This window comes from Pituophis catenifer, unplaced genomic scaffold (assembly GCF_029215685.1).
Source record: "Pituophis catenifer annectens isolate HBS135680 unplaced genomic scaffold, rPitCat1.0.hap2 SCAF_18, whole genome shotgun sequence".
Taxonomy (NCBI): domain Eukaryota; kingdom Metazoa; phylum Chordata; class Lepidosauria; order Squamata; family Colubridae; genus Pituophis; species Pituophis catenifer.
The window spans coordinates 2,047,274-2,157,753 of record NW_027256898.1 but is presented as its reverse complement, the minus strand read 5'-3'; the positions used below and the strand labels follow the sequence as shown (position 1 = coordinate 2,157,753).

Here is a 110,480-nt window from a genome sequence, read left to right as displayed (position 1 = left end):
ATAGATGGATGGAGATAGATAGATGGATGGAGATAGATAGATAGATAGATAGACAGACAGACAGACAGACAGACAGACAGACAGACAGAATAAGTAGAAAGGTAGGTAGGTAGGTAGGTAGGTAGGTAGGTAGGTAGGTAGGTACATAGAATCTATCCTGTTTGGACGGCAAGAAGAAGAATAGAAAAAGAAATTGGCAGGAATGAAGGTCAAAGGAAAGAAGGAGAACAGAAAAAGAAAGAAGGGAAGGAAGGAAGATCAGAGCAAAGAAGGAGAATAGAAAAAGAAGGAAGGAAGGAAGATCTGAGTAAAGAGAATAGAAGAAGGAAGGAAGGAAGGAAGATCAGAGCAAAGAAGAAGAATAGAAAAAGAATTGGAAGGAAGGAAGATCAAAGGAAAGGAGGAGAATAGAAAAAGAAAGAAGGGAAGGAAGGAAGATCAGAGCAAAGAAGGAGAATAGAAAAAGAAGGAAGGAAGGAAGATCTGAGTAAAGAGAATAGAAGAAGGAAGGAAGGAAGGAAGATCAGAGCAAAGAAGAAGAATAGAAAAAGAATTGGAAGGAAGGAAGATCAAAGGAAAGGAGGAGAATAGAAAAAGAAAGAAGGGAAGGAAGGAAGATCAGAGCAAAGAAGGAGAATAGAAAAAGAGGGAAGGGAAGGGAAGGGAAGGGAAAGGTGGAAGGAAGGAAGGTCAAAGGAAAGGAGAAGAGAAAAAGAAGGAAGGAAGATCGGAGGGAAAAAAATAGAAAAAGGAAGGAAGGAAGGAAGATCAGAGCAAAGAAGAAGAATAGACAGAATTGGAAGGAAGGAAGATCAAAAGAAAGAGAGAATAGGAAGAAAGGAAGGATGGAAGGAAAGGAAGGAAGGAAGGAAGGAAGGAAGGAAGGAAGATCAGAGCAAAGAAGAAGAATAGAAAAAGAATTGGAAGGAAGGAAGATCTATTTTTTTCTTCTCCAGGATAAGTCACTCCCAACACCCTGTCCCACCGTCGCCCTGTTCCCTCTCTGCATCTCAGATGCCCTGGGCATTTTAAAAACCCCTTTGAAATCAAGAGATACACCCCCACCCCACCCCTCCGTCTTTCAAGCTTCCATCCTGCCCCTCCCTCAACTTTTCGCTTCTGGGGGAAAAGACCCTCCCAGAGTGGGAACCGGCAGCGGCAGCCACAGCGCGTCGAATCCCGAAGACCCCCCAACCCCAGTTTTCTCGACCGAAACCTTTTCCTTCATCTTTTGCTCTTTAATTGGCCCGGGGTCTTGGAACCTGGCCAGGGGGATCATATTATTATTATTATTATTATTATTATTATTATTATTATTATTATTATTATTATTATTATTATTATTATTATTATTATTTTTCCCCCACCCCTTAAAAAAAAGCAAAAAGAAAAATGCAAAAAAAAAAAAAAAAGCAAAATTAGGCCGGAGGGGGGGAAAAAAAATAAAAAATTTGCAATGCAAAGCTGGCTTCAATTGACGGTCAGGTAGTCCCCCCCTTTTCCCCCCACCCCTACCCCCAATCTCCCCTCTCGCTCCCTTCGCACAACAAAGTCCCCATTGTGGAACCCACGTAGCCCCTTCGGCCCCCCCGGAGAATCCAAGGCTTGCCGAAGGACGTCAGGCCTGCCTTCGAATAAATAAATCAGAAACACTTCAAGCCCTCCAAGGGAAAGATTCTTCATTAGACACCCTCCTTCTCTTTTTCTCCTTCTTCTCCTTCTCCTTATTTTTTTTTTCCCCCCCTCGTCCTCCTGCCCGTTCCAAGCCGAGTTTGAGTTGGACCCCGTCCAGCAACCCCACGGCAGGCTAATGGGTGTCTCCCCCTCCATCCCCACTCCTTGATTTTCCGCACCCCTCTTTTTTTTTTCTCCCCTTCCCCGCCCCCCTCCCACACCCCTCGTCTCCCACCCGGGATGGACAAAAGACCCCTTTCTTGCTTTCCCAGGACTGACAAGTTTATCCAAATATTCCCGGCTTTACGAATCGCCCCTTTTTTTTTTTTTTTCGGAATCGATCGGCGGCCGTAAAAAGAACACTTTTGTGCGTCTTGCAAAAAAAAAACAAAAAAACACCATATCGGGGTGAGGTGGGGGGGGGACAGGGGATGAGGAGGGAGGGGGAAGCCCACGTGAGGCCACGGGACGATGGAGCCGACGGGCGGGAAAATTTTTTTTGCAATTCGTCTGGGATGTCCCACGAAGAAGATGCAGCTTTGCGTTGACCCGTTCTCCACAACGCATTTTTTTTTCCGATCATCTAAGTCAGTGATGGCTAACCTTTTTGCCATCACGTGCCAAAAGAGGGGGGGTGCAGGGGTGTCACGCGTGCATGTGCCCACACCCATAATTCAGTGTACCCCACCCCACCGTGCATGTGTGTGCGACCCCCCCACCAGTGCTCTCCCTGCTATTGGCGCACGACGGCACAGTGGGACCGGAAGGCCAGTTTTTCACCCTCTCCAGGCTCCAGAGCCTTTCTAGGAGCCTGGGGAGGGCAAAAACAGCCTTCCCCAACCCCCCGGAGGCTCTCCGGAGGCCAGAAATGGCCCATTTCCCAACTTCCGGTGGTCCCGGAAGGTCCGAAAATCAGCTGTCCTGCATGCGCATATGCGCTGGAGCTGAGCTAGGGCAATACTCGCGTGCCCACAGATATGGCTCCACATGCCACCTGTGACACGCGTGCCATAGATTCGCCATCACGGATATAGGTGTTCCTTGACTTAAAACCGTTCATTTAACGACGATTCAAACTTACGCGCCCCCTGAAAAAAAAGGGACTTACGGACCGGTCCTCGCACTTACGTCCGTCGTAGCATTTCCCCAGGGTCACGGTGTGATCAGAATTCAGGGGCTTGGCAACCTGGCTTGTATTTAAGGCTGCCGTGGCATTCGTGGTTGCTATTTATGTCGTTTTCTGAGAAGCCAAGTCAAAATGGGGCTGGGGGGCGGGGGGGGGGAGAAGCCAGATTCGCTTAATGACTGGGTGATTCCTTTCAACGACTGCAGTGGCTTAACAACCGTGGCCCAAAAAAAGAGAGAGAGATTGTAAAGTTGCGTGGTGGCGCGACGGTTAGAATGCAGGATGGCAGGCTGACTCTGCCCACTGCCGGAAGTTCGATCCTAACCGGCTCGAGGTTGGCTCAGCCTTGGGTCCTTCCGAGGTCGGTAAAATGAGAGGGGCAAGATTGTGGGGGGCAAAAGGCTGACTCTGTAAACCGCTTAGAGAGGGCTGTGAAAGCATGGTGAAGGGGTATATAAGTCTAAGCACTATTCTATTCTATTCTATTCTATTCTATTCTTCTATTATCCTATTCTATTATTCTATTCTATTCTCTATTCTATTCTATTTTTTATTCTACTCTACTCTACTCCAATTCTTCTATTCTATTCTATTCTATTCTATTCTATTCTATTCTATTCTATTCTATTCTATTCTATTCTATTATCCTATTATCCTATTCTATTATTCTATTATTCTATTCTATTCTATTCTCTATTCTATTCTATTCTATTTTTATTCTACTCTACTCTACTCCTATTCTTCTATTCTATTCTATTCTATTCTATTCTATTCTATTCTATTCTATTCTATTTTCTGTATTTCTATTCTATTCTATTCTATTCTATTCTATTCTATTCTATTCTATTTTCTGTATTCCTATTCTATTCTATTCTATTCTATTCTATTCTATTCTATTCTATTCTTCTATTATCCTATTCTATCATTCTATTCTATTCTATTCTCTATTCTATTCTATTTTTTATTCTACTCTACTCTACTCCTATTCTTCTATTCTATTCTATTCTATTCTATCCTATTCTATTCTATTCTATTCTATTCTATTCTATTCTCCTATTCTATTATTCTATTCTATTCTCTATTCTATTCTATTTTATTTTTTATTCTGTTCTACTCTACTCCTATTCTTCTCTTCTCTTCTCTTCTCTTCTCTTCTCTTCTATTCTATTCTATTCTATTCTCTATTCTATTCTATTTTATTTTTTATTCTATTCTACTCTACTCCTATTCTTCTCTTCTCTTCTCTTCTCTTCTCTTCTCTTCTCTTCTCTTCTCTTCTCTTCTCTTCTCTTCTCTTCTATTCTATTCTATTCTATTCTATTCTATTCTATTCTTCTATTCTATTCTGTTGTCTATTCTATTCTATTGTCTATTCTATTCTCTTCTATTTTCTACTCTACTCTACTCCTATTCTTCTCTTCTCTTCTCTTCTCTTCTTCTTTTCTACTATTCTATTCTATTCTATTCTTCTCTTCTATTCTATTCTATTGTCTATTCTCTTCTATTTTCTCTTCTCTTCTATTTTCTACTCTACTTTACTCCACTCCGCTCCACTCCATCCCATCCCATCCCATCCCATCCCATCCCATCCCATCCCATCCCATCCCATCCCATCCCATCCCATCCCATCCTGTCCCATCCTAAGGGATGTGACTTGCTAACCGTCTGCTAACTAACTCTGGGCAGTTTAACAGCTACAAACCTTTTACTCCGCAAACCCGTTTCGTCACTCTAAACCAAGGTTCCTCCCGCAGAGAAAAAACAAAAGAAAACAAAACAAAAAGAACCAGGCGTTGCTTTGACCCCGTCTGTTTTTAACCAGGTTTGGGGGGTAACTAGCAGCCTTCAGAGCCTGCGTCGGTCACCGAAACCCACCTTCGGATAAACACGGCAGGAGGAGCCCACCAGCCCCTGGGTATTTTTCTATCGGCCCGAGAGCGGAGCTGCGAAGCCTCATAAAACCTATGACTGATGTATCCTCGGAAAGCTATAAAAATTTATGGAGGCGAAAAGCCCAGATGGAAAGGCCTGGATCGGTTCCCCAGCCAGCCGCCCCGAGATGGAGAATTCAACCTGCAGCCAGGATCTGCTTGTGATAACAGCCCCATCTGGCCCACAGAAGCCAAATCGTTTCAGCAGCAACAGCAACACGGCACAGCGCTCGGGGGGGGGGTGGCTGCCTTTTTTTGGGGGGGTTGGGGTGGGGGGATATCTCCCTTTGCATTTTTGCCTCCACAGCTGGCAAGGTTCACAAGGGATGAAGGCCGAGGGATGATGAGAAAGTTTGCAAAAGCAGAAATGGGAAGGGAGGGGAGCCGGGGTGAAACCCAGCAGGTTCTGACAGGTTTCGACGAACTGGTAGCGGAAATTTTGAGTAGTTTGGAGAAGCAGCAAATACCACCTCTTGCTGGCCCCAGAGCGGGGTGCGAATGGAGATTTTGCAATATCCTTCCCCCAGGAGTGCGGAGGGAATGGAGATTTTGCAGTATCCTTCCCCTGGAATGGGGTGGGAATGGGGATTTTGCAGTATCCTTCCCCTGCCGTACCCACCAAGCCACGCCCACCAAACCAGTAGTAAAAAAAAATTGCGTTCCACCACTCTCTCTCTCAAAAAAAAAGAGGAATGTCGAAAAAGTTGGGAAATTTTGGTGTTCTCATTGCCGGCGTTTATGGCACGGATTGATCTATTTCCTTGGACCGCCACTGCTTTGAAATTCACCGAATCTAGTACTCAACGCATTTTGACGCGAACATTTTTGCCCCGGTACTCATCTTTCATTTGCTACTCGACGCGTTCAGCTAGAACTTGTCAGTTTCGGCTGCCTTGTGACTCCCGATGTTATTCCTTATGGGGAAAAATTTGTTTGCTACTCATCGTTTTTGCTACTCATCGGGCCTCCCGGAACCAATTAACGCTGAGTACCACTGTATTATGTAATGTATTATATATTGTAGTATGTAATGGGATGCGGTGGCTCAGTGGCTAAGACGCTGAGCTTGTCGATCAAAAGGTCAGCAGTTCAGCGGTTCGAATCCCTAGCGCCGTGTAACGGGGTGAGCTCCCGTGACTTGTCCCAGCTTCCGCCAACCTAGCAGTTTGAAAGCACGTTAAAAAAAATGCAAGTAGAAAAATAGGAACCACTTTTGATGGGAAGGTAACAGCACTCTGTGCGCCTTTGGCATTGAGAGGTTCCAAGAAGGTCTCTCAGATCTTAGGTCCTCCTAGATTTGGTCCAGTAGACAAGTCCACTGTTGATGGACCAACATTTGTGATGGACCTGCAATGGACCTGCCTGGACTTAACTTCTCTCTCTCTCTCTTTCACTTTCTCTCTCTTTCTCTCTCTGTCTCCTTCTCTTTCTCTCTGTAGTTCTCTCTCTGTTTCTTTCTCTTTCTCTCTCTTTCATCCCCGTGTCTCTCAGTCTGTCTCTCTGTCTTTCTCTATCTCTCTATCTCTTTTCTCTCTCCTTCTGTCTGTCTCTCTCTTTTCTTTCTTTTTCTCTCTCTCTTTTCTTTCTCTCTTTTTCTCCTCTCTTTTTCTCTCTGTCTCTGTCTCTCTCTGTCTCCTTCTCTTTCTCTCTGTCTTTCTCTCTCACTCTTTGTCTTTCTCTCTCTTTCATCGCCCTGTCTCTCAGTCTGTCTCTCTGTCTTTCTCTATCTCACTATCTCTTTTCTCTCTCCTTCTGTCTCTCTCTCTCTCTTTTCTTTCTCTCTTTTTCTTTCTCTTTTTCTTTCTTTCTCTCTGTCTTCCTCTTTCTTTCTCTCTCTGTCTCTGTCTCTCTCTGTCTCCTTCTCTTTCTCTGTCTCTCTTTCTCTCTGTCTTTCTCTTTCTCTCTCTTTCATCCTCGTGTCTCTCAGTCTGTCTCTCTGTCTTTCACTATCTCTTTTCTCTCTCCTTCTGTCTCTTTTCTTTTTCTTTTTCTTTCTCTTTTTCTTTCTCTCTCTATTTCTCTTTCTCTCTCTTTTCTCTCTTTCTCTCTCTCAGTCTCTCTCTCTGTGTCTCTGTGTCTCTCTCTGTCTCTGTCATTCTCTCTGTGTGTGTCTCTGTCTCTCTCTCTCTTCCTGCCACGATCAGTTCTTTCTGGATTTCTTTCATCTCAATCTCCCTCGATCCTCTCTTGCAGACTGGCGAAGCTCTGGACCTCAACAAATTTTGCATGGATGGAAACCCGACGTCCAGCGGGAACTGGTTGAAATACATCCGGGTCGCTCGCTCGAGCGAAGAACAAAACTTAGTGGTGTGTCCCATTAATGAACAGGTATGGACTTTTGTGCATATATATAGACATATATACGCAAACATACATGCGTGAAAAAATTGTTAGTTAAAGTAGTTGGAGAAATCAAAGTGGGGATTGCCAGCTTAGTTGAACCTAAGCGGTAAAATCCGAAATAATGTTCTTTGTAGCCTAAAAGAAGACCAAACTCTGCATCATTTTACATTTGCCCACCAGTAAAAGATGCACGTATATCTCTCCCATGTCAGGACTATCCAAGATTGCTGGTTCTGACCCCTAAAACAGGAGTTGGGAGCCATGAAAATGCTTCTTCTTCTTCTTCTTCCTCCTTCTCCTCTTCTTCCTCCCTCCTCCTCCTCCATCATCTTCCTTCTCTCTTCTCCTCCTCCTCCTCCTCCTCCTCATCTTCCTCCTCATTCCTCTTCTTCTTTTTCTTCTTCTTCTTTCTCCTTCCTCCTTCTCCTCCATCATCTTCCTTCTCTCTCCTCCTCCTCCTTCTTTTTCTTCTTCTTTTTCTCCTTCATCCTCCTCCTCCCCCTCCTCCTCCTCCTCTTCTTCTCCTCCTCCCCCTCCTCCTCCTCCTCTTCTTCTCCTTCTCCTTCTCCTCTTCCTCCCCTTCCCCTTCTCCTTCCCCTTCCCCTCCCTCCTCCTCCTCTTCCTCTTCTTCTTCTCCTTCTCTTTCTCCCTCTCCTCCTCCTCCTCCTTTTCTTCTTTTTTTTCTCCTTCTTTTTCTTCTCCTTCACCTTCTCCTCCTCCTCCTCCCCTTCCCCTCTTCCCTCTTCTTCTTCTTCTCCTTCTCCTTCCTCCTCCTCCTCATTCTTCTCCTTCTCCTTCTTTCTTCCTCCTTCCTCTCCCCTCTACCACCACCTCCTTCTCCTCCTCCTCCTCCTTATCATCCACATCCTCTTCTTCTTCATCACATCCTCTTCCTCCTCCTCCTCCTCCTCCTCCTCTTCTCATTCAAAATTCAATTTTTTAAATTCTTCTTTTTAGCCACTGGGCTTATTCAGAGGGGCCTGCCCCTTAAAAAAAAAAGGAATCTTTTTAAAGACATCCCTGAGTTGTTAGGAGATTGCGGGGGGGGGGGAGAGAGAAGAAAATTCTCTTGGGGGGGAAAAAGGAAAAAAAATAATACAAGGTTTATCACAGTCCTTCAACCTCAAATTCAATTTTAATTGGTAAGCTCTGCCCTCTAGTGGGGGAACCCCCAAACGTCAGGCTTTCCCCCAAAGAAAGAATGAATATATATATATATATATATATATATATATATATATATATATATTCACTCCTGAGAGTTGTTTTTTTTTTTTTAATTTCTTTAAGTTCACCAGCCAGGTTTTTCCATCTATTAAGTTAATATTTGACAGACCGTTTGGCTGTATCAGGAAAGATGGTGGTAGAATGCATTGGCTTTAAAGAAGAAGAGGAAGGAGGGAAAGTAAACAGAATTCAGGGAGAAACAATAACAGTTTTGTACCCCATAAGAGAGGGGAGGGAAAAAAAGTGAAATGGAATACTGTTCTTTTTGCTTGCTGCAGGATGGTATGTATTATACCCCTGAATGAATCTTTCTTTTAAATTGAAATCTGTGCATGGCACCATTCGAACGCCACTGAAATTCGCCTGCAAACCAGATTTTTTTTAAAAAATGATGAATTTTCACGGCCTGTTTTCACGGAGAAGAGGAAGGGGGCGGGTTTTGAGGCTGAAGGGCTGCCTTTCCCAATATTTGACCTCCCAAGGGCGATGGAGTTTGTAGTACTTGGGCCATTGGGGGATGGTTTTAGCGTGGGAAGAAGGGAAGAGGAAATCACCTGGAACAGTTTAAAAGTTTAGGAAAGAGAGTTGAGTTGAACTGGGCTGGGGGTTTCTAGCCCCCCCTAAACCCATTGGTGGGGGAAATTTGACAAAATTCATAGAAGCATTTTCTCTGAATATTCCCCTCTGTTAGGTGGGTTTATATATGTAGATGTAGTTGGGTAAAATACAAAAGGAAGGGGAGGGAGGGAAGGGAAGGGAAGGAGGGAAGGAGGGAGGGAGGGAGGAGGGAAGGAAGGAAAGAAAGAAAGAGAAAGAAAGAAAGAAAGAAAGAAAGAAAGAAAGGGAAGATGGAAGGGAGGAAGGAGAAAAAGGAAAGGGAGGAAGGAGAGAAGGGAAAGGAAGGCAGGAAGGAAGGGAGGAAGGAAGGAGAAAAATGGAAGGAGATGGAAGGAAGGAAGAAGGAAGGAAGGAGAAAAAGGAAAGGAAGGAGAAAAGGGGAAGGAAGGAAGGAGAAAAATGGAAGGAGATGGAAGGAAGGAGAAAAATGGGAGGAAGGAGAAAAAGGAAAGGGAGGAAGGAGAAAAGGGAAAGGAAGGAAGGAATGAGAAAGAAAGGAAGGAAGGAGAAAAGGGAAAGGGAGGAAGGAGAAAAGGAAGGAAGGAAGGAGAAAAAGGGAAGGAGAAGGAAGGAGAAAAAGGGAAGGAGGGAGGGAAGGAAGGAAGAAAAGACCTATACATATGTCAATTATTTCGAAATAAACCATAAAGGGGAATTCCTGGCACTACACTGAGAGTTGGTAGAGGGAAAAAATGTAGGAAAATGTTCTTCCCAGCTCTTTGACCAAGATGGGTGGTCCCTAAATTTAAAATATAAATAAATCCATCCATTCATACATCCATACATCCATACATCCATACATCCATACATCCATACATACATAGCTTGAAATGGGCAAGAGGTGAGCAAACCTCGTATATCCCCAACCGGTCATTGGCCGGACCGAGGCTGATGGACTCATCAGAAGTTCATCAGAAGGTTTGTTGGAGTGGGGTTATCTCCAGAAAATGCTACGCCAATCAAGAAAACATTGAGAAAAACCAAGGCAGGCAGGACCAGAATTTCCCCCTGTTGAACATCCCAAACATACAACGGCAGAACCTTCTCCGACACGCCCATCATCTCCACGAGGACCTTCTGGGACAGTATCAAGCGATCGCTGTCCACCACCGTGATCAAGCCGAATCGCCCCCTTTTTTCGTTTCAAATAACATTGGACACCCAAGTATCTACTGTGTTTAATTTTTCTCCCCCACCCTCTTTTTCCCTCCCTCCCTCTCTCTCTCTCCTTCTGTCCCTTGTCGTCCACATCTAGATTTATTATAAAGTTATTAGAGAAATAGAGCCGGGAGAAGAGCTGCTGATGTATACGAAAGAAGGAACGTTGTCTGCTGGAAACCTGCCGCCTAGTTTGGAAGGTGAGAGCCTTTTCTTCTTCTTTCCCAAAATTAACACCTCTTCCGTTCCAAGATACAAAAAAATGCAAGTGGGTTATTTTGGACCGTTGCACCACCAGAACGGATCATCGGGGCCGGGGAACTCATCACGGTGTTGCTTTGGACTTTTGAGGTCCTCCTGCCTGGCTCTTGCTATTGAGGTGTTCGCGTTAGCCATTCACAAATTAGAAGAGAATATTTGTAGCTCAAGGGTCACAGGTTTCATTACGACTTTGTGTTAGAAATTCTGTTTATATCTAGCAGCCCAGAGCAAACAAAGAGCACTGTCACCATGTGCTTTACTGCTCAACTGTTTTTACTGTAACAGGAAACTCTGCTTAGAACAACGGAGCATAGAGGAGTGATGGCTAACCTTTTTGCCATCACGTGCCAGGAGCAGGGGGGGACGCACGTGCGCGTGCCCACACCCATAATTCTATGCACCAGCACTGTCCGAAGACGTCTCCATGGTCATGTGGCCGGCATGACTCAACGCCAAAGGCACACGGAACACTGTGAACTTCCCACCAAAGATGGCCCCTATTTTTCTACTTGCATTTTTTTTTTTACATGCTTTCGAACTGCTAGGTTGGCAGAAGCTGGGACAAGTCACGGGAGCTCACCCCGTTATGCAGCACTCGGGATTCGAACTGCCAATCTTTCGATCGACAAGCTCAGCGTCTTAGCCACAGGTTCCTACCAAAAAAAAATGAACCCAGGGTGGGAGGAAGGAAACAGAAAAGCAGCATACTTTTCTGACCTTCCTAGGTGTTTATTATTATTTCAATTCCCCCCACCCTCCCAAAAAAAAGGGCATTTGCAAAGAAAATCAAACATTTTTATCCCACAATGGCCGGGTTTTTTTTTTTAATTTTTCTCCCCGTTTTGTCCTCCTGGTTCCGTATCACACAGAGGCAGTGCGGCTTAATTGCTTCCCAAACACAACACCCTATCATCAGGAGGAAAAAAAAAATTTGACAGTTAAATTCTTAGCCTTTCCTTATTTTTTTCTATCCTTTCTTTTATTTTTATTTTTTTAAAAAATACTCAACCCTTTTACCCCCCTCTCTGGGGGCAGGAGAGTGCCAAATCGCTTTTTTTATTTTTCATTTTTTTAAAGGGAAATGCTAAAAGGGATCCTACAAAGATAATTTTCTTTTCTTTTTTCCCCCCTGCCCCAAACGGCAGCCAAATACAGCAAGACCCCCTTATCACCTCCCTTATCTCTGCAGGAAATTCTGGTAGGCCACTTCAATTCCTTTCCAGACATGTTTTGCTGGCCGATTGGCATATAATTGCCTTCCCCTCTGATCCCAAGGAGGAAAACTGTTTTGACCTTGTCCAGCTTTTATTATAACAGGCAGTCCTAGACTTATGACCAAAACGGAAGCCCCAGATTTCTTTGGCTAAGCGAGACCTTTGTTAAGCGAATTTTCGCCCAGAACCGGAAACATGAGTGCGCATACGCAAAACACGGGAATTCGCTCACGCGCGCTATCCACATCAAAAAACACAGCGATATAGGCCGCTAAGATTCTGTGCAGTTCGGAGAACCCCCCCCAAAAATCCCACTCCTGGTTGGCCCCGCCCACCTAACCCCTTCCCTCCCAGGAGTCCTCACGTGGCCCGTTTTGGATGCAGGTAAGTGCAGGGCGCGCACAGAGGCTTAGGTAGGGTGAAAAACAGGCCTACCGGAAGTTTGGGAGGCCAGAAATGGGCCTCCGGAGCCTGGGGAGGCCATTTTTGCCCTCCCGGAGGCTCAGGAAAAGCCTCCGGAGCCTGGGGAGGGCAAAAATGCACCCCTCCCCCACCGTGGTGCAGGAGGCCGACTAATACGAGTCTTCTGAACTTTGACTGCATTCTTGGCCCCGTTGTTAAGCGAATCTCAACAGCTGTTAAATTAGTCACACGGTTGTTAAGTGAATTGGGCTTCCCCACTGACTCTGTTCGTCGCAAAAGGGGATCGCGTGCCCCTGGGGACACTGAAACCGTCATAAATACGAACCAATTGTCGAGCCTCCGAATTTTGATCGGGGATGCTACAACGGTCATAAGTCTGAAAAAACGGCCCTGCGTCATATTTTTTTTCCATATTTTTTGAACGGTCGCTAAACAAAACTGCTGTAAATCAAGAACTACCTACATAGGAGCACCCCCATACCCAAAAAAAAAGAAATGAGTATTAAATATCATTTGAAGCTTTTAAGCCTGCTTTTGAATCAAACCCTTCTGGTTTTCAAACTTTTAAAAGTTTGAAAAACTTTTGCAAATTTCTCTCTCGGAAAGTCAGACTCGCTCGTTTCAATTTGGGGGGAGGGGTTCCACACAGTTCAATTTGGGGGGGGGGCATCGCACAGACGCAAACACACCCCTGTGCTCACCCACACACTCGTACACAAAAAAAAATCATGAAGGGTTTAAGTCAACCCTCGTGCTCACCCCGTTCGAGAAAGCGTGAAATTTTCATTGCCAAACAAACTGGAGAAAGGGAGAGAGAGAAAAAAAAAAACCACAATAAACTGCATGGCAAACAGAAGGAGAGAAAAAAAAAAAAGAAGAAGAAGAAAAGAATTTAAAACTAACTTTGTTCTCCCGGAAAATTTACAGCGGGGAAATGAATTGTTTGGCTTGGCCCTTGTGTCAGGATGCTGCCTTGTGAACTTAATAATAGCTGCCCTTCTTTTTAATTCGTTTGACCTTGACTGGAATAATTTATTGTGTGCGTTAGAGGAAACACACACACGCACACACACAGAGCTCCTTCTGCACAACACTTTCTTTTAAAGCAAAGAATTGAAGGGGCAGGATTTCGGTTGCCACGCCAGGATCCTCAGCTCTCAGAATTGTATCCAAAGAAATGCGTCCATGCGCTATCCGCAGATGCGTGCGGCGTCACAAAACATGGCGATTCGCTCGCGCGCTCCGTCCTCACACGCGTGCAATGTCAAACGACACGGCAATTCACTCGCGCAGGCCGTCCATGCAGGCGTGCGGCATCAAAAACACGGCGATATAGATCACGCCCAAGGCAGGTTGCTACAATCGGTTCGCGTGAACCGATACGAACCGGCCGAATCCCACCGGTCTGAATCTCCACTGGTCTGGAGTGATCGTCTAAGCTCAATTGATGGCCCCTTTCCCCATCAAAAAATCTGCAGAAAGAGAAATATAATTTGCGATCCCATTGATCCGATTTGAGAAAAGGCCTTCTCAGGCTGGCATTTGAATAAGGCAGAGTCCGTTTTAATTTATTATTTTTAATTTTTAAAGAGACTTTTAGTAGAGGGGAAACAAAATCCTGTACCCCCAAAGAGTTTTCCATTAAAAACCCTCTATGTCTAGGAAAATTTGTACGACCGACAACGTCGTCGGAGAAATTTACATTAAAAAAAAACGCCTCCATTTAACGTACATTAAAATTTAGTTTTAATGTACGTTAAAATTTAGTTTTAGTTTGGTTGAGGGAAGCCACAGTAGAAAAAATAGTGAATAAAAATTGCGGATTGCTCTTTAATAGGATATATAAGTCTTTTTCTGGCGTCCTCATGTCGATTGAAAGAGTTAGGTTTTAAGATGTATGTATGTATGTATATAGAGGTAATCCTCGATTTACAGCCAAAAATTTCCATCGCTAAGTGAGACAGTTGTGAAGGGCCCCATTTTACGACCTTTCTCCCCATCGTTGTTAAGTGAATCAATGCAATTGTCAAGGTGGTGAAGCGAATCCGGCTTCCCCATCAACTTCATTGCTCCGACAGTCGCAAATTGGGATCATGTGACCCCAGGACACTGAGACCGTCATAAATACGAGTCAGTGATGTCCGAATTTTGATCACGTGACCACAAGGATGATGTAACGGTCATATGTGTGAAAAACGGTCCTAAGTCACTTTTTTTCCCCCCAATGCCATTGTAACTTCGAACGGTCACTAAATGAATCGACGGCCTGTATAGCTTTAAATCCGTGTGGACTTCAACTCCCAGAATTCCCCAGACAGCTGGCTGGGGAATTCTGGGAGTTGAAGTCCAGGTGGCTTAAAGTCACCAAAATTGAGAAGATTTGCAAGATCTCTGCTTGAGAATCGCACCAGTCCGTCAATGAGTTTGATTGCGATAGATTCTCCACAAATATTATATATATATATATGTCTTCTTAAATTTTCGCGGGTGTGCATATGCAAAAAATTAAAATCTCGGGTGTTTTCCCGTGTCATAATAACCAACTTATTTATAATGACACGGGAAAACACCCGAGATTTTAATTTTATATATATATATTATATTTAAATATTTTTATTAAATCGAGGCTCTGGGTGACCTCCGACCCTTCAGCATCGCGGCCGGTAACCGTGGGGGTCTCTGCTTTATCCGCAGACGTTCCCACATTCCGTTGCGAGGACTGCGACGAGCTCTTCCAGTCCAAAATGGAGATGAGGCGGCATAAGAAGTACTCCTGTCACGCCGTCGGCTCTCTGTACGAGTCCCTGACCGAGGAGATCAAGCAGGAAGGCATGGAGGACGACCAAGCCCACGAATGCAAAGACTGTGAAAGGATGTTTCCGAACAAGTACAGGTGATGGGGGCAGCCCCAAAGATCGGTGTTTCAGAGGGGGTGGACGGCAACTCCTAGAATTCCCCAGCCGGTAGGGTTGAAAAATACTGGCCTAAAATCTTCGGTGTTCGGGTGATGGTGACACCCCCAAAAGACCAGTCTTTTGCAACTTTTGCAAGGGGGTTGGACTAGAAGACCTCCAAGGCCCCATCCAAACTCGGTTATTTTCCGTCCGTCCTTCTCCCACAGCTTGGAACAGCACATGATCATCCACACGGAAGAAAGGGAATACAAGTGTGACCAATGTCCCAAGGCCTTCAACTGGAAATCCAACTTGATCCGTCACCAGATGTCGCACGACAGTGGCAAGAGATTCGAGTGCGAAAATTGCGTGAAGGTATGGCCTTCGGGGTGGGCGGGCCCTTGTGAAGACTGCCCAAAGGTTGGTTGGCCCAAAGGCCAATGGTCAAATGGCTTCTCTCTCCCTCTCCGTCTCCCTCTCCCTCCCTCTCTCCCTCTCCCTCTCTCCATCTCCCTCTCTTTCTCTTTCTCTCCCTATCTCCCTCTCCCTCTTTCTCTTTCTCTCCCTCTCCATCTCCCTCTCCTTCTCTCCATCTCCCTCTCCCTCTCTTTCTCTGCCCCTCTCCCTCTCTCCATCTCCCTCTCCCTCTCTTTCTCTCCATCTCCCTCTCCTTCTCTCCGTCTCCCTCTCTCCCTCTCCCTCTCTCTCCCTTTTCCTCTCTCCCTCTCTTTCTCTCCCTCTCCCACTCTCCCTCTTCATCTCCCTCTCTCTCTCTCCCTCTCCCTCTCTCTCTCTCCATCAACCCTTCAAGGTAGACCAGACAGGAAACCATGAATATTAACACAACCTTTATTGTGAGGTTACAGTAACAGAACCTGAAAGTGCCCCTCCCCTCCTTTACTTTCCACACAGCTAGGGAAGGTCTCTTCTGAGATACTTCTCACGCCCCTTTTCCTTCTGCGGGTTGCGAACGATGCCTTTTGCATGACTGCCCACCGAGCCGTTCGAAAGCGTGCAAACGCGAGTAGATCAATAGGTACCACTTCGGTGGGGGAAGAAACAGCATTCTGTGTGCCTTTGGCGTACAGCCGTGCCGGCCACGTCACCATGAAAGGATCTTTCAGAAAACTCTGGCTGATGAGCACCGTTTCCTAGAATTCGACTCACCTGAAACAGAAAAAACTTTACCTTGTTTAGGGTTTGAATTTTTGCGGGTTGTCCTAGCTGTAAAATGCTTTGGGCGGGCAAAAGAGTGGACCCCAGACCTATAAAGAAGAAGGAATAAAGGCGGGTTTAGGGTCATACACTGCTACATATTTTTATTTATTTATTTATTTATTTATTTATTTATTTATTTATTTATTTATTTATTTATTTATTTATTGTCATATTTATATGCCGCCCTTCTCCCGAGAGACTCAGGGCGGCTCACTGAATAAAACAAATAGAATAAATAGAATTAAAATGTTAAAATCCGATTTAAAAGGCCCAAATCCCTCAAATTAAAATGCACGGCAGATCAGGGAATTTGCTGAAAGAGCCATGTCTTTAGGTCGGCGCGGAAGGTGCGGAGGTCGGGGGCCGTCCGGAGCCCAGTGGGTAAACCATTCCAGAGGGTCAGTGCGACCACAGAGAATGCCCTCATCCTGGGGGCCGCCAGCCGACACTGTCTGACCGATGGGACCCGGAGGAGGGCAGTCCTATGTGAGCGCACTGGGCGGTGGGAGGCCGGTAGGAGGTAGTCCTGCAAGTACCCAATATTAAAGTTTGAAAGCATGCAAATGCAAGTAGATCAATAGGTACCACTTCCCACCGAATTAAGGAGAAACTTCCTAACAGTGAGGACAATTGTGGGTGCTCCATCAGTGGAGGTTTTGAAGAAGAGACTGGGCAGTCACTGGTCTGAAATGGTACAGGGTGCCCTGCTTGAGTGGGTGGTTGGACTAGATGACCTTCAAGGCCCCTTCCAGCTCTATTCTGATTGATTGATTCCCTGCCCTTCGGCGTATAGCCACGCCGGTGACACGACCATTAGAAATCGTCTTTGGACAATGCCGGCCGGCTCCCTCGGCTAAGAAACGGAGTCGAGCATCGTGCCACGACAGTCAAAAAAAAACAACCGAACTTCGGGTGCAGCTCTCCCTCCTGTCTCCCAAGGTTATGCTGTCAGATCGAATCAACACAAAACGCACACAAAACACACACCAAATTCCCTGCGAGAAAAACTGCGTTTTTGTCTTTACTTTGGTTTTTGTTTGGTGTTTGTTTGCCGCCTCCTCAGGTATTCACTGACCCCAGCAACCTCCAAAGGCACATTCGCTCCCAGCACGTCGGCGCGCGGGCGCACGCTTGTCCGGACTGCGGGAAGACTTTCGCCACTTCTTCCGGCCTCAAACAGCACAAACACATCCACAGCACTGTGAAGCCTTTCATATGTAAGTTGCCTCAGCCACTGCCTTGCGCCCCCAAAATCCCCTCGATGTTGGTTGGTTGGTTGGTTCCTCAATCCGATTGATTGGCTGCCCACCTTTACGACGGGGTAACGGTTGAATGGAAGGGAGGGAATCCAGAGAGGCTGCAGATCTGCATACAGGTAGTCCTCGACTTACCACAGTTCATTCAGGGACCTGTTCAAACTTACAACAGCATTGGAAAAAATGTGACGTATAACCGTTTTTGCCGCATCCCCACGAACACACGATCAAAATTCAAATGCTTGGCAACTGGCGTGTACTTAGGACGGTTGCAGTGTCCCGGGGCCACATGATCCCCTTGTCAGGGTTCCAAGTAACGTAGCAAACAAAATTCTGAGGCAGGTAAATTCCTCAAAATAATAAATTTATTGGATATGTCATATTGGCACAGGCTAGTGAAAGCTGACTCTGATTATTCCCACGGTTTTCACCTAAATTAAAAGTAAAAGTTTTTTTTCCCACTTTCTCAAAACAAACAGTCACGTGGTCCAATCAGGATACTGTCCAGTTGCCAGGTGACTCCAGTCCCCTCCTTCCGAGCACCTGCAGGAATGTCCTTGGTTCCCAAGAGAAAGTATTTTGTTCTCTTTGGTTCCCAAGAGAAAGTATCTCTATTCCCCCCCTCCTTATCCCTCAGCTCCAGTGTGGCAACACTGAAGCTCCAAAATAGCCTCAGTCAGGCCAGCTTCAGGGCTGACACCCCTTTTTGCAATCTTCCGACAAGCCAAGTCGATGGGAAGGCCGCTTAATGACCATATTACTCAATAACTGCACTGTTTCGCTTAACAACCGTGGCAGGAAAGGTCGTAATATGTGGCCAAACTCACCGAACGAACGTCTCACTTAGCAATACAAAATTTTGGAGCTCAGTTGTGGTCGTAAGTCGAGGATTACCTGCCCACCTTTCAAATCAATCCCACGTCCTTTGGTTTTGCGTTGTCCTGTCGTCCACGTCTCTGGCTCGGCTTCATCCCAGGGCAACCACTTGGTCCGCGTCGGTTTAAAAACGGTTCCCCACTTCCTCTCTTCTTCTTTTTTTCCCACCCACCCCTCCCCCCGTTAAAATACCAAGAATGCCCGCTTTCTCTCGCACCCGACCCGTTCTTTCATATTAATTTCATACTGGGTTTTGGTCTTTTGGTTTCTGTTGATGCTTTAGGCGAGGTCTGCCACAAATCCTACACGCAGTTCTCCAACCTCTGCAGACACAAGCGCATGCACGCCGACTGCCGGACTCAAATCAAGTGCAAGGACTGCGGCCAGATGTTCAGCACCACCTCCTCGCTCAACAAACACCGGCGGTTCTGCGAAGGCAAGAACCACTATAACCCCGGAGGCCTTTTCGCACCAGGTTTGCCTCTGACGCCCAGTTCCTTGATGGACAAGTCTAAGACATCGCCCAACCTCAATCATACCGGACTCGGCTTCGGCGACTACTTCCCCTCCCGGCCGCACCCGGGAGCAATTCCGTTCTCGCCTGCTCCCCCTGCGTTCCCAGCTCTCGCCCCCGGGTTCCCAGGAATCTTCCCTCCCTCGCTGTACCCCAGGCCTCCTCTCTTGCCCCCCACGCCCCTGCTCAAGAGCCCCATCAACCACACCCAAGAGGCCAAGCTCCCCAGCCCTCTGGGCCACTCCCCGCTCCCGCTGATGTCCGCCGTCGGCAACAGCAGCCACCCGCTACATGTGGAGGAGAGGTTCAACAGCACCCCTTTGGGGAACTCCTACTTGGAGAAGCTCAAAGCCAGGACTAGCGACCTGTCGGATGCCAGCGACTTCGAGGACATCAACACCACGACGGGCACCGACCTGGAGACCACCACCGGCACCGGGTCGGACTTAGAGAGCGATGTGGAGAGCGAGCGAGAGAAAACGAAGGAGAAAAGTAAACCTGGGGAGACCAAGCCAGATTTCGGCAGCGGTTCGGTCCCCACCAGTTCCGCCAACAGCACAAGCGACCTCCCCATCTTCTACTCCCAGCACACGTTCTTCCCTCCCCCTGAGGATCAGCTGCTGCCGATGATGGGGGCCACGAATGATTCCATCAAGGCCATCGCTTCCATTGCCGAAAAGTACTTCGGGCCCGGGTTTATGGGTATGCAGGAGAAAAAAATGGGGACCCTTCCCTATCATTCCATGTTCCCATTCCAGTTCCTTCCCAACTTCTCCCACTCGGTTTACCCGTTCACGGAGCGGACTCTCAATCACAGTTTGCTGGTCAAAGCCGAACCAAAGTCGCCCCGGGACCTGCACAAAATCGGCGGGCCCTGCTCGGAGTCGCCCTTCGACCTCACCACCAAGCCGAAAGAAAGCAAAGCAGCCCAAGTCCTCCCCGCCCGTCACGCCGGCGAGGAACAGCCTCTGGATCTCACCATCAGCAGCCGCATCCGGGCCAGTCATCACGGGAGTCGGGATCCCCGGAAGAACCACGTCTACGGCGAGAGGAAGATGGTGGCCGGTGACGGAGTCCCCAAGATGAATCAAGCTCAGATGCTCCCTCAACCTTCCCTGCATTACGCTAAGCCCTCTCCTTTCTTCATGGACCCCATCTACAGGTATTAATATTCTCAGCCTTGATGGTGTTATTGTTGTTGTTGTGAGGGCGTGTGGGAAAGACCTTGAGGGACGGAGGAAAGAGATGCTGGCTAGGAATGGTCAGATAAGAGAGGCACTAGCCCAAGAGTCGGCAACCTTAAACACTCAAAGAACCACAAAGGTCCTAAACAGAAGTCCCCTTTCAATTCTGGAGCTGACCGGAAGTCTGGTTCCCCCACCATAGAGTCTCCTCCTAGCACGGCATCCTTTTTCCTCTGCCAACTGGAAGTTGGTTCCCCCACCATAGAGTCTCTTCCTAGTGCGGCATCCTTTTTCCTCTACCTGTCCTAACCAAAAGCCCTATCAATTGTGGAGCCAACCAGCCACAGGGAGCCGCAGCAGAAGAATGAAAGAGCCACATGCGGCTCCAGAGCCCCGGGTTGCTGATCCCGGGCCCAGCCCACAGATGCATAACAGGTAGGGAAAGAAAATTAGGGAAGAACCTTTGTAATTTATCAGGCAGCAAAAGGGGTGATGGCCGCATTGCGAAGTCTGTAATTCAGAGGTGGTATGCAGCAGTTCTGACTGGTTCTGGCAAACCGGTAGCGGAAATTTTGAGTAGTTCAGAGAACCTGCAAATACCGCCTCTGGCTGGCCCCGCCCCCGATCTATTTGCTGCCTCCTGAGTCTCAGCTGATTGGCTGGGACTTCTTTTGTTGCCCTGCACAGGAGAATGGAGCTGGAAAGCAGGTTAGTGGGGTGGGGAGGGAATGGGGATTTTGCAGTATCCTTCCCCTGCCATGCCTGCCACGCCACACCCACAGAACCATTAGTAAAAAAAAATTGAATCCCAACACTGGTGCAATTGTATGTGTGAATGCCCTCGAGAGGTGGAGAGAAGAGATGCTACCTAGGGACATGGTCAGATAAGGGACTGCTTAGCCTTCAGCTGTATGATGGGCGGAGCATTTGATTGTATCCCTCTGTTAATGCAATTGATAGCCCGTGTTTCCTCAAAGGAAATACAATAATTAGACTACATTCTCCTCCTTTTTCAACAAGTATACAAAGGAGATTCTGAATTTTCTTCTGTGAGGTATGTAACCCTCTGTCTTGTTGTCCAGCAGGGTGGAGAAGCGGAAGGTGGCTGACTCAGTTGGAGCACTAAAGGAGAAATACCTGCGGCCTTCCCCATTGCTTTTCCATCCTCAGGTAAGACCAAGAAACATTGGATGGCCAGTGTCCTCTAACAACCTTCGTTATGCCCAAACGAGTTACTGAACTAGCCAGCGTTTTGAACCACAAAACTGATAAAATGCCCTTAGAAATCCACCCGAGACTTTAAGCTTCTTCCTCAAAAGTTAATCAAACTAAACCAGCTGCATGAAGCATGATCAAAAGTGGTTGTGTGTGTGTGAGCAGAAGCTCAGTCTTCTGCTTTAATTAATTTATTTATTAAATTAATTATTAATTTCTGATGTAATGGCCCTTGGGAGAAGGGGAGGAAGAGATGCCGCCTAGGGAAACAATCAGATAAGGGCACGGGGAGCCCACCACTGCATAACGGGCCGAGAAAGAAACTCAGAAAGGATCCTGCCTAACGCATCACGCTGTAAAAAGAGACACACATTCAATTTTGCAAGATTTTACCCTGTTTCCCCAAAAATAAGACCCAACCGGAAAATAAAGCCTAGCATGATTTTTCAGGATGCTCGTAATATAAGCCCTACCCCCAAAATAAGCCCCAGTTAAGCTCATTAGCCAGACGGAGGCGTTTAGTACTATATTTCCCCCAACATAACACCTAACCGGAAAATAAGCCATAATGCGTCTTTTGGAGCAAAAATTAATATAAAACCTGGTCTTATTTTGGGGAAAACACGGTATTAACTTGGCCTCACAATAAAGTAGAATCTGTCTTGCTTCTTGTCTGGTCTACCTGAGAAGGTTGGCATCTGCTCAGTGTTGAGTAGAGTCATCATCCTGGCAACCAGGTCGTCTTATCAAAAGAAACCGGTTTTCAGCACCTTGGAGAGCTCCGCGTGGAAACACGTTGCTCCCCAAAGTTCCAGAGACTTTGATCTACCATGAAAGGCTCCACCACCGAGGAAGCACACATTTTAGCCTTCAAACATCTCAGTCTGGGGTGAAATGCTCTGAAGTCTCCCACCACCAGTTTGCTTTGCGGGCGCTTTGCACACAGGCGCATCACAGGCGCTGCCGTGCAGCGCTGAAAAAGGAGGATTAAGATGCCGTTTCTGAGTCTGCAAAGGGTAAGTAGAATAGCGAGGGGGGAAGCAGGATTTCCTGCTTTCTAGCAAATATAAATCACGCGGCTCAGCTGATCATCAGAAATACCGGTTCGCTCAAACTGGTAGCATTTTTTTTTTACTACCGGTTCGGGTGAACCGGTCAGAACTGGTAGCATTTCACCCGTGATCTCAGTCTTCGGCCAACCAGCTCAGACACAAGCAGACAACGAGTTGGCTCGCTGGGCCGAGCCGTGGCTTTGTTAACCACGTCACAGCTCCCCCGCCGTTGAGTTCACCCAAGGCTCAAAGAAGACCCTTCCTCCATCCGGCTTCTCCTCCCTCGCTCCGATCAGGAAATTGAGAGGCGATGACTTTGGGGATTGGAGCGGATTGGAGTGAACTTCACGGTGGAGAAAGAGGAATCACCAGATTCAGATGACTAAGGAGAAGCGTTTGACTCCGGCTGGCTGGCGTTTTTAGGAATTACGACCGGACGGACCCCATAAGTGCAGACAACAATTCCAGAATCTCCCAAGATCTCTTGCCCTGGCGGGGGAACGTCATGCGAGAAGCTCAAAAGCCTTGCAGCCGTGCTTCCAACGGCTACCCTCGTTTTTCGAAAGAAAGCCAGGAAGAGGGGAAATGATATCAGGCTTGAAGGAAACCTGTCCCTTTCCAGAGAATGGGACAAGGGGTAGACACTTCCTTCATCCGGGGGGGGGAGCGGGGGCGGGGAAACAAACAAACCTGGATGTCCTGCCAGGGTAACTTTCACTGGTGACACCACCTCCAGGGTGTCCGTTTTAAAGCCCAAAAACCCAGTCCAAATCTTTTGTGTCCAATTGTGGCCAATTTTGGAGGGTTTTTGTTTCCGGAGTGGCTCTCATTGTTTCCGCGCTGGCCAGGCTCCCCGTTTTTTTTTAATTTTATTATTTAATTTTATTTTTTTTAAAGAGTAGCAGTTCTGAATCTTTTGGGAACGGCTGTTTTCCAGGCTAAACTTAGGGGCTTCATTGTTTTCCTCGGGCTGGAAAGTTTGCTTAATAACTTCCCTCCATTTTTCCTTTTTCAATGGGCCCGGCCATGAGATCAGGCCGGCCAGGAAGATCCTGTGTTTGTGTGGGTCAGAATAGGGGAGAATCATGGCTCCGACGGCACAGCTGATAATTCTCCACGGCTGCGGAGAAAGAGAGCCACCCATGCCGAGCTCGGGCTGGGGGGACGGGGGGGGGAAGGGAGATAAAAATGATCCCCCACCTCCACCCCATGTTGACAGGGAGAACTGACAGGGAGAAGTGAGAGCCTAGAATAGCATCCTCATTGCGTGGCAGTCTTCCTCCTCCTCCTCCTCCCTACTCTTCCTCCTCCATCATCTTTCTTCTCTCCTCCTCCTCTCCCTCCTTCTTCTTCTCTTCCTCCCCCTTTCTTCTTCTTTTTCTCCTTCTTCTTTTCTTCTTCTACTTCTTCTCCTCCTCCTTCTTCCCCTTCTCCTTCTCCTTCTCCTTCTCCATCTTCCTTCTCTCCTCCTCCTCCATCATCTTTCTTCTCTCCTACTCCTCCTCTCCCTTCTTCTTTTTTTTTTTTTTTAATTTTAATTTGATTTATATGCCGCCCTTCTCCGAAGACTCAGGGCGGCTTACAATGTGCTCAGCAATAGCCTTCATCCTTTTGTATATTTTATACAAAGTCAGCTTATTGCCCCCACAAACCGGGTCCTCATTTCACCTACCTTAGAAAGGATGGAAGGCTGAGTCAACCTTGAGCCTTGGCGAGATTCGAACCCTGCAGTAATTGCAGGCAGCTGGTCTTAATAACCAGCTTAATAACAGGGTGCCTTAAACCTCTGTACTACCAAGGCTCTTCTTCTTCTGCTTTTCCTTCTCCTCCTCCTCCTCTTCCTCCTTTCTTCTTTCTAAGGCCACGCTTGGAATCCTGCATCCAATTTTGGTCCCCATGAAATAAAAATGATGTTGAGACTCTGGAAAGAGTGCAGAGAAGAGCCACAAAGAGGATTAGGCTAAAACATACGAAGAACAGGTTGCAGGAACTGGGTGTGTTCAGTTTAGTGAAGAGAAGGACCCGGGTGCGACATGATAGCAGTCTTCCAATATACAACATCTGGTTGACCGTGTGATGAGCCGTGCCAATGAGGAGGATGAGGATGTGATGAAGAAGACGAGGATGTGATGAGGATGATAAGGAGGAAGATGGGGGAGGAGGAGGAGAAGGAGGAGGTGGGAGAGGGAGAGGAGGAGGAGGAGAGGAGGAGGAAAAGAAAGGAGGAGGAGGAGAAAGAAGATGGAGGAGGAGGAAGGGGACAGAAGGAAGATGGAGAAGGAGCAGGAGAAGGAGAAGAGGAAGGAGGAGAAGGAGGAGGAGGAGCAGGAGAATAATAATAATAAAAGGAGGAGGAGGAGAAGAAGAAGAAGAAAGGAGGAGGAAGAGGAGAAAGAGAAGGAGAAGAGGGAGGAGGAGGAGGAAGAGAAGAAGAAGGGAGAGGAGGAGGAGAGAAGAAAGATGATGGAGGAGGAGGAGAAGAAGAAAAGGAGGAGGAAGAGGAGGAGAAGGAGAAGAAGAATAAAGCGGTATTAACACTTCCCGTGATCTTGATTTTGTCCCTCTGTTAATGCAGTCTACGGATTAAGGGTTAATGAACAGTCAGGCTAGATGATCTCTAAAACCCCTTCTATGACACCCTCAACCCCCCAATTTCTTACCCCCAAATTTCCAAACATTAGCCCCAAAATGTAGCCTTGTGAAACTTGGCCAAACGATGGTTTTATTCCTTTTTTTTTTTTTCCTCCTTTTAGATGTCCGCCATAGAAACCATGACGGAGAAACTGGAAAGTTTTGCTGCCATGAAGACAGATGCCGGGGGGGCTTCCTTGCCTCCCCTCCCTCACCACCCATTCAACTTCCGGTCGCCCCCTCCCACCTTATCGGATCCCATTTTGCGCAAGGGCAAAGAACGTTACACTTGCAGGTACCAAAAAAGGGAAGTGTGTGTATGTGTATATGTGTGTGTGTGTGTAGATATCAGACCATAAGTGGGACACACTCAGAGACACAAAGCTGTAAGGAGAAGACAACCCTAGATAATTCAGTGTCTTCTCGTTCTCCTTGCAACCTAGAACTCAGGAGAAATTTCCTGACAGTGAGAACAATTAACCAGTGGAACAACTTGCCACTAGAAGTTACGAATGCTCCAACGCTGGAAGCTTTTAAGAAGATGCTGGATAACCGTTTGTCTGAAGTGGTGTAGGATTTTCTGCCTAAGCAGGGGGTTGGACTAGAAGACCTCCAAGGTCCCTTCCAACTCTGTTTATTCTATTTCTGTTTTTTTTTTCCCCGATGGGCAACCCTCAATCAGACTAGATGTCTTCAAGGGACTTTTCCAATCGACAGGGAATAATAACGGTGGGGGAAAAAAAGGTTGATTTCTTTTTTCTTTTTTCTTTTTTTGGCTTTCTAGATACTGTGGTAAAATCTTTCCGCGTTCAGCCAATCTAACCAGACATCTCCGAACACACACAGGGGAGCAGCCTTACCGGTGAGTTTAAAAAAAAAAAATACACATTTCGTGGAGTGGATCACCAGAAGGATTATATTTTTGTCTCCGGTTCGAAACTGCTTCCGGATTTTTTGCGTTTGCAACGAGGGAAAAAAAAAAAAAAAGAATAATGAAACTTCGATTCTGTTTTTTTTTGTAAATTAGGCAGGCTTATTGTTATAGAAATGGCTTGTACGTAATTGCTGGGTAAAATTAAAATCTAATTCTGGATTGGAACACCCGAACCAAGGCGGATGCCACCGTTCCACACAGGAGGCCCGTATTTACAAAAAAATAATAAGAATAAGAATAACTGAAAAACTCGGTTTTTGAATTCGATTGTCTGTTTGCCTTGGCCACCGATTAAAACCGAGATAGGATTTCTGAAGCTAACTCTAACCCAATTCCCTTGAGCCATTTTTGTATGCAAAAAACAGGAAAAAAAGTATTGTCAGAGAACAAAAGAGATGCAGGAGAAGATGGGGGGGGAGAGAAAATATGGGGGGTTTATGGGACCATCTTAAGCCATGGGCAATATTCTTTTTAAGGAGGAGGTAATATTTGGCACAGTAAACCTTTCTCATTTCTCAGATTATGAGCTCATTCCACTCACATACCCCCAAAAAACCCCTTTGAGACAGGAGTTTCGGAAAGGTATCTCTGCCGATTCCAAAAATAATAAAGATATTTTTTGGAGAGCTGCTTGTGTTTCTAACTTTGGCACATTTGGAAAGTATGCGCCGTCTGCATAATGTAGCACCCTGACAGAGAGAGAGACAGACAGACAGACAGACAGACAGACAGACAGAGAGAGAGAGAGAGAGTCAGAGAGAGAGAGAGAGAGAGAGAGAGAGAGAGAGAGAGAGAGAGAGAGAGAGAGAGAGAGAAAGAAAGAAAGAAAGAAAGAAAGAAAGAAAGAAAGAAAGAAAGAAAGAAAGAAAGAAAGAAAGAAAAAGAAAGAAAGAAAGAAAGCCAGAGAGAGACAGACAGACAGACAGACGGAGACAGATGGAGACAGAGAGAGAGAGAGACAGACAGACAGACAGACAGAGAACAGAGAGAGAGAAAGAAAGACAGAGACAGACAGACAGACGGAGACAGATGGAGAGACAGAGAAAGTCAGAGAAAGAGAGAGAGAGAAAGTCAGAGAGACAGACAGACAGACAGAGACAGACATAGAGAGAGAGAAAGTCAGAGCGAGAGAGACAGACAGAGAACAGAGAGACAGAGAGAGAGAGAGAGAGATAGACAGACAAACAGACAGACGGAGACAGATGGAGAGAGAGAGAGAAAGTCAGAGAGAGAGACAGACAGACAGACAGAGACAGACATAGAGAGAGAGAGAGTCAGAGAGAGAGAGACAGACAGACAGAGAACAGAGAGAGAGAGAGAAAGAAAGAAATACAGAGAGAGAGACAGACAGACAGACAGAGAGAGAAAGTTAGAGAGAGAGAGACAGACAGAGAGAGAGAAAGACAGAAAGTCAGAGAGAAAGACAGAGAGAGAGAGAGACAGACAGACAGAGACAGATGGAACGGAGGGAGGGAGGTTAAAGAAAGGGATATAAGGAAAGACAGGGAAAGTGAAGGAAAAAGGAAGAAGGGAAAGGGCATGCAGAAGAAAAAAAGAAAGAGGAAACAAGGGAAACTGAAAGAAGGGAAAGGGACAGAGAGAGGGAGGAAAGAGAGAGAAGGAAGAATAAAAAGGAGAAAAGGGGAAGGAAGGGGAAAGAAAAGGAGGAGAAAAGAGAAAAAAGAATAGAGAAAAAGGGAAAACTGAAAGAAGGGAAAGAAGGAGGGAAGAGAGGGGAGAACCAAATAAAGAAGAGAAGGAAGGGGAAAGAAAAGGAGGAGGAAAAAGGAAGAAGGAGGAAAGGAATGCAGGAGAAAAAAGGAAAAAAGGAAAACTGAAAGAAGGGAGAGGGGGAGAGGGAGGAAAGAGGGAAGAGAGGGAAGGAAGGAAGAATAAGAAAAAAGAAAAAGGGAAGGAAGGAAAAAGAAAAGAAAGGGAAAAAAAAGAGAGAGAGAAAAGTGTAAAATTTAATAGGATTGGTCTGCATTTCAAAGCCCCCTGGCTTCTGCCTGCAATTTTTAATCCCCTCTTTACGCATCTCAATGCCGCCCTCTTGAGCAAACTCAGAGGAACTGCAGCCCTTCCTTAAATTTTCCTTTAAATCCTCCTTTTCCCACACCCCGGGGGGGGGGGGGTGTTGTCTTTTAAACAAGACGACATTTAATAGGGTGGCAGGAAAGGAGATTTGACCACAACATGTATTCCACCCCATCCTTTCTCTCTCTCTCTCTCTCTCTCTCTCTCCCCCCATCTTTCTCCCCCGCTTCCAGGTGTAAATATTGCGACCGCTCGTTCAGCATCTCGTCCAACCTCCAGCGTCACGTCCGGAATATCCACAACAAAGAGAAACCCTTCAAATGCCACCTCTGCAATCGATGCTTCGGCCAGCAGACCAACCTGGACCGACACTTGAAAAAACACGAGCACGAAAACGTTCCAGGTAAACGAAGTTTTCAGCTCGGCGCCCGCACAGGGACCGTCGCTTTCCCTTCTCCGATAGGGTTGCGGTTGAGCGCTCTAGCTTTTTCTTTTCTTTTCTTTTCTTTTTTTTAAACAACCCTAAATTTTAACAATGCACAACTTCACGCAGGTGGAACGGGTCTCCAAGATTTAAAAAAACAATGGTGCCCACCTTAGAAAAAGATTTACACCTGTCCGATCTCCTCCCTCCTTTTTTTTTTCCTACCCCAAAGTATCTTCCTGCATCCCCACGAGTCTTCTTTAACGAGATTGTCGAAATGTTAAAGGAGACGTTGCCAAAATTTCAGCCACCGAACCATTGCCTGGCTGGAGTTAATATCTCCCGTAAATCGATAGGAATATATCCCCCCCGCCCCGTCACCAACATTCCTCATAAGTTACCAAGGGAATCATAAGATTGGAAGTTTCCTTCAAGGTCATCTAGTCCAGCTCCCCGACCCACCCACCCCCACCGCCACCCCCAGTTTTCCTATCATCCTAGACTAGTCAAGAAGATTCTTGACGTCTCCGGTCCTTTGTGGTTCTACTGAGATTCTGGTCTAATCAACCAACACCAAAGAGGATGGAAGCTCATCATCTCCCCTGGTGCCATCATGCATTAAAATGTCCATGTCCATCTTCAGTATTTAACTTCCTCCTTCTCTTCTTCCTCCTCCTCCTCCTCCTCCTTCCCATTCTCCTTCTTTTCCTCCTCCTCCTTCTCTTTTCCTTCTCCTCCCCATTCTCCTCCTTCTCCTCCTTCCTCCTGCCCCTCCTCTTCTTCTTCTTCCTCCTCCTTCTCTTCCCCATTTTCTCCTCCTTCCTCCTCCTCCTCCCTCCTCTTCCTCTTCTTCTCCTCTTCTCTTTCCTCCTCCTTTTTTTCTTCTTCTTCTTTTTCTTCTTCTTCCTCCTCCTCCTTTTCTCCCTTTTCCTCGTCCCTCTACCACCTCCTCCTCCTTCTCCTTTTTCTTCTTCCTCTTCCTCCTCTTCTTCTTCTTCTCCTTCTCCTCCTCCTCTCCTTCCTCCCCCTTCCTCCTCCTTCTCTTCTTCTCCTTCCTCCTTATTTCTTCTTCTTCTTCTTTTCTTCTTCTTTCTCCTCCTCCCCGCTTCTCCTCCTCTTCTTCTTCTTCCTCTTCTTTTTTCTTTTTTCTTCTTCTTCTTCTCCTTCTTCTCCTTTTTCTTCTTCTTCCTCCCTCCTACTCCTCCCCGCTTCTCCTCCTCCTTCTTCTTCCTCCTCCTGCTTTTCCTCCTCTTCTTCTTCTCCTCCTCCTCCTTTCTCCTCCTTCTCTTCCTCCTCCGCCGATTCTTCTCCTTCCTCCTCCTGCTTCTCCTTCTCTTCCTCCCCCTCCTCTTCCAGTAAGCCAGCATGCCGGAGTCATTACAAACCACTTGGGGAACAATGCATCTTCGCCCGCCTCCGAATCGGAACACCAAGCACTTTTAGACGAGAAAGAAGACGCCTATTTCTCTGAAATCAGAAACTTTATTGCCAATAGCGAGATGAACCAATCGACGGCTTTAGCAGAGAAAAGGTAGGCGGGGGATCAACCAAGAAAGCTGTCGCTCCTCTCATTAACCTCAGCGGACAATCGGGTTCCTCACCAAGTTTTCACCAAATTCCGTGCGGATTTGACTCTTTCAACAAACGCCGTAAAACGGGGCAAAACCCACTTAACAAATTTCTCACTTAGCAACAGTTGTGGTCGTAAGTCGAAGACTCCCTGTACAATTCTCTCCGCCTCTGACCTTTCTAATTCTCTCCCAAGAGAAAGTCTAAGGAAAGGTCCACTTTCTTTCCAAACGGAAAGATTTCTCTTCAATCCCCAAGGAACGTTTCCATTGGATCTTGTCCAGATCCAGTTGCCTTCAAGGCAACAACAGGTGGCCTATCAAACTGCAGACATCAGGAGATTCAGGCGGTTCAAAGGAGCATAAAGATTTATTGCAAGTTTAAGCTCTCTACAAGAATCCGGCCAACTAACAGTCAAGGAAAATGAGCAGGAGATAAGAAAGTCATTTGAGATTGGCTGGACTTAGACTTCTTGCGGGCGCGAAGGGACACGTGACTTATGACGCGTTTGACCCCTCTTTCCCTCGGGCTCAGCCTGGTCATCTCCTACATGGCCTTCAAAAGGCTTTGTCGACCCTCGTCCTGCGTTCTAACCTTTGCGCTCTCCCTCCACCAGGCCCGAAATCCAGAACGCCGACGGCGCCACCCACGGTCTTCCGAACGACAAAGTAGAAGACGTCGATGAGGAAGAGGATGAACTGGAAGAGGAGGACGACGACAGCCTGACGGGGAAGTCTCAAGACGAGACGGTGTCGCCCACCGCCGAGCCACAAGGAGGGTATGAGGATGAGGAGGAAGAGGAGGCCGCGTCCCTCACCATGAGCTTTAACCGTGCCCAGAGGTGGGTTTCCACTCTCCTGGTGGAAGGGAGGGGACCCTCGCTTTTCTCTTCTCATTCCACGCCCCATGAATGAGTGATTTGGGACTGGCTAGAACGTCAAACTCCAGAAATTCATGGGAAAAAGGCTGGCCAAATTGTTTTGGCTGCCGGTCAACTCCCAAGATGTTCCCATGGTCCTCAGAAATGCATGACCCATGGTCCTCAGATCTCTAGGACCATGGCGGTTTGAGCAAGTGATAATGCCTGATCGGGAGGAATTTCCATGACACGGAGAATCACTCGAAGTCTCCCCCCCGCCCCCATGTACAATCCAGGCTCACACCGCTACGCCCAACATCCACTCTGTGCTCAACGATCTTGTACTACTATAGTTGTGTCTGTCTACCTGTCATCCATCCATCTGCCTGCCTGTCTATCTGTCTGTCTGTGTCGCTCGCCCTCCCTCGTCTCGCATGTGGCTCTATGGAGCCCCCCCCCTTCCTGGCATCTGCACACCCCCCTCCCCGAGTGTGTTTGCAGCCGGATGGAACTAACAGGTCGCCCTGCTTTCCCTCCCCTCCCTCCCTTCCTGGTGCTTGGTACAGGTGTACTGAGGAGGACGAAGCCGGCTTGTTAGATTTGGAACAGATGTCGGAATTTGGGAAGGGGCTGGACTTCCGCCAGGCCTCCGAGGAAGCTTTTGACGTTAAAGCTGTCTATAATTCCACCTTAGATTCGGAGGCACTAAAACAAACTCTGTTCAGGCAGGCCAAAAACCAGGTAGGTTCGATCCTGAGTTTCGCAGCGAGGCTCGACAAATTTCCCTGCGGACCCCAAAGCGTTGAGATCCCCGAGACCCCACTGCCTCCCCTCCCCGTCCCTGCCAGCAATTCCAATTTCCATCCAGGTTAAGGAGGTGTAATTTCCCACCCCCCCTTCCATCCCCCTGTCAGTGTTCCATCTCCAGACCGAAAGCACACGTCCTCTTCCAACTTTCCTGCAGCTCGAATCCGGCTGACAGTCTCTCAGAGGCGTCCCTTTTCCCGCTTTAAACTTGGCTCGAGATTTTCTTTCTAATTTCTCTCGGTCTTTTTCGAGGAGACTCGACTGGTACTGGGCGCCCTTGCATCCCTCCAAAATCTCCTCGGGTGTCCCCACCCCCACCCCGTAGAAGAGTTGAGACGTCCTCCCCTCACTGGCATCCCTGTGAAGCCACTTCCAAGTCAATAGAACCGTGATGGCGAACCTAAGGCACACGTGCCAAAGGTGGCACATGTAGCCATATCAGTGGGCACGCGAGCTCAGCTCCAGCGCACATGCGCGTGCCGGCCAGCTGATTTTTGCGCTTTCTGGGCCAGAAGTAGGGAAACAGGTTGTTTCCTGCCTCCAGAGAGTAGTGGGAAAGGCCCGTTTTTCTCTCTCACCTGGCAAGTCTGGGGAGGGCGAAAACGGCCTTCACCACCCCCCTGGAGGCCCTCCAGAGGCCAGAAACGGCCCATTTGCCAATTTCCAGTGGGACCGGAAGGCCCATTTTTTGTGCTGTCCCCAGCCTCCAGAGCCTCTCTAGGAGTCTGCGGAGGGCAAAAACAGCCTCTCTCCTCCCCCGGGAGGTCCTCTGGAGGCCAAAAGCGTCCCATTTGCCAACTTCCGGTCCCACTGGAAGAGAGGCTCTGGAGCCAGGTGAGAGAGAAAAACGGGCCTACCAGGCTATCACGTGCCAGGAGCGGGGAGAGCAGGAGGGGGTCACACGTGCATGCGTGGGGGCGTGGCACATGGAATTATGGGTGTGGGCACATGTGTGCGCAACTCCCCCCTGCCCCACCCTCCTGGCACACAACGGCAAAAAGGTTAGCCATCACTGCAATAGAAATAGCCTTTATCCAGCAAGGACAACTTCGCAGAACAGAAGTCTCCTGTCGGGGTGAGGCGACTGAGGGAGACACCACCACCACCACCCCGTTTCTATCTCTTTTTCTGTTTAGAAAACCGGCTCGTTTTTTTTTTGTTCCCATGCATGTCTCTTTGTCTTTCTTGTGACTTAAAACTAATTTGCCAAAGGTTTACTAACGATTCGGTGTCCTGCTTATTTGTACCTCGTTTTGTCATCTCCGGCTGGCCTTTGAGAAGAAAATGGGGGATTCCACTCCAATAATTTATTTTCTTTAAAGGACATAAATCTGCAAAGGGAGACCCCCGTGGCCTTCGTTCTAAATGTTGTCTCGTACGTCTCAGGATTTTCACGGGGCGGGGGAGGGGCGGGTTGGTGTTGTTGTTTGGGAAAATGGAATCTTTCACTTCTCCTGTGAAGAAATCTCCCATAGTTTCTTCCCTACTGTAGAATCGATCATTTATTTTGGGAGTTTCTGGGTGCCGAAGGGGCCTTTATCTTTCCGTAGACAACCAAATTAAATTTAAATTAAATTAAAACACAACATCATCATGTACAGTAAAACAAAATAAACTAAAGCCACCCGATCTGTTCCAGTTTCTGTAGCAACCAGTTCCAAATCTTTGCAAGCAGAGAGAAATTTGCATCCCAGATTCCTTAGTGGTCACCTTCTGTTTTAACTAGGGCAGGAAGGGGCCCCAAACCTGGAGTATCGGGGTCCAAACACGGAAATGTGCAAATTTAAGCCAGGTTTCTCCAACTTCAACAAGCGTTCAAGCACGCTGGGCACCTTGCGGCGCCCACAGTTCCCTATCTTTGGGTGATGGGAACTGAACCCCTCCCCTTCCCCAACAGCTGGAAGCCCCCCCGCCCCCATCCATCACCAAATCCTCCCAGATCTCGGAAATCCCGGCCGCGGATTCTGACGTCGGATTCTTTCCTGTTCACCGCCACTTTCATGTGCTGTTTTCTTCTGTGCTTCATAGGCTTACGCAATGATGTTGACTCTTACCAAGAACACCCCCTTCCATCCTTCCTCCCAGAACCCCCTGGACGCCTGGTTGAACATGGCTGGAGCCGCTTCCGAGCCAGGAACCTTCAATGCCATCGGCCACCTCTGAGACGCTCAGGGAGGCGGCCCCACCAGGATCCCAGCGCGGGAGGCCGAGGTGCCCGCCCGTTGGCCTTCTCAGCTCTCCCAGCAAGCGGAAGATTGGCAGAAGGACCCCCTGGGGCAGGAGAAACCCACCACGGACAGCTCCCTTCCCCATCGGTCAAGCCCACCCACCAAACCCGACCTCACCATCGCGTAGCACCAGGCGGGAGAACGTTGGCTTCCAGTGAGGGACACGCCAAGTGGAGGACCCACCAAACCCTGTCCTGACCCCTCTCCATGTTATAAACCATGTTGCTGAGCCATCAAAGATGCACTTGTCCCCAGACCCCAATCCTTCTCCCCATGAAGCCCCCAAGCCCACCTGTCCAGGACTGCGACCAAGATGGTAACCTACTACCCAAGACGTTCTTGCGATAAGGACCATGTTGACTCTCTCTCTCTGTTGTTCTCCTCACCTGAGGTCCACGTGCATCCATCGTACCCCACTTTTTCTCCAGAGATTTCCCGTGAATTCCACATTTCCTGTGCCGGATGGACCACTGCCCAGTCTTCTAACAGACGTTCTTCTTTCACAGCCCATCAATTTTCTATCTGGGTTTCAAGAAGCAGACGGTTTCCACTGCTTCCTGTACCTGGTGTCTTCTGAATCGAGAGGCCCAGAATGATGGGGCTGGGTAGAAAGCTGATTTTTTTAGGGTGTTTTGATTGCCAAAATTAATCCCCTCCCATCGATCTCAAATCAAAGTGAAGGCAAGCTCGGCTCGGCCAGCGAGAGAATCACGAGTTTCGCTGTGCCAAACTTCGCCTTGGAAGTTTTCAAATTTCCAAACCCCCAACCCCTCCGCAAAAAAAGATTTATATTTTTCCCCACTTTGGAATTTCTTTAGAATTTCCTCTAGAGATGTTCTGGATCAGGTGGTGGTTATTCTAAAAATTTTGTTCCCCGCCTTCCCCGAAGGAGGATTAAAACCTTGAGCATTTCAGCCACGATAATCCGCAAGCATTCTGCAAAAATTCTTCTTCTTTAGGAAAAAAAATAAAATAAGACAGACCAATCTGTCTTGCATCCCACAAAATAGAACCTCGTAGAGAAACATATTTTCTAGCGTTCATGTCTATAAACAGTGGTTCGTTAGAACTGTGTACATCCTATTTTTATTTTTAAATTTCCTTCCTAAACCGCCATTATGTTAGCTTCCATCCGATCTTCTCTCTCCGTCACAGCCAGGAAAGTTGCAAATAAATTTCAACAAATTTCGCTTGGGTCGATTCACGAGCATCACGTTGCCTTTGGGAATGTGGTTTCCGAGCTCCGAGAGCAGCTCACGACGAAAAGAGCGAGGAAAATTTTAATTTCATCCAACATCCACGTTGTTTCTTCTATTTAAAAGGCAGCGCTTCCTCTTAAGACTCCAGATGTCAAGGACAGACGACTGCAAAGGATCGCAACAGCGGGAGCGCTTTCATTTCGTTGTACATTTTCGCCCAGGGTTTGGGGTTTGGGGTTTTTCTTTTTTCTTTTTTTCTTTTCTTTTCTTTTTTTCTTTTGGGCTTCCAGATTTGCAGATCTTCAAATCCGAATCTTTCCTCTCAACCTCGCCAATGTTTTCAAAAGCGGTTCTAGACCAAGATCGGTGAAACCGAATTCAGGACCGATGCAAATCCAGCCTCGGTTTAAGCTGGGCCCAAAATAATTGACCCGCAAACGGAAGCGATTTAAACGAGTGACTGAAACAGTTCTGCTGAGCCCCCACCCCACCCCCACCTCCCCCCAAAAAAAATTATAAATAAATGTCTGTGACTTCCGATCCCCTGAATTCAACTAGTCGTTTCATTGGTTGTTAGCGTTGGCAAAGAAAAGAAAATAAACATGCCATTTTAATCGTTGTGTCGTCATCTATATCGGCAAGTCCTCACTTAAAAGGTCGTTCACTTAGTGACTCGTACAATCCCCTCAGTCCCGAAAGCTACTTATGACCCAGTTCTGGGGTATTAACAGCTGGACACACACACACAAAAACACCACTGCTGTTCTGACCCAGCTCTCCAAACACGACAAACCCTCTGTACTTGAAGCAATGATTCCTTTATTAGGAGCGCCAGCAGCCCCGGCAAAACGTTTCTCTCTCACCGCAGGCTAACAAGTCTGTCCATCCAGGAGATAAATAGTTGTCGGCCACATCTATTCATCTCCGCCCCCCTGCCTTTTATCCCCAGAGCTGGGGTGGGGGCTTCGCTAGCAGCGGTGGCTCTTCTATCCCGAGGACCGGCCCATAGATTTCCACTGCTCTCCTCTCCTCTGCCTTCTGTGCATCCGTGCGTCAGGCACTGGACCCAGCTGTTCCTCCTCTTCCTCATCAGCCACCTCCAGATGGGGGGCTGTTGACTCTCCATCTGAGGGCTGACGGACGGCCCAGGCTCCGCCTCTGTCTCTCTCTCTGACAGCTCCATTCCCTCTTCCCTCTTGGAGCTCGCAGGTTGCCTTGAGGCTGACCCTGACTCCCATACCTCCTCCTCCTCCTCTGATTCGGCAGCTGGAGGGGCCGGTGGCCGACAGGCCACAACAACTGCAAAAAACAAATTTCAGGTGCCTCAACTTGCGATGAAAGTTCTGGCCTCCATTACAGTCGTAGGTCGAGGACTACCTGTGTAGCGCAAAGACTTTCAAACGAGAACGAGAAGTAAATTTGGAGCCTCTCCAAACGCACTTCAGTTTCTGATTTTATTTTATTATTTCTTTTAAATATGGCCTTCCTTCTAAGTTGCTTGAGGGGAGTTTGAAACCCCCCTCCCCCTGATTCGGGGAGAAGCGGCAGTAACCAGGGATGAGATGGGGGTCACCGGATCATGGTTTAAAAGTGGCTGCATTTTAAGGCAGGATCTGAATGGGGTAAGAATGAAGCTGGGTCAAACTTGGATAAACTTGATTTATCCAAGCTTGGAGAAACTTGGTTTATCCAAGCTTGGAGAAACTTGGTTTATCCAAGTCTAAAGACCCAGGTCAAACTTGAATCAACTTGGTTGACCTTGACTTTGGCCTGGGTTTGGTCTTCCCCTATCATAACAAGCCATCTTTGGGCTTAGCACGTGTGAATCCAACCACTTCTGATGGCCTCACACTCTTCGGCCCCCAAAATATTCAAGATGGCCGTTGTAGTTGAAGCTCCACCCACAAAGGGGTGTGGCCTCCCCTTGCACTCGTCATCTTGCCCATTTTGAACTTTCTGCAACTACGGCTCGCTCAACAAACCTTAACCACGATACGTCAGCCCAGCGACAATGGCTGCCCACCATCATAGGAACACTTCTCTCCATCAGACCAAGGTTTAGCCTAAACTACAAATCCTAGTTTTCGCCCTGCCCGTGAGATACGGAACCTGTGTGTGTGTGTCTCCGTGTTACCACCTTGGTTGCCTGTGAATTCATTTTGTCAACAACAGCACACACAAAAATATGTGTCTCACACCAGGCCTGGTTCTCAAGAGCGTCTGTCTGCACAACAAACCCGGTTTATTCCAGGTTAACAAACTTGGTTTCCCCCTCAAGTGGATCTTGAGAAATTTGGCTGCCCATTCTGAATTGCCTTTGAAAAAAAAAAACGCTAGCTTTTTTGCGATTGAAAAAATGATGAAACGGAGAAACACTCTGAAATCAAAATTTGCGGGTTTCTATACACCGAGGCAGAAAAATTGTGTCATTTGATATCATTTGATGACAATAATAATAATAATAATAATAATAATAATAATAATAATGCATTAAGGGGCAAACACATATCGGAAATCAATATTTTCTTATCCCCCCCCCCCGGGTGAAATCCAATTTTTTTTACTACCAGTTCTGTGGGCGTGGCTTGGTGGGCATGGTTTGGTGGGCGTGGCAGGGGAAGGATATTGCAAAATCTCCATTCCCACCCGACTCCAGGGGAAGGATATTGCAAAATCTCCATTCCCACCTCACTCCAGGGGAAGGATATTGCAAAATCTCCATTCCCACCCGACTCCAGGGGAAGGATATTGCAAAATCTCCATTCCCTCCCCACTCCAGGGGAAGAATATTGCAAAATCTCCATTCCCACCTCACTCCAGGGGAAGGATACTGCAAAATCTCCATTCCCTCCCCACTCCAGGGGAAGGATATTGCAAAATCCCCATTCCCTCCCCACTCCAGGGGAAGGATATTGCAAAATCTCCATTCCCTCCCCACTCCAGGGGAAGGATACTGCAAAATCCCCATTCCCACCCCACTCCAGGGGAAGGATACTGCAAAATCCCCAATCCCCTCCCCCTCGAGGGGAAGGATACTTTGAAAGTCGGCTGTAAATATCCCCACCACCACGAATCCTGAAGGGTTTTTTTTAATTATTATTATTATTATTTTAATTTCTGTTAAAAAATTAGCGAATTAGGGAAACCAGCGAACTGCGATTAAACTTAGCAACTTTCTGAAAAAGCACCGATTTTTGAGGCTCATGCCGTAGAATAAAAACATAGACCAAATGCAATTTTCCCCAATGCTACTATGGATTTATAGATGAGAATTCATCATCACTTTTTAAGGACCCCATAATCCCGTGTGGGGCGGAGTCTGAGCAACTGAATGGAGCTAGCAGAGTGTTTTTAATGGCCGGATGCCTTTCCTGTCGCCAGGGCGGAGTTTTGTTCGGCAGATCTATTTCTCATTGTGCCCAGAGAGAGAGAAATATCCGCCTCTCCCTAGGATCGAACTCACAGCCTCCTTTTTAATTAACCAGTGAATTCACTACTGTAATATTAAACAAGATATTATGGTAAGGGATCACCCTGCCTTCTTTGATTGGAAGAAAATATTGCCTTTTCCAATATTCCCGACAACAATTCCTTAATATCTTGAAAAAAAGCACTTTTTCTATTTCTTAATATAATTATTTAAGGACTCCATAATCCCGTGCGGGGTGGAGTCTGGGCAACTGAATGGAGTTGAGTGTTTACTGGCCGGATGCCTTTCCTGTCGCCAATGCGGAGTTTTGTTCGGCAGATAATATTCTTCTCTCCCCTATTCAATTGACATCCTTGGAGAAAATCAACTTCCAACGCTTTCGTTTATCATCCAACCTTACAGCCACATCCTGAACATTTAAAGAACCTCCCATAAATCTTACTTATAAATATTAATACATTATTCCCCCCCAAAAAAATAATATATTAATATTTTAAAACATAAGCAAACAACGCAAATCTTTTGCAGTATATCCAATATAAAATGTAAAAAATGATATTTTTTTTCTTCAGCAGTTGGTAGCTTTGTCCAGCAGAGGGCGCCCCGGTTTTAAAAGTTGGAAGTGCCAGGAAACTGGGTTTTTTTCTTACAAAATATTTGATTTTTGATGTAGTTGAAGATAGTTTTCACACCAGGCGCTGTAGGGAAAGCCTGTTCTGAAGATGACCACTACTTTTCTGGATGCGAAGGGGGTTGGACTAGAAGACGTCCGAGGTCTCTTCCATCCCGTATGATTCTGACAGAAGTTCAGAAAACTAACCACTTTCTAGCCATGATTGAAAGTTAGCCTCGCCCAAGTGGGAAAACCCGGGATTTCTTCAGCTCCGCTGGCCAAGCAGCATCCGTGGAAACTTCCTGGTGGAAAGAGCGGGAATTTTGGTGAGTCTTGACGGTTCAATTTGGATATGTTGCTACGAAAGGCGCGGTTAATTGAAATCTGTTAAGTTTCTAGTCCTCTGTGAATTTACCTGGAATGAAACTTCCGCTGAATCCAACGGGCCTTTTCCCCTGCCCCCAGGACCACGCAGCAGGTAAGTCCAGATGGCTTAAACTTATTTAGTTAGTCCTCGACCTACGACCACAAACTGAGCCCAAGATTTCTTGTCGCTAAGCGAGACGTTTGTTAAGTGTGTTTAGCCCCGTTTTGCAACCTTTCTTGACACCATTGTTAAGCGAATGACTGCAGCTGTTAAAGCGAGTCACGTGGTCGTTAAGCGAATCTGGCTTCCCCGTTGACTTTGCTCATCGGAAGGTCGCAAACAGGGGAATCACGCGACCCCGGGGACACTGCGACTGTCATAAATACGAGTCAGCTGACGTGTCTGAATGTTGCTCAGGTGTCCGTGGGGATGGTGAAAGGGTCATAAGTGTGGAAAGCGGTCACAAGTCAATTTTTTTCCAGTGGGTAAATTTGAACGGTCACTAAGTGTACCGTTGTAAATTGAGGACTACCTGTACAGGAAATGCAAGCTGCAAAATCCACTTCTGCAAGGCGAGACCCGGAGAGCCCTTTGTCTGCAAGGGCCACCCCCAAAAAGTAGGAGCTGGGGGGGCACAAAAGAAGCCATTTCCCCCACCCACCCATTCATCCCCGGCCCCCCCTGCAGGTTTGGTACCCAGGGCAGCTGTTTTCACCCCCTCCTTCCTTCCCCGATCCTGCGCCCATCCTAAACCCTGGTTCTCCACCTGGGCAGATCCCTTCTCCACCCGGGGAGATCCATTCTCCACCTGAGCAGATCCATTCTCCACCCGGGGAGATCCATTCTGCACCTAGATAAGATCCATTCTGCACCTGGGCAGATCCATTCTCCACCCGGGGAGATCCATTCTGCACCTAGAGATCCATTCTCCACCTGGGGAGATCCATTCTCCACCTAGAGAGATCCATTCTCCACCTGGGGAGATCCATTCTCCACCTGGAGAAATCCATTCTCCACCTGGGGAGATCCATTCTCCACCTGGGGAGATCCATTCTCCACCTGAGCAGATCCATTCTCCACCTGGAGAGACCCATTCTCCACCTGAGCAGATCCATTCTCCACCTGGAGAAATCCATTCTCCACTCAGGGAGATCCATTCTGCACCTAAAGAGATCCAATCTGCACCCAGAGAGATCCATTCTGCGCCTAGAGAGATCCATTCTCCATCTGGAGAAATCCATTCTCCACCTGAGCAGATCCATTCTCCACCCAGGGAGATCCATTCTGCACCTAGATAAGATCCATTCTGCACCTGGGCAGATCCATTCTGCACCTGGAGAGATCCATTCTCCACCTGGGGAGATCCATTCAACTACCGGTGGGGTGGGGGGAGAGAGAGAGAGGGGGGGGCTTCCCAACGGCTCCTCGCCGCCCCGCCCAGCCGGAACAGCCACCTGGCCGGGAGCAGCTGGGAGAGGTCACAGGTGCGCTCCGGAGCCGCCTCCCCGCCGGGCGGGGTTGCTCCGCGCAAAACCTGCGCTGGGCTCGCCCTGCGCCATTCCGGGGCTCCCTTGCGCGCTCGCCCAAGGAGAGGCAGGTGAGCAGCCGGGCGCGTTTGGAGAGGGGCGCACGGGTGGGGGAGGCGCGCTGGAAGGCAGCTGGGTGGGGGGGGGGTCTCCAGATGTTGATTTGGGGGGAGGGGGGACTCCTTCCTCTGCCCCTCCCCTCTCTCTTGCCGGAGGTTCCCAAGCGGGGGTTTAGGATGGAGGGGGAGGAGGAGGAGGAAAGTTTGCGCCTGGGGAGGGGGCGCGCGCAAGTTTTGGAGACCCCTCCGGCCACTTGGAGAGGGCGCGACCCGCGGAGAGGTCTCCATTAGCTTCGCTTGGCAGCCCCCCCTCCCCTCCCTAAGGGAATGGGGGAGGGGCTCCGAGCTCTTTGGGGCACCTCCCCCCCCCCCCAATTCCGTCCCAGGAGAAGACTTGGGAGGATTTCCCTGTCTTGGAGAGGAGAAGGGGTCTCCTTGGTTTGGCCTGGAGAGAAATTGCGAAAAATTTCTCAATGGAACTCCTTGCCACCAGAAGTTGTGGGTGCTCCCAACACTGGAGGCTTTTAAGAAGAGATTGGACAACCATTGGTCTGAAATGGTCTGGGGTCTCCTGCTTCAGCAGGAGGTTGGACTAGATGACCTCCGAGGTCCCTTCCCAGCTCTATTCCGATTGCTAGATTGATAGCGGCACATTGTTGCTCCCAACACTGGAGCCTTTCAAGAAGAGATTGGAGATTCGCCTGAAATGGTCTACTAGGATGTCCTGCTTGAGTAGGGGGTTGGGCTAGATGACCTCCAAGGTCCCTTCCAACACTTGTTATTCTGTTTATTCTCCCCACTGCCTGAAAACGAGGCAGAAAAACGGAAGCCCTTCCCAGAGGGGGAAGAAGGAAGCCTTTTTGAGGAAACGGGAAGCAAGATTTGCATGCCCAAGGCAGCCGTCTTCAGGCGGGTGGAGGGGAGAGGGGGTGTCCCTAACCCGGGTTAGCCTCTGCTGTGTCCCAACCTGCCCATCCGGTCCCCACATCAAATCGGTGTCCCTCGAAAACGTCGGAAGGAATGCGGGTGGAGTCAACCCAATACAAACTGCGGCCCTTCCTCTTGCAGCATTTGTGTCCCTACAACACCCTTGGCCCAACCTTGTTCCAGGCAAAGTTGTTCCATTCGCACAACCATCTCCTCTCTGAGTTTTGCCCCCCCCCCCCCCGGTGCGAATGCTCATCCGTTTCGGTTCGCGCCAGGCAGAGCTGGCCCCTTGCCCTTAATCGGTTTGATGGGAATCAGTGGCAGAAATTGTGGGACGGGAATGATAAACTAACGGCGTCCGCTGCCTGCGAAGAAAAATCTCTATAATAATGTTTTATAGATGGCATTTTCCACCAGCAAGATTGGCAGAGATGTTTAAGGATATGTCTGCTAAGTGTTGGAAATGTAATCGGATACCGGGTTCATACTGTCACATGTGGTGGAGGTGCCCAAAGGCCAAAAGAATAAATATTTATTTATTTATTTATTTATTGTATTTATTGGTTCGATTTATATGCCGCCCTTCTCCGGAGACTCAGGGCGGCTTACAATGCGTTAAGCAATAGCCTTCATACTTTTGTATATACCTGCTTAGTAGGGCTTTCGCCCCCCTCCCCCTAAGCGATGTTCTTTTTTTATATTGGACAAAAATATACACATAGTTGGGAAAAAAATAAGTAAAACAACACATAGATCTAAAGCCAGAAATATTTTTGTAGGGTGTTCTACCAGAGCAGTACAAAAAAGGGAATACATATTTAATTTTACACATTAATTTTAATTAATTTTTGCAGTCACCACATTAATTAATTTTAATGTGGTGACGGCAGCTAGAATTGTGTTTTGCACAACAATGGAAAAACGAAGAGATCCCGATAGATGAAAATGTTTTTTTAAAAAAAAAAAATATTAGAATGTGCAGAAATGGATAGACTAACATTCAAAATTAAGGAGATGGAAGAAACTGAATACTTTTTAACCTGGGATTTGTTTTATCAACGGCTAACGAGCAGAAACGGAAGTTAGAAACTTAAGAGCATAAGGAAATGATTAACTACATTGAAGAGTTACTAAAATGGATAAGCAAATATTATTATTTGTGATTATTATTAATGTTATGAATATTATTACTATTTTTCAAAAACAACTGTACTCGGACAACACACGGTTTATATAGACATTGAATTTTTATGTTTAATAATAATTTAAAAAAAAACAGGCCACCAGGAGATAACTTCGATCCGGAAGTTGAAAATTATCCTAGCAAACCAGGACATCAAACCAGGATTATGTTGCTTAGCAAGGAAGCTATCTGGATCTGCAGTTGGCAAGAATCCCGGTCTCTCTCTTTCCAATTAGCGTCCAGCTACTGGCCGTACTTATAGAGTAGAAAATGAATATTTTAAATTATTTTGCACAGAGAGTGGACAAGGAATTAATGGTGCCACTGCAAATAATCCCTTCGTCGTTTAACTCGGCGTTTCTCCAACTTGGGCCGGATGAAGACGGGATGGACTTTCAACTCCCAGAATTCATCCCTGGAAGCTTTCAAGAAGAGACTGACCAGCTGTCTGTCAGAAATGGTATATATGGGTTTCCTGCTTGAGCAGGCGGGGGTTGGACTAGATGACCTAACAAGGTCCCTTCCAACTCTGTTATTCTATTATGATTCTAATTCCAAACTGGCTGGCTGGCTGGGGGGGGATTCTGGGAGTTGGAAATCAAACCCCAACCTTCCAAGTTGGAGAAACTCGTTTTTAAACAGCTGGGAATGCCGACTACATGGGTGCAAAATTGTGCGGCTTCTCCACCCTCCCTCGGGCTCCGCTTCCAACCTCCGAAAGTTCAGGATGGTGCCTGAACAACCATCACAATTGCACAACTGTTGTGCAATTGCACACACAACTGTTGTGTGTGCAGCAAGATTCGCCGTCCCTAAATTGACTCGGTGGACGCCTTACGAGAGCTGGTTTTTTTTTTGCAGCTGGGCCTCGCCTCTCAAGCCAGCCAAACGGTTTCCAAAAAAAAGTTCAGCCGATGCCAGATTAATCTCTTGTAAACAATGTTGGGGTGGTTACACACCCAGGCGCACCCTGCAAAATCTGCGACGAGATGCTGGTTTGTTGCCTTGCTTGGCCTGCGCTGGTTTTAATTCCTCCATGTCTGCTTGGGTTCTTCTTTTTTGGTTGAATGGCCTCGATTTTCTCCTGCTTAAATGACTTTTTATTTTATTTTATTTTTTGGGGAGACCACCCCAGCTGTGAAATGACTGGGCATCCTTCAGAAAATCAGCTTTCTCCTGCCACTCACCGTCCAATGTTCTGCCTTCCAGGGATGAAAGCACCGAGGTGCCGAGTTTGAATGGTAAATATGCATAAAAATCAGATTATTATTATTATTATTATTATTATTATTATTATTATTATTATTATTATTATTATTATTATTTTGCAAACGGGGCGAGGTTTGAGCGAGAAAGTATCGGGGGGTGGTGAACCTCACGGGCTTTCTCGAAACGGCTTCTTCCCTTCGGGTGGGACAAACTGTGTGGAATTGTGGATGATGGGAATTGTGGTTAGCTGGGGATTGTGGAGGTTGTAGTCTTCCCACAGGCCGCCAGTTTAGGAAACTCTCTTTTCCAATTTGTTTCTACTCTAGAGCCGGTTTTCTCTCCTTTCCCTGATAGTTTTTGCATAATTTGACGCCAAACTTCAACAAACTCCATTATTTCTCCATCTCCCTCCCTCCCTCTCTCTCTCTCCCCCCTCTCTCTCTGTCTTTCTCTGTTTCTCTCTCTCTTTCTCTTTCTTTCTCTGTCTCTCTCTGTCTTTCTCTTTCTCTCTGTCTCTTTTTCTTTCTTTCTCTTTTTCTCTTTTTCTTTCTCTCTCTGTCTTTCTCTGTTTCCGTATGTGTCTTTCTGTCTTTCTCTTTGTTTCTCTTTCTCTTTCTTTCTCTGTCTCTGTCTCTGTCTTTCTGTCCCTCTCTTTCTCTCTCTCTTTCTCTCTCTTTCTTTCTCTGTCTCTGTCTTTCTCTGCTTCTCTCTCTTTCTGTCTTTCTCTTTCTCTCTTTTTCTCTCTCTCTCTCTTTCTCTCTGTCTGTCTTTCTGTCTTTCACTTTCTCTGTCTCTCTGTCTTTCTCTGTTTCTCTCTCTCTCTTTCTGTCTTTCTCTTTCTCTCTTTTTCTTTCTCTTTCTCTCTCTCTGTCTCTCTCTGTCTTTCGTTGTTTCTCTTTCTGTCTTTCACTTTCTCTCTTTCTCTTTCTTTCTCTCTCTGTGTCTTTCTTTCTCTGTCTCTGTCTCTCTCTCTCTTTCTCTCTCTCTCTCTCTCTCACACACACACACACACACACACAAACACACACAGAGAACATGAAAATCCTTCGCAATCTTTTTCCAGCCCTAGGAAAAACTTTCTCCTCCTTAAAATCCTTCAGTTTTGTTTTGTTTTTTTAATTATTATTTAAATCTCTCTTTCCTGGAGACAGCTTTCGGCTGCTTAAATGCCTTCAGTTTTGGACATCGTGTTGTGTCTAGTTCTTAGTAGCTTTAAAGTTGGCTGCTTCACTGATCCGCTTATTAATCATTGTTTTTATTAGCGCCAAAGTTGGCTTGTGTGTGTGTGTATACTCTCTCTCTCTCTCTCTCTCTCTCTCTCTCTCTCTCTCTCTCTCTCTCTCTCTCTCTCTCTCTCATGCATACAGGTGGTTCTCGCCTTACAACCATTCATTTAGTGACCAAAGTTGCAACGCTACTAAAATAAAAAAGTGACTTAGGTAGATTTTTCACTCTTATTCTGCGAAATGAACTTTTTCGGGGGACGTGGCCGGAAGGGAAGAGAGAGCAGCTTCTGGATCGGAGCTGGCGTTTGCTTACAAGTGACCTTTGGAAAAGTGGCAGGACCGGTCGAACTCGCTTCTGGGTTCGTGTGTGGGTGTGCGAAGGCGAGCGTGCACGCTGGTGCCAAGAAAAGTCAGCTTTTGCACCTCCTCCTCCTCCTCCTCTCCCTCCTCCTGTCCCCAGGTCCAACTTTCAAGATCCGGTCTGGAAATCTTGCCCCAAATTGTCCTTTTTTTCAATGCCAGTTTCTGAACGCTGATCTGCTTTTTGTATCCTGTAGTCTCTTTCCAAAGTCTGTGCTTTCTTTGATGCCATAAACCTTTATTTATATGTATGTGTATATCAGTGGTGGGATTCAAATGATTTAACAACCGGTTCTCTGCCCTAATGATTTCTTCCAACAACCAGTTCACCAAACTGCTCAGAAAGTTAACAACCGGTTCTCCCGAAGTGATGCGAACTGGCTGAATCCCATCACTGGTATATATACATGTATATGTATATTTCTCTCTCTCTCTCTCATCTGTCTCATCTACCATCTATATATCTATATCATGTATCATCTATCCTCTATCTTTATCTATTATCTATCGATATAGATAGATAATAGATAAATAAATTTTTTATTCTATAATAAAGTTCTATTTTATTGTATAATTTATTATCTATCATGTATCATGTATCGTTTATATTTATCTATTATCTATCTATGTATCTATCTATATCTATCTAATCATCTATCATCTATCTATCTATATCTACCTAAATTCATCTATCTATATCTAATCGTCTATCTGTATCATCTATCTAATCATCTATCATCTATCTAATAATCTATCATCTATCTATATCTAGCTAAATTCATCTATCTATATCTAATAGTCTATATCTATATTTATCATCTAATCATCTATCATCTATCTATATCTATTATCTAATCATCTATATATATTTATCATCTATCTAATCATCTATCATCTATATCTAAATTCAACTATCTATATCTAATCGTCTATATCTATATTATCTATCTAATCATCTATATCGATATTTATCTATTATCTATGTAATCATCTATATATTTATCATTTAATCATCTATCATCTATCTATATCTATAATCTATCTAATCTATCTATATATTTATCATCTATCTATCTATCTATCTATCTATCTATCTATCTATCTATCTATCTATCTATCTATCTATCATTTCTTCCCCTCTCTCTCTCATCTATCTATCTATCTATCTATCTATCTATCTATCTATCTATCTATCTATTGCGACCTTGCAACCAATGAAGTCCAATGCGGAATCCAGATTCGCTGAACAACCTAACTTAACAATTGCCGTGATTCTGTAGCCAGAAAGATTGTAGAACAGGGCAACATTTGCTTTACAACCGTCTCACTTAGTAACCGAGAAATCTTGGGCTCCCTTGTGGCCGTAAGCTGAGGACTACCCCGAGCCTCTTTCCCCATGTCTGCGTTGTCTTTGATACCCTAAACCGGCCCCACTTCGTCGTGGTTATTGGCTAAACCACAGTTTACCACTCTTTTTTGGCCTCCTCCTAGGGTGCTTCTGACTCAAGATGGCCCAACGGCATTCAACCGGCCTTCTGGGGGACAAAGGTCTTCTCCTGGACCCTCAACCCCTCAGCAACAACGGCGTGTCTCCACGCGAGAAATGCCCCTCCGTGACCTCCTTGGAGGAGCCCTCGACTCCGGTCTCCAACCCGCGCCGGATTGTCCTGAGCACCGAGAGTCCAGCCGCCCTCAAGGTGGGCACCCAACAACTCATCCCCAAGAGCTTAGCCGAAGATCCCAAGTCCAAGCTCCCCATCCGGCATCAGAGCTTCTCCGATGGGGCAGTGTGGGGCAGAGAGGGGGTCCGTTGCGACCCCAAGCGCTTGTCGGCTCCCAGCCTCTCTCTGGACGACGAACCGGAGGACGAATTTGACGCCAGCGAGGGGACGTTGAAACGCAACCTGCGTAGCATGTCCTACCGGGCGGCCATGAAGGGCGTGAGGAACGGCGGAGAACCTGAGGCGCCCACAGCCGTTGGAGGTCTCATGCCCATTTTGGAAAATGCCAAGCCCCCCACCGGCCGGGTTCCCGCGAGGAACAAGGTAGGCGAAAAGACCCACCCACCCCAAATTTGGCTTATCCATCCACATCAGTTCCCCCTCAAAGGCCCACCTCAAAAGCAATTCCTGAAGGCATCTCCCAAGCTTGACCTCCAACTGCACAGTTCATTTAGGGACCGTTCAAAGTCGCAACGGCACTGAAAACAGGGACTTATGACCGTCTCCCACACTTAGGTCCGTCGCACCATCCCCATGTGATCAAAATTTACTTAAGATTTACTTAATAACCGTGTGGGGTTGTGGGGGGGGGGTGAATCTGGCCTCGCGGGAAAGCAGACTCCACTGATGGGGGGGACCCTCTTCTTCTCCACAGCGGACTTTGGGGCGCAAGCGTCTGCAGCATCATGGCGGTTCGTTCAAAGATGGTGAGTCCCGTGCCGATCTTGACCCTTCCTTCCTTCCTTCCTTCCTTCCTTCCTTCCTTCCTTCCTTCCTTCCTTCCTTCCTTCCTTCCTTCCTTTTCTCCTTTCCTCTGGCCTACCTTCTTTCCTTCTTTCTTTTTCTATTCTCTGTCTTTCCTTTGGACTTCATTCCAATTTTTTCTCTTCTTCTTCTTCTTCTCTCTGATCTTCCTTCCTTCCTTCCTTCCTTCCTTCCTTCCTCCCTCCCTCCCTCCCTCCCTCCCTCCCTTAAAATCAATTTTATTTGGAGCCAGAGAGCGATGAGGATGTGGACGGTGGTGAAAGCGAGAAATTCCAGTGCAGCCAGTCCTTGACTTATAACTGTTCCTTTAGGGTTTCCTGCTCGATCAGGGGGTTGGATTAGATGACCTCCGAGGTCCCTTCCAACTCTGTTATTCTATTCTACTCTACTCTACTCCCCATTCTATTCTATTCTATTCTATTCTATTCTATTCTATTCTATTCTATTCTATTCTATTCTATTCTATTCTATTCTATTCTATCCTATTCTATCCTATTCTATTCTGTTCAATATAAATATATATAAGAGATTATATATTCCAGAAGAGATGGGAAGACCTGGAATGGTGGAAGGTCCCTTTCACCTCTTGTTATTCTGTTATTTAGACCGAGATTTGGCCCCGGGGGGGTTTGTGGTTGGTGCTCTGATCCATCTGATATTCTTGACCCCCAAAACTGAGACTGTTACCCCCCCCTACCCCCAAATACTTCAGAGCGCCCCTTTGATCCGGCTCTCTCACCTGTCCACCGCCAGATCCCCGACTGTACCAAGAGATCCGAGAAAAAGGCCTCAACTCCATCAACCACGAGTCGGACGACGATCTCCTCGACCTGGACGCCATTCCCGAAGAACGACCTACCGCCATCGTGGTGAAAAGCTACCGTCCCGCTCACGCCACCTGGAGCCAACAGCCTGAGGTAAGGAAGGGCGAGGGGAAGGCGTGGTCAGGGAAACCCACGTTCCTGGTTTTTCTTTACTCTGTCGGGGTACGGATGCTGCCCGGATCGAGGTAGGAGAAGTCCATTGAGGTCGTAAATTGCCTTTCCAGCTTTCCTGGCTTTTCTCTCCCATTCAACCCCAAGGATGCCCCTTCTCTAAAGTCTAAATTCTCCAAATTCTAAATTATTTACATTGTAAGTGCTCTGAATTCTAAATGCTCTAAATTCCAACATCTCTAAATTCCGAATTCTCTAAATTCTAAATTCGCTAAATCCTAAATTCTGAATTCTCTAAATTCTAAATGCTCTAAATTCTAAATTCTCTAAATTCTGAATTCTCTAAATTCTCTCAATACTAAACTCTAAATTCTCTAAATTCCAAATTCTCCAAATTCTAAACACTCTAAATTCTGACTTTACTAAATTCTAAACTCTCTAAATTCTAAATACTCTAAATTCTGTACATTCTAAATTTTCTAAATTCTAAATTCACTAAATTCCAAACTCTCTAAATTCTAAATTCACTAAATTCTAAATTCTCTAAGTTCTAAATTCTCTAAATACTAAAGTCTAAATTCTCTAAATTCCAAATTCTCCAAATTCTAAATACTCTAAATTCTGAATTCTTTGAATTCTCTACATTCTAAAGTCACTATACTCTGCACTCTCTAAAGTTCTAAATACTCTAAATTCTAAATTCACTAAATTCCAAACTCTCTAAATTCTAAATTCTCTAAATTTCAAACTCTCTAAATTCTAAATTCTCTAAATTCCAAATTCTCCAAATTCTAAATACTCTAAATTCTGAATTCTCTACATTCTAAAGTCACTAAACTCTGAACTCTCTAAAGTTCTAAATTCTCTAAATGCTAAGCTCTAAACTCTCTAAATTCCAAATTCTCCAAATTCCAAATTCCCTCCATTCCAAATTTACTAAATTCTAAACTCACTAAATCAGAGAAATTTAGACAGATCCAATTCCAGCCAAACCGTTCTTTATATGTTTAAAATATCGACTCAGCAAATATCCGGCCCGTCTTTGGAGTAAAGCAAAAGTACAAAGTGCAGCTGAAATGCAGAGGGAATACACTCAGTCACTCACACACAAACAAACAATCACACCGCAGATTTCTCTTAAGCCACCAACCCGCCTTTCCAAAGAAGGGAAAGGAAAACGGGTGGCATCGCAAGGGAAACTTCGCCTGTTGACCCATTGCCTGAATCAGCCAGAAGGAAATGCGACTTTTGCATTTTGTCCCAGTGTTGCAATAAAAAAGACGAAGCTTGGAAATTCCCGGATGTGTGTGGCTGTGTAATTAAACACACACACACATACACACACAGGTACGGACGTGACTGCCTCTGATTTAGACACAGGCGATGCAGCCCCATCAGAAGCCGCTCCCTGTTTCATGGTTTCTCATTCCGTTTGTCCAATTTCTCATGGAATAAAATATTCCTCTTTTTTTTTTTTTTTTTTGTAAAACAACCCAAAACTTTCCTTCCAACTCCCCTCCTCTCTAATTTTTTTTTTTTTTTAATTTGATTTATATGCCGCCCTTCTCCGGAGACTCAGGGCGGCTTACAGTGCATTAAGCAATAGCCTTCATACTTTTGTATATTTTTATACAAAGTCAGCTTATTGCCCCCACAAACTGGGTCCTCATTTCACCTACCTTTGAAAGGATGGAAGGCTGAGTCAACCTTGAGCCTGGTGAGATTCGAACCAGCAGTAATTGCAGACAGCTGGTCTTAATAACAGGGTGCTTAGACCACTGTGCTATCGAGGCTCTTTTTAGGTGGAATAGAAGGATATTAGTTTCAGTTTGGTTGAGATAATTGGCGAGAAAAGCAGAACATCGGAATGGAATAAAATAGAAAAATAGAACCTTAAAAGGAGATACAAGAAATAAGAGGAAACAGAATATTATATAATGTGGGACAAATGGTATGAATCGTCTCGAGGCTTCAAAGAAACTTAAGTTGATGGACTAGTGTGTGAACTTGTCCCCTACACGGGTGAGGACTTCACCTTTCCAGATGTGAAGTCTTCACCTCCCCAGAGCTAAGAATTGAAACGTGCACATCTGGAGCAGAACAGAGCAGTTGAAGGCCTCTAGAAGTTCTACTAGAACTTCTTGGTGGGTCCCGATAGGAGAAAAAAAAACAGACTGAACTTCCACAGCATGGGTGGTCCTTCTGAAAGCCCATCTCATCACTTCTTTTTTTTTTTGTTGTTGGTCTGATGAAAAAGAACAAGGAATTTGGATATCAGGAGAACATTTCTTGAATTTTGTCTTCTGCAGGTTCGGGAAACCGGCATCTTGGACCAGATATCACCAGAAGAACGTAAGAGGCAAGAGGTGAGCGAAGGTGCGGATGGAGCACCCATCTCCTCGGGAAACAGGGAGGTCTTCTTGAGAACACCGAAGCATCTCCTATGGTCTTTCATGGTCTTCAACCCAATTCAATGTTCAAAAGAAGGGACGGAAAGGACCTTGGACATCTGGTGGTCACCAGGAGAACCCTACAAGGGCCAAATTTGGGAGTGGGAGAGCTACAGAAAGATAGGGAGCCAGCCTGGGGAATTTTAGGAGTTGAAGTCCACCCATCTTAAAGTTGCCAAGGTTGAGAAACAATGTTGGGTTCCTTCCAACACAGCTTCTCCTTAACTCCAATTTAACGATATGATTGCTTCATTCTAAGACCACCACAATTGCTGGTTCTCGCGTCGGCTTTGCAAGCTGGCTTCTTTCTCCCAACGGACCTCAACGAAGAGCCAAGAAGTCCTCATTCTGTCCATCTTCCCCCTCCTCTCCATCATCTCTCCCATCATCTCTCCATCTCCCCCAGGCCATCTTTGAGATCATCACCTCCGAGTACTCCTACCTCCATAGCCTGACCATCCTGGTAGAGCATTTTCTGAAATCGGCCAGGTTAAAGGAGACCATGACCCAAATGGACCATCATCACCTCTTCTCCAACGTGGGGGACATCTTGGCGGTCAGCAAGAGGTCAGTTTTAGAGGACAGGGTTGGAAGAAGCATGGGAACCCAAGTTTACGTGGTAGAGCAGTCGTTGTAATACTTCTTTTAAATTCTTATTTTGACCTCTCTTATCCAACCATGTATCAAACAACTCCCATGTTCGATAGTATTCCGTGTCTTCCTATTCTTTTATCTTCATGTTAGTCTGTCCATTTCTGCACCGTCTCAAAACATGTAATATCAAATATACTTTCCCTTTATCGTATTTTTCTGGTATTATACCTGACAGAAATCGTTCCGTCTTATAATCTATATGCTGTATTAACATTTTTTTTCTAACCACGTATGAATTTTCGTCCATTTTATTATTATTATTATTATTTTTGCTTTTGGGCACTTCCACCACATGTGAGAATAGGTGCCCGATATTCCTGCTAGGAATTTCATTGTAGGGTGGATGGTTGTGAGTTTCTCACAAGATGGGTTTTTTTCGTGGGGGGGGTCTATCTAGCTTTTTCGAGGACTTGGAGAAGAGGCACCACGAGCACGCGGTAATTTCGGACATCAGCGACGTGGTGGAAGCGCACGCCTCCGGACACTTCCACCCCTACATCATCTACTGCTCCAACGAGGTCTACCAGCAAAGGACCCTTCAGAAACTCTTGTGAGTTAAGCTTGAGACCCCTTCGACCCTTTGATCTATTCTGATGGAGTGATCAATCGATTGAAAATAAAGGAGGGTCCTGTGGTGTGTGAGAAGGCTTGTCCGGAGCTCCTTTTTTCTAATTCTCTTTTTAGAACTTCCAACGTGGCCTTTAAGGAGTCGTTAAAGCAGATTGAACAGAAGCCGGAATGCGGCAGCCTGCCCTTGATTTCCTTCCTCATCCTCCCCATGCAGAGGGTGACCCGCCTGCCTCTCCTCATGGATGTGAGTAAAACCAGGGGCTCCCCTTTCCGAACCTCGGGAACGAGCTGTGCCGCTAGTCCTCAGTGAGGAACGGTTCCTGCTCCTGCAGCCGTGACTCACATTTTGCTTGGCTCATCCGTCACTTTCACTCCATAGAAAACAGTTAAGATCCTGCCACTGTTCTGAATATATAATTTGTAAGCATTTCATAGAAACTTAAGAAAGGGATCCTGGTAGTCATTTAGTCCACCCCCACCCCACCCCCCACCCCCGGTCTGGAGCAGAAATTTAATTCCTTGGTTGCATAGTTTTAGTAGAGTAATACTTAAGGGTACAGTTAACACATTATTTAATATGTTTATAATGCATAATATGTAATATAATGCCTATTATATATTACATACATAATACATGCACATTTAATATCATAATACATAATATAATATATACTATTATGGTTAGCAGATTAGCAGAGTAATCTAAGTAGAAAAACAGGGAGGGAGGGAGGGAGGGAAGGAAGGAAGGAAGATCAGAGCAAAGAAGGAAAATAGAAGGGAATGAGGAGGGGAGGGAAGGAAGGAAGGAAGAAAGAAAGATCAGAGCAAAGAAGGAAAATAGAAGGGAATGAGGGAGGGAGGGAGGAAGGAAGGAAGATCAGAGCAAAGAAGGGAAATGGAGGGAAGGAAGGAAGGAAGATCAGAGCAAAGAAGGGAAATGGAAGAAGGGAATGAGGGAGGGAAGGAAGATCAGAGCAAGGAAGGGAAATAGAAGAAGAGAAAGGGAAGAAAGGAAGGAAGGAAGGAAGATCAGAGCAAAGAAGGGAAATAGAAGAAGAGAAAGGGAGGAAAGGAAGGAAGGAAGGAAGATCAAAGCAAAGAAGGGAAATAGAAGAAAGGAATGAGGGAGGAAAGAAAGGAAGGAAGATCAGAGCAAAGAAGGGAAATAGAAGAAGAGAAAGGGAGGAAAGGAAGGAAGGAAGGAAGATCAAAGAAGGGAAATAGAAGAAGGGAATGAGGGAGGAAAGGAAGGAAGGAAGATCAGAGCAAAGAAGGGAAATGGAAGAAGGGAATGAGGGAGGAAAGGAAGGAAGGAAGATCAGAGCAAAGAAGGGAAATAGAAGAAGGGAATGAGGGAGGAAAGGAAGGAAGGAAGATCAGAGCAAAGAAGGGAAATGGAAGAAGGGAATGAGGGAGGAAAGGAAGGAAGGAAGGAAGATCAGAGCAAAGAAGGGAAATAGAAGAAAGGAATGAGGGAGGAAAGAAAGGAAGGAAGATCAGAGCAAAGAAGGGAAATGGAAGAAGGGAATGAGGGAGTGAAGGAAGATCAGAGCAAAGAAGGGAAATAGAAGAAGAGAAAGGGAGGAAAGGAAGGAAGGAAGGAAGATCAGAGCAAAGAAGGGAAACAGAAGAAGGGAATGAGGGAGGAAAGGAAGGAAAGGGGGAAAAAACTTTGGCAGTACATAGCTCTATTATTATTATTCACCCATCTATTTTAGCTGCCCGTTTTGCCTTTTCTAAATCTTTTAATAACGCAAGGCCATTCTTAATCCTAGCCATTGTTACGATGCCTTATTGTCTTTTAACTTCGTTGGACGCCGCTCGGAGTCCCTGGTTTTTGCTGAACGGGCGGCTACATAATTTTTTTAAAAAATAAAATATAACAAACTTAACGGCTAAAAACCAGGAAAAAAAGAACACCTTACGGGCATCCAAGCAGCGGTGCGATTTGCACAAACCTGGAAGTCCCCCGGATATCTAATTCAGACCCTGTTTCCCTGTGAACTTCTTTCCCCCTTGGCTCTCTTCCTTAAATTTGGGACAACCCCCTCCCTCTGCCCCCTCCTCCCAATATCTTAATCCACAATTGGGGAGTTTGTGGTTTTCTGGAACTTCATAAACTACCTTTCCCAGGATTCCCTTTTCCAGCGGAATCCAGCTTTTCCCGATGCCCTTGAAAACATTTTGGAATAAAATAGGCATTGCGAACATCTGGGAGGACATTGGATGAGCCCTCTTTTTTTTTCCCCCCCGTTTCAGACGGTTTGCCAAAAAACCCCGGTGAACACAGCTGCGTACCGAGCGACGACCCAAGCTTTGAAGGCCATCAGCAAAGTAAGTTTCTCCCAACATCTGCAGAAAAGTAAGAAATGGCTTTCTTTGGGGATAAATTGGCTTTTTGGGGGGGGGGGAAAGAAGGGAGAGGGGGAAAAAAAACCAGTCGACGTTTCGACGAAGTCTCATTCGTCATCTTCAGGCTGGTGTTTTCGGCTTCGTGCTTCTAGGAGCAATGTGTGATCGCAGCTGTTTCTTCCTTTTAACGCATTGCTCCTAGAAGCACAATCACACATTGCTCCTAGAAGCACGAAGCCGAAAACACCAGCCTGAAGATGACGAATGAGACTTCATTGAAACGTTGCCAAGACACTTCCAATTTTACGCGGGAGAAAACCCAAATAACCAAAGACCTACATATATATATGTATTTATATATACATATATAAATTTATTTATATTTATATAGTTTTTATATTTATATAGTTCTTATTCTCAGCCATGTGGCCTTCCTCTTTGAAAGGCAGTCTTCAAAATACAGGAAGTCCTTGATTTACGACCACAATTGAGTCCGCTAAGTGAGACTCTTGTGAAGTGAGCTCCGCCCCTTATTTTATCCGACCTTCCTCGACACGGTTGTTCAGCGAATCAACTGCAGTTCTTAAATTAGTCACACGGTCGTTAAGCGGATTGGTCTTCCCTGTCGACTTTGCCGTCAGATGGTCGCAAAAGGGGATTGTGTGACACACACACACACACACCCAGGGACGGTGTGATTGTCATAAATACGAGTCAGTCACTGAATTTTGTTCACGGGACCACAGGGAACGCTGTGACGGTCGTAAGTGTGAAAAAAAAGTCCCTTTTTTCGGTGCCTTCGTAACTTTGAATGGTCACTAAATGAACTGTCGTAAGGCAAGGACTTCCTGCATTCATCGATTCACACATTAACTTTTTGAATGGTCGGTAAACGAACCGTCGTAAAAGGAGGACTTCCCGCATCTTGCAATCGTTCCATTGGATTGGATGAGATGTGGTTTCTGCCCCTTTTTCTCAGAGGTTCTGGGCCATTTTTAAGCTCCTCCTTTGGTCTGGGGCTCGAGTTCGAGCAAGTCCTTTCCATCCATCCTTCGGTGCTTTTGTTTGTCTCTCCAGCTCGTGAAGAAGTGCAACGAGGGAGCTCACACCATGGAAAGGACCGAACAGATGTGCAGCTTGCAGAACCAGCTGGATTTTGGCAAAGTCAAGGTGAGATCTCCCACCTCAGAGGTTCTTCGAAGGAAAATATCCGTGGCTGCAGCTTGGCTCGCTTCCCAAACCTCACTCACAGCCCAAAAAAGAAGAAAAAATGAGGGAGGAGGGAATGAGTTCGAAATGTAGGGGAGGCAGTGGGAGGGGGCCTCAAAGGCATGCAAGATAGCATCCTTCCGATATTTGAGGGGCTGCCCCAAAGAAGAGGGGGTCCATTTAATCTCCAAAGCACCTGAAGGCAGGACAAGAAATGAGGGATGGAAACTCATCAAGGAGAGAAGCAACCTAGAATTAAGGAGCAATTTCCTAACAGTAAGAACAGTTAACCAGTGGAACTCCTTGCCACCATAAACTGTGGGTGCTCCATCACTGGAGGTTTTTAAGAAGAGATGAGACAGCTATTTGTCTGCAATGGTAAAGGATCTCTTGCTTGAGAAGGGGGTTGGACTAGAAGACCTCCGAGGTCCCTTCCAGCTGATTCTATGTTTTATGGTCTCTGTGGACCATTTTAGGTGTCCACTTCTGAGCTCTACGGTTCTCAACCTTCTGCCTCTTTCAGAACTTCCCATTGATCTCAACGTCCCGCTGGCTTTTGAAAAGGGGCGAGGTCTCCCTCCCTCCAACCGAAGACGGCGGGATCTTCCGGAAGGGATCCGGGCGAGGAATCTGTTACCTCTTTGTCTTCAACGACGTCCTGATCATCACCAAGAAAAAAAGGTGAACGCAACGAAATCCTTGATTTTATTTGTATTTCTCCCTGCGCATCCATTGATCATTAATCTATTAATATTTTCTAAATTTGTGGTAAGTTAATGGTAAAAAAAAAAGAAAGAAAACCACAAAAAAACTAAGCAAATTTATTTCCAGTTAGTCCTCGGCTTACAGCAATTCGTTTAGTGACCGTCCGAAGCGACGACACTGAAAAAAAGTTACTTATGACCGTTTTTTCACGCTTACGACCATTGCAGCCCCCCCAAAATTCAGGCTCTTGGCAACCGACTCATACTTATGACGGTCACAGTGTCTCCTTTTGCGACCTTCTAACAAGCAAAGTCCAATGGGCAAAAGCCAGATTCACTCAACGACGGTGTTAGTAACTTAACAACCGCAGGGCTTCACTTAGCAACCGTAACAAAGTAGGCCGTAAAACGGGGCAAAACTCAGTTAACTGTCTCGCTTAGCGACAGAAATGTTGGGCGTAACTCGAGGACTACCTGTATTTATCGGTCGAATTTATTTTAGATATTTGTTGAATTTAAATTTTATTAAATTATGTTTGTGTATCTCGTTTTTTTTCTACGTGTTTCACTTGTCTTCTTTATACTGTAACTGCTCTTCTAATAGCAATTCCTTCCTAAAAGTTATGGCATGACATTCTTGATTAAATTATCTTTCTGTTGAAATAGAATTTTATGGTACTACTCAAAAAAAAAAAAAAGTGGTGTTATTAACTGGTTTTAGAAAATACACTTTTCCCAAAAGGTTTCCACAATTTTGGCCACTAATTTTATATAGATATAGATATAGATATAGATATAGATATAGATATAGATATAGATATAGACAGATAGATAGATAGATAGATAGATAGATAGATAGATAGATAGATAGATAGATAGATAGATATAGATATAGATATAGATATAGATATAGATATAGATATAGATATAGATATAGATATAGATGATATAGATATAGATATATATAGATATATACACACATAGATATAGATATATACACATATATAGATATAGATATAGATATAGATATCAATTTTCTTACTTCTTCGTAGGGTTTATGTGTGTTTTTCTTCTAGCCAGGTTTTCCCTACGTAGCCAAGGTTTTTTTGTAGCTCCAGCTCAGTAGAATCACATCTACTCGGTTCTGGGCTTTTTTCCTTTCTAACACCTAGCAAGCTCTAACTGATGATGTGATTCTACTGAGCTGGAGCTACAAAAAAACCTTGGCTACGTAGGGAAAACCTGGCTAGAAGAAAAACAGATATAGATATAGATATATTCTGAGGTTTTCGCGGGTGTTTGTATGTAGGTCTCTGGTTATTCGGGTTTTCTCCCGCGTAAAATTGGAGGTTTATATATAACCCCTTTCCAAGCAGTATTGTTTTCAAAGGGTTGATTTTTGCCATCTTTTTCAAAATGCAAAACTCTGTTTTAAAAAAAATCCGCCACTTATTTCCTGTCCCTGGGAAATGTACTTTTAAAAAAAAAAATCCAAATATATACATTTTTACTGCGTTTTTAATCCTCTTGCTGGATTTAGGATGACCGTCCGTTCTGTCCTGAGACTTTAGAGCAGGAAGTTGAAGGCGGTTTTGGGCTTAAAACATTTTAAATATGCCAGACCAGAGATAAGAAAAGGATTGTGTCATACGAGAACACCGAATTCCTTAAATAATTTGGTCTATGGGACGGCAACAAACATTGCTTTGTCTACGATGCTGGCTTGCGAGCTTGCAAAAGTTGGAGGGAAACTCGAATCAATATTTTTCTGCTTGTTTGCACACTCGTCTGTTGTTCTTTCTCCCCTCAGCCCTGCGTGGACTTCATTTCCCAGAATGCCCTGCGTGGAAAAACTCCCAGAATCCCCCTCTTCCCTCTTAGAAAAAAGCTTCGGTTTTACAATCCTTTTATCGCGTCCGTCATTCAACTCCTTTCCCTTTTTTAATTTTATTATTTTTTATTTCCTCTTCTGGGTCAAGTGAGGAGAGCTACGCCGTCCTCACCTACTCCATGTTGGAACATCTCTCGGTCGAGAAAATTGAAACCCCGGACAGTCCGACCAGCCTCGGACGCGGCGGTCACCTCTTCCGTCTCACTTTGCGAAAGGACAGCGAAGGCAAGCCGGAGGAAGTCGTCCTGGCTGCAGAATCCCGGTGAGTATTATTCCGAGCGAGAAAAGAGTCGACAACTGACCGGTGCTGAAACAGTTCTCCGCCTGTTAGCCGAAACTGCCTCTTTCCCCCTCTCTTGCAGTGCCAAGGGGGAACGTGTCTTTTTCCCACGGCAGGGATGAGGGGGTGTCTCATCGGAAGCCCGAAACATTCCCCTCTTTCAAGAACGAGAGGGAGGCCTTGAGTTCGAATCAGGTCACTTGGGAAACGGACCCAAAGAGGAAGTTGAGATGGGTTACTCATCGTGAACAGATTTTTTTTTAATGACCCTGTAATCTCTTGTGGGGTGGAATCGGGGCAACTAAATGGAGCTGAGTGTTTCCTGGCCAGATGCCTTTCCTGTCTCCAATGAGGAGTTTTGTTCGGCAGATATATTCTCATTGTGCCCAGAAAGGGAAATATCTGCCTCTATCTAGGATCGAACTCATCATGAACAGATAGCAAATGAAATATGGGCACTGTAGTCTCCAGGATACTGGGGGCACCATGTCCCTAGCCGTGGTTTGTTTAGGAATTCAGAGTTGTGAAATTGGAAGATTTTTAAGTTTTTCACTCGTTGGGCCCTTTAATTTCCTTAAAATCCCATTTGATAGCCTTGAGAAATTGGGGGACCCTATTTCCCCACCCAGTTAGAACAATTAATCAGTGGGATGGCAGAGGGTTGGACTAGAAGACCTCCCAAGGTCCCTTCCAGCTCTATTCTGATTGATGGATTGATTGATTGATTAATTTGCTTCCAGACGTTTGCAAAAAGAGATTGGACAACTATTTGTCTAAAATGACATCAGTTCTCCTGTTTGAGCAGGGGGTTGGATTAGAAGACCTCCAAAGTCCCTTCCAACCCTGTTATTCTGTTACTTTGGGCTTAGGAAGAGTCACAGACCTTCCATTGCCTCCTTTTAATAACTGCACTTCCAAATTTGACTTCTCTGGAATAGGGAGGTTCCATCGATCCATTGTGCTCCCCGCCAGAGTCACCAACGGAGAGGCACAGAACCCAAAAACCCTTCCTTCCTTCTCAGCGCTTCACACCTTAAACCTCGATTATTTGGGGCCCTGGGTTACCAAGGATCAGTCCGTTAAACCGAGATTGGCTCGGGTTTTTCGTTTTGATATTTTACGGAGAGACAGGGCCAATAGTGGGATTCAGCCGGTTCGCACAGGTTCAATAGAACCAGTAGCTAATGTTTTGTGCAGTTCGGCGAACCGGCTGAATAGCTTGTCTCGTCCCGCCCCGCCTCGCCTCGCCCCTCTCGTCTCAGCCCCTGCTCGCCTCACTGCCCACCTGCTCGCCCGTCCAGCCGGCTGCTCTCCCGGCGGGGCGAGTAGCTGGGTGTGACAAGGAGGGGCTGGGAGAGGAGGGGCAAGGCGGGGCCGGGCATGGCGAGGAGAGGCTGGAGAAGTTGAAGTGCCCCTCGACGTGAGTGATGTCGAGGTAGCCACGCCCATCCAGTCACATGACCACCCAGCCACGCCTACCCAGCTGGTCATTAGGGCAGAGAACCGGTTGTTAAATTATCTGAATCCCACCACTGGATTGGGCGGCTCGTATTTCGGGAAAGCTAAGCCTGGTTTTGTACATGGATAGGAGACCACTAAGAGATCCCAGAGCAGATGAGGAAGTTGAACTTCGAAGTGTCGATTTGAGACACTGCCTTAATGGTAGACGTTATTCTGAATTGGGGGGGCGGGGGGGGGGAAGAGAGGGAAATCTTCCAGATTTTTTTCCCTCCCAAATCTGGGATCCAAATTGGAGAACGTCGTGAAATTTAGGGTTTAATTTTAATTCGGACCCGCTCACAAAAACCCACTTTTCGCTCCGTGCAGAAGCGACAGGGCCCGATGGATCAGCGCCTTAATGCACCGAGAAGAAAAAGAAACCAGCACAGCAGAGAAAGGAGGTAAGAAACAAAAAAAAAATCCCAAATTTTAGTCTTACGGTGTCCAGCAGGGAAAAAGAAAATGATCCATTTGCAAAATAAAATGCAATGTTTTTTTTTCTCTTCCTAATCTGTGTGTTCTGAGCCATTATGCACTTTTCACCTACATCTGGCCTCACCCGTTGCACTGTATTAAAACCACAGCTTGGGGAAAACCGAACAAAGCCGAACAAACCATCAATGGTGGCTTACGGACTCCCGAGAGCCAAAACTTGCACATTTGCAGTCATTTCTGGCGCCGAGTGTAACACAATTTCCCCGTCTCTGGTGATGCTAAGATCCTTTTTTTTTTAAGGATCAGGAAATTTACTCTGAAAAGGGCTCCAGATGTTCAACTGCAGCTGTTTGGGTCTCTTTTCATCGCTCGACCAACCACTCTGTCCAAAATTAGAAGGGAGCAAAAGAATTTGGAAAGCTGCTCTGAAGAATTTCGTGTTTGCAAAAGAATAAATAAAAAAAAATCGGCACGTGTGCAAGAGAGAGAGAGAGACTTCCGGGCCCCAGGGATCCGTTCCCTGCGGGACGAAATGGGAATGTGAGAAGGATTGTGTTGTTCTGGGACGTTCAGAAAATGTTCCTGACCTTTTGTTCTCAGGATTTAAACAGAGGAATGTGTGTGTGTGTGAGAGAGAGAGCGGCCTCCATCGTAGAAAAACAGGCTCCATGCTCCTTCTACTGGGCACTCATCACATTTAAATTCTATCTATTTATCTATCTATCATCTATCTATCATCTAACATCTCTCTATCTCTGTCTCTAATATATCTATCTCTATCTTTAATATCTATCATCTAACATCTATCTCTAATATATCTATATCTATCATCTATCTCTAATATATCTATATCATCTATCATCTAACATCTATCTATCTCTATCTCTAATATATCTATCTCTATCATCTATCAACTAATATCTATCTTCTACTATCTCTCTCTACTATATCTATTATCTACTATCTATCATCTAATCTCTCTCTAATATATCTATATATCTCTATCTATCTGATATATCTATCTATCATCTATCAACTATATCTACTGTCTCTACTATCTATCTACTATCTATCATCTATCTATTTTATCTGATCTCTATCTAATCTATCTATCTCTATCTCTAATATATCTCTCTATCTCATCTATCTCTCTCTAATATATCTATATCATCTAACATCTATCTGTCTATCTCTATCTCTATCTATCTCTGTCATCTATCATCTAATATCTATCTTCTATCTTCTATCTCTCTCTACTATATTATCTATTATCTACTATCTATCATCTATCTAATCTCTCTCTCTAATATATCTATATCTATCTATCTGATATATCTATCATCAATCAACTATATCTACTATCTCTACTATCTATCAATCATCTATCTATTTATCTATCTATCTCTATCTCTCTATCTCTCTATATCAGTGGTAGGTTGCCCCCAGTTCGGTCCGGTTCTATAGAACCGGTAGTAAAACCGGCGGGAAGCTCCGCCCACCCACCACAATGTCATCATCGGTGATCTGCGCATGTGCAGAAGCTTCTGTGTATGTGTTCCCATTGCGCACTGGTAGTAAAGGTAAGTAGAACCCACATTTATCTATCTATCTATCTATCTATCTATCTATCTATCTATCTATCTATCATCTCTCTCTATTGTCTATATCTATCTATCTATCTATCTATCATCTATCTATCTATCTATCTATCTATCTAATCTATCTATCTAGCTTTTTATTTATCTTTCTGTGTATATGTCTCTTTTAATATTTCTGTCTTTCTGTCTTTCTGTCTGCCTGCCTATCTATCTATCTATCTATCATCTATCTATCTATCTATCTATCTATCTATCTATCTATCTATCATCTCTCTCTATTGTCTATATCTATCTATCTATCTATCTATCTATCATCTCTCTCTGTCTCTCTGTCTATCGTCTATATCTATCTATCATCTCTGTCTCTCTGTCTCTCTCTGTCTATTGTCTATATCTATCTATCTATCTATCTATCTATCTATCTATCTATCTATCTATCTATCTATCTATCTATCTATGCTGATGCTTTTCAGGATCAGAATAGAGCTGGAAGGGGCCTTGGAAGTCTTCTAGTCCAGCTCCCTGCTGATACAGGAGACCCTCAGACAGATGGCTGTCCAGTTTCTTCTTAACAGCCTCCAGTGATGGAGCACCTACAACTTCTGGTGGCAGGCTGTTCCATTGATTGATTGCACTCACTGTTAGGAAGTTTCTCCTTAGCACCGACAACTTCTGAGGGCAATATCTAAGGGGCTGCCCCAAAGAAGAGGGGGTCCACTTATACTTAGAAGCCCCTGAAAGCAAGACAAGAAGCAACGGATGGAAACTCATCAAGGAGAGAAGCAACCTGGAATTAAGGAGAAACTTCCTAACGGGAAGGACAATTAACCAGTGGAACTGCTTGCCACCAGAAGTTGTAGGTGTCTTCATCACTGGAGGTTTTTAAGAAGAGACTGGACAGCTACTTGTCTGAAATGGTCTCCTGCTCGAGCACGGGGTTAGACTAGAAGACCTCTAAGGTCCCTTCTGGCTCTATTCTGATTGATTGATTGATTGATTGATTGATTGATTGATTGATTGATTGATTGAAACGGTACAGGGTCTCCTGCTTGAGCAGGGGGTTGGACTAGAAGATCTCCAAGGTCCCTTCCAACTCTTATTCTATATTCCAAATCTTGATTTAATGCTAGGAACGTGTCTTCCATCAGTAAGTCTTCTTTTTAAAAAACGAGCTGTTCCTTTCAGAGTCTTTGGCATACATTTTTTTTAAAAAAAATATTATTAAATTGTCCAGCATTAGGCCGCGCTTTTAAGTGTCTTTTCTCTCTTTCCGTCCAGCACTCCAACAGGTAGAGATCACCAGAGCCTATCTGGCCAAGCAGGCGGATGAGATTTCACTCCAGCAGTCCGACGTCGTCCTTATCCTGAATCAGGAAGTGGGTGAGTGGCTATAAAAAGACCCCAATTGTGCAGGAAAAATTCATTCATTCTTTTTTTTAACCCAGAATAATATTTTCATCCATTATGCAATGAAGGCTGACTTCCTGTTCTAAAATTCACCTTTAAAAGAGGATTGAATTGCATCAACCCCCAGAATTCCCTAGCAAGCATGCGTGGACAAGTCCCACCATGCCTACTGGCTGAGGAATTCTGGGAGTTGAAGTCCACACTTCTAAGGCTTGCCAAGGTTGAGAAAAACTAGATTAGAGGATCGTAGCTTGGCACGTTATAGCCTTCGCCCCCTCCAAACCATGATTTAAATGGCTTGCTAAACTGGGAGTCACATCCTTCAGCAAAAATTCAATTTTTTTTTTTTTTAACCTGTTGATCATCTATGGAGATTCTCCATCATCCACATCATGGTTGTCCTAAAGGTGTTTTTTTTAAAGACGCAACTGGACTTTCTTGTTTTTCTTTGAAGAAGTTTCGCTTCTCATCGCAGGAGCTTCTTCAGCTCAGAGCTCAGAGTTGAAGAAGCTTTTTGGATGAGAAGCAAAACTCCTTCAAAGAAAAACAAAAGAGTTGAAGAAGCTTCTGGGATGAGGAGCAAAACGTCTTCAAAGAAAAACAAAAGAGCCGAAGAAGCTTCTTGGATGAGAAGCAAAACTTCTTCAAAGAAAAACAAAAGAATTGAAGAAGCTTCTGGGATGAGGAGCAAAACGTCTTCAAAGAAAAACAAAAGAGCCGAAGAAGCTTCTTGGATGAGAAGCAAAACGTCTTCAAAGAAAAAACAAAAGAGTTGAAGAAGCTTCTGGGATGAGATGCGAAACCTCTTCAAAGAAAAACAAGAAAATCCAGTTGCCTCTTTTTTTTTTTTTAAAGCACCTTTGGATGACCTCTTAATCCCTTCTCCATCTTCTTCCAGGCTGGTATTTGGGGGAGCGTCTGCGAGACGGAGAGAAGGGCTGGTTCCCTCAAGCCTGCGCCCAGGAAATCACCAACCGCAACGCCGTCGAACGCAACGTGCAGCGCCTGGAACGGTTGCGCATCGAGACCGACGTGTGACGACGGGAGTGGGTCCCGTCTCAACCCACTCGGATGCCAGAGCCACCGGAAGGTACTTTTTAAAGGCCAGGGAGTTGCAAATCTGGATACTGCACCGTATCCGTTCCTCCTGGCTCGAACAGAGACGCTGGTCTTTTCTTTTTTAAATAAATCGGATCGTAGCAAAATCCACTGCCTAAAATCCAGCTGGATTGGAAAAGCTGCAAAGAGGTCGGCAACTGCCAGCCGTTGGATTGAATCCTGCCCTTTTTATAGATTTTTCTTTTTAAAAAAACCAGGAAACAGAGTAATTTTTACGATGGATTTTTACGACTCGTGATGTTTTCATCTGCTCCCTTTCCCCCCCCCCCTCAATAATTCCTCAGGGGTTCCTTTAATTAATATTCCCAGAACGGCCTCCGTTCTAAGGTCCCCGGTGTTTAATCTTGTACATAATTCTCCTTTTCCTTTCAGCCGTAAACCGTTCAATGACTCCAAAGTTATACAACTCTCTGTGACTTGATTTCTCTTCTCCTTTCTACTCACACCGTTGGGTGTGAGTTGTGTTGTTATTTTTCCTAAATATTCCTCGAATAAAACAAGGGGGAGGGGGATTTGTGGGGGTTTTTTTCCACGTGGTACGACTCTTAATTCGCATTACCCGCTCGAGCAATGACTTTTGGTGAAGATTGCAGAACGAAAGGTCTCCCTTTTCGAAGGGAACGCACAAATAATATTTCTGGGGTGTTTGTGACTTGGGCAGTGGTGGGATTCAAATAATTTAACAACCGGTTCTCTGCCCTAATGACTGGATGGGTGGGCGTGGCCATGGTGGGCGTGGCCAGGGGTATGACAGGCAGCACTCGGCCTCCTGCTCCCACCTGGGAGCAAAAACGGGCCGCGAGGAGGGGACGCACCACTCCCCCGTGCCCCATTTTGGGCCTAGTAGGCCTCCCTGCACTTACCTGGGAGCCAAAATGGGGTGCGTGGGGACTCCTGGATGGGGCAGGGAGGGGTGGGGCCAGCCATCAATTTAACAACCTGTTCCCCCAAACCGTTCCGAACCGGCTGAATCCCACCACTGGATTTAGGGTATTTGAGGGTCTCCCAGAATTCTCAAACAATGGAATTCCTGAGAGAAAATTGGGGTTGGACTAGAAGATCTCCCAAGGTCCCTTCCGACTCTGTTATTCGGTATAACCTATAAAGAAAATTGGTACAAAGAGAATACAGGACCCTGTTATAAAAGGGCTGATTACAGATCATCCTAGATTTTCAACCATTCGTTTAGTGACTATTCAAAGTTACTGATAAATTTTAAAGATTTTTAACCAAGGATTTCTGAACGAAACATAGCAAAAAGTGATTGTTAGAAGCAGACAAGGTTGCTCAGTTCGGATTTGTTCCGGCAGATTTTTTTAAAAAAATTAGCAAGGTAGTTTGGTTTTACACTGAGTTTTTTTTTTCTTTTATTGGCAAAACTTCCTTTTTATCAGTAAACTTTCCAATTTTTCAAACAGGTCCTCACTGCCAAAATTCAGAACTCAAAAGCATTTTGCTTATTTTCTGTTACTTCCTAAATCTTTTGCCTGTTAACTTTATAATCATCATCATCATCATCATCATCACTCTCTCCAGATTTTTCTAGTAATCTGCGGACGCACAGATATAAGGTAAAAAATAATTGGCAGCAATATCAGGGATGAATCAACTGCAAATATTCCCCTGGAATTTTAATTTAATTAATTTTTTTAATTAATTTTATTAAAAAAAAAGGAACCTCAAAATTCACTTAGCTTCAGTTTCGAACATAAATATGACAGCAACATAACAAAATCATAATTCTTTTTGGATACAAGGCAGTATATACTTAACCCTTTTATACAATGAGTTGTTTGCGGAGAGAGAGATAAACACAAAAGGGGGAGAAATTGTGTTCATTCTGCACTCGATCTGCAAAAAACAATAAAAATAACACCAGGCATTGCACGCCCTCAAAAATTGCCTGAAATGTTTGTTCCAAAGTAACCAATTTTTCTCTCCAGAAATCCTTGAACTGAGTCTTGCAATTGTGCACAAAGTTGTCAAAAAAGATTACCGTATTTTTCGGAGTATAAGACACACTTTTCCCCCCCAAAAGAGGGTGAAAATTTGGGTGCGTCTTATACACCAAATGTAGCCCCACCCATCGGCCGGCCCCCACCCTTTGGCCTCTGCCTCCCAGCAATTTGCCTCCTTGCAGCAAACAGCAAACAGCCTGTTTCAGTGTCAGCTTCAGCACAGCCTGATTAGCACAAGCAGCTGATTGTCGCCTCCTAATCATCAGCTGTTTCAGGCTGCAGGGATTGCCATTGCCGCCTCCGCAGGCCCCATTTTCAGCCTCTGCGTGCCCCATTTTCTGCCCATTCCAATACCCGCCGCCCAGAACGGGCGGAAAATGTGGCGTGGGGAGGCCGAAAATGGGGCCCATGGAGGCGGCAATGGCAATTCCTGCAGCCTGAAACAGCTGATGATTAGGCGACAATCAGCTGCTTGTGCTAATCAGGCTGTGCTGAAGTCCCCTTTTAGCCTCTTCTTTCTTGAGGTGTGTTTTTTGGATATCTCTCTCTCTTTTTCAGCCCCTGCATTTGGGGGGGAAATATCCCCCCCTACCCACCCTCCTAAATCTTTTTTTTTTCCCCCCCGGGGAAACGGGAGTCTGATAGCAACAATTCAGGCGATTTAGAACAGCCTGAATTTTCAAACAAATCTCAGTGGCACCAAAATCTTGCCCTTCTTAAAAAAAGCATGCGACGTTCACGTTGTGGTTTTCCCCCCCCTCCAAACCACAAATGTGAGCTAAAAGTTGGCTAAATTCTGAATTTTATTAGCGTCCTTGTAACCTTCTCTCTGGAGCAAATATCTATCGTTTCGTCAAACCTGCAAGGGAAAAAAAAATACAGCAATTAGGCATTGGACCAGCTGAGCCATTCCATTGGATGCTTCCACGTTTTGATTTGGAAGTCTTCCCCGCACGTAGAAAGGTAACTTCTCAGGGAGGAAAAAACGACCAAAAACCTTCCGGATCTGGATTTTGAAATGGTATGTAAAAGGGATTTAAAAGTATATTTCTGTGTGTAGGAAAGAGAGAGAAGGTTTGAAAGGCAGGCTAAAAATGAAATTGCTACTGACTAAATCAATTTTATTTTTGCCTACTAAATTCTCTAGCTGAGATAGTTATGCCACCTATTTTTTTTAACACTTAATTTAGAATAGAATAGAATAACCGAGTTGGAAGGGACCTTGGAGGTCTTCTAGTCCAACCCCCTGCTTAGGCAGGAAACCTTACATCACTTCAGACAAGTGGCTGTCCAATCTTGAGAGAAATATGGATTATTCCTGTAAAGAGTATACCCTGTGCTATGCCATTTTAAGTACCTTATTTTACCCTATTTTCAACAAATCTCTTCTCTCCACTGTTGGAGCATTCAGAACTTCTGGTGGCAAGTAGTTCCACTGATTAATTATTTTATTAATTTGGTGCAAAGCTCTAGATCTGTTTGAGTTACCCCTTCCCTCCCCCCAAATAATTAAGTTAAACCTCATCTATCTTTCTCCCATCTTGCTCATTAATTAAATTATTGTTTTATATGAAGAAACCTACTCACTGTGTCCGGCTTCTAGCCTTGAGTTGGCCATCAGTTGAGGCGGGCCTCCTTTCGAAAAGAAGAAAAATATTAAATTTCCACCAGGGTCAAACCATGTTAACTCGCTTGGCTGGTTTTCGCAGCAGTAAAGATGCTTGAGGGGATGGGAGACCACCAGGAAATGCCAAAGATGTCGGCTAGACTAGAGGGGGATGTTTTTTTTAAAAAAAAAAAAATTCTGGAGCAAAGAAGATGGGGTGCAACTTTCTGGTTTTATTTGGGGCAAGCCAGCGAGCGTCTTTTTGATAGAAATGTGTAAAAAAAAAAATTAAATCAAGTGTTTGTTTATTTAGCGTAGGATGAGAACATGGCGGAAGTAAACATATAAACCAAAGCAATTAAAAACAGTTTAATTCAACCTTCCAGGGCATAGAAGTAGGACCTCAAGAGATCCTAAGGAGCCAGTTCTGCATTAAATGCCCCCAGGAAGGGATTTTATTACACATGGGCTCCAGAGCTGGTATTCAGCCGGTTCGGATCGGTTCGCCCGAACTGGTAGTGGAGATCAGGGGTGGGTTCTACTTACCTTTACTACCGTTTCGCAACGACGCCGGGCGTGCTCTCTTCTGCGCATGCACAGAAGCTTCCTGATGACATCTGGGTCAGTGGGCGGAGCCTCCCGCCGGTTTTACTACCGGTTCTTACAAACCGGTCCGAACCGGGAGCAACCCACCACTGCTGCCCACCTGCCCCAGCTAGTGGTGAAATTCAAAATTTTTCTCTAACGGTTCTGTGGGCGTGGCTTGGTGGGGAGGGTCATGTGTCTGGGTGGGCGTGGCCAACTTTTTAAAAACTTTTTTTAGCATTTTTTTAACTAAAAAAAGTTTTTTTTTAAAAAAAAAAAGGTTCCGACGATCAGCTGTGACAATCAGCTGTGCCGCCCGATCCTTGGAACTTTTTTTTTTTACTTTTTTAAAGCATTTTTTTTACTACCTATTCGCCCGAACCGGTAGTAAAAAAAATGCTTTAAAAAAGCAAAAAAAAAAAAAAAAGGTTCCGACGATCGTGGGCACAGCTGATTGTCACAGCTGATCGTCAGAACCTTTTTTTCCACTTTTTTAAAGCATTTTTTTACCAGTTCGGGTGAATAGATAGTAAAAAATACTTTTAAAAAAGTAAAAAAAAAAAAAGCTTCAGACAATCGACAATCAGCTGTGCCCACGATCCTCGGAACCTTTTTTTTTACTTTTTTAAAGCATTTTTAACTACTGGTTCGGGCAAATAGGTAGCATTTTGAGGCTGGGTGCACGCACGCGCGGCAAAACAGTGATAACAAAATGTGAACCCCACCGCTGATGGGCTCCCTGCACCGAGAAAGCTAGCTTTTCAGGGGAGAGGGTTTTAAATTTGTCTTTCTGGTTCTTGCGACTGCTCGCCTGTCAGCCCGACCTACCTTCTCGACACGTCGTTCCTACATATCCGTGAAGACACACACAGTGTCCGTTCTGGGCGTCACAAAATGCGTTAGCCACGGAACACTTGCAACTCTGAGAACAATCCGGACCAAATTTTCCAAGCTGGCAACCTGGATTTTGCAGGAGGCATTGAACGTGAAGGGTTAAAATTCGTATGCAAACCTGGCGTGGCTTGTCTTCCCAACTTCTGATCTTAGCAGAACGGATCACCCTCGATTCCCTAATCCAGCTGTCTGGACTTCTAAAGGGTCCCTTGGAGGGCATTTAGTCTGTCCCGACCACTTCTGTTTTTAGACATTTTTCCGATAGATAATCTCAGGTGGTTTTTTTTTTTTAAATGCGTGTTAAACCTCAACAGCATCACAAGAGCTGTACAACAATACAAATAAGTCGCAGATCTTCTAATTTATTCCACGCCTTTTGTGCTGAGTAGATCTGCTCTGGGCTTCTTGGGAAATGTGAAGAAAATTTTACTTTATAGAATAATAGAATAGAATTAAGAGAAAAGAGAAGAGAACAAGAATAGAATAGAATAGAATAGAATAGAATAGAATAGAATAGAATAGAATAGAATAGAATAGAATAGAATAGAATAATTGAAATTGGAAATGAATAGAAATAGAATAGAATAGAATAGAATAATTGAAATTGGAAATGAATAGAATAGAATAGAAAAATAGAATAGAATAGAATAGAATAGAATAGAATAGAATAGAGTAGAATAATTGAAATTGGAAATGAATAGAATAGAATAGAAAAATAGAATAGAATAGAATAGAATAGAATAATTGGAATTGGAAATGAATAGAATAGAATAGAATAGAATAATTGAAATTGGAAATGAATAGAATAGAAAATAGAAGAGAACAAGAATAGAATAGAATAGAATAGAATAGAATAGAATAGAATAGAATAGAATAGAATAGAATAGAATAGAATCTGGAAGGGACCTTGGAGGTCTTCTAGTCCAACCCCCTGGCAGGTGGCTGTTCAGTCTTTTCTTAAAAACCTCCAGTGATAAAGCACCACAACCTCTGGTGGCAAGGAGTTCCACTGGTTAATCGTTCTCATTGCATTTCCTCTCCCCCACCCCCGCCCCGCATACAATTGCAACTGTTCTCTCCATTGATCCATTTGCACACTCACCAAGGTCACACTTGTCTCCCATTTTCCCCGGAGGGCAGAGACAACGGCCCGTGGAGGGCTCGCACGGGGCTTTGCCTTCGCAATCGCACACCCGTTGGCATTTTTCTCCGTACCTCCCTGCGTCGCAGCCTGTAACCGAAAAGGCGACGCCATTTTTATGAGCTATTTTAATACTTGCTGCTCGTAATTTGAAATGACTGCATCCCGCTTTCCGTACAAAAGTCAGTGTATAATTGGAAATAAGGCACCCAAAAGCCAAAAAGAGGGAAAAAAGCAAGCAAGAAAGAAAAAATACAGAATACGTAATAACCGAGTTGGAGGGGACCTTGGAGGTCTTCTAGTCCAACCCCCTGCTCAGACAGGAAGCCCTATATCATTCCAGACAAGCAACTGTCTAGTCTTTTCTTAAAAATCTCCAGTGTTGGAGCATTCACAACTTCTGGAGGCAAGGAGTTCCACAGGTTAATTGTTCCCACTTTCTGGAAATTTCTCCTTAGTTCCAGGTTGCTTCTCTCCTTGATTAGTTTCCACCCGTTGCTTCTTGTCCTGCCTTCAGGTGCTTTGGAGAATAGCTTGACTCCCTCTTCTTTGGGGCAGCCCCTGAGATCTTTATTATTTTAAAATATAATTATTTTAATATTTTCAAATATCAAATGGCAAATAACTTAAAAAAAAAACGTTTAAGTTATTTGCTTTCTTAACATCTACTAAAATCCAAGTTGCAGTTCTTCTCAAAAACCCTGGGGCAGCGTCTGAGAAATATTTTACACCCTACCAACTCCTCACAAATTTGGGGGAAACTTTTGATTTTGCTCGTGGTTTTAAATGCGTCCGGTTGCTCTTATCGCTTCCAACTTCCATCTCAAGGCTGCGAAAACTCACAAGCATTGCCAGGCCTTAATCCGCGACGTTTATATCTCTCTTTTCATTCAGCAGCTCAAGACGGCATTCGTAGGGAGATCCTATTTTCCCATACAACAACCCTGCCAGGTAGGCTGAGCCAAGAGAGAAGGATGGACTCAAGGGTCAGCCAGGGAGTTCCCAGCGCTAAATGGGACCTAGAATCTAAATTTCCCCACATGTCATTCCCCAAAAATCTCAATGATGGGGACCCAGCTGCAAAGCCACCTGAATCCTAGACTGATAGAATTAAAATGCTTAAAAAAATATATAAAATGCTAAACCGCTAAAAAAAAAAACCCATTCATTTTTGCCTCCGATGGCCCCAAAGGGCACGACACAAAAGGAAGAAAGCGCACGGAGGGAAGAGGAAAAAAAAGAAGAGCAAACGAGAAGTTATTCGTTTTAAGTTTTGAAAAAAAAAGAGCGCTTAGCCAGGATTTAAGCATCGCATGCTAGCTAACTTCGGAGAGTCGCGGGAATTCCACGAACCTTTTTCGCAGTAACGGCCGTGAAAACCTGGACGACAGAGACATTCCCCGGATCCCGGATCGCACGAGGCGCCGTTTTGGCAGCCGCATCGTTCTCGACAGGCGATCCCGTGGAATCCAGCCGGACAGGCTGAAAGGTGGGAAATCCAATGAAAATTCGTAAAGTTTTGTAAAATTTGTACAAAATTGTAAAATTTGTAAAACAATTGTTTAAAAAATAGCGGACAAAATCGTTGCAGGCTTACCGTGTTCGCATCGGTTCCCGTAACTGCCTTTCCCGCACCGACAGATCCCGACCACCGGATCGCAGGTCCCATTGTTTTGGCAAGTGCAGTTCAGCTGACAGTTGGCACCATATTTCCCCGGAGGGCACTCTGGGGGGGTGGCGGGGGTAGAGAATTTCTCTTTATATTACATATCTGAAGGTTTATTCCACTGATTCTCCCTCACGCGTTGGGATTCTGGGAGTTGAAATCCACCCGTCTTAAAGTTGCCAAGGTTGGGAAAATGCTGGTTTAAGCAAGGAAGCGGGTTTTGAAAGAATAGAAAAAATAGAAACCGCTCGGGTTTTTAGATTTTGGCAGCGGTTTGAAATCTTGGTTTAGGCCTGTATGGATTCTTGTCACCTGGAGTTCCAATGGACATAAAAATAACTTGGGTTTAAGATTTTGGCAGCGATTTGAATCCTTGTTTAGGTCTTTACGGATTCCTGTCTCCTGGAGTTCCGCCGGACAATCCATTTCCTTTTTGGCAATGGTTTGCTCTCCGAGCTTGTTACCATTTAGTTCCCCGAACATTTCGTTGCCAGTCTTGGTAACGTAATCAGTGGAATGGGGGGGAAAAAAAATCTTGCGGATGATCTTATCTAGTCTGGTAACGAAACATTCAGGAATTAAATAACAAACAATAATAAGATATGGAGATTATTATATGAAATAATAAGATATGGAGAAAAATGATAAATTTGTGATAAAGGAATTAGATAACAAACAAGCTTGGAGAGCAAACCATTGCCAAAAAGGAAGTGGGTTGACCAGCGGAACTCCAGGAGACAGGAATCCATAAAGATGTAAACCAGGATTCATCCTATTCACTTTAGAGGCAGGCAAAATCACCTTTTTCGCACCAGATCCCGGTCCATCCGAGCCCACAAAGGCAGGATCCATCTTCTGGCACGCAAATGGCCCCATTTTGACAAGCGCAGGTCTGGCTACAGTTGAACCCGTAACGATCGGCGGGGCAGTCTGTTGGAGAAGCAAACCGGGACAAGCTGACACCCGAAAACCGTGGGTCGGACGCGGCTCTCGATCATGGAACGCAAACGGCCCAAAAACATCTAAGGAAGCCCCCCGCTTAATGCCTAATGCACCGGAATCCTTCACTTGGAAGGGTAGATTTCAACCTGAGTTCCCTGGTTGTCTGTCAAAACACTCAGCTCCCATTACTGCTGCTTTGTGCTCACGCGACACCCCTGCGAGGCGGGCCCGAATCTCCCTCTGTGCTTACGAAATGGGTGACCACGGCAGGATCGACACCACAGCCCTGCGAGGTGGGCCAAACCATGCGAGGACCCCAGACCCAAAGAGGCTTCCGTCGACTTCCCAAGCCGGAAAGCCCCCTTCCGCCATCAAGGGCGCATATTACGCGCTCCCAAGTAAAACGAAAACCGAGCGGGTTTTTTCGGGAGGGTATCCATTTGAAGCGACTCACCGTTTTCGCACCCGCGACCGGATTTGCCCGGCGGACAAAGGCAGGAACCGGACACCGGGTGACAAGGGACATTTTCGGCACACGGACAGGGAAGGGCACAGTCGGTCCCATAACGTCCCCTCGGACAAGCTGGAAGGGAAAGTCATAAGGACCTTGAGGTAGCCCTGTCAAATGGCCCGGGGGGGGGTTCTCGATCCCCCGTGACATCCCCCGATCTGTGGTTAGAAGCAGGTCTAAAGCAAATAAACTGGACTTTAGACCAACGCATTACAGACAATGTGACAAAATAAAATAAGAATACAACCGCAACAATAATAACAACAATAATAACAAAAAAAGCTTTTAGGTTCTTGGTTAGGACTTGAACATTTATGTTTTTACCAGTCCTAGACTGTAAATTTAATTGAAGATTAACCAGTAATAATAATGGTAATAATAATGGTAATAATAATGGTAATAATAATAATAATAATAATAATAATAATAATAATAATCAGTTGACTGAGTTAATGTTTAATGAATAAAAGAGATGATAATAATAAAGTTCAGTTGACTGAATTAGTGTTTAATGAATAAGAGATGATGATAATGATAATAGTAATAATAATCAGTTGACTGAGTTAATGTTTAATGAATATGAGATGATGATAATGATAATAATGATAATAATGATAATAATAATAATAATAATAATAATAATAATAATAATAATAATAATAAAAACAGCTCTTAGGTTCTTGGTTAGAACATGAACTGTTATATTTTTACCAGTCCTAGACTGTAAATTTAATTGAAGATTAACCAGTAATAATAATGGTAATAATAATAGTAATAATAATAATAATAATAATAATAATGTTCAGTTGACTGAGTTAATGTTTAATGAATAAAAGAGATGATGATAATAATAATAATGATAATAATAATGTTCAGTTGACTGAGTTTCATGTTTAATGAATAAGTGATGATGATGATGATAAGAATAGTAATAAAACAGTCCTTAGGTTCTTGATTAGGACAGGAACTGTTAAGTTTTACGAGTCCTAGACTATAAATTGAATTGAAGATTAACCAGTAATAATAATGGTAACAACAAGAACAATAATAATGACAATAATAATAATAAAACAGCTCTTAGGTTCTTGATTAGGACATGAACTGTTATGTTTTTACCAATCCTAACCTGTGAATCAAATTGAAGATTAACCAGTAACAGTAATGGTAATAATAACAATAATAATAATACTATAACTGATTCAATGCTTTATATACGATTTTACGCTGGCTTTGCGCTAGAAGTACACAGCCGGCTTACCTACGTTACAATCGGCGCCGATATATCCAGCCGGACACTGGCACGCCCCCGTAGCGGCCTCACAACGACCGCCATTCTTACACTGACACAACCTCTCGCAATTCGGCCCGTAGCGTCCCGACGGGCACTCTAAAAAGGACGCAATCCGTGCGATGGAAACAAACCGTTAGCCGGCGGAACAGGCCGCCACATGATTTCCTTTTTTCTCCCACCCTTTGAAACAGGAATGGTCCTTTAGATTCTGGATTGCGCAGGGGCTGGACTGGATGATCTCAGAGGAGCCCCCCCAAACACTAGGACTCCATGCTTTTTTTCTCCCCCCAACCCCCCCCTTCCAATTATTGGAGGGCAATTGAAGCAGGACCGTGGCCACACCAAATGGAAGAAAATGCTACTCAAAGGGTTTGTTTAATCAGGGATTAATTTAGGATTTAATTTAAATTGAAGCTGGCAATTAATAACACTTATTTTTAAATACGAAATTTATTTTTAAAGAAAGATCTCCTTCCATCGGCTGGAGCAGACCACCCAAATTCAACGAAATGCCATTTAAATTGGGCATGCAAAATTGAAAAAAAAATTGTGGATTTTCCCTGCCATGGGAGTAGAATACAGGTAGTCCTCGATTTACGACGCTTTATTTAGTGACCCAAGTCACAACGGCACTGGAAAAAAAGCCACTTGGGGCTGTTTTTCACACTTACGGCCGTCGTCGTATCCCCGCGTGGTCCCGAGATTAAAATTCAGACGCTTGGCCACTGGCTCGTATTTATGACGGTCGCAGTGTCACGGGGGTGTGCGTGGTGTCACGTGATCCCCTTTTGCGACCAATGTCGAGGGGAAAGTCAGATTCACTTAACGACTGCATGACTCATTTAACTGCAGCAATTCACTTAACAACGGTCGTAAAATGGAGCCAAATTCCCACAAATTTCTCACTTAGCAACATAAATTTCAGGTTCGATTGCGGTCGTAAATCGAGGATTGCCTGTACTTTCCTGCTGGGGGCTTCTACCAAGTCCTTTGCAAGAAAAGTTCCCCATTGGTTCTCCCCCACCTTCCTTCCTGTTATTGCACCCCAAATTTTCCCCCGTTTGCACGCACACACGCGTGTAAACTCACTCTGCTTGCAGCCGCTGCCATGGTATCCTGGGCCGCAGAGGCACCTCCCACTCACCGGGTGGCAGTCGTGATTCGCACCAGCGCACTGGCAAATGTGTGCGCACCCCGGTCCGAAGGTGCCAGGGGGGCAGGCTGTGGGAGAGGAGAGAGCCCCATTTGCACTCCAGCGTTTCTGACTCCGGAAAAAGGGTGCAAATAGAAGTCTCCAATCTTGGCCACTTTTAAGACCTGTGGACTACAACTCCCAGAATTCCCCAGCCAGAATTCCCGGCTGGCTGGAGAATTCTGGGAATTGAAGGCCACCAGTCTTGCAAATAAGAGACATTCCTGCTCTACAGAACCCTAATTTTCATTCTAGCTCACTTTTTCTTTTTTTCCGCCAAGCGGAACCCGTGCCGAGCTGCGGGGTTGGGCTAGATGACCTCTGAGGTCCCCTTCCCCAAAATATCCCTCTTTTTTTCAGTTGAAACATCTTGGTGCTTGGGCGTTCTTCCCCGAGTGTTTTCCCAACTTCCGAGTAACGGGTCCGTGTAGAAGACGCGACACTTTTCGCACTCATAGCTGAACCTGCTAATTTTCCGTGGATTTTTTTATTTTTTATTTTAGCACGCAGAGATGCTCTCGGGATCCCTCTCATAAGCGGAGGAAGAGTTAGAAGAGTTAAATCAAGTGGATTTAACAGAATGGAGGGGAAAAAAGAGGGAATAGAGAAAACAGAGACAAACTTATAATTAAATCACTGCCAATATTTTCCTGATTTTTCCCCCCCCCCATTCAGCTGCCAGGCAGAAGTCAGAGCCTGCTGCCCATCTGAAAAGCTGAGGATTTATTATTATTATTATTATTAATTGAATCCTCTTGGATCAACTCCCAGACTCGGTTTCTCTTCCAAAGCGATCAAGGAATTGCCAGCATCTGAGCCGGGTGCATTTACAATCCGTGCAAAATCGGAGGGTTTTTTTTCAGCCTCCGGACTTACGCTGTTCGCACCCGTGACCTGTGAACCCGGGCGGACAGCCACACTGGCCGGTGATGTGGTTGCAAGGAGACCCCGAGGAACAGTCGCACTTCGTGGCACAGTCCTTCCCAAATGAACCGGGCAGGCAGGCTGGACAGAGTCAAGAAAACGAGGGAAAAAATTGGATTTCGGCAGCCAGGAGATTGCAAAGAGGGAATAAAAATTAAGCTAGGCAATCAATATCCCTCATTGATTATTGGTGTCAATGGGTGGGGAAGCGTTTAATTGGAGGGGTGTTCACCCCTCCCAATGACTGCTGGGAGCTGTAGTCCCATCCTGTGCCACCCATGTTCGTTCGGTCATGGTCTAGGGCAGGGTTAGGGTTAGGGTTAGGGTTACAACTTGGGGACTTCAACTCCCAGAATTCCTCAGCCAGCATATGGGAGTTGAAGTCCACAAGGCTTAAAATTGCCAATTTGGCCTGGTCTAGGGTCTCCTGCTTGAGCTGAGGGTTGGACTAGAAGACCTCCAAGGTCCCTTCCAACTATTATTTCTGTATTTGTTCATTCATTCTATCTACCATTCATGCATGCATTCGTTCAATCAATCAATCAATCAATCATTCAAGCATTCATGAATTCATTCAATCAATCATTCATTCATTCATGCATTCATTCAACCATTCATTCATTCATTCATTCAATCAATCAATCATTCAATCATTCATTCATTCAATCAATCAATCATTCATTCATTCATGCATTCATTCAACCATTCATTCATTCATTCATTCATTCATACAATCACTCATGCATGCATTCATTCAATCAATCATTCATGCATTCATTCGTTCGTTCGTTCGTTCATTCGTTCGTTCATTCGTTCAATCATTCATGCATTCATTCATTCATTCAATCATTCATTCATTCATTCATTCATTCATGCATTCATTCAATCATTCAATTGCAGGCTCCTTTCCTGCAAGATGGAACCAGGAAGGAACCATCTCCCACTCCCCTCCCCTTCCATGGATGCTTTCACATCCTTTGCAGAGGGGTGGACTAGATGACCCTTAGGGGGACCTCCCCTTCCCATTCCAATTCTCTATCATCCTGGGATCGGCTGGGAATTCAGAATTCGAGATTCAAGGCCAGAGCAGCTTTTTTAAAAAGGAGGAAAAAAGCAGTTTTCGAAAGAAACACACCCAAACAGACATTTTTGAAAGCAATCAAAAGGAAATTCGTGGTTAAAATTTAGCATTTTGTGGAATCGAGGCTGGTCAAATGAAGAGATTGGGGCGCAGAGCGTACGCAGACTTCCTCCCCCCCACCCCGAAAGGGTCATTCAGACAGGAACAATCCTCTTTTCAGTTGTCACCTTTCTCACAATGGATTCCGCGCCACCCAGGCGGACAGTCACAAACCCCCGTGATGTGATCGCACGAGACCCCATGTTCACAGTCACACGTGTCCTGGCAGCCCTTCCCGTACGTCCCTTTGGGGCAGGCTGGGAAAAAAAGAGAAGGAACAGCTAAAAAAAAGATTGTACTTATTGCGTATATACAGTACTACTGGCACATATTAAGGTAAAGGTTCCCCTCGCACATACGTGCTAGTCGTTCCGGGCTCTAGGGGGCGAATTTTGATCACATGACCACATGGGGGGGAGGGGGAAATGACGCGTCAGGTGAAAAATGGTGGTAAGTACACCGTTGTAACTTTGAACAGTCACTAAATGAAATTTGTAAATCGAGGATTATCTGTAGTGATCTATCTCCCGCCGGCCACCAAGAAAAAAAAACCCAATGCCATTACGATTTACCTTTCTGGCACTTTTCCCCGGTCCAACCATCACGGCAAATGCAATGTCCACTCTTCTGGTCACACCGGCCTCCATTAACACAATCGCAACTTTCTTGACAACCTGGCCCATATTTTCCTTCGACGCACTCTAAAGAAAAGAAACCCCTCTGATACAGCAAGTCCTCGACTTATGACCACCAAGGAGCCCAACATTTCTGTCGCTGAGCGAGACAGTTGAGTTTAGCCCCCTTTTACAACCCTTTCTTGCCTCAGTCGCTAAGTGAATCAACGTGGTGGTTAAGTTAGCCATACGGTCGTTAAGCGAGTCCAGCTTCCCCCCTTGACTTTGCTCATCAGAAGGTCGTCAAAGGGGAATCATGTGAACCCCGGGACACCGCGACCATCATAAGTACGAGTTGGTTGCCAAGCATCTGAATTTTAATCACGTGATCAGGGAGATGCTGCGACGGTCGTTAAGTGTGGGAAATGGTCGTAAGTCACTTAAGGGGCATTTAGGGTCTTCTGGTCCAGCTCCCTGCTCAAGAAGGAGGAATGAAATACCATTAAATGACCTTTTTTCCTTACCCAGCTCACAAGCGAGTCCCACCCGCCCTTCCGGACAGATGCAGCGGCCAGAAACCGGATCGCAGATTCCTCCGTGTTGACAGAGACATTCCTGCCGGCAGCCGGATCCGTAAAATCCTGGCGGACACCCTGCAAAGGGAAGAGGAGAAGAAAGAAGGAAAGAAAGGAAGGAAGAAGGAAAGGGAGGGAGGAGGAGGAGGAGAAAAAGAGAGAAGAAGAAGAGAGAAGGAGGATGGAGGAGGAGGAGAACAAGAACAAGAAGAAGAGAGAAGGATGATGGAGGAGGAGAAGAAGAAGAAAGAGGAGGAGGAGAAGGATGATGAAGAAGAAGAAGAAGAAGAAGAAGAAGAAGAAGAAGAAGAAGAAGAAGAAGAAGAAGAAGAAGAAGAGAGAAGGAGGAGGAGGAGAAGAAGAAGCAGAAGGAGAAGAAGAAAGAAGAAGAAGAGAGAAGGAGGATGGAGGAGGAGGAGGAGAAAAATGAAGGAGGAGGAGGAGGAGAAGAAGAAGAAGAGAGAAGGAGGATGGAGGAGGAGGAGGAGGAGGAGGAGGAATAAGAAGGAGGAGGAGGAGGAGGTTACCTAGCTGGTAATAAAACATCTGCAAGAAAACAAGCAAGCTCAGAGAGCACCAAGGACCCCTTCACAAAGTACCTTGCTGGCACGCAGCGCCAACCCACCCTGGTGCGCAGAGGCATTGCCCTGTGACTGGGTGGCATGCAGCTCCATTGGCGCAGGGGCACTCCTGGCTGCAGTTCTCGCCATAGCGGTGAGCTGGGCAAGCTGGAGAGAGAGAGAGAGAGAGAAAGCCTGCGTTCGGATCCAAATAGCCAAGGGAGATGCCATATTTTCCTGCCCGCCCGGCAGGAGACGCACTCTGGTTGCAGTGTGGCCCAATCCAGCCCGCGGCGCAGCGGCAGTGGCCTGTCACGGGATCACAGCGGGCTCCGTTGAGGCAGCGGCAGGCGTGCCGGCAGTCCACCCCGAAAAAGCCGTCGGGACAAGCTGAGAAGAGAGAATCGGAAGATCTTTAGCGCCAGGGGAGACTCACGCACTGGCTTCAGCTATTGGGAGGGGGCGAAGTGTCCAAGGGCTTCCAGCCTTGCAAGAGAAGGTGGGGTGGGGCTTACCCCGCTCACAAAATGTTCCTCTCCAGCCTGGGCCGCAGGTGCAGGCGCCGCTGACATGGTCGCAGGCTCCTTGGTGGTGGCACTGGCATCGCTGGCGGCAGTTGGGACCAAACCAGCCTGCAGGGCACTCTTGGGAGGGAGAAGAGGAATAAACGGGGGGGGGGGGGAGGAAGTGAAAGTGAAAGTGAAAGTGAGAGCGGGAACAAAGGTGAGAAAGAAAAAGGAGTGAAAGGGGAAAGTGAAAGTGAAAGCAAGCAGGAACAGAGGTGAGAGAAAAGGAGGGAAGGGGGAAAGTGAAAGTGAAAGCAAGCAGGAACAGAGGTGAGAGAAAAGGAGGGAAGGGGGAAAGTGAAAGTGAAAGCAAGCAGGAACAAAGGTGAGAGAAAAGGAGGAAAGGGGGAAGTGAAAGCAAGCAGGAACAGAGGTGAAAGAAAAGGAGGGAAGGGGGAGAGTGAAAGTGAAAGTGAAAGCAAGCAGGAACAGAGGTGAGAGAAAAGGAGGGAAGGGGGAAAGTGAAAGTGAAAGTAAAAGTAAAAGCAAGCAGGAACAAAGGTGAGAGAAAAGGAAGACAGGGGGAAGTGAAAGTCAGCAGGAGCAAAGGTGAGAAAGAAAAGGAGGGAAGGGAAAAGTGAATATGAAAGTAAGCAGGAACAGAGGTGAGAGAAAAGGAGGGAAGGGGGAGAGTGAAAGTGAAAGCAAGCAGGAACAGAGGTGAGAGGTCCAGAGAAAAGAAGGGAGGGAGGGAGGGAAGGAAGGAAGGAAAAGGGAACAAAAAAGAAAGCATGAAAGAGTGAAAACGGAATCGAGGCAGGGAGACAAGGAAGGAAGGAAGGGAAAATGAAGACAGAAGGAAGGGAAAGAGCAAAAAGGAAGGAAGGAAGGGCGACATTAAAACAGCGAAAGGAAAGAAGATTATTAAATAAAAATAAAAATCTAGAGTGCCAAATTCTGCTGGTTAGACCCGTCTTTGGGCTGAGAAGGTGACACCTCAATCTTCTCAAAACCCCACCGTTTTCTGCGCCCTGGAGAACCATAGGCACTCAGCTCCCCCCCGCTTCCCTCAGCTGAAGGGCACCCCAGACCCAAAGCGACTGAGTTCGAGGGCCACGAAGAAGGGGACTCAACTCTGATCGCAGCGCACACCGATGTAGCCAGCTTCACACATGCACTGACCGGTCACCGCACTGCAGCCGCCTTCGGCCCCCGAACAGTTGCAGGGATGGGTGCAGTCCGGACCCCAGTAGCCTGTCTCGCAGGCTGGAAAAGACCCAAAAGGAGGAAGAATTGATGTCTCCTGCTGCCACCAGCGGGCAGGACTCGTCCATTCTTCCTTTCCCTTTCGTCTCTCTCTTGGTTAAACAAAGAAGCAGCTGAGATTGTTCGGTTCAGTGGGAGGACTTTAAAAAAAAAAAAAGGACTTATTTTCCATAGTTCCATTTGAAAGGACAAAGGTAGGTAAGACGGGGAGGAAGGAAAGAAAGGAAAAAGAAAGAGAGAAAGAGAGAGAGAAAGAGAGAGAGGAAAAGAGACAGAACGAGAGAGAAAGAAAAAGAGAGAGAGAAAGGAGAGAGAAAGTAAGATGAAAGAAAGAAAAAGAAAAGGAAGGAAAGAAAGAAAGGAAAAAGAAAAAGGAAAGAAAGAAGGAAAGAAAGAAAAAGAAAGGGAGGAGGAGAAGTAAGGAAAAGAGGGAGGGAGGAGGGAAGGAAAGAAGAAGGAGGAAAAAGAAGGGAAGGAGGAAAATAAGGAAAGGAAAAGAGACGGGAGACAGGAAGGAAAATGGAAAGAAGGAAACAAAAGAGGGAGAAGAGAGGAAGGAAGGAAAAACTAATGAGTAAAAAGTTTCTTCAACCCTCAAGGTTTGAAGAATCGGGCCCTCTTTTCACCTCTGTGGCAGCGGGAGCCGGTCCATCCGGGGGCACAACTGCACTTCCCCGTTTGGGGATCGCAATCTCCTTCGTTGTCACAGTTGCACTGGCGTTGGCATCCTTGCCCAAACCAGCCAGGTGGGCAGACTGAAAGGGAAAAGAGGAGAAAACGAAAGTGGCGGCATTTGTTGAAAAGATCAGAAATCATTCGCGTGTTTCTAAATCCTCCCTCCCTCCCTTTCACTCCTTTCCTTCCCTCCTTTTCACATCCTTTCCTTTCCTCCCCTTTTTCCTTTTTCCTTTTTTCCTCTTTCCCCTTTCCTTTCCTTTCCTCCTTCCCTTCCTTTCCTTCCTTCCCCTCCCCTTTTCCTCCTTCCCTTGCTCTCCCCTCCCCTCCCCATAAACAGTTGAGTGTAACATGTAGTTTGGCCGTTTGCTGCCATCGGTAAGGACGTTCACCAAAACTCTACCCCAATTTGGGGGTAACAGACAGGGACCCCCACAAAGAGAGCAGAAGTCCCACCCACCCCACACCTCTGAATTTGGGTGGGGGGACCTTACACAGACGAACTGTGGAAGCCCCCGTGGTTGTGTCCTCCTAACAACCCGCATCTCCCAGTGCGGGAAAAGTCCGTGGTAGTAGATGGTTCTAGAACCAACGCAAGCAGCTCACCTTCTTGGCAATGGCTCCCTGTGTATCCCGAAGGACACAAGCACACACCGGTGATGGGGTCACAACGGCCATTATTCTCGCATTCCGGACACAGCCGCTGACACCCGTCTCCCCAGTGTCCATCGGGGCATTCTGGAGAAGGAGGAGAAACACGACGTGGGCACCGCCGAATGTCGGACCAATATTCCTCTCTCGAAGAGCTGAAAGAGCTACCAAAATCCAGGCTAGAACTTCCCTTTCTTAGCAAAGGCTGGCGAATTGCATCCCATCCAATTTTACCACTTTTTTTTGGGGGGGGGCATGGTCGTTAAGCAAACCCATGTCATTGTTAAACAAATCACACAGTCATTAAGCAAACTCAGCTCCCACCCTCCCTCCGGACTTTGCTGGTTGGGGAGATCGCCGACCAGAGGTGGTAGGTATGCAACCGGTTCGGACCGGTTCGGCAGAACCACTTGCGGCACAATCCCATCTTAAATCGCTGTGTTTTTGATGCCGTATGTGGGCGGCGCGCGGGAGCAAATTGCTGTGTTGTGTGACATCGCACGCATGTGTGGACGGTGCACGCGAGCGAATTGCCGTGTTTTGTGATGCTGCACGCATGCACAGATGGCCCGCGCATGAGTGAAACGAGAGCGCCCATGCGCTCACATTTCCAGCATTGGGCGAACCGGTTGGTACAGTATGTGAAGCCCACCTGTGTCACCGACAGCGATCACGTAACGCCAGGATTAGTGATGGGATTCAGCCGGTTCGCACCACTTCGGGAGAACCGGTTGTTAACTTTCTGAGCAGTTTGGTGAACTGGTTTGTTGGAAGAAATCATTAAGGCCGAGAAGCGGTTGTTACATTATTTGAATCCCACCTCTGCCTAGGATGCTGCCAATGTCGTAAAGTTGTGAGTTCGAATGGTCGTATGTCGAGGACTAGCTGTCCAAGACTTGATTCTTCTGACTTACCTTGGTCGCAGGACTTCCCAGTCCTCCCACTTACGCAGCGGCATTCCCCAGTGAGCCCACTGCAAGGAGAACCATTACAAGAACAGGAATGAAGACAATTGGCTCCAAATTTCCCATCGGGGCATTCTAAAGAGGAGAGAAAATAAAATATGATTTATTTATTTTTTATTTTTTTTAAAAAAAAATTCCGGGCAAGTGGATGTCCGGTCTCTTCTTGAAAACCTCCAGGGATGGAGTGCCGAGAACGTCTTTTACCAATTTGATGTTCTCTCCCAACCATGGAGAGGTTTTTCCATCCTTCTAAGCTACCACGAAGTGTTAAATTTGGCTTTTCACCCAGCCCTCGAGGTCCGAGACCATCCAGACCTACCTTGCTGGCACTTCTCTCCGTAATAGCCCTGGGGACACTGCGGGCGACACTCTCCGCTCACGTGGTCACAGGCCATGCCAAAGGGACAACCACATTTGTGCCTGCAGCCTGGCCCGAAACGGCCCGGGTCACACGCTGTGGACCAGAAACTTGGTGTCAACATCTCAAAGTTAAGGGGGAAACCACTCGGGAGAACATCTGGATGGCAAAGGATGTGTCCGATTCAAGCACTGATGGAAGAGAGGAAGGAGAAAGCAGGAGAGAGAGGGAAGGGGAGGAAAAATGAAAGAGGGAGGGAGGGAGGGAGGGAGGAAGGAAGGAAGGAAGGAAGGAAGGAAGGAAGGAAGGAAGGAGAAAGCAGGTGAGGAGGGAAGAAAAGTGAAAAGAAAGGAAGGAAGGAAAAGAAGGAAGGAGGAGGAGGGAAAGGGGAGGGAGGGAGGGAGAGAGGAAGGAAGCAGTAGTGGTTTCAATTTCGGCCACTACCGGTTCGCTCGTGGGCATGCGCGCACTCACGCCCACAACGCTTCTCCACATGCGCAGAGATGTCCAGGTGGGTGGGCGAAGGAAGGAAGGAAGGAAGGAAGGAAGGGAGATGGGACATCTGAAGGCAACAGGTTCTCGTATATACAAATATAAGCCTGAAGGTCTTGGGTTCAAATCTTCTTACACACTTATCAGAGCAGGGAGACAATCACCCAACAGGCTCCACTGGTTCTGAACCGGGCTGAACTCACACAACAAAAGCAAACCCAGGGAAGACAGAACCAAGCTTGGCCTGTTGTGTGAACGCGACCTCCCCCCCCAGTTCTTCCCCCATCCCGCTCTGATCCAGCTGGGAACCGGTTCAGCTGATCGGCGCCCATTCGCCCATCTTTCCCCCCACCCCCACCCTGACCCAACTTACTTGATTGGCACCTTTCCCCGTGATGCCCGGCCTTGCACACACAAGTGCCGTCTCGCTTGTCGCAGTGTTGTGTGTTGGCTTGCACGCACCGGCACTCTCCCGAACAGCTGATCCCGTACGCCCACTTCGGGCAAGCTGAAAGGAGGGGAAGGGAAGACGGTCAGCGGGCTGGGGTCTCTTTGTGTCGGCTGCCGGCCCCTCCAACAGCCGACTCAGAGGAGGAGGAGGAGGCGTGGGAGTCAAGGTCAGCCTCAAGGCAACCTGAGAGCTCCGAGGGGGAAGAGGGAGTGGAGCTGTCAGAGATAGAGGCGTGGGCTGTCCGTCAGCCCTCCGATGGAGAGTCAACAGCCCCCAGGTCTGGAGGTGGCTGATGAGGAAGAGGAGGAACAGCTGGGCCCAGTGCCTGATGCGTGGATGTGCAGAAGGCAGAGGAGAGGAGAGCAGTGGAAATCTATGGGCTGGTCCTTAGGACAGAAGAGCCACCGCTGTTACCAAAGCCCCACCCTAGCTCTGGGGATAAAAGGCAGGGGGGCGGAGATGAATAGATGTGGCCGACAACTATTTATCTCCTGGACGGACAGACTCGTTAGCCTGCGGTGAGAGAGAAACGTTTTGCCGGGGCTGCCGGCGCTCCTAATAAAGGAATCATTGCTTCAACTTTTGTCATGCCGAGGGTCTCTCTTTCTGGGGAGAAGCAACGGCCACCGGGGGGTGGGGGGGCCTTTACCTAGGTGACAGAAACGCCCGTAGCGTCCCGGATCGCAGAGACAGGTGCCGAAAACCCGGTGGCATCGTCCCCGGTTGGCGCAGTGGCATTTTTTCCGGCAATGTTTTCCGAAAAATCCTCTGGGACAGACTGAAAGAGACAAGGCCGCGAAGGAAGGAAGGGGTTAGGAAGCTGAGAAGGAAAAGACAGACAGAGACACAATTTAACATCTCCGTGGCGGGTTTTTGAAGGGTGGGTGGCTCGTCTCCAGGACCCACAGACTACCCACTGGTCCAGGTTCGTTTAGGGACCGTTCCAGAGTTACAACGGCCCTGGAAAAAAGTGACTTTCACACGTGTGACGGCTGCAGCATCTCCAAGGACATGTGATTAAAAGTTGGATGCTTGACAACTGATTCGCATTTATGACGGTTGAAGTTGGGACGTTCCCAAGGTTTGTTCAAGATTGGGGGAGGAGGGGGTCAGCAAGGATCCAGGTTTTTTGGGGTGGCTGGGAAAGTGACCCTCGGCATTTCTGGAGGGTGAGGGAGAGGGGGTTGCCATCTTACCATCTTCACACTGGTCCCCCCCGGCTTCAGGGGGACAGCGACAGGCCCCCGTCACCGGATCGCAGCTGCCTCCGTTTTGGCAGACGCAGAGAGAGCTGCAGTTCTTCCCAAAAGTCCCTTTGGGGCAGGCTGTGAAAGGGAGATTCGTAGTGATGACTCCCATAATCCCCTGCGTCCTCCCCGAGATCCATTCAGTCGTATGGGACTCGCCAGCATCAAGACGCAATCTCAGCTTCTCAATTGGGTCATGCAGCCAATGGATGGACTTCAACTCCCAGAAATCCCCAGCCGACATGGTATTTTAATTCCCAGAATTCCGCAGCCAGCATGATGTATGGACTTCAACTCCCAGAATTCCCCAGCTGGCATGATATGTGGACTTTATTTCCCAGAATTCCCCAACCGGCATGATATATGGATTTCAATTCCCAGAATTCCCCAGCCGGCACGAAATTTGTACTTTAATTCCCAGAATATTTTATTTCCCAGCCAGCATGATGTATGTACTTCAATTCCCAGAATTCCCCAGTTGGCATGACATGTGGATTTCAATTCCCAGAATTCCCCAGCCGGCACGAAATTTGTACTTTAATTCCCAGAATATTTTATTTCCCAGCCAGCATGATGTATGTACTTCAATTCCCAGAATTCCCCAGTTGGCATGACATGTGGATTTCAATTCCCAGAATTCCCCAGCCGGCACGAAATTTGTACTTTAATTCCCAGAATTCTCCAGCCGGCATATTTTAATTTTAATTCCCAGAATTCCCCAGCCAGCATGATGTATGGACTTCAACTCCCAGAATTCCCCAGCTGGCATGATATGTGGACTTTATTTCCCAGAATTCCTCAACCGGCATGATATATGGATTCAACTCCCAGAATTCCCCAGCCAACATGAAATTTGTACTTTAATTCCCAGAATATTTTATTTCCCAGCCAGCATGATGTATGGACTTCAATTCCCAGAATCCCCCAGTCGGCACGAAATTTGTACTTTAATTCCCAGAATTCCCCAGCCAGCATGATGTATGGACTTCAACCTTATCTGTGCCCTGAGAGGCGACGGGCTCCCAACCGGACTTACTTTGGTTGCACAAAATCCCCGTCCAGCCGTCTGGACAGACACAGCCAGTCCGGGTCTGGTTGCACCGGCCACCGTTCTGGCATCCCTCGCACGACAGGCTGCAGTCGGGGCCGAAGGTATCATTGAGGCAGACTGCGAGGAAAAGAGAGAAAGAGAAAAAGAAGAAGAGGAGGAAACGTTAACTGGGGCTGTTACAAGCCCTAAACGGGGAGAAAAACCTCAAAAAGTAGTTTTCTTTCAAGTATTTTTTCTTTTCTTTCTTTTTTTTTTGGCAGTTTAGGAAACTTTTTTGAAGTTTGGGAAATGAGCAAGAGGAGAAAAGTCGGGGTGAAAAGACGAGAGAGAAAAGTCGCTCCAGAACTTCACCTAAAATTCAGATATCTGTAATTTTTCTGTTCTCCTTTGCATCCTTTCTGCGCTTCTGTCTCTATTCTCTTTTTCCTCTTTAGTTTATTTTCCTGAGTGTTACTTTATGGCTCTTATTTGTACGTCTTGCGATATGGAAGAAAATGATTCTGAAACGAGGAAGAGGGAGGAGAAGACATGCTGAAAATATAGGAAGGGAAAGGGAGGAAGGGAGCAAAGAAATGAGGCAAGGAGAGAAGAAGAGGGAAGGAAGATAAAAGAAAGGAAGGAAGGACAGAGGAAAGGAGGGATGGAAGGAAGGAAGAGGAGGAGGAGAAGAGGGAAGGAGAGAAGAAGGGAGGGAGGACGAGAAGGTGAAAGGAAGGAAAGAAGGGAGAAAGGGAGGGAGGAGGAGGAGGGGGAAGGGAAAGGAAGGAAAGTAGGAAGGAAGGAAGGAACAATGGGAGGGAAAGAAGGAAGGGAAGGAGGAGGAGAAGAGAGGAGGGAAGGGAGGAAGGGAGAGAGAAAGAAAGGGAGGAGGAGAGATAAGGAAGGAAAATAGGAAGGAAGGAAGGAAAAAAGGGAAGGAAGGAACGTACTGAACTTCTCCAAGATGGTGTATTCTCCCCTGGCCTCGGCCCCTTCCTCTTCTTCATCCTCATATTCTTCATCCAAAAACTGGGTGAGCCCATCGTGGAAAAGAGCCACGTGGGGGAGGGGACGGATAACGGGTCGCCGTCCATCCACGGCCTCCGTGGGCTCCTCGAGGTCTACGGCGAGAGCAAACACCTCCAAGCCATTGCCACATAAAGGTGGGAACAGAGAGGACTAGAAACATGGGCAGAGCAAACGCACAAAACCCAGCCTGAACCGGCTGGCTTCCTAAAAAAAAAATTCCTTGAGTTATCATCTGAATATATTTCATCGTGTCCCGCCCCCCCCCAAAAAAACCACTCCTGAACGTGTCCAAATTCTCCAATCACGCGTGTCACGTGACAATCCAGACTTACAAAGGCAGCTTCTGCGATCTTCGTCTAATTTGAACCCGATCCGGCAGCTGCAGAGAAAGGAACCTGCCAGGTTCCGACAAAAATGTTCGCAGCCCCCGTTATTCGCCAAACACTCGTCCAGATCTGGAAAAAAATAAAACCATCATCATCATCATCATCATTATCATCCTTTTAAAAATATTTTATTTTTATTTTAATATTTTTAAATATTTGTAGAATAATTTTAAAGGATTGTTTTAAAAAGAATCATTTTGAAATGTTCAGTTGATGGAGTTTCGTTCAGTGAATAAAAATCAGTAATTATTATTATTATATTTGTGATACATTTTGAAATGTTCAGTTGACTGAGTTACATGCTTTATGAATAAAAGAAGCAACAACAATAATAATAATCCTTTTAAAAATATTTTATTTTTATTTTAATATTTTTAAATATTTTTAAAAGAATTTTAAAGGATTATTTTAAAAAGAATCATTTTGAGATGTTCAGTTGACTGAGTTTCGTTCAATGAATAAAGATTAATAATTATATTTGTGATACATTTTTAAATGTTCAGTTGACTGAGTTTCATACTTAATGAATAAAAGAAATAAAATAATAATAATGAGGAGGAGGAGGAGGAGGAAGAGGGAGGAGGAAGAGGAGGAAAAAAAGGAAGAGGAAGAGGAGGAGGAAGGAAGAAGAAGGAGGAGGAAGAGGGAGAAGGAGGAGAAGGAGGAGAAGAAGAAGAAGAGGAAGGGGAAGGGGAAGAAGAAGAAGAAGAAGAAGAAGAAGAAGAAGAAGAAGAAGAAGAAGAAGAAGAAGAAGAAGAAGAAGAAGAAGAAGAAGAAGAAGAAGAAGAAGAAGAATCTTGGAAGCAGGTTGGCTTTTCAGATGAGATACGGTCGGATTCCTGCCCAAGATAAAGGGGGGGTCAGACTAAATGACCTCCGAGATCCCTTTCCATTTGCAAACTTCTTGGATTTGCATACTTATCGGATTCAATTTGCATACCTGATTCGATTCAACCTACCATCGCAACCGCAACCGGTGGAGTTGAGCTGATACCCGGCGTAACAAACGCACTCGTAACCCCCAGGATAATTGTAACATCCTTGTTGGCAGCAGTGAGACCCAGCGTGGCATTCGTCGGTATCTGAAACGAGAGAGATTGTCAAGTTGTGGCGGGAGCGGGAAAATCCCCCCCTGGATTTTCATGTTGCGTTTCACTTTTTTTTCTTAGCAAGCTCTCCAGAAATTCTTCTCTGCAAACCGGTGCCATTTTCCCCTCCCAAAAAAATTGAGCAATAAAACTTGTTGAATTGTGCGCTCCACTTAACGACAGTGGCAGGAGGAGGTCGTAAAATGAGGCCAAACTCACTGAACTAAATGTCTCACTTCGCGACATAAATTTGAGGCTTCGTTGTGGTCGTAAATCGAGGATTACCCTATAAAATTCTACTTTTTAACTTTCACCCTCCCTGGGAAATTCTAAATTCTAAATTTGGATGGGCTTTATTATCCTGACATGCTCCCGACAGCAAAAGTGTAAAACCCTGGAATATTGCATATATTCTATTCATAATTTTTTAAGTGTTTTTAAGTGTTTTGTTTATTGTTTTTAATTAATGGGGCCAAATTTATATATATATATATTTAACTGTATTTTAATATTTGTATTTGATGTTTTTACTTGGCTGTTCACTGCCCTGAGTCCTCAGGGAGAAGGGCGGTATACAAATTCAAAATAAAATAAAATAAAAAATAAAATAAAATAATTAATATTAATATCCTATGGAAGCGGTTGCTACATCAGCCGCATTTAAAAAAATGAAATCCGACGTAATCATTATTTCAAGCTTATTTCAACAAGCTTATTTTTTTTTTCCCGATCCCACCGCTTTTTAACACTCGGCTGCCTTATAATTGCACAATTCTTGGCGGAACCTTATTGGATCTTTCCTTAATTGTTTGATTAATTTTTTGCAAATTATCCTTTTTTTAAAAAAAAAAATAAAATCTTTTTTTTCCCACTGAAAAAAAAAAAAGACACTCCGAATAACGTCGCCCGAAAAAGAATAATAATACAACTTTGCAAGCCAACGTCAAATTTTGGCCGTGGGTGGGTGTGGAAGGAGCTGAGTGGGGCGAAAAAAAAACACCGGCACAGTTGTGCAAAAGGGAAAGTGATGTATTTCGCTCCATCCAGATGTTCCTCTTCCATTCAAAACCTGCCTTTTCGTTCTTAAAAAAATTTGGACTTTTTTCTCAAACTATTGAGTAACAGTTCACCGATGCAAGTTTTTTGGTCTTCCTCCAAGCTGTATCCGAAATTGCAGCTACAGGCCGGGCCGGCGCTGGTGTGATGGCACAAGTGGGAACAGCCCCCGTTGTCGGTTTCACAGCTATTCACAATTTCCATCTCTATTCCTGGAAAGGGAATTGAAGAGGGTGGGAAACGACTCCAACAACAGTGGGATCACCAAGTCGCTTGCCGATCCCTCCCTCCAAACCCCGTCCGGATTTTGCCAAAATCTTCCCCCATCCTTGCCGGAAACTCACGGTAACACTGCCTGCCCTCCGACCCAAGTTCGAAGCCAACGTTGCAGAGGCATTTATAGGAGCCGTGAGTGTTCAGACATTGGTGGGCACAGAATGCCACGCCCGTCACACATTCGTCTATATCTGGGTTAAAGGAAAGCAGCCGAAAGAAAATTATTTATAGTTTGAGGGTTCCTTCCTTCCTTTATCTTTTCCTCCTTTCTTCCTTCCTCCTTCCCTCCCTCCCTTCCTTATTGATGAACAAATACAAGTCTATTGAAATATTAGATATAGTTTTAGATACATGATAGATAGATAGATAGATAGATAGATAGATAGATAGATAGATAGATATGGATGGATAGAAAGATAGATGGATGGATGGATGGATGGATGGACGGAGAGATGGATAGATGGATAGATAGATGATAGATAGATAGATAGATAGATAGATATGGATGGATAGAAGGATGGATGGATGGACGGACAGAGAGAGAGAGGGATGGATGGATGGATGGATGGATGGATAGAGATGGATGGATGGATAGATGGATGGATGGACAGACGGGCAGAGAGAGAGGGATGGATGGATGGATAGATAGATAATAGATAGATAAATGGATAGATAATGAGAGAGAGATGGATAGATAGATAGATAGATAGATAGATAGATAGATAGATAGATGATAGATAGAGATTGTGCACAGTGTGAAGTGTGAAACGTGGCGCTTCCTTACCTTGGCAGGTTTTGCGATCCGGCTCCAGTCGGTAGCCAGGGTGGCATTCGCAACGCGCCAGCCCATTGTGATTGTGGCATTTGTGCATGCAGGCTCCGTTGTGAGTGGCGCATGGATTCTTCACTGGAAGGCAGGGAAACTGCCATTAGCTGCAATTCACTAAAAAGATCTTCATAGCTCCGGCTTAACTGCGGCTTAACTCCGGTTTAACTCGGGTTTAACTCAGGTTTAACTCAGGTTTAACATGGGTTTAACATGGGTTTAATGGGTTTAACTCTAACTGAGGGTCCTTCACTAAGTGGCCCTGCCATGTGACGCGCCTCCCAGTTAAACAAACCAGGTTTGGTGGCTTAACAGGCAGGAGCCAGACTAGAAGCAGAGTGTGCTAAACCATGGTTTGTTCATTGCAAATTATTGAACTCAACTGCATTGCCTGATTTTGCAGCCTTCTTTTCACCATCACGTTACCAATCCGCATTTGGGACAACTTGCGACACACATACACACCCCACATGTGCACGTAAATCTCTCTGTGTGTATTTCTTTGTGTGTTTGTGTGTAGTGTTGTGTGGGTGGCTGTGTTTGTGTAACTTTCCTCACAAGGAACTTGGAGGAAAAAATTCTTTGGTGCCTTTTAAGAAATGAATTCCTGACAATAAAGGGAATACATCAGAGGTGGTATTTGACCGGTTCGCACCGGTTCAGGAGAACTGATAGCAGAAATTTTACCTGGTTCGCCGAACCGGTAAATACCACCTCTGGCTGGCCCCACCCACGTCCACCCAGTCGCCGCTCGCCCATTCCGGCCGCTCACAATTCGCCCCGCCCACCCCGCCCTACCTTTGCCACACGGCCCAGCTAATCGCCTCGCCAGTCACCTCGCCAACGCCTGCTCAGCTCACCAAAGGTAAGTAATGCATGCCACCTGCTCTCCCTACGCCTTGGGTCAGAGGCCGGCGCCCCAGGGACACGCCATTCCCTGAGGCTACGGAGCCGCTGCCTGGCTCAGCCGGGTCAGGGAACACGCCATTCCCCAACTCCGGTCTTTCCCTGGAGGTCCGCCTACTCACCGATGCCTAGGCCGAGTTGGGGAATGCGACATTTTCTGGTTGGATCTTATTTTCAGTGAAATACGGTACTAAATGCATCCATCCTGCTGAGGATCTTAACTGGGGCTTATTTTGGGGGAAATACGGTACTAAATGCATCCATCCGGCTGAGGATCTTAACTGGGGCTTATTTTGGGGGAAATACGGTACTAAATGCATCCATCCGGCTGAGGATCTTAACTGGGGCTTATTTTGGGGGAAATACGGTACTAAATGCATCCATCTGGCTGAGGATCTTAACTGGGGCTTATTTTTGGGGTAGGGCTTATATTACAAGCATCCTGAAAAATCATGCTAGGGCTTATTTTCCGGTTGGGTCTTATTTTCAGTGAAATACGGTACTAAATTCATCCATCCGGCTGACGATCTTAACTGGGGCTTATTTTTGGGGTAGGGCTTATATTACAAGCATCCTGAAAAATCATGCTAGGGCTTATTTTCCGGTTGGGTCTTATTTTCAGTGAAATACGGTACTAAATTCATCCATCCGGCTGACGATCTTAACTGGGGCTTATTTTTGGGGTAGGGCTTATATTACAAGCATCCTGAAAAATCATGCTAGGGCTTATTTTCCGGTTGGGTCTTATTTTCAGTGAAATACGGTACTAAATGCATCCATCCGGCTGAGGATCTTAACTGGGGCTTATTTTGGGGGAAATACGGTACTAAATTCATCCATCCGGCTGACGATCTTAACTGGGGCTTATTTTTGGGGTAGGGCTTATATTACGAGCATCCTGAAAAACCATGCTCGGGCTTAATTTCCGGTTGGGTCTTATTTTCGGGGAAAGAGAGTAGTCCTCAATGCACTGCAGTAATTCAGTCTCTGTATATCCGGCAGAGGGGAATGGCTATAAATCTAAAAGAACGACTGCTTCGCAAAACGAAGCAGCCGTGTAAAATTGACACGTATATCGTTTTATTCGTTTTATCTATTTATTTTTAGGTTTGTGGGAGCCTTTCCAGAGGTTGGGGGGGAACTCACCCATGCAGTGTTTGCCGTCCTCTTTCAGCTGGTAATTCGGCCGGCATTGGCACCGGTGGTGCGAGAAGCTCAGCTGCACGCAATCGTGTTCACACCCTCCGTTGTGGATGGCACAGGGATTGCCAGCTAGAGAGAGGGAGAGAGAGGGAGAGAAAAGGGTCACACAGGTGGAAATCCAACAGGTGCAGCTGCTCATAAACCGTAAAATAGGGAGTCCAACTGGTGGATCCAGGCATAAGGCAGGGGCTTCTGTTTGTCATAAATGGGAGATGTGAATGCCGGAGAAATAAAACCTGTTATATTCATTATATATTCTTACATTCATGTAACAAGAAAGCCGATCCAAAACTTGTTAAAAAACAATTTTAACCGTAGAAAAATGGTATTCAAAGTCCACAGCAGAGTTTTTCAGAACTGGGTGGACTTCAACACCCAGAATTCCCCAGTCAACCTTAACTTAGGCAGGAATTCTGGGAGTTGGTCTACCTACCTTAAAGTTATCTTAATTCCTTCATTCCTTCCCTTTCCTTCCCTTTTTCCTTTTCTCCCTTCCTTCCTTTTTTCTTTCTTTCTTCTTTCCTTCCTTTCTGCCTCCCTCCTCCTTTCTCTTTTCTTTTTCTTTCTTTCTTTTTCATTCCTTTCCTTCCTTCCTTCCCTTCCCTTTTTCCTTTTCTCCCTTCCTTTCTTCCTTTTCTTTTTTCTTTTTCTTCCTTCCTTCCTTTTCTTTTGCCTTTTTCTTTCTTTCTTTCTTCCTCCCTTCCCTTCCTTTTCTTTTTTCCTTCTTCCTTTCTTCCTTCCTTCCTTCCTTCCTCCCCTTCCCTTTTTCCTTTTCTCCCTTCCTCCCTTCCTTTTTTCCTCCTTCCTTCCTCCCTCCCTCCCTCCCTGCTCCTTTCTCTTTCTCTTTTCTCCTTCCTTCCTTCCTTCCTTCCTTCCTTCCTTCCTTCCTTCCTTCCTTCCTTCCTTTCATTGTTTCTTTCCTCAGATGTAGCCAAAGGCCAAATTTGAATCATGCCTAATAGAAGCATTTCTAGCCCAAATCTTTTCCACTCCCCTTTTTTGAACCACAACCACAGACATTTTCACACAACCCCCCCCCTTGTGTTTTTGCATGTCAGATGTTTCTAAAATCCTTGTCGTGACAGACCAAAAAAAAAAAAAAAAAAAACTGCTAAACTCCCACCTAAGAATGAACATCAAAACCTCTGCTCCGCTCACTATAAACCGCAGAATAAAATTATCACAAATTCAATCCACGCTAGCAAAATTCCCCTTTGGTTTTGACCTCCTGCAAAAGTTAAAATGCCACTTCTGTTAAGTAGAAAAACTCAAATTTTAGACGTGGTACAAACAAATCCATGTATTAAATTGCAGCTAGGAAAGGTTTTGTGGGTTTTTTCCTCCCCCCCCCCAAGTCTGAATTGAATTCCAATATGGGATTTAAATATATATATATTTATATATCGAGTTATTTGAAACACGGAAGCGTTCCCACAATTTGATTAGCTGTTCTTCCACTGAAGCATCCAAAAAAAGAAAGAAAGAAAGAAAAGAAAAGAGATTTTACATCGATAAAAATCAGGCGGGCATCGAAGAAATGAAAAACAACCCAAGTTGTCATCCGTGGCGATGAAGATCAAAACTTTTTTTTTTTTTGCAAAGATGTTTTTGTGCTTTTCGTCTTTAAATTTAGACTTTGCATTTCGGGCTAATTTTTTCCTGAAATTTTGCAGCTTTCTGTGTGGATCATTTCTCCTGCCCCCCATCCCACCCCAACCCCACCATGAAAAAAATGCTCACCCCATCTGAACCTCGACAGTTTTTTCCAAACTGCGTCGGCCAAAATGTGTGCATTTTGTTTGCATTGACCACGCCGCTAAAGGAAATTCCAGCCTGGGACAGATAATGAGGACCAGAAGTTCTGGCTTGGCAAGAGATAAAAACTCAAGACAGACTCTGAGAATGGAAGCCGAAAATGAGTGGGCAGAAAAAAAAAATCAGGATTTTACACACCACTTGGCACCCCTGAAAGACGATGCTGAAAAAAAAAGGGGGGGGCGAAATGGCAGGAAAAGGAGATGCAAAATTTCCACTCCTGATGCTTTAAAATGCCTAATTTTTTAAAAAAAGATTCTGCTTTGCTAATCTACATTTAATACCTTGATTTGTGACTGTAGGTTTTAGCCAAAATTCAGGGGGGGAAAAAACCTCCAAATTTCTTCCTTTGGTGTTGTGGTGAAGATGTGGTGAAGAGATTGGACAACCATTTGTCTGAAATAAGGTTTCCTGCCTGAGCAGGGGGTTGGGCTAGAAGACCTCTTAAGGTCCCTTCCGACTCTGTTATTCTATTCCATTCTATGCCGTTGGGCTAGGAGCCAGGAGAATGCGTTTTAAATCTCCTCTCTGCCACAAAAGCTTTCTATCTTTTCCTTTTGTCCTTCCTTCCCTTCTTCCCTCCCTCATTCCCTTCCCTCCCTCTGCCCCTCTCCCTCGTTTCCTTCCTTCCTTTCTCTTTCCCTCTTCTTCTTCCTTTCTCCCTCCATCCTTCCCTCCTGCCTCTCGTTTCCTTTTCTCTCTTTCCTCCATCTATCCCTCCCTCCCTTTTTCTCTCTTCTCTCCTTCCCTCCATTCTTCCGTCCTTCCTCTCTCCTTTCTTTTTTCTCTTTCCTCCTTCTATCCCTCTCATCCTTCCTTCCTCTTTCCTTCCCTCCCTCCTTTCCTTCTGCCCCTCTTGTCTCCTTCCTCCTTCCTTCCCATCCATCACATCTTTCCTTCCTTCCTTCCTTTCCCTTTTACTCAGCCTTTCCATTCTTCTTTTAAATCATGATCTACCTACCTACTTACCTATCTATCCATCTACCTATCTATCTATCTATCTATCTTATCTATCTATATCTATCTATCTAGCTATCTCTCTCTATCTTATCTACCTACCTGCCTACCTAATCTATCATATCTATCAGATCCATATCCATATCCATCCATCCACCTATCTATCTATCTATCTATCTATCTATCTATCTATCTATCTATCTATCTATCTATCTATCTCTATCATGTATCTAAAACTATATCTAAAATTTCAATAGACTTGGTATTTGTTCATCAATAAGGGAGGGAGGGAGGAGGAAAGGAATGAATGAAAGAAAGAAAAAAGAGAAAGGAGGAGGGAGGGAGGGAAGGGAGGAAGGAAGGAAGGAAAGAAGAAAAAAGGGAGGAAGGGAGAAAAGGAAAAAGGGAAGGGAATGAAGGAAGGAAGGAAGGAAGGAGGAAAGAAAAAAGAAAAGGAACTTTGGAGTGGAAATCAGCCTGCTTTCATCATTCCTAAGGGAGGACTCCAACTCCCATCCTTCTGACTTCTAGGCTTTTCAATGCGACGCCAAACTGATTTCACCTCCTAACAAGGAAAAGCGGTTTGTGCAAACCCCAGTTTCGCAGAGTTGACCGTCCCTTCTTCTAACCATGGTTTGTACTCTCCCATGCGCGCTCAGAATGGAGACATTCCATGCATGGGCTCCCTCCCTCCCTCCCTCCCTCCACGGGATTTTCCCACCATGCCTTGCAAAGGATGCTCGGAAACCCCGCCAGACTCACGGAGACACGTCCTGCCGTCCGCGTGCAGACGAAAGCTTGGCTTGCACTCGCAGTGATAGCTCCCCGGGGTGTTGACACATCTGTGCTGGCAGCCCCCGTTGTGAGTTTGGCACTCGTCAACCTCTGGAAAGGAAACAAGATGGAAGCGGGACAAAACCTCAACTCGGCAAACTTCGGCAGCCAGCTGCCCCCACTCACTCCGCAGGCAATTGCCTCTGGTGTCAACACCAGGGGCTGGTTAGAACAAAACACAACACAACACAACACAACACAACACAACACAAAACACAACACAACACAACACAACAAAAAGGCACGTTGGTTTCTGTTTCATCAAGCCGGGCTGACCTGACCTAACTTTTTAAATTGTTTTAATTTTAAATTGTTAAATTATGGGTTTTAATATAGGGGTGTTTTAACTGTGGGCCAAATTAATTTAATTGGATTTTAATATTGTTTTAAATTTTGTATTTTCTGTATTTTATCTGCTGGCTGTTCACCGCCCCGAGTCCTTCGGGAGAAGGGCGGTATACAAATACAATAAACATAAACATAAACACAAAACACAAAACACAAAAAAACACAATACAACACAAAACACAAAACACAAAACAAGGAAGGGGAAAATAGGAGGAATTCCGTAACATCTTTTCCAACCAAGAAATCTTAAAATTCTTCCATTTTTGAATAAGGAATGCTGCATCCAGTTTTGGTCCCCACATTACAAAAAAAAAAAAGATTGTTGAGACTTTGGGAAAAGTGCAAAGAAGAGCAATGAAGAGGATTAAAGGTCTGGAGGCTAAAACATACGAAGAACGGTTGCAGGATTTGGCTTTGGCCAGTCTAGAGAAAAGAAGGACTAAGAGGGGACATGATAGCAATATTCCAGTATTTGAGGGGCTGCCCCAAAGAAGAGGGGGTCAATTTATTTTCCAAAGGACCAGAAGAAGCAACGGATGGAAACTCACCAAGGAGAGAAGCAACCTGGAACTAAAGAGAAACTTCCTAACAGTGAGAACAATTAACCAGTGGAACTGCTTGCCACCAGAAATTGTGGATGCTCCATCGCTGGAGGATTTTAAGAAAAGAATGGACAGCCACTTGTCTGAAATGGCCTAGGATCTCCTGCTCGAGCAGGGGGCTGGACTAGAAGATCTCCAAGGCTCCTTCCAGCTCTATTCCGATTGATTGATTTCTCGGTTGGAAAAAAGAAATGCTACCAGGTTCTTGATTTTTTAATTTTTAATTTTTTTTTGCTACTGCAAACTAACAAATCTCGCCACCGATCATGTCCGTCCAGATCTAGGAACACAGCCAATTTCAAGCAAGAGGGTGCGTAGCCAGAAATTATCTATATTTCTTTCTTTTCTTTTCTTTTTTTCACTTGGCCTCGTATGAAATAAAACGAGCTTCGGGGAAACAGTCTGGATTAATTTTGAGCCCCGTCCATAAAATAAATTTCCAAGTCTATTTTTTTCCCCCATTTTGGGTAAATTCCAAAATTCTACAATGTTGTCAACTCCTCCGGGTGCCGTCGGCCAAACAATGTCGACTGGCGGCCCCCATGGGGAGAGCCTTCTCTGTGGGGGCACCTACGATCTGGAACGAGCTCCCCCCGGAGATACGGAGGATCCCGGATCTGGGCACCTTCCGTCACGCGCTTAAGACTTTCCTATTCCATCAAGCTGGCCTGGCCTAAACCTTCTCCCCTTTTTAAATGTAAGTTTTTTCAATTTTTTAAAATGTAAATTTTAATTTGTTTTAAATTATGGGGTATTTTAAATTCAGCCGAATTATTTAATTCATTTTTAATTCATTTTAAATTTTTTTTTGTATTTATGTGTTTTATCTCGTGGCTGTTCACCGCCCTGAGTCCTTCGGGAGAAGGGCGGTATAGAAATTTAATAAAATAAATAAATAAATAAATAAATAAATAAATAAATAAATAAATAAATCTTTCTTGGGCGTTGGTTTTTTTTTTTCCCTCCTTCCGTAGATTAACGACAAAGAATTATAAAAAATATATATTTTTGTAAGATTAAAAAAAGAAAGCTAACAACAATAGCAAACGTATTTCTCTAAAGCAGGGGTCGGCAGCCTTAAACACTCAAAGAGCCACAAAAGTCGTAATCGGAGGCCAATTCTGGCCAGTTCAATTCTGAAGCCCACCGGAAGTCCGGTTTCCCCACCATAGAGTCTCCTCCTAGCGCGGCGTCCTTTTTCCTCTACCTTTTCTAACCGAAAGCCCTATCGATTGTAGAGCCGACGAGCGACAAGGAGCCGCAGCAGAGGGAGAAAAGAGCCACATGCGGCTCCAGAGCCACGTGGGTTGCCGACTCCTGCTTTAAGGAGTAAACAAACTCAATCAGAAAACATTAACAAATTACGTACTGCGGTTTTAAGTCACACTTCTTTTATGTTGGTTTGTTGCGGAGGCCAAACGGGTAGATTATAAATTGTGAACACATTCCGGGGTTTAGAAGTGCAGCTTGCACTTCATTAACGACGCAGCATCGTTTTTGGTACATATTTTTGCAACCCTCGTATAAATCTATTCATTTGGCTTTCGGCACCAAAAGGAAAATTGGCAAACGTGGAGAAACGGAGGGTGGGGGGGGGAAGAAATGCACAGCTTCCAAATCAAATCTCTGGAATACACACAAATACGGAGAAATGGACAAGGAAGATGACAGCATTATGAAGGATGGCAAAAAATTGATTTGCTTGATTAAAGAAAGAACAATAATTATATTTTATGGGTGACCGGAAGCCCCTTATGGAGTTTTTTTTGCTGGGACAAAAAAATATATGAATTTATGATGTATGGCTTTGGAGCTTAAACAGGGTAGGCTACGGAAAAAAAGGAAATTGTGCTGTAATTTGAGAGAGAAGGGGTGAAATATAAATGGAATTGCTGTTAAGAAGACTGGAAGCCATCTTTTCATTTTATTTCCTTCTCTCTTCCTTCCTTCATTTCTCTCCCTCCCTTCCTTTTCTTCCTTCCTTCCTCTCTCTTTCCTTTTTCCTTCCTTTTCTCCCTCCCTCTCCTTCCTTTCTTTGTTCCTCTCTCTCCTTGCCTCTTCACTTTGTTTCCCCTTCCTTCCTTCCTTCCTTCACCTACTTTGTCCTTCTTCCTTCCTTCCTTTTCATCTTCCTTCCTTCTCTTACTTTCCCCTTCTCCTTCCTTCCTTCCAATCTTTTTCTCTTCCTTCTACTTTCCCCTTTTCCTCCCTTCTCTCCCTCCCTCCTTCTCTACTATCCATCCTTTTTTCCTTCTTTCCTTCATTCTCTCCCTTCCTTCCTCCCTCCTTCTCTACTGTCCATCCTTCTTTCCTCCTGTCCTCCCTCCCTTCCTTCCTTTCCATCTTTCCTTCTATGTTCCCCTTCCTTCCTTCCCTTCCTTCTCTTATTTTCCCCTTCTCTCCCTCCTTCCTTCTTTCTTTTCCATCTTCTTTCCTTTCCTTCTCCTACTTTCCCCCTTCCTTCCTTTCCCTTTCCCTTCCTTCTCTTCCTTTCCCCTTCTCTCTCTCTCCTTCCTTCTTTTCCATCTTCTTTCCTTCTCCTTCCTTCCTTCCTTCCTTTTCTCTTCCTTCTCTTACTTTCCCCTTCTCCCTCCATCCTTCCTTCCTTCTCTTACTTTTCCCTTCTCTCTCCCTCCTTCCTCTTTTCCAACTGCTTTCCTTTCCTTCTCCTACTTTCCCCTTCCTTCCTTCCTTTTCCCTTCCTTCTCTTACTTTCCCCTTCTCCCTCCCTCCTTCCTTCCTCCCTTCCCTTCTTCCTTCCCTCTTTTCCATCTCTTTTCCTTTCCTTCTCCTACTTTCCCCCTCCCTCCCTCCCTCCCTCCTCTTTCATCCTCCTTTCTTCCCTCCTTCTCCTGTCCCTTCCCCATTGTTTTCTTTGGAAAAAAAAATTAGGATCACTAACTAAAGAAAGGGAACTGAGCATCCTTCCATGGATTGTTGTTTTTTTTTTAAAGAGGAAAGAGTACAAAAACATTCTTTAGCTGACCAATTGCTGCCCCGACATCTAGTTAAGACAGCAAATTGTGTTGTTTTTGTGTGTGTGTGACTGTGTGTGTGTGTGTTTCCTCCTTTCTGTTTTGTTTAGCTCTCCAGGCTGCCCCCCCCCCACACCGTCTCGGCCCTGGAATCGAACATCTGGCTGGCTGCCCTCTTGGCTTCTCCGTCTGCCCGCCCCAGTCCCTTGCCAAAACGTCTCTTGTTTCGAACCCAAATCAAGGGAGACTGTTCCACTCCACCGAAAAGTGGGTTTTTGCGTCCTGCAGGGGGGGGGAATCTTTTTGCATTCGTCTCTTATAAAGAAAGTTTGGAAGACGATTTTAAAAAGAGGGAAGATGCGGAGAGGGAGTTTTGTGTGTAAAAGAGAGTTCTGGTTCGTTTTGGGTTTTTTTTGTTTTTCCTTCCGCCTTTCCCGCCTCTAGCTTTGGAGCTTGGCACAACGACCGGGTGGGACCCGTGAGGACATCTAGCCCAACCCCCGGGGGAGAGGCAGGGCAGGTGCCCATCCGGCCTCCGTTTGAAGGCCTCCGGGGAAGGAAGACTGGAGGCTAAACACCTCCAGGTCTTTAAGAGGATTTCGATTCCCAGATTTTTGCGACATTTTAATCGCCCTCCTATTAAACCCCTGAATTGTGAGACCCATAACTGGAGCCAGGGGTCTAACTAGAGCCAAAGTGTCTTGGGTTGACCTCAAAATAATTGAGTAAGTATCTAAGTAATAATTTTAATTAGCAATTTTATGATGTTTGTGTGTCTATATTTTTCTTGACTGTACACCGCCTTGAGTCCTACGGGAGAAAGGCGGTATAGAAATATAATATAATATAATATAATATAATATAATATAATATAATATAATATAATATAATATAATATAATATAATATAATATAATATAATATAATATAATATAATATAATAAATATAATAAATATAATATAATATAATATAATATAATATAATATAATATAATATAATATAATATATAAATAAATAAATAAACAAGTAAATAAACAAGTAAATAAATAAATAAATAAATAAATAAATAAATAAATAAATAAATAAAGTGTGTACGGAAGGAATATTTGAGGGGCTGCCCCCAAAGAAGAGGGTTGGGGGGGGGGTTCACCCTATTCTCCAAAGCCCCAGAAGGCAGGATGGGAAACAATGGATGGAAATTAATCCAGCAAGAGAAGCAACCTGGAATTAAAGAGGGATTTTCCTCACAGCGGGACAAAGCAAGGAGCGAAACAACCTGGAACGAAGGGAGAAATTTCCTGGACAAGGGAGAACAATTAACCCGCGGAACTGCTGGCCACCAGACGTTGCGAATTGCTCCAACACGGGAGGTTTTGAAGAAAAGACCGGACAACTGTTTGAATTGAATCGTCTGTTGCTTGAGCTGGGGGTTAGACTAGAAGACCTCCGAGGTCCCTTCCCACTCTGTTCTTCTCTTATTCTGTAAATACAACCCAGCCACTCGGTGTGTCTATCACCCGCTTGCTTTCGGCAGGAGCTCACTCACCTGGCCTGTTCTCCGAGCGTCCCCCGCCGAACCCCCCGTAGCACGGGAGGCAATTCTTCCAGAGGTACCGATAGTGCAGCGCGGAAGCCGAGGGGGGTCCCCCAATCCAGACCACCACCAGCCACCAAAGCAGCAGCCCCTCCGTTCGTCCTCGCATCTTGCAGAAACCGTGTCTCATCCTGCAGCTTCGTAAAAAAAAAACTTTTCAGCAACTGAGCGAAAAGGGGGGGACCAATGTTCATCCTCTCCTCTTCACGGCTGCAGCCCCCTCCCCTCACTGCAGGCCTTCTCTACCTCCCCCACACACACACCCAAAAAAATAAAAAATACACCCAGCCATGTCAAATTTCCTAGTTTTTGCAACGCCGGCTGCAATTTGGACGTAACTCGGCTCCCTTTTGCAAGTTAAATAATATTTTTTTTAAAAAAACCATACATATATATATATATATATATAAAATTCTTCTCTCTCACCACACAAGCCCCCTCTTTATCCTCTCCCTGCCTCGCGCATATTTTCGGTTGCACCGCACCGCACGCACAAAACCCAGGACACCCCATCCGTGCGCCAGAGCGCAGGAATTTTTTTTTTTTTGGCTGATGGACGGATGGAGGTTTTTACGCATTCTTGGCCGGCGTCCAACCTCGCATCTTGGCCGTGTCAACAATCAAAGGGGGGATGGAAAACGGGGGGGGGGGGTGGAGGGGGGTGTGTGAGTGGGAAGGGGGAGAGGAGGGGGTTTAAATTAAGTCCACATTTTGGAAAGTCCTGAATTTTCTTTTTTTCCACTGAACGGCGGAGAGAAAACATCCCCAAATATTACGAATCCAGAGGTGTCGTAATAACCAAGTGGTAGGATCGTGTTTGCAGGGAGGAAGGCAGGCGGTCCTCCCCTTACGACGGTCCATTTAGTGACGTCGCTGAGAGAAGTGACTTAGGGAACGTTTTTTCACACTTAACGACCGTTGTTGTAGCATCCCCTCGATCGCGTGATCAAAATTCAACCGATTCGTATTTATGACGGTCGCAGCGTCCCGGGGTCACGCGATCCCCCTTTTGCGACCTTCCGGTGAGCAAAATCAATGAGGAAGCCGGATTCGCTTAACAACGGGTGACCAGAAAGGTTGTTAAATGAGAATACTTCAGAATACGCTCTTAATAAGGAGCATCTTTTGTTTTTCCCTAGGTGAACTTTTATTTATCTTTATCCATCATCCATCCATCCATCTCTCCTGTCTATCTATCTATCCATCATCTGTCTGTCTGGCTCTCTATTGTATTTATCTCTATTCAATTTATTTTTGTATTTATTGTTTTTCTCTATCAACACTATTTACAAATATCTATATTATGTCTATATTATGTCTATGTTATCTATGTATTTACCCATTTATATTGTATTTAACTGTTATCTATTTATTGTATTTACTTTTTTATCTATTGTATTTATCTCTACCTAACTTCCTATCTATCTTATCTATCTTCCTATCTCTATCTATCCATCCATCCGTTTCAATCTCCTATCCATCCATCCATCCGTCTATTTCAATCTCTACCTCTCTCGCTCTCTCTCTCCATCCATCCCTGTCTATTTCTACCTCCTATCTATCTATCTATCTATCCATCCATCCATCCATCCATCCATCCGTGTTTCAATCTCTACCTCTCTCTCTCCATCCATCCCTGTCTCTCTCTCTCTCTCTCTCTCTCTTCCTCTCTCTGTCTGATTATGTCTCTATCGTGTTTATTGCTATCTGTCTTTCTATCATTTTCTACAGTATCATTTATCTATCTATCTATCTATTTCCCTGTCTGATTACGTCTCTATCGTGTTTATTGCTATGTTTCTATCATTATCTACAGTATCATCTATCTATCTATCTATCTATCTAATCTATCATCTTACTCTTTCTTCCTATTTTTCTATCTATCCACCCATCCATCCATGTCTGTTTCAGTCCCTATCTACCTCTTTCTCTCTCTCCATCCATCCATCTATCTCTATCTCCCTCCCTCCCTCCGTCCCTCCACCCACCTACCTACCTACCTACCTACCTACCTACCTACCTACCTACCTACCTATTTATCCATCCATCCATCCATCCATCCATCATCTTTTGTGATTCCATCAGAAATCAGTTGCTGGCTAATTTGAAGCTACATCAACCACCATAGCTGGTTACGTTCAACATTTTGCAACAAGGCCCGTGTCCGTTGGGTTTTCTACATTCCAGGACTCCATCCATGTTCAAAACGAGAGGAGGGGGGGGAAAGCACTTTTTTGGGGTGGGGGAAAGAGTAGGAGAAAATTAAAAAAAACAAGTGAGGGCAGGTCCAACAGCGACACTCCTTCCATTCTGAGGCTTCAGGAGGCCGCAGTAGATGGACCATCTTGGGGTCAACAGCACCTCTCAGCTGGACCTCTCTCTCCAGAAGATGGTTGGGTTCTCCACCTCCATGGCTGAGGTTGACCGGGCTCAAACAAATCTGGTTTGTTTTCCTGGAAAACAAACTTTTGGAGGGACTGGTAGGTCCTGGGGTCTCCTGGATATGGATGTGTGTCTCTTGGCTGAGAGACAAATCCGCCCCCCCCCCCCGCCGGTCGCTGTTTTTCATTCGGCGAAAGGAATTTGGACGCCTTTCTTGCTCCCCATCCAGATTTCTTCTCCACAGAGATTGAGAGGATCTTGCCCCCCCCCAAAAAAAGACACACACACCCTCTTCCAACGCAGGATGGATTATCAGCAAATATTAAATCTGCAGAGAGCAAATGAAGGCCAATAAATTCACCCAGTGGGGTTCCGATTGTTTGACTTGGACTTCCCAAAAAAAAAAAGAAAAAAAAGAGCTTGGAATTTGCTAACTCCTCAGAAGATCTCCTTGGCTTCCCACAAATGCTTCCACGCTCCAAAATAAAAATAAAAATCAACCCATCTCGGGCCAAGCCAGCCTCTGGAAACTCAAACTCAGCTTGTTGTGTGGATAAGCAAGCAATCTAGGTTTATCACATTCTTCTTGTGATAAACCTTCTCCTTCTCCTCCTTCTTCCCTTTCTGCTTCTTCTTCCTTCTCCTCCTCTTCCTCCTCCCTTCTCCTCCTTTTTCTTTCTTCCTCTCCTCCTCCTCCCCTCTTCTCCTCTTCCTCCTCCCTTCTTCTTCTTCTCCTTTCTTCTCACTCCTTCTCCTCCTTCTTCCCTTTCTTCTTCCTCCTCCTCCCTTCCTCTCTTCTTCTCCGCCTCCTCCTTCCCTTTCTTCTCCTCCTCACCTCTTCTCCTCCTCCTTCCCTTCTTCCCTTTCTTCTTCTCCTCACCTCTTCTCCTCCTCCTTCCCTTCTCCTCCTCCTCCCCTTCCCCATTCTTCTCCTCCTTCTTCCCTTTCTTCTTCTCCTCACCTCTTCTTCTCCTCCTTCCCTTCTTCTCCTCCTCCCCTTCCCCATTCTTCTCCTCCTCCTTCCCTTTCTTCTCCTCACCTCTTCTCCTCCTCCTTCCCTTCTTCTCCTCCTCCCCTTCCCCATTCTTCTCCTCCTTCTTCCCTTTCTTCTTCTCCTCACCTCTTCTTCTCCTCCTCCCCTTCCCTCTCTTCTTCTCTTCCTCCTCCCTTCTCCTTCCCTTTCTTCTTCTTCCTTCTCCTCCTCCTCCTTCTTCCTGCTTTTCTGGCTTGCTTTGCCCTTTTGCAGATCAGCAAACCAGAAAGACAGCTGTAGGTAGGCCGAGTTGACTTACGATGCTCCCTCTAGCGACGGATCCTGACCTGGGCAGGGGGTTGAGCTAGATGACCTCCAAGATCCCTTCCCATTCTTATTGTCTGCGATTGTAGGTGGCAAACTATGGCTCCACAGGCAGGAGAGGTAAAGTTGCAGTCGGGAAAAGTTACAGGTTCCCACGGATTTTAAACCTGGATCCCACAAAAACACTTCTTTTTTTTCCTGGCGTGGGAGGTGGTTTAATGCAAAGTTTTGTTTCACATTTTCTAAACTGTTCTGCAGAAAATACCCCGTTTTTGCCCCAAGGCGGCTGATTTTGGAACCAACCTTCCCCTCTGAAGGGTGTTTTTTTTTTTTTTAAAGATTCTCTCCGAAATGCCAGACACGCTCCAGAAATCTGTCCTGGGGCCTTGGATTTGGTCTCAACACAATGGCAGCGCACGGAAGGTGGCTTGAGATTGGCAGAGGCCGAATAATTTGTAAACTGAATGGCTTGGAAAGCTTCCCGAAGCCTTCAAAAGAGAGAACGAGAGAGAGAGGGGGGGGGAGGAGAAAAGAAGGGAGTCGAGCTTGAAAGCAAAGAGAGAAAAAGGAGAGGGAGGGAGGAGAGAAAGGAAAGAAAAGAAAGAGGGAGGGAGGGAGAGAGGGAGGGAAGAAGGAAGAAAGGAAGGAAGGAAGGAAGGAAAGATTAGGAAGAAAGAAGGAAAGGGAAGAAGGAAGGGGGAAGGGAGGGGGAGGGAGGAAAGATTAGAGAACAGAGAAGGAAAGGAATGAAGGGAGGAAGGAGAAAAGGGAAGATTAGGGAAGATAAAAAGAAAGGAAGAAAAATGGGAGGGAGGAAGAGAAGGGAAGATTAAGGAAGAGAGAAGGAAAGGAAAGGAGGGCGGGATGGAGAAGAAAAGGGAAGATTAGGGAAGACAAAAAGAAAGGAAGAAAAAAGAAAAGGGAGGGAGGGAGGAAGATAGGAAGGAAGGAAATAAAAGATTAGGGGGAGAAAAGGAAAGGAAGGAAGGAGGGCAGGAGGAAGGGAAGATTAGAGGACAGAGAAGGGAAGGAAAGAAGGGAGGGAGAGGAAGGAAAGAGAAGGAAGGAAAGATTAGGGGAGAGAGAAGGAAAGGAAAGAAGGAACGGGGAAGGGAGGGAGAAGGAGGAGGAAGAGGAGTAATAGATGATCTTCACTGAATTTGAACGAGTTATTTCTAAAAAAACAAAGCAAAACCCAACAACCTTAAAACAACAACAAAAAAGCCTTTAAAACCTAAAATTTCAAAACTTACGTCTTCAAAAAATAAAAAATCGCTTCAAACTTCACTAAAAATCATAACCAACTCTGAATAAGTTTGAATGAACTTTGAATAACTCTGAATTACTTTCAGAGGGGTCGGAAACTTTGGTGCCTGTCGATCCTCCTTTTCATGCATTATTTTTTTCCCATGTTCCCGTTTTTCCTCCCTTTACCCAGCCTACTTTTTCCCCCCTTTTCCCACCCACCCCCATTCTTAAAAACATTTTTTTCCTTTTTTTAAAGGCCAGAAGCTTCACACACACCCCACCCCACTTGTTCCAAGCCCAGTGAAGCATCTGCAAACGCTCCCCTCCTACAAGTGTGCATTTTTTTTTTGGATGCCGAAAACGACGAGCTACATCTGGCTCTTTATTTATGTAGAGGTCTGACGTTCCCACAAGAAAGAGAAGCCACTGGTTTAAAAAGCCGTCGTAGTTTTCCCACCCACCCGTGGCGTCTTTTCCTCCCGTCTCTCTCTTTTGTCCCAAAAAAAAGGGGGGGAAGAGGAGGAAGGTGCATCTAACAGAAAGCCATTGTGTGGGGTTTTATGAGATGTCAAAAGGTGGGGTGGAAAACAGGGGGAGCATTGTAACAATTATATATATATATATATGGCTGTGTGTGTGTATGTTCCAGCATAACTCTGGAGCGCCTCGAGCAATTTCAACCAAACTTGGTACACAGACGACTTACTCTCTGGAAAAAAAATACTATCGGGGGTAAGACACCCCTAGCACACCTCGGGGTCTGTGTGTCTGTGTGTGTTCCAGCATAACTCTGGAACGCCTGGGCTGCTGAAATGAAAAGGAATGAATTATATCTATAGTGTCAAATCACAATACTTTTGACAGAGATAAGTCTGCCTTTTGGGTTCTGTTAAGATGCAGCCTGTTGTGCCTTAAAATGGCTTCTACTGTGCAGCACAGTGGAGTTGCCATAGTAACGGCTTCACAGTACTCCACAAGGGGGCTCCCCTCTGGTAAGGGGGAGTGGTACTTAAAAA

General features: G+C 45.5%; 3 protein-coding genes across 4 annotated transcripts; 2 read left to right on the top strand and 1 right to left on the bottom strand.

Moving 5' to 3' along the window:
• The first annotated feature begins 4,859 nt into the window (after positions 1–4,859).
• Positions 4,860–34,717, top strand: PRDM16 (PR/SET domain 16). The gene is made up of 15 exons (XM_070956278.1): positions 4,860–4,952; positions 6,925–7,059; positions 10,175–10,277; positions 14,670–14,868; positions 15,097–15,244; positions 17,151–17,304; positions 18,503–19,895; positions 21,000–21,087; positions 24,938–25,110; positions 25,600–25,677; positions 28,020–28,189; positions 29,567–29,741; positions 30,396–30,620; positions 31,205–31,379; positions 33,474–34,717. Exons 1-15 carry the CDS (start codon positions 4,860–4,862, stop codon positions 33,606–33,608), a joined length of 3,444 nt encoding a protein of 1,147 aa, XP_070812379.1. The 3' UTR covers positions 33,609–34,717.
• A 9,210-nt stretch (positions 34,718–43,927) lies between these two features.
• On the top strand, positions 43,928–65,786 carry ARHGEF16 (Rho guanine nucleotide exchange factor 16). Of its 2 annotated transcripts, none has more exons than XM_070956002.1 (15): positions 43,928–44,218; positions 47,264–47,817; positions 48,149–48,200; positions 49,012–49,175; positions 51,503–51,559; positions 52,050–52,210; positions 52,695–52,847; positions 52,982–53,111; positions 55,127–55,201; positions 56,297–56,389; positions 56,952–57,109; positions 59,112–59,285; positions 61,131–61,204; positions 64,115–64,216; positions 65,142–65,786. In XM_070956002.1, exons 2-15 carry the CDS (start codon positions 47,281–47,283, stop codon positions 65,279–65,281), a joined length of 2,070 nt encoding a protein of 689 aa, XP_070812103.1. In that variant the 5' UTR covers positions 43,928–44,218; positions 47,264–47,280; the 3' UTR covers positions 65,282–65,786. The 2 variants fall into 2 exon arrangements, with proteins under 2 accessions (XP_070812103.1, XP_070812104.1); XM_070956003.1 differs by lacking the exon at positions 43,928–44,218 and adding an exon at positions 45,682–45,771.
• A 3,113-nt stretch (positions 65,787–68,899) lies between these two features.
• On the bottom strand, positions 68,900–104,646 carry MEGF6 (multiple EGF like domains 6). The gene is made up of 34 exons (XM_070956168.1): positions 104,490–104,646; positions 98,947–99,069; positions 95,356–95,481; positions 93,262–93,384; positions 92,546–92,668; positions 92,276–92,413; positions 91,017–91,139; positions 90,004–90,126; positions 89,593–89,763; positions 88,649–88,780; positions 87,562–87,690; positions 87,015–87,143; positions 86,288–86,422; positions 85,384–85,518; positions 85,014–85,139; positions 84,055–84,186; positions 83,400–83,528; positions 82,642–82,773; positions 81,517–81,645; positions 81,263–81,391; positions 81,041–81,169; positions 80,391–80,519; positions 79,825–79,953; positions 79,381–79,509; positions 78,025–78,153; positions 77,046–77,177; positions 75,924–76,052; positions 74,609–74,737; positions 74,014–74,142; positions 73,144–73,272; positions 72,900–73,028; positions 71,508–71,636; positions 70,340–70,471; positions 68,900–68,955 (listed from the first exon to the last, which is right to left on the bottom strand). Exons 1-34 carry the CDS (start codon positions 104,644–104,646, stop codon positions 68,900–68,902), a joined length of 4,383 nt encoding a protein of 1,460 aa, XP_070812269.1.
• Between the last annotated feature and the right edge of the window lie 5,834 nt (positions 104,647–110,480).

What these genes read in the sequence shown, in the direction of transcription:
- PRDM16 (XM_070956278.1), top strand. Translation starts at nt 4,860, where the DNA reads ATGGAGAATTCAACCTGCAGCCAGGATCTGCTTGTGATAACAGCCCCA. An exon ending in TCAGCAGCAACAGCAACACG is followed by an intron (nt 4,953 to 6,924) that starts GCACAGCGCTCG and finishes CCTCTCTTGCAG; the next exon opens with ACTGGCGAAGCTCTGGACCT. An exon ending in ATGTTTCCGAACAAGTACAG is followed by an intron (nt 14,869 to 15,096) that starts GTGATGGGGGCA and finishes CTTCTCCCACAG; the next exon opens with CTTGGAACAGCACATGATCA.
- ARHGEF16 (XM_070956002.1), top strand. Translation starts at nt 47,281, where the DNA reads ATGGCCCAACGGCATTCAACCGGCCTTCTGGGGGACAAAGGTCTTCTC. An exon ending in TGGATTTTGGCAAAGTCAAG is followed by an intron (nt 56,390 to 56,951) that starts GTGAGATCTCCC and finishes TGCCTCTTTCAG; the next exon opens with AACTTCCCATTGATCTCAAC. An exon ending in TATCCTGAATCAGGAAGTGG is followed by an intron (nt 64,217 to 65,141) that starts GTGAGTGGCTAT and finishes ATCTTCTTCCAG; the next exon opens with GCTGGTATTTGGGGGAGCGT.
- MEGF6 (XM_070956168.1), bottom strand. Translation starts at nt 104,646, where the DNA reads ATGCGAGGACGAACGGAGGGGCTGCTGCTTTGGTGGCTGGTGGTGGTC. An exon ending in AGATCGCAGAAGCTGCCTTT is followed by an intron (nt 89,764 to 90,003) that starts GTAAGTCTGGAT and finishes CTCTCGCCGTAG; the next exon opens with ACCTCGAGGAGCCCACGGAG. An exon ending in GGGAGACAAGTGTGACCTTG is followed by an intron (nt 70,472 to 71,507) that starts GTGAGTGTGCAA and finishes TGCAAAATCCAG; the next exon opens with GTTGCCAGCTTGGAAAATTT.